This window comes from Macrotis lagotis, chromosome 7 (genome assembly GCF_037893015.1).
Source record: "Macrotis lagotis isolate mMagLag1 chromosome 7, bilby.v1.9.chrom.fasta, whole genome shotgun sequence".
NCBI lineage: Eukaryota > Metazoa > Chordata > Mammalia > Peramelemorphia > Peramelidae > Macrotis > Macrotis lagotis.
Window position 1 is genome coordinate 42,710,473 of NC_133664.1, and position 144,179 is coordinate 42,854,651.

Below are 144,179 nucleotides of genomic sequence, written 5' to 3' on the forward strand. Positions count from 1 at the left end.
CTTGTCTGTAAAAGCTCCTTTTAACTGCTCTTTTAAATGAGAAAGTTCATATAAGTTATCAATATCTTCTTCCCATGCAGGAATATCAACAGTTCAACATCATTAGGTTCCTCATAGTTAGTCCTTATCATCCACTCCCTCTATGGTTCACCTGAGTCTTGTGCTTGGAGAGTAAACTTTCTGTTCAGCTCTGGTTGTTCCAATAGGAAAGCTTGAAAGTCCCCTGTTTCATTGAAAGTCCATCTTTTCCCCTGAAAAAGGATGTTCAGTTTTTCTGGGTAGTTGATTCTCAGTTGTAAACCAAGATCCTTTGCCTTCCAGAATATCATATTCCAAGCCCCACAAGCCCTCAATGAAGATGCTGCCAGATCCTGTGTAATCCTGACTATAGAGCCACAGTAGTTGAATTGTTTGTTTCTGGCAGCTTTTAGTATTTTTTCTTTGACTTGGGAGTTTTGGAATTTGGCTATAATATTCCTAGAAGTTTTTCTTTTAGGATCTCTTTCAGGAGTGATTGATGTAATTCCTCAATTTCTATTTTACCCTCTGCTTCTAGGATTTCAGAGCAATTTTGCTGTATTATTGCTTGAAAAATAAAGTCTAGGCTCTTTTCCTGGTCATGACTTTCAGGTAGCCCAATAATTTTTAAATTATCTCTACTGGATCTGCTTTCAAGGTCAGTTGTTTTTCCAATGAGATATTTCACATTTTCTTCTAACTTTCATTTTTTTGGGTATAGTTTTATTTCTTCCTGAGTTCTTGCAGTCATTAGCTTCCTTTAGTTCCATTCTGCATTTGAAGGAGTTATTATCTTCAGAGGGCTTTTTTATCTCCTTTTCCAGCTGATCAATTCTGCTTTTTAAAGCATTCTTCTCATTTGCTGTTTGTATTGCTTTTTCCATTTGGCCTAAACAGGTTTTTAATATGTTATTTTCTTTAGTATTTTTTGTATTTCTTTCACCAAGTTGCTGACTTGGTTTTCATGATTTACCTGCATCACTATCATTTCTCCTTCCAATCTTTCCTCTACCTTCCTTAATTGCTTTTCAAAGTCGTTTTAGAGTTCATCCATAGCCTGAGCCTGTTTTCTATTTCTCTTGGAGATTTTGGATACAGAAGCTTCGATTTTGTCATCATCTGAGTATGTATGGGATCACAGTAATTTTCTATGGTCAGTTTTTTTTTTTTCTGTCATTTGCTCATTTCCTCAGCCTATGACTGATTTACCACACTTCCAAGGCTTTGGGGGGTTTTTTTGGGACACCCCATCAGGACCTTAATTCCTCCAAGGTCTTATAAGAGTCTCTGACTGCTCTCTTGCCTGTATTCAGGCCCTCCTCTCTGCCCTGGAGCTGTGAGGAGGGTCCCTACTCAGCTATGGTGGTATGGGGGCCCAGACTGCAACCTGGATCTGAGTGTGGACAAAGAACTGAATCCTGCCCCAGGGAGAGCAGAGAGACCTCTGAAGTCTCCCCTAACCCTCTTACCATCTATACGCTGAGAGCTCTGGATGTGCTGGGTGGCTCTGCCAACTCCCATTGAAGGTTTTCAACTCAGGGCTGCTCTGAGGCCATAGCTCTGCTTCACACTCACTCACCACACACTGGTGTGGCAGAATTCTCCCACCACCCCTTTGGGCTGTCCCCATGATCCCTGGGCCAAGAGATCTGGAAACTGCCCTCTTTGCCACAGACCCAAACGTCCTGCCTGGCTGTGCTGAGGCTTTGGCTACACTGCAGCTTTTTCCAATCCCCTTTCCTGCAGAACTGGGAAATTGTATCACTGTCTGTGGGTTCTGCCCCTCTATATTTTGGCTAGTCTCATAATTTGATGGCTTTTGGAATTTTGGGGGGAACGAGTTTCCAGGAATTCCTGCTCTCATGCTACCATCTTGGCTCTGCTTCCCTTCCTGTCCTATTTTTTCCCTCTCCTCTTTCCTAAAAGTACCACTTCCTTCCATGGCACAATCTCAAGACCCTTTACCATCCCTTATTCTTCCTTTAATCAAGTAGTAGTCAGGAAGACCCAAATTTGAATCCAACCTCAGACACCAGCTGTGTGACCCTGGGCAAATCATTTAACCTGTCTGTCCCAGTTTCCACATGTATAAAGAGTATAATAGTAACACCAACTCACAGAATTGTTGAGATCAAAGGTGATATCATATGTAAACCTCTTTGTAAACCTTCAGATGCAGATAAATAGCTATTAGCTATCTTCTGGCACACCATATTAAACACAAAACTCTAGAAAGCAGAGGTAGTGGCACTGCTACCCACAGTCTTATTTTTTTGGCTATGCCACACTGTCGATTCATGAAGTGCTTGCATTCGCCCCCCCTCCCCCTGGTTTTTCATAGATTATGTTGAGTGTTAATGACCCACTTAAAGAGGTGGTAATAGGAGAGTGTCTACCCCTTTACCATAAGCCATCGTGGTGAGCAGGGGCAGTGTGTCTAGGTGCTCCAAGTGCAGGATCTAGCTTTGAATGCGGGACCTGCCAGGGTTAATATGCCACCTAAAATGTTGGCCAAGTCACTCACTGTAACGTCTCTAGACCCGTTTCCTAATTTGCAAAATGAAGGAGAGTGGGCTAGACGGGAGTTTGGGGTCCCTTCCAGCTCCAGAACCACCAACTTGAAAGAATTGTATTTTATCTCTGAAATGAAGTTACTATAAATTACGACCCATTTGCCTCCCAATGTGAAGGCATTCAGGACCTGAGCCACAGAGCTGTTTGGCAGAAAGCTCTCCAAAGGGGACAGACATCAGAAGGTTGCAAATGACTAACTCTGGCATCTTGGAAGTTAGGGTGCAATTTTTTGGGGGGTGGGTTAGGGAGTCCAGGCTCTAATTTCATTGTAGTAGGGTACTTCTGGTGATAGCCATTAACGATGAAAGGGAGCAACTCTGTAACTTGGAAGTCTTAGTTAATTGTTTGGGGTACAGGTTAACTGATTTTGTTCAGGGTCACACAGAGAGCAGAGGTGGACTTGAATCCAGACCCTTTAACTGTTCTGTTGTATTGACTATGCTAAGATGCAACACAATCGTAAGATTTAAGATGCATTTCCTATACAACCTTACTCATGGGTGCAAATATAATTTTCTATTCACATCAGAAGTCAGGTAACTATCTGTCACAAGACTTTCTGGTGCCTGGATTTTTACAAAATGACGTCTTACTGGCCTACTGAAGTTTTCAGAGTACACCATGAAATGAAGAAAGCCATAAAAAACCTTTAAATGCACCCATTTGCTAGGCACAGCATTGTAAAATGAAACTGGACAGAAAAATGAATGATTACTTAGCGATAAAGGCTTCCCATAAATCCCTTTCACAAAGAGGGTTTGGACTAGAAATTCAAACAGAAGAAATTGTTAAGCTAGTTTTATTCCAATTTAGCTCAATGTTTCTCAATTTGCTTAGGACAAATTTTATGGCTTCAGAAACCTTTTACTACCCAAAGTCCTTACTGCTTACAATCAGCAAATAGAAAAACCCAATTACTTTCTCTGTCCTGCTTCTTTCATCTGGTAAATCTGGATAGAGAACTGAGAACTACAGCTTCAATGGAAGGCAGAACAAAGGACAATGAAGTATGGTGGAATCTGGGGTGGAGAGATCAGTTCAGCCACTTACTAGCTGGGTTTGGCTACAATTTCCTAATTCAGAAGAGAAGGGACACAAGTACATGATTTATCAGGTTTCCACCAGTTCTAATGTTATGGAAATTCAGTTCATTTAACCTAACACTTTTATTTCATTTAAAAAAAATTTAATGGCATTTTCATAACAACTTTGCAAATGTCAGAAACAATAAAGCAGCTATGTAGACCGGTGGACAACTAATCTTTATACAAAGTTCCCTAGGGGAAGCATATGAACCATTTAAAATGTATTATCTACATTTCATTATTTTTTAGGTATTTTCTTCATTTCCCATTTTTTAATCTGGTCCTGAAACACCAGGGAGGCCTCCATGAGTTTGACAATTCTGACATAGACTAGAAAAATCACTGCCTACTTTTAACATGGACTTGGAAAGTAAGGCTCTGCTCATACAACTGAGTTTAAAAGGATAAATCCATAAGGTTGCATTTTCAGGGTCTGAGTTTAACTGATCACCAGTCAGTAATAACTACACCTAATTATGGGGAATGTGTTTAATTGCACCAAAAAACTAAGCTAATATTAATCCCCTGAATAAACTATTGTTTTAAGAAGTTTATGGAAATTCTTGTATTTTAATTATGACACTATTTTATAAAATTAAAGATTCATGGAAATAACAAAGACATTGTGTGGTTCAACATGAGTTCCTTCCAGAACTATTTACTAATTGTTTCCCGGCTGATTTCACTGTCTTCTCTGTGAAATGCTTATTTACAAGGTTGTTCAAGAAAACCTTTATTCTTTTGGCTGAAAACAAGATTCCTTTAGAGTCCTTTTCTTTTAGAAAGATTTTATTTTGAATTTTACAATTTTCCCCCTAATCTTGCTTCCCCTCCCCTACCCCCACCCCCACAGAAGGTGTTCTATTTAGTCTTTACAATTGTTTTCATGACATACACTTATCTAAGTTGAATGTGATGAGAGAGAAATCATATCCTTAAGGAAGAAAAATAAAGTATAAGAGATAGCAAAATTACCTAATAAGATAATGGGTTTTTTAAAAAATTAAATATAATAGTCTTTGGTCTTTGTTCAAACTCCACAATTCTTTCCCTGAAAACACAGCCCAAAATTGTGCCTCACTGTTGCACTGATGGAATGTGCAAGTCCATCCAAGTTGATCATCACACACCCATGTTGCTGTTAGGGTGTACAATGTTTTTCTGGTTCTGCTCATCTCACTCAGCATCAGTTCATGCAAATCCCTCCAGGCTTCCCCTGAATTCCAATCCCTCCTGGTTTCTAATAGAACAATAGTGTTCCATGACATACATTAGTTAAACTATTCTTCAATTGAAGAACACTCACTTAATTTCCAATTCTTTTCCCCACAAACAGGGCTGCGATGAACATTTCTGTACAGGTGATATTTTTACCCGTTTTTCATAATCTCTTCAGGGTATAGACCCAGTAATGATATTGCTGGATCAAAGAGCATGCACATTTTTATTGCCTTTTGGGCATAATTTCATATTGCTCTCTAGAAACATTGGATGAGTTCACAGCTCCACCAACAATGCATTAGTGTCCCAGATTTCCCACATCCTTTCCAACATTGATCATTGTCCCTTCTGTTCCTATCTCTAGGATCTTTTTATCAGAAAGCTTTCCTTGTCTATTTAAAAGCTGTGGTCACCATATATTTCCATTATGAGAAGGCTAGGCATGATGTCATTTAATTCTCCCAGAAGAACAAATTTTACAGGGAAAGATGAGTAGGCAGCGTGTTGGCACTCCAGAGTATTCTAGCTGTAGTCAAAGGACCTGGCTATGCTATTTAAGACCTGTAGGCAAGTCACTGAACCAACCTGGGCCCATTTCATCATTTGTAAATTGATGGGAATTAGGTAAGGATTAAAAATCCCCCCATCTTTAAACCTATGATCTTTCTACACTTGACTTCCCCCAAGGGCTCAGGCCCTCCTTCTTTAAACTGTCATGTATTTTATCTGGCAAATATTTTCATAGATTGACAAAAGGCAGTGTGGTGTAGTGGAGAGAGCACTCAGAAGATCTGGGCTAGTTTGAATGCTAATTATATAAACTATTAGATCTAAATAGCTATATGACATTGGGCACATCATTTATCTCTAGAATGTTCTCTCATCTGTGAGCAGAGCTGAATTCAACAACCAAGAAATGATTCTAAGTACATGTAATCTTCCTTTAGAGAACCTCACTTCTTTGCTAACAGGAATTTTTCCCCTTTTGTTCATGTTACCAGTTGCACAGCTGGGGATTAAATAAATGCCTGGTGAGTGATTGCTCCTCTAACTTAATAAAGAAATATATTCGATGATGAGCCCCAGAGGCACAGAAGTTTCTTTCTTTTCCCTTCTGTCCTGTGTAATAGCAAGTTGGCTAGCTAGGGGCCAACTGTAGCTCTCTGCTGTACAGAAATGGGCATTTTGTTTACTTGCTTGTCTAGTTGAAGGATGACTGTTCAAGAAGTCACTTTTCATCTTACCCGACATCTGAAAACATTTTGATTTATGCCTCAATTAAGGTCTGGTGAAATTACTCTTCTAAAGTTAAGTTACCAAACTTAAAGGGGTCTAACTGCTACCTTGTCAAATGAATCAATAGAAATGTTTAGTAAAGTAGTCACTGTCACAGGACATAAGGAGTACACTGCCCCACAGAGAGTTTATTTTTAAGACAAAAAACAGGATTCAAGGCAGGCAAGCTACCACTGCCACACAAACCTAGAATTTTAAGGGTCCAGACCTTCAAAAGGCATGCACTAATAATGAAACCCACGATGCTAAATGGTTTGCTGAAGAGAACATGTAACAAACAGTCAGACACTGGAGCTGGAACCAGGCAGGTCTTGAATCACAGTCAAGCAGGTGCTGTTTATTCCAAGCTCTGCTACCACAGGGCCCCTGGATCCCTGGGTCAAGGTCTCAACTCAAGGTGTCACCCATCTCACTGGGTAACAAATTCCTAACTTCTTATTTTGTATGTCCAATTTAATATGGAGTACAAATACTACCATAGAATCACATCCCTTTTTAATGACTAGTATTTTTTTTCTCCTCAAGCATCAGAATTTGAAAATAAAGTTTTGGTGACCTAGAAGAGACTTCAAGAAATCAAACAGCTACTATCTGTTCCTTTCTCCCTAACTCCATCTTTGGGTGGAACCACACCTGAAAATAAAAGCCTTAACACAAAAAAAAAAAACAAAATCAAATTTAAAAAAACTACTTGAAAAATAATAAAATCTAAATATACTACAAAGTTATTATAAAACATCAAGAGAAAATTTGAAAGAAAAAGGACATAAGGGTTTTCTAAGACTCTGGTGGAAGCCTAAAGCCTAGGTTAAAAGAAGCTAGGAACTTTGGGAGGTCACATGGTTTTTAATGACATTTACCACTTTAAGAACTGATTAATTCATGGAATATAGAATCTGCAAGAACTAGAGCTTCTAAAGTAGGTGTTCTTATCCTTGGGTCCATGAGCTTGTTTTAAAAAATATTCTGAAAATTGCATTTCAATATAACTGGTTTCATTTGTACCTACATATTTTATTTCATGGACTTAAAAACATTAGTTTGAGAAGGGTTCCATAGGTTTCACTAGACTGTCAAAGACCCTAAGACCCAAAATAGACTAAGAATCCCTGTTCTAAAAGGTCTTAGTCAGAAGCAGTAAGGTTGTGGGGGAAGAGCTGCTACAGCACACATATGGTCTCAGCATGTCAATCATTCGCTAATGCTTAATGAAGCATTATTTCAGATTTACTTTTCAACACAGAGAGTCCCTGTGGAAGGAAAAGCCCAGGAATCATTCCTTCAGCAATCAATTCCAGTGTGGACTCTGCTAAACAGAAACTGAGAACAAGAGATACACAGACATAGTTCTCAAACTGCATCTATGTAGGCTGTTTGATCAAATTTTAAGTCTTTTGCTTGTGATTATTAAAAAAAGGATGCCAATACTAAACAGTTCAAAAAATAAACTTTAATTTTATACATACAGATGCTACAAAGATCAAGCCATCCAATAAAAATACAAATAAATTCTTTGATTTTTTTTTGTTTTTAAAGTCACATTTACCAAGGTTGAAATATAATTTATCCCAGAAATCCAACTTTCTGTCTCTTGGGTCCCAGATTTTCTTCTTTCTGTAAAATAGTCTGCAAGGAGGAATGTAATACCTTGCCAACTCGTTTCCCAGTCTGCAGAAGTGAGGACAGAGGGAGAAAAGTCATACATGTAAGACTGTTAAAGTATAAAATCATTAAGAAAAAATGGAGATAAATTGTTTACCCCTGTCTATTAATTTACATTCCCAATTGGTGTGGGCATTTTCACAAAACTTATTAACCAACTAGAAAGATATTGTTTTAATCTGAACAGAAAACCTTGCTGCCCCCTAACTTGGGTAAAAGCAGTGGTGAACATTTTCTTATGCTTTGCTGAGATGACCTCCCTCCTTCTTGAACATGAAAAGAAGGGCCAGATTCTTCTGTTAGTTGTTAAGAAGGCCACCAGGTCAGGGATTTCAGGAACAAATCAAGAGACAAAGAATCAGAGTTTGCACTAAAGCAAAAATCAAAACTAAAAGCAATGGGGCAGAAGGTACAAGAGACAGAGACCTGACTTCCTGAAAACTCCTTAACATTCCCATAAAAAGTAGAATGGACTGCCTTGGGGACAGTGGCCTTGGCCCTCCCTTGAGGCCTTCCTGAGACTGTTGTTGTGACTGCTACTGTGTATACTTTCTTCTCAAAAAAGAGGTAATGCCACAACAAGCACATGAATTGGATTTGAGTGAGGGAGTGCTGTCTCACTTTCTTCTCCAGAGCCACCTGGGTCAAGTAGGTCCATCAGGACAACTGGAGATGGCCCTGTATGTGAGGAGTCAGGGTTAAGTGACTTGCCCAAGATCTCACAACTAGTATGTGTCCGAGGTCTATTTTGAACTCAGGTCCTCCTGACTCCAGGACTAGGTCCCTATCCAATGCATTTAGGGATGCTCAATTCAGAGAAGGACTAAATGTCCTCTGAGTTACCTGATGCCTCAGAGACTCTTAACATACATAATAGTAAGAAAAGAATTGGAAAGATACAATTTATTTACAAAAGGTATCAATGCCATGTAACATGAGGTTTGACCTGAGACTAGAGGAAGCCATTAGAAGATTTTATATGGAATTTTGGATAAAGGAGCATAAAAGAACATGTGACGGGGACTGATATGTCGTCTAAGAAAAGAAGTTGGGGATAGGTGTGCCTCACAGTGAAAGGGAGTTCTTTGGGCAAAAATGCTTTTAGAAGAATTTTTCTTACAAAGATTGATGATTATTCCCTTTATGAAAATAGTATTCCTGTGAAAAAGTGAGACCAGGTTATAGGACCCTGCTATCTAAAATATGTCAAATATATATCCATTGCTAAGCCTTTGTGTGAGACAAAAGTTCAATAGACCAATGTGTGGTCAAATTAAATTTTCTTTTAAAATTTAAATGAACACAGGAAAAAAAGATAAAGAGAGTAACTGTAACATATCTGGAAACTTCTGAAGAGAAAAGGATATTATATGGAAGAAGAGAATGTGACTTAAATCTTTATATCCCTTGTTCTCATTAAATGACGATCCCTGGACATGCTGTTAGATCCCAAGTACAGCATTATTTCTCAGAGCCTCAATTTCCTGACCGCCATATGTTTGCTTCTGAAATGCTTCTTTCATATCCTCGATGAACTAAGGACACAGCCATCCTCAAGCATTTTGTGAGTTTTCTCCCTACATCATGTACTCACGTCGAAAAAAGGTAGCAGGGCAATTTAAGGCAAAATAGCAGGATTTAAGGAAGTCTTTAAGTCACTTAATCTAATTCCCTTATATTAAAGCTAGGAAAACTAAGGCCCAAAGTAATCTGCCACAGTCGTCCAGTTCATGTGCAACAAAGTTGGTACTAGAACCTGTGTCTCAATCCCAGGACAATGTTTTGTCTTTGGGGAAAAAATAAAATTCCTACTAGATTAGAAAACAGCCATCAAACACAGGTCAAATCTTGGGGACATCCAAAGGTCAAATCCTAATGATTCTCAGAGATGGAATACAAAGATGAAAGAGAAAGTAAGGGGCTAATCTCGTAAATAAACCAAGGATACAGTGCCATAAAAAAAAGACATGAAAATCAATGTTTTTTACCCCAAAGCTTCTGCCATACCTCCATCATCTCAAAGATGCTCTCTGGGTCCAAGCTTCCTTTTCCTACTTTCCTCATGCATGTCAGTACCCCCTTGCTGGTTGAGGAAACAAGAAGGCTGGCCAAAGAACAAGCCTCCTCCTGCAGAGTAGCATCCACCACATGCCTATAGCCAATCTGAAATATCAAGAACATTGAGCAAGTTGCTAAGGAAGGAAGGTTCAGGCAGAATTGACAATTATTTTTTTTTAGGGTTTTTTTTGTTTTTTTTGTTTTTTGGCAAGGCAAATGGGGTTAAGTGGCTTGCCCAAGGCCGGATTTGAACCCAGGTACTCCTGACTCCAAGGCCGGTGCTTTATCCACTACGCCACCTAGCCGCCCCCAGAATTGACAATTATTAAGTCCACATGCATAACATTAGATAAAATGATGGGGAGAAAATGGGGTCCTAGTCCCAGAAAGTTTACAAGCATCAGAATATCAAAGCAATGTGTTGTTCGGAATGGCAGTTGACTTGGTTCATTTTTGTAAGGCTCTGATGAGATCACAAGAAGAGGCTACTTGTTGAAACACCATATTGCAGTTTCTCCAGACTAACCAATTATATGAAGTTCTAGTCTGCCAAAAAGACAGATCTTTGCTGATTAATTGGATAACACAAAAGTTGACAGACTTAAGGGACACTTGGACAGGTTCCTTGTTTCTTGAGTTTTGAAATGAAGTTTAAGAAATATGAAATTGCAGGAAACGTGTTCCACTAACATACTGCTATTAGTATAGGATTCTATTTTCAGTTAGTTGTTACTATTAAAATAACTTCTACATTCTCAGAGAAATTTTCTCTACTTAACTAATGGAAGCAGTTTCTACACCAGAAAGGAAGGGAGAAAGGAAAGTTTCTGATTATTTAAAAAATGACAAAGGTAGAGAAAATGCAAATCACAAACTATATAGAAAAGTTGAACTTACTTTGCTTAAAGTGATGATGCAGGGCACACTCTCTACATTTAGTCTAATACAGTCATAAGGGTCATCAGAGAGTTCAATGTCCTTTGATCCTTCTTCATCCTCCAACACTCGGACCTTAGGGATGCTGAAAAAAAGAGGAAAACAAAAGATAAAACAGTGCTTTCAACATTTTTCTTTTGCACTTATTTAGCACTTAAACTCAGAATTTCAAAAGAAAAGTATTACTGAAGAAGCAACCATTGTTGAATCTATTTTTCTCACAAATACTGCTTGGGACACTCTCTTTGAACAGATCCCTGTCAAAAAGAACAGGGAGAGGGGAAAAGGTTGCCTGGATGGAAAGGAGCAGAAGGAAGAACTGGGAAGAGATGAGAGAGAAGCAGATGTGTATCTTGGAGGGGTGGCTAGATAAGAATGGGAAAGAATCCATACTAAAAAGCTTTGAATAATATGATTAGTTTCCAGAAGAAAATAAACTTTTCTTTGCCTGATGGAAACAACTTTAGGCTGTCCATTCAAAAAAATCCTTAGAAATAAAATAAATTTCAAAATATTTATGAAAATTCCAGTTCTTTATCCTGTTCATTAACTCTAGAATGTCACTAACTACCAAGTAATGTCTGGTTTTAATTTTCTATTCAGTTTTGCCAGATGGTGCCAACTCATTCAAAATTCAGATTAATTTCCTTAGTGATCTAAAAGGACTATTTTTTTTAATGGGAGTAGGAATTCTCAGGACCAACAATCATGAAATTCAAAGGAAAACATACCAGTTGGAGAGCCATTAGCTTTCTGGAAAAGACTTTATTAAATCATTTGGAAAGATGATGTTAATCTAAGATACATCTTTTAAAAAAAGCCCTTGTCCACATAATCTAGTAACAAAAAAAAATTTACATTAACATAATTTTCTGTTCTAAGTTATTTTATTGTAAATTTTCAGTTGCCTCTAAATTTATAAACTTGTTTGTTAATCAACCAATCAAAAAAAACATTTATTTGGGGGCAGTAGTGCAGTGGATAGAGCACTAACCCTGGAGACAAGAGGAGCTGAGTTCAAATTAGGCCTCAGACGCTTAATATTTACCTATGTGACCTTGGGCAAGTAATTTAATCCCACTGCTGTGCAAAAATCAATAAAACAACAAAACAAGTGACAACAAAAAAAATTTATTTGGCATATAAAGTTTAGAGAAAAAAATTAAACTCTATATAGTTGATTAATAAAAATATCTTCTGAATATGATGCCAATGATACCAAATGAAATTAAATGGTTTTTAAAATGTATATTTTTGGAGATGATGGCAACATAGAGTACTCATTATAATCTGGTTAGTTTTATATCAGGAATGCAGGATTGGTTCAATATTAGAAAATCCTTAAAGATAATTAACTATATTAATAACAAAAGATACTGTCCTTATCCCACTTTATAAAAGAGGAAAATGTGCTAAATAAAAACTTAGCAAAATATCCAAGGTCCCACAGGGGACATTTGAATTCAAGTCTCTGGACTTTAAGTCCACAACTCTCTCCACTGTGCCCCTTCCCCCACACTTCTGACAAGATCTAACATTTGTTTAAAAACAAAGCAGAAAAACAAATAAGTGAACTTTTCCTTAATATGGTAAGATAAACAGCATCTTTCTAAAACAAAAGGCAACATTAACTGTAATGAAGATAAATTAGAGTGGTTTCTAAAAGATAACAAGTAAAACAAGGATATCTAACACTAGCATTATTGTTTGGCATAGCTGTTGAAATACTACCTATTGCAGTAATACTAGAAAAATACATTGAAAGAATAAGCACAAGCAAAGTAAAAAACAAAATGCTTACTTTTCAGAGCTGATGGTTTACTTAGAAAGTCTGTCTAGAGGGTCAATTGAGATTAATTAAAACAATTAACTGAAACAATAACTTCATCCAAGTTTTGGTATAAAGAATTCACTTAAATCATCAGTCTTTCTGTATATTGCCATCAAAACCCAGAAGAAAAGGAGAAATTCCACTGACAACAATTAAAGCATGTATAAAATTCTTAGGCAGGTGCCACCCAGAACACATACAAAAACTACATGAATACAACTATAAAATATTCCTTAAACAAATCAAGAGATCTAAATAATTATACAAATATCAATTGCTCATGGGAAGGACACAATTAATTTACTTATTCAATGCCATTTCTTTGTTGTTTAGTCATTTTAGTTTTGTCTAACTCTTCATTATCCCATGGGATTTTCTTGGCAAAGATAATGATTTGCCATTTCCTCTCCAGCTCATTTTACAGGGTTAAGTGACTTACCCAAGTCACACAGCTAATAAGTGTCTATGATCAGAATTGAACAGAAAGATGAGTCTTCCTGACTCCCAAGTCTGGTGCTCCATCCACTGAGCCTCCTTGCTGCTCCACTTCCCTCACCATGCTAACCAAACACTAAAAGATTACTTAAGTTTGAAAAAAATTAATCAAGTTTATTTAGAGGAACAAAAGAAGAATATCAAAAGAATTACTGAAAAACATACGAAAGAGCCTAGAATCTCAAACTATACTAGAATGCAATAATCATCAAATCAAGAAATGTCAATTCATGAAACAGATTCTGTATACAAATTACAGAAACAAATGAACTACAGCACACACAGGATATATTGGGATATTGGGATAATCTCATTAAAGCAGTGGCTTTTTGCAGGTTTTAACTGAGATGTGAAGGAAGTCTAAGGAGAGAAAGTATTCTAGACAAAGGAGAAATGCATAGATTTGTCCTGTCCAATGGACCAAAAGGAAAGAGCACTGAATAAGAAGAGAGAAATAAGGTACAAGTAGATTGAAAAGGCAGGAAGGGGAAAGGTTAGGAAGAGCTTTAAAGACAGGATTTTTCATATTTGTTTCAGGAGGAAATAGGGAGTTACTGCAGTGTATCAAATAATAGGATGACATGTATTTGAGGACAATCACTTTGAAAGCTGAATGACCTGAACTGGAAAGAGCCTTGAGGCAGGCAGACCCACCAGCAGCTACTAAAGTAGTCTGGATGAGAGGTGGCAAGGGTCTGCTCCAGGGTGGTAGCAGTGAAAGAATAACTGAGAGGCTGTGGCACCAGACTGGATATGGCTAGAGAGAGGGGAGAAAGGCATTAAAGGTGATACTCATGTTATGAACAGAGAGATGATTTTTGAATCTGTGGGAGTTGATGAGATTACCAAGGGAGAAGAGAAGGTCTATTAGGTAGAAGGAGAACCAAGAGATAGCAGTGTCACAAAAACCTGGAGGGTCGACAGTGTAAATAGCTGAAACAAGGTGAAAAAAGATGAGTCTTGAGAAAAGGCCACTGGATTTGGCAATCTAGAAATCACTGCTTACTTTGGAGTCAATTTCAGTGGAATAATGAGATCAGAAACCAAAAGGCAGATTTAACAAGAGAATGAGTAGAAAGGATGAAGAAGAAAAGTCTTAGCCCATAAAGTGAATTCAACTTCAGGTGGAGAAGGAAATGGGTGGGTTTGTGGAATTGGATGATTACCTCTTTTTTTAAAAAAAATTTAAGGCAATAGGCCACTCAGCTAGGTAATTATTAAGTGTCTGAGGTTGGATTTGAACTCAGGTCCTCCTGACTCCAGGGCCAGTGCTCTATCCACTGCACCACCTAGTTGCCCCTTGGATGATTACCTCTTGTTCCCTTCATAATAGCACCATACCCTCTGGCAGTGAGTGGTCCCAGCCAAACCCTAGTTACATGCAGTTACCTAACAAATTAAGGGTACCTTCCCTTTGATCCTGGGCATGTGTTTCCTTGGGCAAGTCATTTCTCTTTGAGCCTCAGTTCCCTCATGATAATATCAAAAGTTCTACATCCATAATGCTAGGCTGAGTTTGGTGGATTTGTAAATCATCCTTGAAGAGATATCTAGCAGGCAATTCAGCTATATGGCACTGAAATTCAGGTGGAGGGACTGGGATAAGAGACACAGCTTGTGGAGGTAGAAAAATACAGAGAATGATCACTGAACCCAGGGCCTCACTAAGGTAGAATCAGGAAGTAGGATTTTTAACTGACATTTGAAGAAAGTTAAAAGGCAGAGATGAGGAGGAAAAGAATTTCACCAGAATGATGAGGTTAGAAATCAGACTGCAGAGTTAAAAAGAGTGAAAAGCAATGGAGTGGAGATAGCCACAAAAGGGAGAAAAATAGCTATCATCTAGTGAGCACAGAGGGATCAAATTGAGGAGATTTTTGAGGATGGGGAGACACAAGCAACTTTATAGGTAGCAGAAAAGCAGCAAGGAGACAAGGAGAGATTAAAGATAAGTGACAGCAGAGATGACGGAGTCTGCTGGAGAAAAAGGGATGCAATGGGATCATTGCTTGTAGAAGAATTTGCTGTACTTAGAGGGGCTACTTCATCATGTGAGATATGTGAAGATCATGGCAGAAGGCATCTGGGTGGTGAGATGAAGAGAAAGGGAAAAAAGGAGCTGTCAGCAAGTGGCCTCCATCTTTTCAGAAAAAAAAAAACCCAAAATCTTTTCAGCAAGTAAAATTCTCAGCTGAGATGTTGGGGAGGGGAGTGATGGGAGGTTTGAGAAGGGATGAGATGGTTTGGCAGAGCTGCTGTGAAGAGTGGGATATTGAGTTTATTAATTAGGGAAGTGTCCAAGGCTTGGCCTGCAGGAGTGAAGTTCCACTTGAGATGATGCCACATAAATTGGGAGTGGATGCAGTGGGCAGTTTTATGACAGCTCTACCGCTCTTCTTGGAATACACCTGGAGTACACTCTTCTGAGGGCTACTTTTTGAGGAGGACACTGGTACATGGGTCAGCACTGTTGAGCGTGACCAAAGGAGGCTCTGAGATCCTAAGATAGGGTAAAGGAACTGACTGGAGTTAATTATCCTGGAAAAGAGAAGACTCAGAGGGATGGGACAGCAGCTGCATTCAAATACTGAAAGGGTTGTTGTAATTTATGTAATAATGATATGGTAAAGAAAACATGGTAAACAACTTTAGGAAAAACTTAAAGACTCTCATCATTGCAATGACCAACCCCGGTTCCAAAGATCACTGTGCACATATATTATAAGGATCTCCCCCCACCCCCAGCCCAATTAGGAATGGGCAGCAGGAAGGAGAAGGTAATTAGTTAGCAATAGCACTGTTGAAAAATAAAGAGGGCATCAAAATATTTCTAGATGCATAGAAATGGAGGAAAACCAGAATGAAATACAAACAATGTAATAAGGATTTGTAATCAATCATCTTTTCTGTTCTGTTGTGTATATGGAAATTGGAATATTATTTGGTCTTTGTTAAATTCAGGAGGAAAGTACTAATGCTGAAAGGTCTCTTATGTAGAAGAGGGATGAATGTGGTTCTGTGAAGCTCTAAGCAAGAGGTCAGAGACCAGAGAGCTGCTTGGAGACCGGTGTCCGGGGCACAGTCTGATAGGGATTGCCAGTGGACGCTCCTTGGACTTCACAGATGATGAGATTCATCCCATCTCTGAAATTCTCTCATCCTAAGGCTAAGGAGAAAGGTCACATGGTCAGAGGGGGAAAAGCAGAGCCAAGCACCACCGAAGTTCAGAGAAGAGAAAGGATTTGGGAGGAAGAGTCCCCATGATGTGCTAGACACTGTGTTGAGAGCTGGGGACACAAGAAGGCAAGAGGTGGTCTTGAGGAGCACCGACCGCAGGATAAATTTGAGATACGTGGAACACACCAGAATGAAGGCTTCTTGTAGATGGTGGGATTTTAGCTGAGACCTAGAGAGCCCCAGGAGGGAGTATATTCCAAGAACGGGGCAGCCAGAGAGGCATGGGGACAGCAAGGAGGCCCAGAGGTAGAGTGCCAGGCCTGAAGTCAGGACCTGGGTTCAAATCCAATCTCAGACACTCACTAGTTCTGTGACCCTGGGCAAGCACTGTTTGCTTCAGTTGATCTGGAAAAGGAAATAGCAAACTCCAGGAGCTTTGCCAAGAATTCCCTATCAGGATCACAAAGTTGAGCATGCCCGAAATGTCTGAGCTACGAGGAAGCCAGAGTCAATAGGTACAAGAGTGGGGTGGGGGTCAAATAGAGCCCTAGGTATTTGATCCTAGAGGTGACAGACAGCTACTGGACAGTGTGTTTGTGTGTGTGTGTGGGGGGGGGGGGGGGGGATGTTGGGAGAGGAGTGTCAGACCTAAGCTTTAGGAAAAGCATTGAGTGTCTTTCAGATGTTGCAGACAGGTCAAGGCAGAGAAGGACTGAGAAAATGCCATTTAATTTAGCAAGAAACTTCCACTATAGATTTTTGAGAAAGAGGTATCAAGTAACAGTTTGGTCCATTAAATAAATTATAAGGATTTGAGGAGTGACTAGTGAAGTAGAGGACGCTTTTTAGGAAGGAAAGAGTCCTGACTGTATCAGGAGGCAGTGTAATTTGACAGGGAAATCGTGATGAGAGATTTCACAGGCCAAAGAATCTCAACTTTTAACAAAGCCACCCAGAACTATCTCTTCATTAAAATCAAGAGGATTTCTGGCTGATTCATTCCTTCATCTGAGCAATCACATTTTGCCATCCTGACCAAGATTATTTAGCCATCATCTACCCCCAGAGTCAAACAATCTGTTCTGTTGCATAGCCTCTCTTCTTGCTCCAAAGGCCAAGATACATCACTAAAGGGAAGGGGTTGTTTAGAAAGAAGGGGAATATGAGGCAGGCATTTTTTTGAGGCTAATTCAGCAACATATGGACATTTCCTCTCCTCTCCCAAAAGAACTGCTGCAGAGGCTGCTGCTGAATCTGGTCTGTCGACAATACCCCAAAAAGAGCTCAGAGCTCTGAACTAACATTCTTCTCCATTCTGTTTCCCACTCCCATCTTTGTTTCTCAGGAGGAAGGGGGTGGCCGTGGGTCACAGCAGAAATGAGCCTGAATGTTTAAAAAAGGAAATTCAAGGGGCAGCTGGGTGGCATAGTGGATAGAGCACTGGTCCTGGAGTCAGGAGGACCTAAGTTCAAATTTGGCCTCAGACACTTAATAACTACCTAGCTGTGTGACTGGGGCAAGTCACTTAACCCCACTGCCTTGCAAAAAAAAGTAAAGAACAAAAAAGAAAAGTGAATTCAAGGTGCTAAACCATGATGCTCACTTTCTGGAAAGTTTTCTCATTTACTAACTGATTCCAATTGGGTGATACATCTAACAGTTATTCACAAAATGTATTCTGATTTGCTTTTTTGTTGGTTTTGTTTGTTTGTTTTTTGGGGGGAGGTTGCAAGGCAATGGGCTTAAGTGACTTGCCCAAGGTCACACAGTCAGGTAAGTATTAAGTGTGTGAGGCCAAATTTGTACTCAGGTCCTCCTGACTCCAGGAGTGGTGCTCTATCTACTGTGACACTTAACTGACCTTGATTTGCTTTTTTCGAAGGAAAAAAGGGTTGGCCATAAAGCACTAAGGTGGCCCAGCAGGAAGGTGAGGAAAATCAAAGGAAAAGGCTCTACAATCAAGTAACTGTCATGTTTCTCAACTTGGAAAAGGTGAGAAATCTCCGCCCTACTTTGGGTGTCTGGTTTCTAGAAACTCACTCAGCCTAATTTGGGGACAAGAAGTCAGTTATTTACTAGATTTGACTACAATTGATTTTTCTTATGTAAAACCAGCACTATTCTACCTGCCTCTGGCTTATAAAATTCACTTTATTTTTTAAACAGGGATGCCCTGTGTGCCTTGGTAGACTGTCTTACTCTTTATGCCACTGTCATTTGCAGTAATTTCATAAATAAATCTTCTGTGTTTTCATATATGTTGCACAATAATCTCAAAGCCCTTAAAATTGCAAGCTGATGCATCCACAGGAATGATTTCGAAAACTTCACTTGCTCAATATCAAACTGATCACAAAGATAACAAAGAAACTATGGACAAACTGTTGTTTCTTTGTTTTTGAAACATTCCACTAAGCCAGCTGTTTCCTCTTAGCTAAATGACTGCAAGGAGTAAGGAGATGACTATCAAGTTGAGCAAAAAGGTCTAAGAAGAAAGAAATTGCAAAGGACCAAACTCTGGCTCCACGTTATTAAAAATTCCTCAATAATCAAGGCTACTCCAGAGTAAAACAAGGCTGCCTCGAGAGGTCTATCAAAGGTCTTCAAGAGGAACAGTAGAGATGGAACCAAAAATGCCCATCTGCCAGGCTGGTGGGGTTGGGCATTCGTTTTGGAGACCACCAGACCTCTGAAGTCCCTTACACCTCTCTGAAATGAATAGAATTGGGGAAATTCTAATTATTCAGTTAAAAGAAGAAATGATACAAAATTGATACCAATGTCTGAGTACTGTAGCAGGAAGGGGCCAAAGACACCCCCAGTGTCCAGCTGTTAAGAATCTATATTCTGTATCAACCATCTAACATCCCACTTTCTGTGGGTTACTACATGGCTACCAGATATTAGTCTTTCACAGACTATTTACAATATCCCAAGAACTCTCCTCACTGCTGGGGAAATAAGACAGAAAAATGAACACAGGCCCCATTCTAAAAGAGCTTCCATCCTTCTATGAGATGTACACAAATAAGTCCATACCAGATAATGTAAGTTAGAGACTCAGGAATGGTTCAGACAAAGAAATAGGTGAACTCACTTTAAGGCAATCTAAGGATTCTGGGAGATTGAGAGGAGGAGGAGGGAATGCTTTCTGGGGATGCTTTCTTGGCAAAGGCACAGAGATTAGAGATAGGACAGGAAGTTTGATAATAGTTAATAAGTCAACTCGACTGGAACATAAAATGAGTATAAGTAAATACAAGCTAAAGATGGAAAGGCAGCTTTAAATAACAGACACAAGATTTCATCCTTTATCTTAAAATAGGACAATGATGATTTTTAAACACAGATGTGACATGTTACATCTGTATCTTATAGAAAGATGATTCTGGCAGTTACCTGGAGGATGAAGTGTGAGACGACCACTAGTACAGGTAGAAAGGTAGGGAAGGAACATGCAAGGGAAGAGATTGGAAAGCAGGAGACTGATGATGAGGCTAGGGATAAGGGGTGATTAGAAAGTGAGAGGCAATATGAGTAGAAAGTTAGGAACTCTCAAAATAAGTCATAAAATTTGAAATGGTGATGAGAGAATGGAGAAAAAACAGACCAGGAGGATCCTGAGCTTGTGATCTGGGTGAATAGAAGGACAGAGTTATGCTCAATAGAGAGAAGACAAATTTTCCCAAGAGCCCAAATGCTTTACATTTTTCACAACCCATTTGGGGAGCACTTCAGATCTATTTTCATAAGTCTTATAAGTCTTACCTCGTATTGAAGAGAGCAGCTTTTACAGCAATGGAGATGGCATCAAATAAATTTCCACCACATTCCAATAACTGAGGGAGAGAAAGAGGAAAAAAGAGTACTTGATATAGTTTAGCATTCCTCAGACCATGCAAAAGGTGGAACCAATAAACTTTTGAAATGGAATAAACAAAATAAAAACTAGATTTTGTTCCTACCCTTGTCTTTAATTTCATTGAAGTTAGTGGGAAGTCAGCAAGCTCTACTGGAACTACTTATGAGATGAAGAAAAAGAGGTCTCATATTCATCTAGAGGCATTTCTTAAGCACTTCCTAATACTCCAGCACTGTGCCAGGTAGGAGGGATCCAAAATGAACACGTCCTCGCTGCCCTCAAGGCACTCTCCTGAGAGAGGCATCTGTATGAGTATGAGGATGCAACACAGATAAGAAAGTCTATTTGGAAGAAGGTCCAGAATGGAGGGGGAGAGGGGGCTCAGAGCCTAGCTCTGAACAGAACAAGAGGGAGGCAGAGAGGAAGAGCGACAGGAACCCATGGGGAACAGCCTGTGCCAAGGAACAGAAATGGGGTGGAATGCCCTGGAAGAGAAACAGCAAAGGCCTGGGTGGTTGTGCTGAAGAGGTGAGGAAGGTGACTAAAGTAAAACATCGGAAATATAGGTTGAAGGCAGAGTGGGAAGGGCTTGAAAAACCAAATGGAGGAATTGGCATGGATGCCAATGGAATTTTCTGAGCAGGGGAGTGGCCAGTGAGACCTGTGCTTTAGGACTATTGCTGGAGACTAGATGGAGGATGGAGTGGAACAGGGTTTCACTGACAAGACATGGTAACTGCCTGAAAGTGAGAGGCCTACTGAGTGGGAGAAGTAGACTCTGAAGTTGCAAATTTAGATGAATAGATGAACATCTGTCAAAAGAAACAGATGTTCAAAGAACAAGTTGGGAAGGGGGAAAGATAATGCATACTGTTAGGACAAGTTGTGCTTGAGAGGCTTATTGGCTAACAATTAAAAATACCCACTGAACACTGGATGATATAAGGGTGGAGATCAGAAGAAAGAATGGGAAAGTCAGAGAATTCTGATTAACTCATGTAAAAACTGTCAAATTAATCTTTTTCAAAGACTATGATGAAAACCACTCAATTTCTAACCCCTGAAATGGCTTTCATACTGCAATCAATCTGTAACTAAAATAAAGTGCCTACTATGCCAGCGCTCTCTGTGCTGAGAGCTGAGGATTCAAAGAGGTGAAAGATAGTCCCTGTCCCCTGAGGGCTTACAATCTAATGGGGGAGACAAATAAATAAATAAATCTGTATAAACAAGCTCTCTAGACAAGGAAATCACTAAGAGAGGCAAGGCACTGGAATTAAAGGGGTCAAGAAAGACTCCCTTTATGAGACAGGGCTTAGCTGGGACTCAAAGGAAGCCATGAGGCAGAGAGGAGAAGGAGCACATCCCAGGTTCAGGAGACTGAGAAGTGGCAGTCAGAGACGCAGGAGAGAGCAGGGTCCTGAAAACCTAGAAACAAGAGAGGATCAAGGAGGAGAGTGTCACCACCAATGTTAAAGGCTGCAGAGAGGACAAGGAGCATGAAGCCAGGAGAAGGAATCTGCTGGATCTGGCAACCCAGAGATCGGTGGTGCCTTCAGAAGAGAGTAATTTCTGAAACCAGAGGAGAGGCTTTAAGAAGAGGGAAGCGGAGGTACCTCCTGAAAATGAGCTTTTCAAATAGTTTAGTCACAAAAGACCTAGGACATCAGAGAGTGGTAGTGATACAAGAATCAAGGGAGAAGTTTTTTCAGGATGGGGAGAAATGGGCCTCTTTGGGGTCACAGAAAAGGAGCCAGTAAAAAACGATTGAAATTAAGTGAAAGAGTCTGGATGCAACAGTGATACCAGCATAGAGATGGCTTGAGCAAGTAGAGGGGGGCTACATCTTGCTAAGACCACCTCATCATCAGAAGGCATCTGAGGGATAGGAAATGAGGATAAGAGGAAAAGAGGGAGTTTATGGTGAATGGCTTCAATTTTTCCTGTAAAATATAAGGCAAGGATCTAGCTGGTAAGGGTCGGGGTGGGGTTAGGAAAGGAGAGCAGTGAGAGATTGGAGAAGGAGTGATGAGGCTTGGAAGAGTCGCTGTGGGGAGTGGTAGACTAAGATGATTAAGTAAAATTGCCTGGCAGCAGTGGGAGTGTGGGCTACATATTTCTTTGACTCCCTCTGAACTTCATTCTGCAAAAATGATATATACACTCCATATATGTCATGAGACCATTAGGAAGAAACTGCTCTACAAAACCTACTAGACAAGGGTGTTTGGGTAAATGCAATCAGCTTTCCACCAAAAATGTACATGTGACCCATTTTTAATTTAATCTGCATTATTGACATTGTTTCTTATCACTTTAAGTCCAGATAAACAACAAAACAATAAATCAAGCCCTGATTTGTAGAATTTGAAGATTTCTGAGTTGTAAACGTAACACTGTGGACAGGAAATGAACTATTATACTGGGTGAAGCCCCAATGTAAATTGTGAAAAGTTCAAAGCATCTGGGCTGTTAATAAACCGATCTTGAGTGTAGAATAGCCTTGTATATGAATATTTTTATAAAAATTTTCCTTTGTAAATGCTACAACCTAAAAAAATTGAGCAAAGAACTAAAAACAAAACAAGCAAAGACCTTACCACAGTGTTTGAGTTGATTGCATCTGAAATGAACACCATTTATTCAATCTTCTAAGACCATTAAAATGGAAAATTCATAAAGCTAAATCTACTTATGGCTTAATACACAAATTACCATCAATGCTTAAGGGAAGCATTTATTTTCATGAAGAGAAAAGACCATAACAAGCCCATTCTTGTTTTGAAAATAGAAATTACATTTATGACAAGTAAAAATTTACTTTGCTCTTAACATGTTTATAATATATGAAAAGTAGTGTGGTGAAGAGGACAGACAACAGGATTTGGATTCAGGAAGACATGGCTCAAAGTCCTGCCCATAATATACCACTGGATAAGTCACCTCTCTTAGTGTTCCAACCAATTCTCTGAAGCTCTAAGTGGCAGAGAAGGTGCTAATCTACAATAGGATGGGAAGGCCCTCCAGGAGTTCCTGACATTTATGAAGTCACAGGCCCAGTCCCAAAAGAAAGTACAAGTCAACAATATAATTAATCACTCGTGAAGGTTTAGAATAAAATTTGGGGACAACAGCATTTCAAACCCTCAAGCTTCTCAGGTCACACCACGTAGAGCCCAGAATGCTAAGTAATGAGCCAGGTCCCCTATGCAGAGCTGGGACTAAGACTGAGGCCTTGATTCACAAGGCAAGCTACTTTCCACTGCCTTTCCCTTTAAAAAAACAAATTCAAAAGTTCTTTGAAGGTAAACTATGCAAAGACAAATGAAAGTGAAGGAGCTCTTACCAAGGACAGACTTCTGCCAATTGCTAACTAAGTGATCAGACTGTTACCAAAGATTCCTGCCTTAGTAGATGGCTATTTACGAAGCAGGAATAAAAGGCTATCATTATACAAAGTCCTCGAAGACAATGACATAATACTTATCAGTGTCAAAGCCCTTTTGTCTATAAGAATAGTCACATCAATCTAAAATAAAACAAGAGAATGAAGGTCTCTATCATTAGGATTTTTCTTTTCAGACAAATAGAGTAGTGTATTCAAACACAGTAAAGGAAAAATTAGGGCAAAACTACACACACAAAGATGAAAAATGACAACTGACAGTTGGCTGTGGAGCTCCACTCCTACTTCTCTTCTAACTTCACTGGATAGAGCCTTATGCTAATAGTCCAGGTGTTGCTTTACTTTAAATCAGATTTCTTCTCCTGTTGGCACTGGCTCCCTAGAACCTGAATTTAATTTGTAATCATTGCCGGCTACAATTATTATTTTAATTAGGCTTCACTCAATTGTCTGGTGAAACAGCATATAAACAGACTAATATGTTACTCTTGGCACGGAGAGATAAATATGTACACTACGTTTATCTAACATTAGAAAAATCCAAAGGGGGATTTTAAATTTCATTTTCTCCTATTCCTTTAACCATTAGATTATTTAATAATATTCTGTATCAGTCAAACTGCAACAATATTAAAATCCAGTCATTTTTCCCTTATTTTGACATATAAAAATTAATTTGTTTCACTAGAAAAAACCCCAAACCCCATAACCCCATTGTTATATAATTATTTCTTTCTCATAAGTTTACATTTATTAATACAAAATCACCTTTATCTCACTAAACCTTTGATCTCAGACCTTTTGAGTTCAGTTTCAGAGAGGAGACAAAATAAATTCAATTCAATAAACATTTACTAAGATATCTGAGTGTACAAGAGTGTGAGATACAAAGCTTAGATGAGGCATGCTGTCATGAAGCCGATTACCTCTCCCAGAGAAGTAATTTCCATACAGTTACAAAGCACTTAATCCACATTATTTCATTTGATCCTCAAACAAGCCCTGTGAGAGAGGTGTTATCAGCCAGACATGTTCTCTAATCCTGGCCATCCCAATTTCAAAGCCCAGAAGCACAAGTGACTAGGAAAGAAGACCCAAGGAACATAGCAGAGCAGGCTGCCTCCAGATCGTTATTACATATGATGGTCTGCAACTCACCAACACATCCACATAGAGGATCCAGCAATGCTCCCCTGGACTGATGCAGAGCGATGTGAGGTCCACACTGCCATTGTTGTCGAATATCCGGTACAGTGTATTGGCAATCTCGGTGCCAAGGTCATCACCTCCTCGACCTTCAAATTCAGGAGTGGCATTGGCCGAGCTGTACCAGGGGACAAAAAAAGGGTAAATCTTTTCAAACTTGAGAACCAGGCTTAGTTCTAGAGGTAACTTAACCTAGTTGCTAAGAGGTCTCATTTGAATATACTCCAATAAGAAAAAGAATGCTTCTTCTGATTTCCTAATTTCAAAATATACAGGAAAGAATCCAATTAAGGGCCCCATTTTCTTCCTCAGATTCTCAGGGGTTCCTAATGACTTACACAGAACTCAAAGGAAGAAATAAGATAATCTACAGAGAGTGGAACCTGAGCTGGCAATTAGTTGTTTCTCTGGCAACCCTAGGAAATAGTGTCCAACTATTATAACTAACAATTACCTTATATGTCCCTCCCCTTACCCATATCCCTTCTGAGATGCACACACTTGTTTACAACTAATTGAAATGTCAGTTTTTTTTAAAAGATAAAATTCCTTTATCTGCCCCCATTTTACATGGGTAGGTACAAGAAGAGTCTTTCAAAATAGGTTGAAATATTTCATAACTTAGCTATTCTAAGTATATATCCCAAACCATTATCGACCACTGGAGTCAGAATTTAAAACTCTTGAGAGAAATATAGAGCAACCAAGCTATTCCATTTACTGCCTTCTGCCTTACTCAGTAATCAAGATTTGTAAAGAAACTCATTTATAACTAAATAACCATTAGGAATGAATGTTATCTTGCTTTGTCATAAAAAAAAAACCTTTGTAATTTAAACACTAATCAAGTCATTATGCAATGTCCTTAAGTTTCTCTACACACACACACACACACACACACACACACACACACACACACACATTCAATTTTACATGAATATACTGTGTAAAAAGAACACTCTGGTTTTAAAGTCAAATTAACAAATGGTTTATTATATGCTTACTACCTGTCTAGCCACATTCACAATAGCTAAATTGGGGGAAAGGAGGGAAAAGGAAAGGGGTTTTCAAGGTTTGGATGGTAATGCATTATCTCTTTTAGGACAGTAGAAAATTATCAAGTCCTTTCTCAAAATTATCTAAATCAGCATGTCATCAAAGAATTATTGAAATTCTGAATTCATCATACTAGAAGTCTGACCACACCTAGTTAATCTGCTTCCAAAAATAAATGGACAACATTCTCCAGGAGAGGAAAAACATAATGACTTAAGTTTTTTAAATAACTACCTAAAAAATACAAAAAGGCAACCCTTTCCATTTAGAATATATACTTTATTGTATCTTAATATTTCTCTCCAAGATGTCTAGAGTGAATGTGGGAGGATGTGAAGAAGGAAGGAAGAAAGGTTGAGTTGGTAGTTTTTAACACTCTGCAAAATCTATGGCACAGGTAGAGAGAAGAACCCTGTAATAAATATTCTGTTGGTCAAGTTCAAAGAGGATAAGCAGCATAGCTGTGAAACAAAATTCTTACACTTTAAAAAAAAAAACTCTACACAGTCTCATACATATTCCTCTTTTCCTATTCTGCTTCTAGAACTATACATATTTGTCAGTGTTTGTTAAGATGAGAAAAGAAAAGAGAGAACACTGGTAACTTTGGAGAAGGCAATTTCCTGAACACAGATAAATCAACAGAAGATAACATGAAGAAGGAGAAACCTGGTACATAGTAGGCACTATATAAATGCTCACTGAATAAATTATTCACCTGAGTGATTGAACCAAACCTTCTTTATTACTGGTAAATTTTCCAGCCAACTTTAGCTAGCTTGGAACATAAATTTCACTGAAAATGCAAATATTCATCCCACTACTAGGCATCTATCCAAAGGATATTAAAGACAGAAAAGTTCCATCTACACCGATGTATTTGCACTAACTGGGCAAAATTAGATGCCCATTGATTTGGGCATGACTAAACTAACAGTAGTATATGAATGCAATGGAATAATACTGATAAGTAAAAAACAATAAATATGGAGAATCTACTGTATGTGAAAAATGAAGTAAGCAAAATCAGGAAAATGCATCCAATTACTACAACATAAAACCAAAAAGACAAAAACAACATAAAATGAAGGACTGTACAACTATAATGACCACGTGTGACTCCCAAGAAATGGGACACTTAATCTCTCTTCCTTCTTTGAAGATGGGCGGACTATGGGTGAGGGACACTGTATATGAGGTCTGCCATGAGTGATGTGTTGGCTGTTTCTGTTGTTCCGTTTCCCCTTTTCCCATTACTTATTAAAACGAATAATTCTCTGGGGGAGGGTCATTATGACATAAATAAACATTTTTAAAATGAAATTAATTATAGTCTAGATTATAAAAAATATAAAAGCAACATTCCCTAATTCCAAAAATTATACTGTAGCTTTCTGTACTGAAACAAGCTTTGCTTTAAAACTTTTACGCCTCAGTGATCACAGAGCCCCATGTTCTACTACTGAATCCCACTGATTGATAACTTAAGCATCCTACAACATAAGGACAGAGGTTGAGAATCGGAAGGGACCTGGGAGGAGACCTGGCCTAGTACTTTCACTTGACAGAAGAGGAGGCTCCAAAAGGTGAAGGGATCTTCACAAGGTCACACAGCTACCAAGTAAGGAGGCTTTTGAACCCAGATTTCCTGATTCAAAATCCAGAACATTGAATCACTACATCATGCTGCCTTCTCAATGACAAGCCAGTAAACTTACTTGTCCAAAGCCTCAGCAAAAACTTGTGAAAATTAGAAAATTATGTTTTTGAATGCCATGAAGCACACATCATATAAAAACTTATTATCCTCAAAACGGAGGGTTTTTGTTTCAATTGCCTCAAAGGGTTCCCACCTGCAGAAATGTTGAAATGGAAATAAGAGATATTAATAATGTAGGAAAATGTAGCTTTACTTTACCTATCCATACTTTCCTGATTTTGCTACTCAACTTTCTCTACGCACATTTAACAAATTCCCATTTAAAAAATGTTCATTATTTAGCAATCTATAATCATCCCCTTGTGCCTTCTTGGAAAGTTGCTATATAAATTTAATAATCAAAAATAATAGCTTGTTTTGTGAGATCTACTGGCAGAAAAGAAGCTTTAATAGAAAATCAGATTAGAAACCACTGCTTAAAAACTGCTTTCTAAACTAATAAAACAGCTTCTGCCATCTTCATCCTATTGGTAAAATCATATGCCCATATTTAGGCAACCATCCATGACAAAAACATACACCAAATAAATAAATGCATAAAGATGTAGGGATATATGTACAAAATGTACTTATTTGTACATATGCATTTATACATCCATGAAAATGATATACTAAATAAAATACTAGTGAAAAGGGAATAGTAAGGTCAGCAGGAGTAGACTGGAACAACTCTATACCGATTCAAACAACTCTAATATACGGATTCTAAATTAATGCCTATCTCAGCTTAAAAAAAGATAATAGTCTCACAATAAATACACAGAACTAGCCTATGGACTAACTATGTCTTTCAAGTCAGACAATACCATACGAAGTGATTTGCTCTGGTAGCAGACTATTTACCAAAGGGTGAGAATCAGTTTTGTGAGGTAGATTCCTGTGGATGTGATAGAATAATAGTAAAATAATAATGAAAAAGAATAGTTGTAAAATGGAAAAATAAAAGTATAATGCAATGAAATTATGATAAACAATTTTGGAAGAAAGGGGGAATGCATCTATAAAAATCTGACCAAGAATGACATGAACAGAACTAGAAATACAAGTTACACAATCATAATGACAATAACGTAGGGGAAAATACCTGAAAACTTTTAGAACTCTGATTAATACAAAGCCATATCTCTGGAAATATAATAGGGGAAAGTGAAGAATTTATTCCAGGAAGCTTTATTCCTCCTGATGTAATATATTATTAGCCCCCTAAGCTCAAGACTAAAAAATGTTTTTTTAAGGTTCCAAAACACCAGATCTATAATTTCACCAGAACTCTGATTAAGGAAATTCATCATTCACTAAGCAGTTCCTTCAGTGTCTTGCAGAGGACTAAATGATGAAAGATGACTTTTAATAGCTAAATGGTCAATATTCCTGCTGGAACAGAATCTGGTGGATACTGAATACTAGTGCAAAGGGTTAGAGAATGTGGATGTGGTTAATTTACTGATCAGGTCTTATAGCCCTCCTCTGTCTTGGCATTTCTCCATGTGAAGAACAAGGCTGGATCTGTTTGTCCTCTACATAAAGAACAGGAGGATTTTAGGATAAAAAAATACATCAAATCATCTTTTTACTCCCAAGTCAGGAGGAAAATTAAAGGGGTGAACAAAATAGCAGCTCTTTGCCTCAGGCTAAATGTGCTTAACATTTAGAGTTGGCAAGGGCAATAGAGGAATAAGTTTGGCAGTAAAGCAATTAATTTTCCATCTTTTGCAAATTCTGTACCACTGGGAATTTAATCATTTGATCTTTAAATTTGCTGACAAGCAGCTAAACGTAAGAGAAAAATCATATTATCCTTACTATATCCATGTACTGCCCAACAGTTGCAATTTAAATTCAGAGATATTCTTCCTGAGTTTGAGTGTGGTTATAACCTTAAGTCATATGCAGACCAACAAGCTGTTAGAACTATCTAGCAAGTAAAGAATTGTATTTGTTCAATATAATTAATGACTCTGAAAAATCTGCCATGACAATTAGATAATCTCTCATCAATGTCTTTCAGAAATACTGATGGCAAAGAACAAATTTTAATTTAAATGATTCAGTTTCCTCTTCATCTCTCAGGATGACATGTATGACAGTATTTTCTACTTATATATGAATACATTTTTGAAAATTTTTGCACACTGATGCATTGTTTGAATTAGTCCAGTCATTCTGGAAAGGAATTTGGAACAATGTTCCAAAGTTATGAAACTGTATAGACCCTTAGACTTAAACTATACCAAGACTAGGCCTTTATTCCAAGGAGGCCAGAGAACAAGAAAAGAATTCATATGTTCAAAAATATTTATAGCACCTCTTTTCTTAAGAAATAATAACTGGAAATCAAAAGGGAGCCCACCTATCAGGGAATGGCTAAACACACTGTAAAATGTGGATGTGATGGAACAATAGTAAAATAATAATGAAAAGGAATAGGAGTATAATGGAATAATAATAGAATAATGCAACAAAATTGTGTCATAAGAAATTATGATAAATGATTCCAGAGGAAAGTGAGAATGCCTCTATAATCTGATTCAGAGTAATGTGAATAGAACTAGAAATACAAGTTATACAATCACAATGACAATAGCACTGTAGGAAAAAAAACCTTTGAAAACCTTTCGAACTCTGATTAATGCAATGATAAGATCCTGTCCACTCATCTACCAGAGAGGTGGAGAACTCAAAATCAATAGATAATAACAACAATGATAATATTTCTGTAGCCAGGCACTGTGCTAATAAATGTTATTTCAATTATTCAATGAGATAAGGACAACGTAGCAATCCATTTGGCAGGAATGTATATGTTTCTTTAAGAGTTATAGCCCCCCCCCCCAAACAGTTCTACTGGGATGGGGTGAGGAGACAGTAAGAAAGAGAGAAAATCCAACTTGTCCAAAGAAGTACCCAGAAAAACTAGTTCTTGTACTGAGAAGCAAAGATTCAGAGCAAGTAGCAAAAGGACCTTAGAGATCAACTAGTCCAACCCCTTCATTTTACAGATAACCTCCAGAAGTTACATGAATTTTTCAGGGCTAGTACATATGGGGGGGGGGGGGAGGATCTGAATTCAAATCCTCCTGAGTCCAAGGCCAGTACCCTATCCATTACGTTATGCTGCCTACAGTATTTTAAGCTTTACACATAATGCCTTTTATATACAGCTTACAACAGCCCAATGAAGTAAAAAGGACACATATTATGATTCCCATTTTACAGTGAGGAAACAGACCCAGAATGGTAAAGTGATGTGACCAATCAAGGTCATTTAGCTAGTTTAATGGAGGAGTTAGGCCTGGAATCCAGGCCACTTGAGTTGTAGCCATACATTATTACCAGAGTACAAAATTACAGTTTGTTACAGTGAAGAAAAACAAATGATCACTTTCTGTATCTGTCTTTTTAGAGGGGTGTGTTTAAACTGTACTAACCAGTCCACAAAGAATTCCAAGTAGCCTTCATTTGGTCTTTCCAACTTTGGAGTTCCCATTTCTGCTTTGACCCCCACCAGGATATCAGTATGCCCCTGTAAAAATACATTTGAATTGCAGATTACCTGAATTTGAAAGAGTCAACAGGGCAAGCAGCATATTTATTTATTTATTTATTCATTCATTCATTCATTCATTCATTTATGCAGCAGACATTATCTGTAAAGAAATGCACTAACAATGGAGGACAAGCAAAATTCAGATAAAATACAGTCCCCGCCCTCATAGAATTTACAAAGTCTAATAGGTACATGATACAAACAAGTAACAATAGTTTCCAATTTTACATTATCAAAGTGTTAAGTGAGGCTAAGGAGAAAGTCAGATCAGGGAAGGAGATAGTAAGAGCTATACATTAAAGAATAGGTAGAATCAACAGGTCGTCGAAAAAGATCAAAAGAACAAAGGCAGGCAAGTGCAGTGTGTTGAGGGGCTGGAGCATAGAGCATGAGGAAAATAAAATTACAGTTAGCATTGATAGAGTGATTTAGGGTTTGCAAACCATTCTGCACACAGTATTTCACCTAATCCCCATCTTACAGATGATGATACTGAGACTGAAAGAGGTTGAACTGTGCTGGGTAAGTCTAAAATAGATAATAACAGCCCCAATCTCACTGGCTTATTGTATCAAATGTCGGTAAGATGTTTTGCAAAGTTTAAAATAAATGTGAGTTAACATTTTTAGTAGATATCTGAAGAGGTGTTTACTAAGCCTAGACAGATCTTAAAATTTCTGGCCATGAGTTAATTCAAGAGACCTGATGGTGGGCCTCAAGAAATATGTCCTGATGACTAGGAAAGGCATTGACTCCCACGTCCCACCTTATCATGACAACATGAATCACTCACCAGCTTGATTCTCGCAGACCCACTGGTGTTGGACACAACATCAGTTTCCACTTCGGCACAGCGGTAATCTTCACAGCCTCGACCATCAACACGGAGATCTTCCTAAGTGTTATACACATTATCAAATGATATAAATCAGCTTTGCTCCAATATTGGACCAAATAAAATAAATCGAGCATGCACAGGTAGATATCTAAAGATGGCTAAATGAAATTTGGGAGTATAATTTTGAAGTAGGGGCTGGATCAACTAGCATCTCATAATTTCCAAACATTTTTACCTGTTTTCTCAGGTAATATCTGAAGTTGAGTAAGCTAAATATAGAGTTCTTTTTTCTTTCCTTGGGGAAGTCAAATTAACAAGAATTTTATTACACAAGGCTAATGAAAGCAATTTATCAAAAAGGTCAACAAAAAAGCCAACTAAATCACTTCTTTCATTAGTTTCATCCACTCCTCTTCAAGAAAGGAAAATCACTAAGTTGTACTATTTTAGAGGGGGTGTAGCTAAACCATGGAGCTTTAGAGTCAATGACTCTCTTAAGCCTGCTTGGCTTTACTATATTCCTTAGTCCTAGGAAGTCGAATTGCCATACTGCTTGCTCACCTCACAGGAGAGGCTGAGTCAAAGGATATACAGAGTTCAAACCAAAATTATCCCAGTGTAAGGTACAGTGTCTTATCTGAATCTTATCTGGAGCTGTGATTTCTTTTTTTTGTTTGTTTTTTTTGCAAGTCAAACAAGGTTAAGTGGCTTGCCCAAGGCCACACAGCTAGGTAATTCTTAAGTGTCTGAAACCGGATTTGAACCCAAGTACTCCTGACTCCAGGGCTGGTGCTTTATCCACTGCGCCACCTAGCAGCCCCCTGGAGCTGTGATTTCAATGATATGCTTGTTCCTTGTACTACTACAGATCTCAGTCATATCTTCTTTTAAAAAATGTTTTCATTGATACATTGTTCTTTTTAAGCCACCATCTCTAAATATTTCCCCTCCCATAAAAAGCAATTTTTTTACATAGATTAGTAAGAGGAGGGGGAAAAACAGTCTAGCAAAATTAACCAATATATCAATCAAATTTGACAGTATATTCATAACTCCACTTTTGTAGAGATGAGACCCACCCACCCCTATAAAATCTTGATTTTTTTTCTATAAATCCTCCAGAGCCTTCTTTGACTATTTCCTGGATATCAGTGTAACAAAACTTCTGATATTACAGGAAGTATGACTCATTCCTCATGATCTAAGTTGTCCAACAATGGTCAATCTCAAAATGTAGTGATTTCCCCTTGTCATCTAAAGGGACTTAAGTAGAAGCTTGAAAAATCTCCTTTTGAAGGACAGTATATTGAACAAAAGGATGATCTTTTAGATAACCCCCTAGGCCTCTTTCAACTCTTAATAACTTCAGATAGGTTGCAGGATGTAAAATAAATTTACACCAATCACCAGCATTGCCGAGAAAAGAAAGACAAATTCCACTTAAAATAAATACAGAATGTATAAAACATTTGAGAGTTTACCTGCCAAGATACAAATATGAACGATACACATACAAGATACTCTATAGAAACAGGGAAAGAATTAATTTTAGAAATATTAATTCCTCACAGTAAGCTGGCATGACATAAAACACATTAAATTAATGTTCTTATCTAAAGCAATAGCTAACATTTACAGAGTGCTCTGAGGTTTGTAAAGCATTAAAAATTTTTCATTTTATCATCATAAGACCTCTGACATACAGGTAAGTGGGAGACAGGAATTATTATTAGTTACATTTTACAAATGAAAAAACTGAAGCAGAGGAAGGTTCAGTGACTTCCTGAGATTACACAGGGAAGTGTCTAAGGCCAGATCTGAACTGAGCCTTCCTGACTTCAGGAAAACTCAGTACTTATCTACTATGCCACTTTTTCAGAGCCATACTAATAAAATTACCACAATATTTTATTGTTCATTCACATCTGACTTTTTGTGACCTCATTTGGGATTTTCTTGGCAAAGATACTGGAGTGATTTAGGGTCACTTCCTTTTCCAGTTCATTTTACAGCTGAGGAAACTAAGGCAAATAGGGTTAAATGACTTGCCCAGGGTCACACAGCTAATAAATGTCTGAGACTGGATTTGAAAGCAGGAAGAGGAGTCTTCCTGACTTCGTCCTTCACTGAGTCACCTACTTGCCCCCCCACCCACCCAAGGATTTAAAAAAAAATTAAAACTAAAGGAAACTTTGCAAAATCAGAAAAAAAGAAAAATAAAATTGTTTAGGAGGGACAAAATGTCCAGAATCTTAAGGAAATCTGAAGAAATGTACCAAATTTTAAACTAAACTACAAAAACAATAATCCTTAAAATAATTTTGGTACTGTTAAAGAAATGAGAGGTCTATCAATGGAAATAGAAAAGCCAGCGATCACAGTGGTTCAGAGTTGAATAAACTTCAAGGACCTCAATTAGTGAGAATTCACTATTTGACAATGCCGGGAAAAGTTAAAGGCAATCTGGCACAAAATCGATATAGATCCAATAGTCACAGTATATACCAAAACAAGCTCCAAATGGATATGAAATCTAGATATAAAAGTTACTTTTTAAACAAATTAAGAGGAACAAGGTAAAAATGTTATCTTTCAGCTGTGAATAGTAGAACTCATAAACAAACAAAGGAACATAGAAATAAACAAGTTTAATGACTCAAAATTTTTGCACAAATAAATCCAAAAAGTTTGATTCTTTGTTAACAAATTAACTTTGCAGCAAATTTTTCAGATAAAGGTATCATTCATTTCCAAGAAATATAAGGAGCTCATTCAGATATAGAATATTCCCTAATTGATAAATGGTTGTAGGATATGAAGTAGTGAAAGAAATTCAAGATATCAAAAGCCATATGAAAAAAAATTCCAAGCCATTAATAGAGAAACGCAAATTAAAACAACTCTTAACCTTTCATTTTATATCCACCAGAATGACAAAGCTGACTAAAAAGGATATTATAACTGATCTGAGTGCAAAGATCAGTTCTTATACCTCCGCAATAGCTGGTGTCTCTGCCTCAAATCTCTCCTTACTTCCAGTTCATCCTAAACTCAGCTGTCAAATAAATAGAGATTTGACTGTCACTCACCTAAACTACAGTGGCTCCCATGAGCTCCAGGATCAAACAGAAAGTTCTCTGTGGCATTCAAAGCCTTTCCTAACTTCTCTAGTCTTCTTCCACCTCACCCCAAAACTCCACACCCTTCAATCCAGAGTCACTGGGCTCTTTTCTATTCCTTGGACAAGACCCATCTCTAGACTCTAGGCAGTTTCACAGGCAAGTCTCTCAGGTCTTCTCATCTCTGCCTCCTGGCTTCTTTAATGCTGACCCTTTCCCTCTTTTCACTATTTCCAATTTCTTCTGCCTATAATCTTGTTTTGGTTTGTTGCCTCCCTCATTTGAGTGGAAGCTCCTTGAGAAAGGGGGCTATTTTTTGCCTTTCTTTGTATTCCCAAGGCCTAGTACTTAGTAGGTGCTTATTAAAGGCTTAGGGACTGATTCTAGAGGACTGATGATGAAGAATTCGAACCCTATTTCCGGAAGTGGGCAAAGTGGGAATCTGTCTTGCTTGACTATGTGTATATACTACAACTAAAAGATTGTATTTCTTTTATTCCCCCAAGTGGGAGGACAAAAAAAACTTGATAAATAAAAAAAAATTTTAGTGGGGAAAAAAGGTTCTATGATGGGAGTAATCATATATAATATCAAACAGCATATATATCTAGCTACCCAAATAAGTTACATAAGGGGATCAATTCTAGGTTCTGGGAATTTAAATGTCCTGAAGCCTCCAAATATTTTGAAAAAAATTTGTTGGATTAAAGCAACTTAATAAAACACATGACTGCCCTCTGACATCCATATTAAGGCACATTACATGATTTAGGATATTAACTTTGAAGTGCAGATTAAGATCTTATTTTTTAACAGAAGTGCCCTATTTTAGAATCATTCTGTTCTGATTATACACAAATAAATGTGGCTATGTTTTGTAAATTCAATATTAACTTAGGATATTAACTTTGAAGTACAGATAAGGAACAAGATCTGAATTTTTAAAAGTGCCCTAATTTTAGAAGCATACCGTGTTCTGTAATATATACAAGTAAATGAGGCTGTGCTTTGTAAATTCAATATTGGTTAAAAGAATGACAGTAAGCTAAGCACTCACTGAACCCTTATAATTCTGAGGATAAATCTTGTTTCTAGATAACTTTGCTTTGACTGAAGTTAAGCAATTCTAACAATGAACTTTCTTTCAAAAAACATATATAAACCCATAGAATTAGAAGGTCCTGGAAAATGAAAACTGGCCAAACCAGTTTTTATCTGAACTTCTGTGACTCTTGCCATGGACTACAAAACATATTCCCACAAAAATATAACTTACAAGGCAATATAGGTGATACAGGTTGTCTTCCAAGTTGAATATCACAGACTGGACAATGAACAGTTTTCATCCACTTCAACATTTTTCCTATCTATTTACCAAACTCTTTTGAGTGACAATATGACTTACTTGGGAGGCTCTACTATGTTCCAGAGATAGATGAAACCAGTTCAATATCTTCTTTAAATAGGAATATCTGGAAGACCTTAACCACCTTCAGAGACTGAATCTCTCTTAGAGCTCAATTTTCTTGCTAACCCTCTACAGTGCTATTTAGACAACCTTCCTGATTTATTACTCATATGGTATTAATTAACATGGTATTAAAAACCACCCCTGTCATTATCTCTTTTGAGTTACCTTGAATGGTTTTGACATGCCTGGAAGACACCTTATTGGAAGGCAAGGGTGGTTCTTCACTTGTATCATGGATCTCTTTGGAGGTTTGGTGACATGTGTAGATCCCTTTTAAAAATATTTTAGAATATATAATGATACAGCCATTCCCCAGTTGACAAATTGTCAAAGGATATGCAAAGGCAATTTACAGCTGAGGAAATCAAAACTATCCATAGTCATATGAAAAACTGCTCTAAATCATTACTGATTAGAAAAATGCAAATTAAAACATCTCTGATAACACCTCACACCTCTCAGATTGGCCAATATGACCAGAAAAGACAATGATCAATGTTGGAAAGGATGTAGGAAATCTGGGACACTAAATGTTGTGAATTGTTGGGGGAGTTGTGAACTCATCCAACCTTTGATCCAGAAATACCACTACTGGGTCTATGCCCTGAAGAAATCATGAAAAAGGGTAAAAACATCACTTGTACAAAAACATTCATAGCAGTCCTGTTTGTGGTGGCAAAGAACTGGAAATCGAGGGAATGCTCATCAATTGGGGAATGGCAAAACAAGATGTGGTATAAGTATGTTATGGAACACTATTGTTCTATTAGAAACCAGGAGGGATGGGATTTCAGAGAAGCCTGGAAAGATTTGTATGAACTGATGCTGAGTGAGATGAGCAGAATCAGAAGAACATTGTACACCATAACAGCAACATGGGGGGTGATGATCAACCTTAAGGGACTTGCTCATTCCATCAGTGAAATAATCAGGGACAATTTTTAGGGTATCTAGATACCCTAAAAGGATCTTAGGGTATTTAGATAACCCTAAATTGGAGAATACCATCTGTATCCAGAGAAGAATTATGAAGTTTAAACAAAGACCAAAGACTATTACCTTCAATTTAAAAAAAGTTGTCTTATGTAATATATAATTTTGCTATCTCTAATATTTTATTTTTTCCTCAAGGATATGACTTTTCTTTCAACACTTTCAATTTTGATCAATGTATAGCACAGAAACAATGTAAAGACTATCAGACTGCCTTCTGTTGGGGGAAAGAAGGGAGGATGGGGAAAAATGTGTAAAATTCAAAACCACCAAAAAATGATAGGTAGAAACTACTATTGTATATAATTGGAAAAAAATAAAATGTTTATATAATAAAAATAATAATATATGATACATAGGGTTATAAAGGAAAGCAATTATATTGAAACAGTTACCCAAATATCTATGTATTTTTAAATTATATGGACCCAAGATTAAGAACCTTTGATTTGAGGCAATATTTTGGTCTACTGAGTCAAATACTTTTTTTTACAAAAACTAGCTAACAAACAGTAAGCACATTGGGATAATTTATTCTCTATACCTTTTATCCCATCCAGTGACTTAAAAATCAAATGTTATTGAATACTGTTTGTGAAAAGTTGCCTGTTATCTTTGCTTTTCCTTCTTAGATGTTCTCTTGATTGTATAGATTATTCTTATAATTTTGTAGAGATGGCAAAATAGACATCTAGGTTAGTAGTTATTCCTATTAGTTTAATGCTAATTAAATCATTTGGTAACCTCACCTCTTTCAGAGAACTTGAACTGATTCCTCAATGCCCCCTAAATTGTGTCACCTCCAGTAAGTATCTCCTCCTCTCATATGTACTTGGTCTAGCTTGGTGAACTTGCCCATCTATTTTTTCTTTAGCACAATTTTGGTAGCACATTGAGAAGTGTAATGCTACTTTCTAAGTGACTGATTTCACTGACTAATAAAGAAAATTGATTACAAACATTTTTACAGAATTTTTCTATTTTTACCTGTTTATTGTTCTTCCAATTTTATCCTTAAAAGCCCCCTCAGGATGACATATTTTGAAGGACATAAGTAATAACTTGGCAATTTTTTAAGAGGAAAAAGGAATGATTCAAGGAGGAAAAAACCCTCCCTTTCAGTGAAGTGGAGAAAATGAAAAATATGGTTGCACTACAGAAAAAAGGAAAAATTATAGCTGGAAATCAAGGGGAGCCTTCCCATCACGTGGGACACCCCTGAGGTAGAAAGCTACTACAACCCAACATGAGATGCATGAATGACACAAGAAATGAAACTTTCCCTGAGATCAATGAACACAGAATTATTGGACAAGAGAAAATGCAAAACTGGAATGATTTGGATCATTTGGGAAAGTTGATTTAAATAAGTAGGAAGTCTAATGCTGGAGAGGCATCACCACCATCATCTTCATACCATTATCATAGCCCTTTGAGTTTTACAAAGCATTTCATATATTCTATCTCATTTGATCTTAACAACAAATTTGGAAGAGATATATATATATATATATATATATCTATATATCTATATCTATATATCTATATATCTATATATCTATATATCTATATATCTATATATCTATATCTCTATATCTATATATCTATATCTATATCTATATCTATATATATATATATATATATATATATATATATATATAGGTTGTTTAGTCATTTTTCAGTCATGTCCTACTCTATAACCCCCATTTGGGGTTTTCCTGGCAAAGGTACAGGAGGAGCTTGCTATTGCTTCCTTCTCCAGCTCATTTTACAGATGAGGAAACGGAGGCAAACAGAATTAAGTTACATGCTCAGGGTCACGCAGCTAGGAAGTATCTGAGGCTGGATTTGAACTCAGGAAGAAAAGTCTTCCTGACTTCAGGCCCTGCTCAGTAAGCTTATATTGAAGCCACCTTACTGCCTGATGTTATATAGTTGTTCTAATTAGACTAACCAGTTATTTCTGTATAGAGATCCTATTTAATATAGGGAGACAATTATCTTTTGAAAGAGTTTGATGATGTTATCTGGATTTTTTAAGCCTCTTTGGCAAAGGAATGAATGAAAAAGCACTGATTCAGTGGTTGGCCTGTGCTGCTAAGTCGGGGATACAAAGAGAACAGGAGTCCAGATGCTAAAGGAGAGACAGCAGTCAGAGGAGGTGTCAGTGGAGCATCCGAAGACAAGAACTGAAGGCTCCTGAGACTTTAGTAACAGGGCAGAGTGGGACGTCCTTTCTGTTGGCCAAGCTATCCTCATTTCTGTTGGTGAATCACTTGAAAGGGTTAGGCCCTCTGGGGTGAGAATTTTCTTTTCTGGATCTATAGCTAATGAAGAAAGAGCTTGCAGCCTCTACACAAGCATTAACTGGGTAGCACTTCCACAAGGGTCACTCTTCTGGCCAATGGCTTTTGAGTTTGGGCTGGAAGCAGGGCAGGAAGCTTAGGAGACTCTGCTATTTATGTTGTTCTTGGCCCTGTTTGTCATGGATGACAGTTACTAGTATTGAGGTTGGTGGATCCCTCTGCTCCCCTGAATAATAGCTTCAGGAATCAGGCTAGAAAAAGGACCTCTATGATGCTGAGTGAGATGAGCAGAACCAGAAAAACACTGTACACCAGAACAACAACATGGGGGGTGATGGTCAACCTTAATGGACTTGCTTATTTCATAAGTGCAACAATCAGGGACAATTTTGGGGTATCAGTGATGGAGAATACCATCTGTATCCAGAGAGAGAGAATTGTAGAGTTTGAACAAAGACCAAAGACTAATACCTTTGATTTAAAAAAACTTATTATATAATCTTGCTATCTGATATTCTATTTTTTTTAAGGATAAGATTTCTCTCTCAACACATTCAATTTATATTAATGTACAGCATGGAAACAATGTAAAGACTAACAAGACTGCCTTCTGTGGGGGTGGGGTAGGGAAGATTTGGGGGAAAATTGTAAAATTCAAAAATAAATAAATTAAAAAGAAAAAGCAAAGGACCTCTGATCTGGGGAATGCTTTTGGGTGAAAGGTCTGGGCTATGTCCATGAAGGACTGAGCAAGGTGATGGTGGCCAGCCACATGTCACCCTTCCCAAGATGCCTCGCTGTGGGCTCTGAATGCTGGGAACAGTTAATATTGACAGGGACCCTGGGTCTGGGATCTAAAACCTGAGGCACCTGAAAAGCCTCCTGATCCAACTTTCTCATTTTAGAGGAGCGTGAACTCCTGGGACCCATGGAGGTTAAAGGTCTTGCCCAAGGTCACATAAGCAGCAAATAAGAGAAGTAGGATTATGAACCAGGTCCCTTGGACTCTAGAATTAGCGGATCACTGTCCTTTTCTTCCTTTATCAACGACATACAGACACAACATCATAGCAGGACACTGAATCATGTAAAGTCATCTAAGAAAAGTTCTCACTCTGTTCTTACCCAATAATCTCACTGCTGGGGTATGCCCCCCCCAATAGATAAAAGACAGAGGCTAAGAATATATCAAAATAGTCATAATAGCAAAAAAACAAAAAATGGAAACTGCTTTATCACTAGGGATAAGCTGAAAAAAAGTTCTTTGAATGTAATGAAATTCTGACATAAAAAATGACCAAAAAAAAGGAAAAATTCAAAGAAATACAGGAAGACGGACAAACTGCCAGATCACCTTTGTAGGTCCTAACTCCAGGGTTCTATGCCAGACCCTCTTCTTTCTCTACACTCTTTCTCTTGGTGCTCTCATTAACTCTTCATGCTTCCTCAGTCTCCTCCTCAGCTATCAAATCTGGTCAATTATATCTCCAAGACCTCAGAATGGCGAACTCCAGTAAGCCCCTCAGGATCATTTCTGTTCTGGACTCTTGTAAAAGTTTTCTAATGGTCTCCCTGCCCTCTCTAACCCATCCTTCTCAAAGTTGCCCCAAGTGATGATGTTAAAATGGAGGTCTTGTCTCTGCCCTTCCCCTGCTCCAGAGGTTCCAAAATGAAAACAACCACCACTACCACTTCCGTTTGGTCTTCCAAGTCCTTCCCAGTCTGGCTTCAGGTTGTCACTGCAGACTGATTTCTTATTCCTAACATCCTGTCCAAGATTTCCTGTCTCCATGTTCTTCCAAGATGCTGCCCAGGCTGAGCACACAACACTGGAGACACTCGGCCTTTCTGAAGCCTTTGCGATAGTGAATGAGAGGACCTTCCTTAGCTATTGGTGTCCTCTGCCTGCTCTGCACCAAAACCCTTTCTTTTTCTTTATTTATCCATTATAAATTGTTTCCCTCTAGTAGATGTTAAGCTACTTAGGTGACAGGGACTGTTTCATGTTTGTCTTGGTATCCCCAACACTCACACACAGTCAGAACTTAACTTACAATGGATACTTCAGCTGAGCTAGATGACTACTGAGGTTCTTTCCAAATTCTGTGATTCCAACTATTCTAATGCAAATACAAGACTAAATGCCAGCCAGAAGATAATGAAACCCACTTCCCTATCCATGAGGAAGAAATAATAGAGTAGGGTTTCATAATGGGGCATAAACCATCAGATGCAGATGTTCTATGGTTAGATTTTCTTTTTGTTGATGTTACAAGAGAGAAATGAGAGTAATGTTATACAAGGAAGTGAAAGTATTAAAAAAAAAGAAGAATAAAACTTTAAAATTATTTCCCAAGGGCAGTTAGGTAAAGCAGTGATTAGAGCATCATCCCCCAGGAAGACTGAGTTCAAATCCAGTCTCAGATACTTACTAGCTGTGTGACCCTGGACAAGTCAATTAACCCAATGTCTATCTCCCACCCCCCAAAAAAGCAATTTTAGAGAAGATTCTGGGAACCAGAGTTGTGTAGAACAATATTTCTTCTGGGACAACTGGATCTGGGAAGATCCAGTATTCCTTCTGGAATGAAGATCCCTGGACTGAGGTTCCACTGGTGGAGTGAAGGGGAAACACCTCCAGATTAGCTCCCTGAAATATCAAGAGGCAAGGCTAGGGGAACTTGGGTTTGGAGGCAGCCTCCACCTCAGCTACAAGAATTTTCACCTCCCAGACACTTTGAGGAGTGGGGGGGGGGGGAGGGGAAAGGGAAAGTGGTAGAAACCTGTGGAATTCATAAACTTGCAAATGGATGAATATTGAAAATTACCTTTGCATGTAACTGGGGGGAAAATAAACTCTGGATTCAAAAAAATAAAGAAATAATAAAATATAGAGAATAAAAATATAGAAGAGAAAGCAAAACACCTCCCAAGAAAAACAATAGATTTGGAGAACAAATCAAGAAGAGAAAACGTAAGAATATTCAGACTACTATGATCAAAAAAAGAAATCCTGATACAATAATACAAGAAATAAGTAAAGGAAACTGTCTTGAAGTGTTAGAAGAAGAGAAAGCTGAAATAGAAAAAAAAAATCATCCTCTGAAAGGGAAGCTGGGAGAAAAACTGATAGGAATAGCATAGCTAAATTCTAGAATTCAGTTTAAGGGGAAAATATTAAGAGCAACAAGAAAAAAACCAATTCAAATATGGGGGAATCACAGTTATAATTACACAAGACCTAGCAGCAGTTACTTTAAAAGACTGCAGGGCTTGGAACACAATATACTGAAGAGCAAAAAAAACTGGGGTTGGAGTCAAAAATATCATACCCAGCAAAGTTAAACCTAATCCTGAATGGAAAAAAAAAATGAACATTCAATGAATCACAAAGAATTATCAGGATTCTGATGTAAAAAGATCTGAACTTCATTAGAAAATTTGATATTTATGTATGTCCATGAATACATATGTATATATGCATACATATATGTGGATATATGTATATTAAAAAGTTTATGGAATATGTGTGAGTATATATGTATGTGAGTGTATGTGTATTTATATATGCATATATAGTCAAGCTCAATTATAGACCTCTTAGGGGGGAAGGAGAGGGGGAAAAAACAGTGCACAGAAGAGAACAGAAAAAAATCTACAAGGAAGCGAAGACTGACAATTTTCAACACAAAGTGTAATGTTTACTATATAGGCTTTCTTGAAATTGAAATTTGTTTTAAAAAATTTTAAATAAAGAAATTATGGAACAGAAAAGAAAATTAACCCCAATTCCATACTTCAAAAAAGCTCTTATAAGCTTTGTTGTCAAGATATAATTTCAAATTTAGTGTTTTAGAAAAGTTTAATTAGCGCCAAATTTCTCTCATGGAACTTCTGTCCCCATTATATGGAACATTAAGGTTCATATAATGCATTGTTTCTGGAAATGTTCTTCTACAGTCAAGGCCATTAAAAAAATAGCCACTACAGAATCAAGGGACATGTTTTTGTCATGACTAGAGAGATATAGGAAAGCACAGGTCATGGGGGGTTAACAATCTTTTGTTTTTTTTAAACACCATAGGTCTTGCCAGGGATTAAAATACTGAAGTGTAGAATGGACATCTGAACCAAGATGACTGAGCAATCTTCGGTGTTGGCCAAATGAAGAAAAGAAACTAAGAGGCAATACAAACAGATAGAATCTCATACACCCAAACCAAAAAGCATCCTGTGGAATATTCCCAATAAAACCTTCTTAAGGTTAATGTTCCTAGTGAAGTCCTCTCAGGGTTAAGAAACATTAAGACGAGAACAGACTATGGTTCTTAGGCTCCTCCGGGAGAGACCTTGCATTCTAAGTGAGCCTCCTGTCTTAGCACAAAGACGAATTTTACTACCTGGGAGAACGGTGGACTATTCCCATGGGAAAAGCCTGCGCTCCAAAGCAGCTCATCAGCCTCCTCTTGTTTGATGACAAGTACTCAATAGGAGAGTAGTAGATTTTTCTTAGACCTTTTATACTCGGGCATTATTTCATTGAGATAGACGCACAAGGTCATCAGAAAGCTTTTCTGAGACTGTCACCATCTGGACGGTGAGGTCATGTTTTATGAAACTATTCTATTCTCGTCTTTGTTCCTGGGTATGTTTTTGGCATACAGATGGGAACCGCGCAAAGCCCCCCGCCGGGCCGGGTGGGAGGGGGCGGTCAGTTAGGCCGCGGCGGCCGGCGCTCCACTGTGAGTCTCGGGAGTGGGATTCAGTTTAAGGGGAAAATATTGAGAGCAACAAGGAAGAAAACCAATTCAAATATGGGGAATCACGGTTATAATTACACAATCATATATTCGAGAGAAGCAAATGGAAAGGTTCTTTGGCTGGGCCGGTCCCCACGGCTTGTGTTTCGTGTTTTGGCCGCGCGCCGCCCCGCTCCCGCCCCGGCCCCCGGGCGGCGGCGCGCGTTTCTAGGAGCGGGGGTGACCGCGGCCGTGTCCGGGGCCCGCGCCAGCCGGACCTGAGCGGGGCGCCGCGGGGCGGCCACCGGCCCTGGAGTCTGGGGAGCCGGGTTCCAATCCGGCCTCGGACACTCGAGAATGACGCAGGCGTGTGGCCGAACCCCGCTGCCTCGCCAAAGCAACAAAAGCCCCGATGAGCCGGGCAGGGGCCGCGGCCGCGAGGGTCCCAGGGGGCCCGGGTCCCGCCGCCCCGGCCCGGCCACGCGAAGGGGAGGCCCCGCCCCTCCGCCGCGGGGTGCGCGCGCAGAACGGCCGGGGCCGAGCGGTGCGCACGCGCGGGGGGCGGGGGCAGGCTGCGGGGAGCGCGCCGGGCCGCCGGCGGGGGGGGCTCGCCCCCGGCCCGTTACCTGCACGCCGTGCACGATGTAAACCTTCTCCGCCTCGCTCAGCGCCACGGAGGCCATGATGCCGCCGCCGCCGCCGCCGCCGCCGCCGCCCGGCCCTCCGCTCGGCGCTCCGGACGTCGCCCGCCCCGCACGACTGTGGCGTCATCGGGCCGCGCCGGCCGCCCCGGGGGCCGCTCCCCGCCGCGTCATCAGCGAGCGGCGGCCGCTCCCGCCGCCGCCGCCGCCCGCCTGGGAGCCCGAGGGGCCGCCGCCGCGCCCCGCCCCGGAGTCTGGGTGAGTCCGGGGGCCGCGGCCCCCAGCGCGGAGGCGGGGGGCGCCGCCCGGCCCGGCCCGGCCCCGCGCCTCTGCTGCCCCGCCGCCCGCGGCCCGGCGCCCGCCCGGCACGCCGCCGCCCGCCCGGGCCGGGCCGCCCCCCTGGCGCCCGGCCCCGGGAGCCGCTGCCCCCCGGGAAGTCACCGGGCTTCCGGCCTGTGCGGGCGGCGCCGCGGACCCGCCCCCCCGCGGGACGAGAAAGTGGGGGTAACCGCGCGGGGAGGGGCGCCCCTACGTGCGGAAGGAAAGTTTGCTGGGAGGGGCCGCGGCGCCCCAGCCCGCACCTCTGCAGCTGTTTGCACCCCCGATGCCCGGGCAGCGGGCGGCCAAGGGCGGACTCCGGCACTCCAGCGCCACATTGCCCCCTTGGGCTTGTGCGACTTGAAGTTTTAAAAAACATCACCGCCTCGGACAAAGCCAAGCTTGGCGAGTCCCTCAGTGTCGGCGGAAGGAGCCCGTGCCACCCTGGCAGCTTGGAAGCCGCTGGTGCCACTTTGGTGACCAGATCTCCGGGTCTCGCGGCCCCCTCGGGGTGCCGCCTTGTAGCAAGCACGTTGACGAGCTAGGTGGGCAGCCGGGCCCAGGGTGCCACAATGACGGGAGAGCGGGCCACCTTCGTCTGCCAGGCTCTCTTGTGGAACTGGGCACGGGGGCTGAGGGATGCGGACAAGCCGGCCCAGCTTCTGTCCGAGGGAAGGCTCCCCGACGGTTAATTCTTTGCGAGTGGAACGGGAAGGTTTTATAGCGGCGGCTGGACGACCAGCCTTGCTGGCCCTTCCTCCAGTGACCCCCCTTTCCCTCTTCCCCCTCCCTTACTGGTAAAATGCTAGGCACCCCGAAGCCCGGGCGCCTGGCTGATCCAGGGAAGCTCTTTGGCCAAGGTCTCCCTTCCCCCTGCTTTGACTCCACTCCTCACTCCCCGAATCTGTTAAGATGGGTGCGGATGCTCCGCTGCTTAGGTGCACAGATTTTAGGGGAGACTGGTTTGTGGAAGGAACTAGGGAATCCCTCCTTGCTTGCAGCTCACTTCCTGATCTTTTAGTGGGAGGGGACACGCTGCAGGAAGAAGCTGGCCTGGGCCCTCAGTCCTGCCCTGGGCCTGCATGGAGCCTGGGGACAGTTCTCTTTCTGGGGGCAAATGGAATAATTCAGTGAGGGGCACCAGCGGCGCTCCCTGAAAGCTTGGGGCTCGCTTGTCTTCTGAGGGAGGAGGGAGCTTCCCAGGACCCAGGACGGCCAGGAGGGACCCGCCGCAGCGCCACCAGCCAGAGGGCCCGTGCTCTTAGTTCTAGCCTTTGTCCGGGTAGATGGGCAGCTTTAGGCAGTGACCCCTGGAAAAGGAAGCCTGGGCTTTGCTGCTGGGGTGCCTGAGGCCGCACTGTCTTTGACAGGCACAAGACCTTCAAGGTAAGGGGAGGGTCACTCTGGGAATCCATTTTTCTTAGTGATCCAGACTGAGTAGAAGTTTTCAAAGCTATTTGTCAAAGAGTGGATTTTAAAGAGCAATTATAGAAAAGGAAGAGAGTTTTCATAATTCACACCTTCACAGAATCCCCCTTTTTCTTCAAAGTAAAATGGCCCTTTCCTCCCAAATTTTTGAGTATGGAATGCTCTCCAGTAAAATTCCCCATGAGACCACTTTAATAGGCTGTGGGCTAAGGAAACCTCCCCCCACCCCACCCCAGGGCTCAGTAGATGTCTTATTTGTAGAATCTGGGTCTCCATAAACTCTGTGTCACTGTTTGAGGGAAACTAGACATTGTTCTCTACTGCCTCCTGGAAGAGGAAGAGGCATCTTCTCCCAACTCCTCCCATACAAAGTGGTGTGCAGGCCCCCCCCATGAGTGGATTTTTGTAGTCAAATGACCTAAAATGCAATCCAGGCAGCACTACCTCCAACCATGTGACCTTAGCTTTAGCTTCACTGTGGTTTAGTTTCCTCATCTGTAAAACGAGTGAGTGGGAGTACATCAACTGGTGAGTCAATACTCATTTATTAGGTTCCCGCTATAGACCAGACACCCAACTAAGTATTAGGGGCACAAAGACAGTTCCTGTCCCCAAGGATATCGGATATCGATATCTGATAGGAAGAGATAGCCTGCAAAAGTGCAAATAAGGTTATCGAAGGATAAAGATAAAGAAGAGGGAAGGTGACCTCCAGGGTCCGTAGCCTGCAGATAGGTATGTAGGGCTTTGTTTTGTGGAGAGGTATGTTACTGAAAAACCAAAGGTAACTTTGTGTGGTCAGTGGGACATAAGACTGGTTTAAGATTGATACTTAGAACAGAGCAAGTGGAGATGTTTGAAAGTACAATTGTCAGGCTGAGATGTCTGCTGGATTGGAGATGGGAAATGGAGACTAGTCATTGAGCAGACATGCTCAACCTGGGCTCAGACTTTTTAAAAAATATATTTTGATAATTGCATTATAATTGGTTTCCTTTCTAATGCTAACATTCTAACTAAAGGACTTCACCAAACTGACAGATTGTTGATCCAAGACAAAAAAAGAGGTACAGAGCCCCTGTCGTAGAGCCAAGGAGTCAAGTGTGTAGCTTCCTGCAGCCTACAATACTGGTCAAGTGTAGCCTGAACCAGATTAAAGTGTAATTGGGAAATATTAAATACAATAAATAAATAAAAATACAAAATAACAATAATATGACTGCACAGATCCTCATGTAGAGTTTACATATTTTTCTATTGTTTCTATTTGACACCATTGCTTCAGAAGAAAATTTTTAGGGTATTATAATTATGTCTTTTAAATCTATAGACTATCAAAAGAATATAATTTAGTGCTTGCTGAGCAGCTTGATCAAATGATCTCAAAAGCTGACATTTTACAGCAATTTGTTGAATTTACTTCAGTGGATCCCTGACCTTGTTATACTTGATTTTTTTTTTAGTTGTACAAATTGTTGTTGGCTTCCTTTCCTGCCTGCCCTGCATGTACAGTTCTTTTCTGTGGCTTCATATAAATTCTTACATTATGGAAGCCTTCTTTAAACTCTTTTTGTGGCCATAAGTATGGATTTAGAGTTGGAAGGGACCTTAGAAATCATTTAGTGCCATGTTATTGTTTTTTACAGGTGAAGAAACTGAGCTCCATCAGGGTAAATGGTTTGCTTAAGGCCAATTAGTAGGTGACTCAGTTGAGATTCAGACCAAGTGGCTTATCCCTTAGTCCTTACCATGACCAGCTCATCTTTTTCATTATATATTTTCATGATGACATTCTTTATGCTGCTTTTAAGTGATGCTTTGTTGTTTTTTGCAAGGCAATGGGGTTAAGTGACTTGCCCAAGGTCACACAGATAGGTAATTGTTAAGTGTCTGAGATCAAATTTGAACCCAGGTCTTCCTGACTCTAGGGCTCTATCTACTGCATCACATAGCTGCCCCTACTTTGTTTTTTAAGTAAGTTTTTATTCATAACCTCTGTTTGGGTTTTTTTGTTTTGGGGGATTTTGTGAGGCAAATGGGGTTAAGTGACTTACCCAAGGCCACACAGCTAGGTCATTATTAAGTGTTTGAAACCAGATTTGAACCCAGGTACTCCTGACTCCAAGGCCTGTGCTTTATCCACCTAGCCGCGCCCCCCCCCCCCCCCCCCCCCGTTTGGGTTTTTTAAAAACATCTCATTTATCCCTAGCATCTTTTCCCTTTCCCCCAGATATCATTTTTTTAAAAAAGGAAAAACAAGGGGTGGCCAGGTGGCGCAGTGGATAGAGCACCAGCCCTGGAGTCAGGAGGATCTGAGTTCAAATGTGACCTCAGGCACTTAATCATTATCTAGCTGTGTGGCCTTGGGCAAGTCACTTAACCCCATTGCCTTGCAAAAACCTTTAAAAAAAAGGAAAAAGTCAGCACAACTGATTGGTACAATGTCTAAGCCTAAAAACATGTGTAGTGGGCTTCCCACTTCCATAAAGGGCTAGATTAGAGCATCCTCTTTTCACTCAAATCATACTTGATCTTTATGATTGTTATGTTCACTTTTGATTGTTTTTTGGTATTCTATTGTTCTTTCCATTTCCATTTTTGTAATTATTGTGAAACTTGTTTTCTTGACTCTGCTGACTTCATTCTATATCAGTTCATATAGATCTTTTCCTTACTTCACTATATTTATTACATCCATCATTTCTGAAAGTATAATAATATTCTGTACCACAATTTGTTTAGCCATTTACTAATTGATGAGCTTGTACTTTATTTCCATTTCTTTGTTTTCACAAAAAGTGCTGTTATATTTTGGTTTATATGGGGACTTATTCTTATAGGTGACTTCCTTGGGGCATAAACCCGTTAATGAAGACTACAGTTCAGAAAGTATAGACATTTCAGACACTTTATTTGCATAATTCCAAATTACTGTCTAAAATGGTTGGATCATTTCACAACTCTGACAATGTATTAATAATGTGCCTATCATTCTACCTATAACTTGTCACATTTTACCATCTTTGACAGTTTGCAAACCCTGAGATCTCAGGGTTGTTTTGATTTGCATTTCTCTTATTAGTAATTTGGAATCCGTGATTTTGGATTCTTTCAGGTGGTTTTGAATACTTAGTGATTTTTCTTTTGAGAACTGTTTGTTCATATCCTTTGACCACTTAGCTATTGGAGAATCAAATGACTGATGCCTTGTATAATCCTTTCTGTTGCCTTATGAGTGATCCTCAAAGTCAAGAAAAGAAGTTGTTTTTTTTTTACATAAAAAGATTGACAGCATTTCTGAGTAATGTTATGAAGGGCTTATCCCATGTAGTGAACTTTTGCATGTTTGAAAGCTAGAAGCAATAATATCATATGTTCTGCTTTTGTGTTCTGTTTTAATAAATATGTTCATTTTTAAATCAACTACCAAAAACTGTTCTTTTGAGGCTTTTAGTAATCATTACAATTGAGCACAATACATTTTTGACTGACAGGTGTGATTGATACTTAATTGACTGATAATATTTCAAGCATTATTAGTAGGAAGTAAATTCATAACTTTTTAAGAGAAACAATTAAAATATCCTATGCTGCCTACAGAATAAAGCCATAATTGGAAAAAGATCCAGTATTAAACTTATTCATTCCTGTACTGGTATGGGATGAGTTTCTTGGACATATACTTAGCTAGCCAACTGCAATTTTAATAATGAATCAGCAAGCATTAATTAAGCATCAACTATGTATTAGGTACTGTTCTAGACAATTGGTTAAACAATCCCTGCCCTCACAGAACTGCTATTTTTTTAAATTAAAGATAACAGTCTTTGATCTTTGTTCAAACTCCACAATTCTTTATGCATTACTAAAATATTCTTGTTTAAGAGTAAACATAATACCCCCTCCCCCACAAAAATATAGAACCTCATGAGAAATAAAGTAAAAGAAAGAGGGGGGAAAAATGTGTTTCAGCCTGTGTTCTTGATACCATCCACTCTTTCTCAGGTAGATCACATTCTTTATCAAAAGTCCATCACAGAAGTTACTTCAGTATTTTTCCACAGTTGCTGTTGCTCATTATAATTCCCTCCATTCATTCCTCACCACTACCATCTATTATATTTTCTCTCTCCTTTCACACTGTCCCTCTTCTAAAATGTGCTGTGGGGCAGCTGAGTGGTGCAGTGGACAGAGCATGGGCCCTGGGGCCAAAAGGCCCCCAAGCCCATATACCACCCCAGAGACCCAGCAAGCATGGCTCCATGGTCCCAGACCGGTCACCCAATTCCAGCACCTTGCAAAAAGTAAAAGAGATAATGTGTTATATCTGACTATTCTCTCCTATGATCTACCCTGTCCTCTTATCACCCACATTCCCCCCTTCCCCCTGTCCCCTTCCCTCCTTTTTACTCTAGATGTCTATACTCTATTGAATGTGTATGCTGTTTCTTTCAGCCATTTCTGATGAGAGTGAAGGTTCCCTCATTCCCCCTCACCTTCCCCTTCTATATCATTGCAGAAGCTCATTGCAATATATATATATATATATATATCTTTAATATGAAGTATCTTAGCCTATTCCACCTCTCCTTTCTCTTATTCACAATACATTTCCCTTTTAGCCATTGACTCCATTTTTACAATATATCTTCAAATTCAGCTCTCTCTAGTGCTTCATCTATAAAAGCTCCTTCTACCTGTTCTATTAAATGAGAAGGTTCATATAAGTATTATCAATATCATTTTTCTATGCAAGAATACATGCAATTCATCATCATTAAGTCCCTCATAATTTACCCTTTTCTTCCTCTCTCTATGCTTCACCTGAGTCCTGTACTTGAAGCTCAAACTTTCTGTTCAGCTCTGGTCATTTCAACAGGAATTCTGAAATTCCCCTGTTTCATTGAAAGTTCTTCTTTTCCCCTGGAAGAGAATGTTCAGTTTTGCTGGGTAGTTGATTCTTGGTTACATTCCAAGCTTTTTTGCCTTCTGGAATATTATATTCCAAACCCTTAATGTAGTTGCTGCTAAGTCCTGTGTGATCCTGACTGCAGCTCCACAATATTTGAATTGTGTCCTTCTGGCTGCTTGTAATATTTTTCTCTTTGACTTGGGAGTTCTGGAACTTGGCTATAATATTCCTGGGGGTTGGGGTTTTTTGGCTCCCTTTCTGGGGGAGGTCAGTGGATTTTCCACATTTTGGGGGCACTGTGTGCCTAACTCCTGCGATGTGGAAGGGATAATTATATTTACCAATTTGTGTTATTTATTTGTGATCCTTATTTTATTTAACTTCTTGAATGCAGGAACTCAGTTATTCTTGTTACTGTTTAATCCTAGCCAAATGTATTGCCTATCCTCAAAACTTAGGCATTGTTTGTGGAATGAGTAATAAACTCTTATCCCTACTTGAAAAACTGAAGTTGCTTTATTTCTCATTTTCTAGCAGAACTTTTCTTTTTTCTCCTCCTTCTTATCTCTTAAGTGTTTATATTATTCTTACCAGTGTTTCTTGAATTCAGAAGTCTGAGCTCCTCAGTTAAGTTGTAGGTTTCCATTACTCTTTGTACATTGAACGTGTCTTCCAGTCACATCTCTTATTTTCTTGCCTTTCTCCCTTGATTATGTATTAAGAGTGAAGGAGATAGAACATTTGGCTTGAAGTCAAGAAGACCTGAGTTTAAATATAGCCTCAGAAACATCCTAACTGTGTCATCCTTGACAAGAAAATCCTCATGTGATGTCCACAAAGTCATGAAGAGTCGGACATGACTGAATGACTGAATAGCCACAAGAGATCCTCATCAAATAATGGAGGAGGCTAGATTTCTTTTTGACTCTTGGGTTATGTCCTACTGAATGGAGATTCTTATCAGCCAGGAGTCAGGATGGTATCCAGACAACAAAGGACAGGTCTCCTGTCACAAAACCTGGATCAGAGTCCCTTCCTCCTGGTTAACTAACTGGCTGTGTGAGCTAGGACTAACAGGATCGTGTCCAAGAAACCATTATGTTGGGACAGTTATTGGCTACCAGCTATTACCAAGTGGCTACCATGTCTAGTCCACTACTAGCCTATGCAGGGGCTGCCACGAGGCAGGGTTCCTGCCTACAGGGTTACCTGCTATCCAGTTAGGGAGAGGAAGGGCATGTTTGAAACAATTAGTGAACAAGAGAATATTAACAAAATGTTAAATAGTGCAGTACGGATAATTAGTGGATAGGATAATATATAATAAGGAGATAATTATGCCTCACAGGCAGACAGCAGGTGGGAAAGGTGACAACAGAGACTGTCCTATTATCAGGCAGAGATCTGGAAAAATCTTTGTCCTACCTAAGAGTTAGTTAATTAAAGCAATAATAGACTATTACAGAATTGCTTAAGGCAGTGCAGAACCTGTAAAAGCACAGTTTATGAACACTTTATTTCACATCTTAATGGCCTCAGGCCAGACAACATCCCTAGCTCTGTCTCATTTTCTCCCTATGTCATAGGAAAATGTGCCAAAATAGAATATAATTGAAATTGTTTTCTTTGCAAAATTATTTCAAGTAAATATTCTGTAATATTCTGCTTTGTATAAAATTTTTACTACATGTATCCTGATTTAATTGTCAATTGTCTTCCTAAAGAATCTATTATTAAATTAAAACTTTCTGAAGATGTTTTATGAAAATATTAGTACAATTATTGTAAATGTGTGAACTATTCATATATTCTAATTTTTAGAATTGTCTTTATTTTTAAAAATGTGCCTGTAAAACAAGTCAAAGTAGAAAAAGAATGATTGTGTAAATTAATAACACAGTGAGAGGAAATGTCTTGTGATGTCCACTGTTCCTAACCTTCTTTGCATTTTTTATAATTAGTCTTCCTTATCTGAAATCCCAATGTAGTATTCTAGAAGTGGTAGTATTATCCTAATAGCTCGTCAAATAAAAAGTGTTATATAAGTGCATATCACATTTATTCATCCCTATGAATGAAAAGTATTAGGAGAAAGTCTGTCGTTTTATAATTTGTCCAAATCCAGAATCTTCTGGTGCCCTGGGAGTGACTGAAGCCTATGTATTTTTCATGCTATGTGAGGCACTGTCTGTCTCCTATTCAAGGTCAGTAGAGATATGATGTAAATTGGGTGGTATTAATTTCCTAGCCTTAGGAGGATGGACCTGGTGGTACAATTAGAGGATAGTTTTAAGGAAACCGACTGTGGTTTTGATGATGCTCTAAATTTGTGAAGCTTTAATGACCTAAAAATATGCTTTTCTAAGCCAAGCATTGACATAGTTACAAATTATCTGGAGAGGTAAATATCTTAGGACAAGCTTCTTTTTTCTCTTCTCTTTGTCTTTCTGTCTTTGTCTTTCTGCCTTTGTGTCTGTCTGTCTGTCTGTCTGTCTGTCTCTCTCTCTCTCTCCCCCTCCCCTTTGCTTCTCTTTGCCCCCTCCCCCATTCTTCCATTTGCTGCACATGCCTTCTTTCTCTTTGCCTATAGGGTGAAAGCTTCTTCAGGACAGAGACTGTAGACTCTTGCCTTGCTTTTATTTAACTCCTCTTTTTTTGGCCCAGTATCTAGCACACAGTAAGACTTCCATTCTGTGTTGATTGTTTTCTTTGTCACAAAAGTAGCAGCAAAAATCAAATAAGAGCATATTTTAAGCTAAATTGTAAGCTTTAAAAATTGAGAAGGCTCAGGAAATTATAGGTGATGAATTTCCTTTAAGATTTATTAGCGGGGGGGGGGGGCAGCGGCTAGGTGGCGCAGTGGATAAAGCACTGGCCCTGGAGTCAGGAGTACCTGGGTTCAAATCCACTCTCAGACACTTAATAATTACCTAGCTGTGTGGCCTTGGGCAAGCCACTTAACCCCATTGCCTTGCAAAAACCTAAAAAAAAAAATATCAGCAAAGAATATTAAAGGGGAATTAGGGATGGGTCAGGTAAGCTAGAGAATAAGTCACCAAAAATAAATTAGGCTTGGGACAGCTATGTGGCACAGTGGATAGAGCACCCACCCTGGAGTCAGGAGGTCCTGAATTCAAATGTGACCTCAGACACTTAATAATTAGCTAGCTGTATGATCTTCGGCAAGTTACTTAAGCCCATTGCCTTGCAAAAAAATAGAATAAAATAAATTAGACGTATCTCTTGGATAAGCCAAAGATGGAGATACAAGAGGACTATAGTGTAAATGCCTTTGGAACACTCCTGGAGGAGAGGCTCTCTATACCTTTGGGATCCTGAGAGATAGTATAAAGGTAAAGAAAAAAGTACTGAATTGATAGTCAAAAAATCTGAGTTCAGATCCTATCTCCAAGTAAACTTGAGACAGTCTGTTAACCTTCATAGTCCACAGTTTCCTTATCTTTAAATTAAAATATTGGATTGGTAGGATGATGCAATTGTGGAGTACCAGAAGGCCATCTGGGATGAGAAGGTTTCCTGATTGATTGTGAGTAAATCCAAGAAAGGTACCTGAAGAATGAGTTTCATTATTCTAGAGAGCCTTGCTCGAGCACCCAATCCTTTATTTGCTCCCTCACTTTTTACCATACTTTGTAGCCCACAAATATACATTTTCTAAGAACCACCCCCCACCCCAATTCCTAAGAGCAGTAATTACAAAGGAATCAGTAGTAAGTTTCAGGGAATCAATTTTTCTAAAATAGTCCTGCTACTGTCTACCCCCCAAGATTTCTAAACTATTCTCCTTCCCTAGGTAACATTTTCCTTAATATAGACTCTTGATGATTTCCCTTAGAATCTCAGGGCATCTTGCTCCTGATGACTCTAAAAAGATAAAAACTATACTTTTGCATAAAGCAAATAATTTGAAATTACTCAAAGACTTGATCAGTTTGGAATGGATGCTAGTTTTGGGTTTGTTTTTTTTTTCCGGATTGCAATCTTATTCTCAACCAATCAAAAAATTATCTGATCATTGTTGAGTTTTTGTTGTCTCATCCACAATTTCCCTCTTACACCTCTGTGGAAAAATTCCACAAATACTCAACAATTAAGTTTAGGCAGTACTCATCCCAGGGAAAGAATATCAGGCAAACCATGATACATTAACATTAATAGGTTGGCTAAATCAATCTCAAAGAGACAGACATATACTAAATACACTGATTCTTTAAACAGATTAGAGATCATCTACTCTTTACTCCCAAGAAAAGCAGATGTATAAATGTTAAATTAGGTGGTTATACAGCCAGTGAGTGACAGAAACTAAAAATTTTTTATTTTTAAGAGCATTTTCAAAGATTTCTTGAGGAAGGTGAACTAAGAGATCACTAACATCTCTTGCAACTCTGAAATTTTATGATTCTGCATTCATCAGATGTGATAAATAAAGTATCTTCATTTGGATCTTCTCAAAATTTAAAGAGCTCTGGTCCAAATGACCTCACCATGACCTTCAATAGTGCCTTACTTTTTGTGAGCTCAGGTGCAACTCTCGGTTGGGAATCCATATTAAGTTTACATGTGTTCTTTCTCAGGAAATACAATATACATTTCACTTGGCCAGTCTAGCAAAAAAACTCTCCAATAGAAATGGAATTTAAGAAATGAGTGTCAGGATGGCCAACACAGTCATAGCTTCTTTCTTCTACTGACCCATATGCTATGACAGAATCATTTTGGATTTTAGATGGACAGATTCCAATTGTGAGGTTGTCTGGCTTTTGGTTAGCCAGATTTAGATTGACCAGTACATTAAATAAATTCTAAGAGAATCTCTGATGGAAGATATTCAACTAAAGTCATTTATTTGTGACTATTTAGCAAAGGAATTGTTAAATAATTCATACTAGGTCATAAAATGACTTGAAAACACCATTTGAAAGAAACTGCTTATTAAGTAAATCAAACTGCATAAATATGGTTACTGTAGTGTTGTGTCTTCTCTTAGGGAAATTAGAAAATTATGTCTTTGTTTAATCACATAAAACTATTTTTTGAAAGTATTATCTAATAGATATATGACTTGATCAAGATTATATGGAGTTGCATCAATCCAAGGGAAACATTTAGAGGGTGAGGAACTTTTTTGTTATCTATTAATGGGCCTTATTCTAATTTGAATGTGTTCAGTCCTCTGTACTAATCAGTGAGATAGAAGTATGCTTCTTGCAAACTAGGATTGCACTGTCCTAGTCTGGATCTCCAGGGGGCCAGGGCAGCACCTCCCCCAGAGAAATCGTGGAGGATCACAGGACCTGAGAGGCCTTTGAGGCCCACTTCCTCATCTTAAGAAACATGTCATAGAGAGACAGTGGCACAGAAAAATTAAAATGATTTGAATTATAATTAAATTCTACAAGTATTTAATTTATCTAGCATTTAAAGCACAAGAGGCAAAGAAGACCAGGCTATAATCCCTGCCTTCAAGGTGCCTAAAGTCTACTAGAGGAGACAAGACCCATTTGTGTATGAGGCACCCTACAAATGGATACTACTAGCCATAGGAAGAAAGCACAATTAACATGCTATTTGTTGCAGTATATTTTGCCAGTCCCTCCGACCTAAACCATGTTTGAGGAAAATAGAGGCATGAATAATCCAATACAGTGCATTATTGGAATGTGCTTTTCTGTTTTATATTTGAATATAATTATGTTTTATGTTTGGGATATGGTAAAATCTGATGTAAAGAAGAGATAGAAAACAATATTTTCCAATCCTGATTTGTAAAACTTTATTCCATTAATCCACTCCATACTGAGAAAATAGTGTTCTTTGTTTGAGTTTGAATCCTAGCTCTGCTGCTTAATACCTGTGTGACTTTGAGCAAATCTGGGGCTCTCTTTTCTCTACTACCTAATATGAGGGCTGAAATGTTTGACCAGAGCGTCCTTCCAAAAGAGTATTTGTCCAGTTTTCTCATATCCCAAACATCAGTTTGAAAAGTCTCATGCAAACCTTCCTGACCAAAGGAAGGAGTTTTATTCAGTAAATGTTTGTGTACTGTACAGCTGTGACAGTTTGTAAATCAGCTATTTAACAAGATTTCCCTACTGCTTTTACAGTCTGCGGGTATTATAGATGTTAAGGAAGTCAGGACCTAAGCAGGGTGCTCTTAAGTTCTAACCATCACATTTAAAAAGCAAAATTTGAAATGTGGTCTGTCTCCTAACCTCTATGGACTCAGTCACTGAAGTGATGGTAATAGGTTATACTTATTTGCTATGGTGGCAAAGGCTTTTCTTGTTCTATAAATAGCAAGTGAGTGGTTGAACCTGGACTCAGACCTAGATTTTCTTAATTTCAAGTTTAGAGTTTATTCTAAAGAACTAGAAGCACAATGGATGCCCCTCAGAACTGACTAAACAAATAGGAGCATTTCACAGTCATAGGTTTGTATTGTGCTGTAAGAAACAAATATGAAGATGTCTGAGAAACTGAGAAGGCTTGTATGAATTGATGCAGGTGGAGAGTCACAGAATTGGTACACTTCACACATTTACCACAATAACCTGGTCACTGAATTTAGTCTTTCAGTGTTATTTTCTTTTCATTTGCTGTGGTCATCATTTTTCCCCTTCCCCAGTTGATAGGCATCATTTTGCTTATATTTCTTTGCTGTTGTGAAAAGACGCTGCTCCAAGTATTTTGGCATTTGTTAGAACTTTTCTTCTGTATTTTACTTCCTTTGTATATAAAACTGGCAGTGTCATCCCTGGTTCCCAGAGTATATACTGTTTAGCAATATTTCTAGTGTAATCTTTTCCAATTTAATTCTGTCAGCAAGGCTTTATTAATTAGTGTTTCTGTCTTCCAACTGCCCTTGCGACAGTGATCTTTTTTGGCTTGTGCTTTGTCACTTTGATGGGTATGAAGTAAAACTTCACAATTATTTTCATTTGCATTTCTTTTATTGTTAATAGACTTAAATCGTCCTTTCAAATAGTTTTCCAGCCAAAAGGACATTGGCTTCAGAGAATCTAGGTTCAGACTTGACTTTGGTCAAGCCACATAACTTTTCTGGGTCTCTCAGTTCCTTCCTTGGTTAGGTAAGGGGATTAGCCCAGATGACCTCCAGGGTCCCATTTGATTCTAAATCAATGGTCTTCTGAACCATATTGATTATTTCCATTTCTTATATTGAAAACTTTCTATTCATTTAATTTCTTATTTAGTGGGGGCAGAGTCTAAAATTTTATGATTCTTTGACTATATCTGCTCTGCCAAGAACGTGCTTTTGAGTGTTGAAGAGCTTGAATTGGTCCCGTGAATAGGCCACTCTTACAAAAGGCCTATTCAGGCCAAATAGGCTACTTACTGTTTGCACCAAGTAGTTCATGGAAGTGGGAATGATGTAACTTTGGAAAAGGTGGAAAGCATTTGTGTTACTGTGGATCGTACAACCAGTTAGTATATCAGAGTGAAGGAGAATATTCTTAAGCTTTAAACCTTTCCTTTTGCCTCTAAAGGTGTATATTCAAGAACTTAAATTTTTTTAAACTTTTAAGTGACCATTTTTACTAGTCAAATTTTCATAGGATATTGGAGGTTTTCATTGCTTTCAGATTTTATTTCTTTTGCTGTTATTTCAAAACAAAAAAGTGAAGAAACATAAGTTGTCCTGAAGAAAATCCCCAATATTCAAGGAAGATAATCCCAATTAATTATCTATTTGATTACCTTCATGTCCAGATAAATTAGAATTCAGATCATTTATTCTTTTTCATGGCCTAGAAACTTGTGAGAACTCTATTATTTTAATTTTCCTAATCTAGAATTCAAAGGATCCTAAAGGTATGTAGATCATAGATGCATTTGTAAAATTATTAAAATTTAAATCATTAATGATTTCTGTCTGTGACAGAGATAATTTTTATTTTCTATAGCACGAGTTTAAATGTGATTACTTCAATTTGTAATTTCATTCATATGGTTCTTCTCTCCCTTAATGCATTGTAGATAATTTGGATGAGTGAAGGTTGGGGCGGGGAGTATTATTCTTTTAGACACAATTATAAGTGATTATTTAAGTATTCTAAATCATTCTAACTTTGGTAAAGAATATTTAAAAAATAATAGAGTCTGGCAGGTGAAATATAAGAAAAATACTAGTGAAGTGTTCTCCAGTCATCATTAAAGTACTACATTATCTACTTATAAATAAGCACATGAAGCCTGTTTCAAAATGAATTTTATGTGTTAAGATATCTGTCACCAGTTACTGGAGTCTGCTAAAGAATTACCCATTTTAAATGGGTAGTTCATGATTATTACTAAGGACATCAATTCTATAGGAACACATTGTGTTCCTATAGAATTGCTCCCCATTTAGAAGTCCCCAGTTTAAATTTCAAGAGAAGATTTAGATGATTGACCGAAAGTCTCTCCAGGTTACTTAATGTTTTCCTAAAATCTTAAGAACTTGACTCCTAATAGCTAATTTAAAAGGTTATTAGATGTGCTAATATCCCTAAGGGAAGATTCACATTTCCAGAGATTCTAGCATAATTGATAAAGCACAAAGATCCTGAATTAGGAGGAACCTTCCTTTTAAGAGAAGCTAACCCTCCTGGCATGTCCTCCTAGTGAGGTGTCTGATATCCAGCCTTCATCCTAGGTTGGAAGCCACTCCCTTCTTTTGATGGACAAGCCTGAAGTAGCTTTTCACATCCTGCCTTCTGAAAGTAGAAAGTACAAAAACCCTTTGTTAAAGGGGTTTGGGGATTTGGTTCTGGTCAGAGTTCCCCATACACACTGGTGTAATCTGCAAACTTAGAGAAATATTAATAATTGTGGATGTCTATGACAGAGATAATTTTTATTTTCTATAGCACAAGTTTAAATGTGATTACTTCAGTTTGTAATTTCATTCATATGGGTCTTCTCTCCCTTAATGCATTGTAGATAATTTGGATGAGTGAAGGTTTGGGGGGGGTATTATTCTTTTAGACACAAACTTAGAGAAATATTAATAATTGTGGATGTTAACCTTATCCTCTTTTGCTCTTTCTTAAGGATTAGGACAAATTCTGATAGGTCAGCATTTACTTAATTTAATTATTTTTAAGACCAAAACTCAATGAGGACGCTTCTTCAATAGTTTTGGGTTTTTTTAGGAAAAATTGTCTCATCAGTTCTAAAGCTCATTAGTTTGTTTATCCAAGCTTCAATTACTTGTTTCCCTTGTCAAATTGTCAGTGCTTTTGAAATATATGTATGTATGAGAGAGAGAGAGAGAGAGAGAGAGAGAGAAATACGTAAACTGTAGAAGTAAAGAAGAGCAAGGTATTTCAGAAAGACATTTTGAAATCAATAAGAATGTCAAAAACACTGTGAAATTTCTGAATTGCATTCTGCCCCATATCTTGTGTGATGTTGGGTAAATGACTTCACTTCTCTTCGCTTCTGTTTCTTCATTTGTAAACTTGAGAAAATTAGTCAAGGAATATTATTATATCTCTTATAGCTCTAAATCTCATCATTTTCTAAATCTTCCTTGGTGAAGGATATTCCAGTATCCGTTAGTCTGCTTAGCTCATGTCAATTGTAGAATTATTACATTTGGAGAAGGAAAAAAAAGAATTTCAAGATTATAAGTCATTATAATGGAACTGTTGACCCCATGAGTAATTGTAGATGGACTATATAATTTTTCATATACTTCCACTTAGATTCTTCATGTTACCAATAGCATGCATTTGACAAGATTCAAATGGACCATTGAAATTCATTGGTCCATTTAAGAACTGAACCCATGAACTTAACACTTTCTTTAAAAAAAATTTTTTAATTAATTTCCCCAGTTATATGTAAAGATAGTTTTCAACATTCAGTTTTATAAAATTTTCTCCCTCCCACCTTTCTCTCTCCACCCTAAAATGGCAAGCAATTTGATATAGGTCATACATGCACAATCATGTACTCATATTTCCATATTAGTCATACTGTGAAAGAATCAGAACAAAAGGGAGAAACCATGAGAAAGAAAAAACAAAACACATTTTAAAAAATGAACGTAGTCTGCTTTGATCCGCATTCAGACTCCATGGTTCTTTCTCTAGATAGGGTGGCATTTCACTTGCCACTACTTTCAAACTAAGTAAGCTAATCCAAAATTATAAGGCTCAACACAAAATAAAATTAATACTGTGGTCATAAATGATGTGGTTGTAAATTTTGGCAACTGGCCAAAATGTCAGTCCATCAATTCTTTTTTTAAGGGCCCACTTGTTCTAGACCTTGTGCTAAATGCTAAAAATAGAAACAAAGATAAAAAAAATAGTCCCTACTCTGAAGGAACTCACAATTTCAATGGGTGAGGCACCGTGCAAATCACTATGTGCATACAAGCTATATCTAGGATAATTGGAAATGCTCGTCTTAGGGAAGGTGCTAGAACTAAGAGGTTGAGGAAGGGCTTCCTATGTCAGGTGGGGTCTGAGCTGGGACTTGAAGGAGGCCCAGGAAACTAGAAGGTAAAAGGGAGAAGGGAGAGCATTTGATGAGTGGGGACTAACCTGTGCATGCATCTGGAGTAAGGAGATGGGAAGAAAAAGGAGGCCAGTGTTGTTACTGAATTAAAGGGTAGGTTTTGGGGTGCAGGGGCTAAGAATGCTGAAAAAGGTGGAACCTGTTAAACAGAGATGCCTCTATTCGATCTTGGAGGTGCTAGGGAGTTACTGGAGTTTCTGAATTAAGGAAGTGATATAATTAGATCTGTGCTTAGTGGAAGACGAATTGGTAGAGGGAGAGACTTTGTGGTAGGGAGCCAGGTATTTAAGGACCAGGGTGGGTGCAGGATTAGAGATGTGATGAAGGTGGAAATCAGAAAGCTCTCAGAAAAGATTGTTTATGGCAGATGGGAGGGTAGAGGACTGGACTATGATACCTCAGTTTTGAGCCTGGGGACTGAGAGGATGGATACTGGTGTCCCTGTCAGTAATAGAGAATTTTGGAAGGAAAAAAAGGGGAGGAAGAGATAATTCAGATTTAGAATGTGAAATAATATTAATGAGACAGATGTGTATTGATAAATATATCTGTGTGGGTGTGTTTAAATGAAATTATATACTTTGTTCAGCACATAAATTATATGTGGATTTCGTGAAGCTATCTTTGGCCTGATCCACAACTGGTTAAAAAAATTAATAAAATTAGCTCTTTCTTCATCTTCATCTTCTCTTCTAAAATTTGAAAAATAAAAAAACCAAATTACATTTACAAAACTTCCACAGAGATCAGAGCACCTTGAAGTCAAGAGGACTAGAATTCAAATCTGACTTCAGCTTCTTCACTAGCTGTGTGATCTTGGGCAAATCACTTAACCCTGATTGGCTCGTATCCAGTCCTCCTGATTCAAATCTGACCACTGGACCCAGATGGCTCTGGAAGGAGAGAGTGAGGCTGGTCACTTAGCACAACCCCCCTCACTCAAATCCAATTCACATGCAATTATGTTAGCAACAACCTTTGGGAAACTTGTGATCTAATATTTTGGATTTCCCCTGTTTACTGCTATTAAAGACTCCAGTATAATCTAGAGGGACAGGGAGATCATTCACTTTTCTGAACTTCACTGTGTTCATTTGTTGAATGGACACAGAAGATATCTGGTAAAGAAGGTTATTCTTTTTTTAGTTTTTGCAAGGCATTGGGGTTAAGTGACTTGCTCAAGGTCACATAGCTAGGTACCCTACCACCTAGCTGCCCCAAGGGAAGTTATTCTTGAGAGGAGGAGCAGGTTTTGAAAATGGACATCTATATGGGGTGGCTAGGTGGCATAGTGGATAGAGCACTGGCCTGGAGTCAGGAGGACCTGAGTTCAAATCCAGTCTCAGACACTTAATAATTACCTAGTCGTGTGGCCTTGGGGAAGCCACTTAACCCCATTGCCTAGTTAAAAAAAAAAAAAAAAACTAAAACTAAACAAAAAAACTAAAAAAAAGAAAATGGACATATATGACTGTATTATATTTCATTATAATATTTGCCCTCATCTCATCCCTCTTGCAAATCTGACAGGAAACCATAACAATGGAAAGCTCAGCACCAACAAAATGTAAATTTGAATTGAAGTGAGGAGATAGCAAAAAAGAAATGAGAGATATCAGACTTGGTGAAGGTGAAATGGGAATGAATGGAAAAAAGGGTGTTTTCCCTTGCTTAGATCTAGAAGTGACTGGCTTATGCCCAGCACCTAAGCAGCATTCTCTTTATTCTCCTTCTGTTCTGTGACATCAAGTGACCATCACTGGACTTTGCTGCTTTCTAACTGTCCTTTTTTGTAATTATTAACTATTTATTGAATCCCCATTAGGTTTTTGTAAAGAATGCAATGCAATGCTGAATTTCTCTAATTGTAAAGGAGGGAAATTATTCCTAAATTTAAAAATAAAGATTATTGTGGAGACCTGGTGTGTATTTTTTTAAGTAATAAGTTATTGTTACTAAACTTGCTTTGCTCAGATATTTAGCTAAGTAACCTTTAAGCATTTTTTAAAAAGTATCTCTAGTTTTAGTTTGAAATCTTTTTAAACTAAAATATGGCTGTTACACTACTTTTCATTTCCACATGTAATATTGATCTTTAAGTCACTCCAATTTTGCCTCTAATTACATTCTTGTACATGAAAACATACACAAAATACAAACCCTCAAGCCAGCAGTACCCATTCAGGTTCTGATTCATTTGTAAGATTCTAGAAAATCTTTGACAATTTTTCAGCATAGTTAGGGTAGAAGACATTTAGGCTCAATCAAAATGTGGTAAAATTATCTAGAGGTTTTACTTCAAGCAGTCATAATTGTCATTAACAATTCAGAAGTAACTGAAACAGCTGCCTCAAAGTTCATTTATTTACTTTATTCTATAGAAGTATCTCAGGCCCCCACTCAGAGACTACTTATTTTTTTTCACAGTTTAGATTCACAGTTAGTTAATTATTTCACATTTTAAACCTGAATTCATTATCTCCTCCTCTTTTTCCCCAACCTCTTTCCTTCCAAAATTCCCTTTTACTGACAAGGACACTACTGTCCTCTCAGACCCCCAGGCTCAAAACCAAGGTATCATAGTCTAGTCCTCATTCTGACACCCCTCCACCCCACACCATAACCAATCTTTTCTGAGAGCTTTCTAATTTCCATCTTCATCACATCTCTGACACTGTACCCACTATGGTCCTGGAATAATTGACTCCCTACCAGTGTCTCTTCCCATACCAGTTCATTTCCCACAAAGCACAGGTCAGATTATGTCACTTCCCTAAAGCAGAAACTCCAATAACTCTCTAGCACCTTTTAATTCAATTCAGTTATTTGGTTTTTTTAGGGCATGGATGGAAGGCTTCATATAATCTTGAAGGAATTATAGTGATCTGTACATCAGTGACCCTTTCAGGGCATTACTATAGTTAACTTATTGTAACATTGATTTAGATGTTTAGGAAGTGGCAATAATTTGTGTATTCTTTTATCCATTTCCCATTTTTAGATGGCAACAATTTGTTTAAATAGATGTTTTGAGTTACTTTAATTGCCTAGTATAATTTTCCATTTTGATGCTTCTAATTTGATGTTGATTTTGAGCCAAAGATCTATCAGGTCATTGGTCTGATTTTGATACAGACAGCTGATCAGGAAAAACTAAGATTGGCATATAGTCATCTATCAAAATATGTTTACTTTTTGTAATTATTTCTTACTGCTTGCCATGTTCACTGCTCTATCTTCTTGAAGAGAATTTACAATACACAAAAGATACTGTATCTACAAGGCTTTTTTCTTATGTCTGGGTTAGGTTTACCATTTTATTTTTTTTATTTCACATGTTTATTAACTTAATTTTTTTTTAATTGAGGGAAAAATCTATGTATTCTTCAGCAAATCTTTTGGGTACACTTTATCTTTCTAAAACGAAATACATTCAAACTCATTCAAGAATTTTGCCTAGTTCTTTGTAGCCACTTTTCCCTCTGTGAAGTTTACAACTTAGGTCAACATTAAAATTAACTGGGGCGGCTAGGTGGCGCAGTGGATAAAGCAGCGGCCTTGGAGTCAGGGGTACCTGGGTTCAAATCCGGTCTCAGACACTTAATAATTACCTAGCCATATGGCCTTGGGCAAGCCACTTTACCCCATTGCCTTGCAAAAACCTGAAAAAAAAAGATTAAAATTAACTGTACTACTGGGTAATCTAACATTTTGTTGTTTCTGTCATTCATTCAGTAGTATCTGACTCTTCATTTTCTTCGCAAAGATACTAGAGCTCCAGCTCATTTTTACAAAGGAGGAAACTGAGACAAACAGGCATAGATGCATACGGTTGACTTTAAACTTGAGGCACACAGACTTTCTAGCCAAGAACTCTGACTAGTGATTTCACATGTTACTAACTTAAATTTTAATTGAGGAAAAATCTTTGTATTCTTCAGCAAATCTTTTGTATATCATTTATCTTTCTAAGACCAAAAATATCTCAAAGAAAAGTCAAGGCGTTTTGCTGGGATAAAAAGAGTAGTTGAGTTGGCATCCAGAGTCCCGAGTTGGAGTTGTAGCTCGTAGCTCTGCCACTATCTGGCCATGGGGTCATCTTTTTATTAGGGGGGCCTGTTTTCTCCCCTTCAAGTGAAGCCCAGGATGCTTGCATAGACTGCCTCACAGGATTGCACAATTAAGTTTGACAGCCTTTAAATGCTCTTATGCCTGGTACTTTATTGAATCATATAAGATAATGTAACCTTAAAGAGCTCCATAAACACATACTTGATTACTGGACTCCTAGAAGGACTCTTGTCCTTGGACGTGATACCTTTTGGGCCTGCTTATAAGGCTAAATCATAAAGCTCATTCAAGAACTCTGCTCTCATTATAAGTGGCCACTTTTCCTCTGTGGGGTTTACAGTTTAGATCAGGACTGAAATTAACTATGCCGTTGGGTAATCAGATAGTCAGCAGGCATTTATTAAGTACCTATTTGTTGTGTGTGAGACAGTGGGTTAGAATGAAACATTCTGGGCTTCCATTGAACACATCAAAGTCTGTATTATATGTATATAAATTAAAGACAGGGTCATTTTAGAATAAATGTTCCTTTTCTTTGCTGCCAAGCCTTCTGAACTTTCTCTCTTAAAAGTGTCAAGAAGGAGAAAACAATACATATACAGCAAAATAAATAACCTTTTTGTTCAGTGTTTGTTACATATTTGTTTCTTATCAAAACTGTTCATTTATGATAAAACTACAAATCCCCATCGGGATTAGAACTTGCCTTTGTAGTCCAGTTTTAAATGACAGTAATCTTATATAGTGGGCAGCTAATAAAAATCAATTTATGAAAATGGCAAGTTGTACTGCCTTTTAAAGAATAGAATGGAGGTATTTTAACTACATTAGTAGGAAATGAATTTGAGCGGCTTTTTCCTGCATGGTAAGAAATGCATCCACTTACATGGTTTTTGAAAAGATCATCTTTTCTTATTTTCTTTATAAGATGACATGGCTTATCATTAAGTGCCTACTATGTGACAAGCACTTTTCTAGGTGAGTGGAATTGAAAGGAAGAAATGAATAGTTCTTGCCAAAAGGAATTTAATTCTGAGGCGGGAAATAGCATGTACCAAGTAAATACCCAGGCCTTTCAGGCAGAGGCAGTGGTAGCTGGGGGTCATGGGTAATAAAGAACAGACTCATTTAGGAGGTGGCTCTGAAACCCAGAAATAACAAGGAAATGATTATCAGGCCCAGGGTATAGACCAGCCTTTGCAGAAACAAAAGTGTGAGATGAATGTCAAGTCTGAGAGACTGAAGAGTGTGTGCCTGAGGAGGAATGAAGCATATAACATTGTAGAGTTAGGGTAGAGTCAGTTAGGAAGGCCTCTAAATGCTGATCCTCAAGGTAATAGGGAGCTATTGCAGTTTCTGATTAGGAGAATGACATAGTTATCAAATGTGTTCCTTAGGGAAATCCCTTTAGGAGATGAGTAGGGAATAGATCAGAGAAGGGGAGAGATATGAGGGAGTCCAATGAGGAAGTAAGAAGTAATGAAGGTCATGTGATTAGAAAGAAATGGATATATGCAAGATATATATATTGTGAAGTATATGCCAACTTCTTATATGTGATGGAGGTGAGTTAGAGGAAGAAGCTCAGGATGATGCCAAGGTTACATATCTGGATGTGTCAGAAATAGGAATATTCAGAAGAATGGATTTGAGAAGAAAGATAGGGAGCTCTATTGAAGTATTGACTTTGAGGTTCTTCCAGGAATTCCAGTTTGAAATTACTATGAGGCAGTTTGGTGATCCAGGACTGGAGCTTCAGTTTATGTTCTCTTTATTCTCTTTCAGATGCAAGAATGGACATAAAAGCCTATGATGTTTTCTCCGGTCCACCGCTTCAGAGATATTGAGAGGAAACCTGAATACCTCCACCCAGAGAAGTGTATCCCTCCTCCTCGCCTGGGTTCTCTGGGAACCATGTGGTTTATTCGCGATGGCTGTGGTATTGCATGTGCTGTCATCACCTGGCTCCTGGTCATATACGCAGATTTTGTGGTCCTCTTTGTCATGCTGATTCCATCAAGAAATTATATTTATAGTACTATCAATGGAGTAATATTCAACAGTCTTGCTTTCCTGGCTCTGGCTTCTCACTTCCGGGCTATGCTGACAGATCCAGTAAGTATTATCTTGGTCTTTTTTAAAGAGTGAAGTCTTTACATCTGTAGCCTTCAAAACCTACAAAAGTCCCTTCGTGGTGTATATTATTGAATCTCAGTTTGGTTCATAAAATGTAAGCAACTTCTAGGCCCCATCTCATGGTCTCTAAGATCTATTCTATCTCTAAGTCTGTGGTCATATGAACCCACTTCATTATTTGGAATTTAAATCTTAGTAATTCCAAGGACAGGAAGTAAAACTTGTCAACAGAGTCTTCATTGATTGACTTAAGAAAAAAGGAAAGAATTTGTAACATGACTTGAGTAGTTTCTCAGTGTTTGTGTATTGATGGTTCAGGAATGTTCTAATCAGTCAAAAACTTATTCAGCAAATGCTATGTAGAAAGCACCATCCTAGATATGGAGAACAAAAATTAAAAAAGATGCAATTATTGCTTTTAGAAAACTTCTAATCTTCTAAGGGAAGATAGGCTTCAATACAATTATGTATACTAGGCAGCTGACTGCTGTAATGAATGGTGTTGGATTTGGCAACAGGAAAACATGGTTTCAGGTCCTGTCTTGGACACTTCCTTAGCTACGTGATCCTGGGCAAGTCACTTTACTTCTTTCTGCATATACAGTTTCTCCTGTAAAATGGAGATAATAGCACCTGTTACCCATGGTAGGTGTGAGGCTCACATGAGTTGACTGACATCTATCTATCTGTTAGGTGTTCTGTAACCCTTTAAATTTTGTGTAAATGTTGGAAGGTGATGAGGAGCTATCTTGTGTGAGGGCAGGGCTGGGTTGGGGATGATGTCATAAAAAAAGTCCTAGGTGAGTATTAGAAGGAAGTCAGAGATGAAGAGTAAATGCTTTCTGGTTATGGGGAATTATTTGTAAATATATAGAGGCTGAAGAGAGAAGAGGGAGCTTGGGGGAAAACTGTCAGTGTGTGAATAGGGAGTGATGTGACACTGGAAAGGGAGGTGAGAACCAGATAACAGACCAAGGAGTTTATGCTAGTGAGTTTTAACAGAAAGGTTTGGAGCAAAGGAATGATACAGGCACCCCAGCATAGGACAGAGGTCATCCAGCCAGTTAGGAAGTTCTCTGAGTAGTCTGTACAAGAACTGAGGAGGGCTTCAAAATAGAATAGAAGCTTATGTGAGTAGGGCATGTGGACTCATGGGAAAGATTGTTCTTCCATATTCTCCAAAAGGATGCTTGAGCCCTGATGGGGGGAGGTTTCACTTATATCTTTGTATTTTTGGTGCTTGGCATGTGGGTGCTTATTAATGGTCAGTGATTAACTGTTTAAAATACAAATGATAAGAATTGGCAAAGGATAGAATGTGAAAGATAAGAGTATAAAAGTCAGAAGACTCCACGGTTCAGAACTTGGTTGGCCATAAGGGTTCCAGTGACATCAGTGAAAATAGGAGGCAGGGGAGAGGAAAGGAAGTGATGTGCTCAATTTTGGACATCCCAAGTTGGAGATGCTGTTGGACTTCTAGGTTTGGGTGTCCAATAGGAAGAGATATGGGATTGATTCAAAGGGAAGGATTTGGGCTGAACATAGCGACTTGGAAATCATCTGTATAGGGATGATTTGAAATTGTGGGGGTGGATAAAGTCACCAAGAAAAAAGACTAAAGAGAAGGAGGCCAGGGACAGAACCTTAGAGCATACCCATTGTGTAAGTATTTGATATGAGAGGCAGCATGATATATCGGATAAAGAGCTGTCCTTGGAAGTAGAAAGACCAAGGCTCAAGTCCTGTCTATGACAAATACTGACCATGAGATTCAAGACAAGTCACAGAAGCACTTGAAGTGCTCTAGGCTAAGGATCAGCAAACTCCAACCAGCACCTGTCAACTGGTTTTGTCCTGCCCACAAGCTAGTTTTTAGACTTGTACAACTCTCTATACAGTGATTTGGCTTTGCTGACTAGGCAATTCTCTAAGACTGGAGGTGGCAGAGAGAGTGTCATCCTGTATTGAAGGAGGAACTTGCTTCAATCTCTGAGTTCTCTCTATCAGGAAATCACAGGTCCAGTCCCTCACTCTGTTATAATTAGGTATGCTAACCTGGGGTTGGGGTGGGGAAAGAGGCAGAGCATAAGGAGAGCTTTATAAAAATAGTTGATCTAAGGCAGTCTTTAGTCTAGTTGGGGGAATGAAGTATGTGCATAAAATGAGAGCTAAATACCTATTATAAATACTAATTAAAGCCCATTATAAACACCATTCTTCGAAAGGATAGAAAAGGGTCTGATCACTGCCAAGTGGGCTGACCAAGGTTGACCCCACTGCCTTCTTCTGATCAGGGCGCAGTACAGCTGTCACTTTTGGCACCCCTACCACCTGGCACATTTTAGGTATTTTATAAGCACTTGTTGATTTGTTGCTAAATGAGCAATAGGGAAGATAGATAGTTTAGGAATTAGAAAATCCCAGCAGTCATTTAGTACCTAAAAATCAAATCTTCTTTGCTTGAAGACCTCCATCTACTGAGGTAGCCGATTGCCTTTTCAGTTTTTGTCAAAGTCCTGTTACAGAGTACAGAGGTACTAACCAATGTGCTCGGGCCTTCTCCTGAGTTTTCTCAGTCTCGTCTGTAGAGTAGTGCAGTCGTCCTCTATCCGGGACCAGCCAGGATCGTTAATCATGCATTTCACTAGTAATGTTTTTTCTGTTCCTTCTTGCACATGTGTTTTTCTATTACCCTTTTAGTTCACCCACAGTACTGACTCTTCAGGTATTGTAGTTTCTTAAGATTTGAAACCACATTCTATCACCAGGAGAACTTTGGAATTTTAAACAGTGAGGTTTTGTTTTGTTTTGTTTTATTTTGTCTTCAAAAGCAGGGGGATTATTAGATGCACTAAGCAATTTCTTAAATGACATGCAGCCTACTTTTCCGTTCTAGACCCAAGTATTGTCCATATGGTACATACAGATAGATTAATTCAATGGACTAGTCATCCATCTGCATGTCATACAAAGTCTGAAAATAGATATTGTGCATTCATTTAGTATTGTTTTGTCTGAATTGTTACATCAGTCTCTTTTGGGTAGCTGTGGTTCTCACTGAGAAGGCCTTAGAGTATTCCAGGGCTTGGGTCACAAAACCACTACCACTTGTATCGCCTGTTATATGACTTTGAACTAAGTATGGGGTTTCAAATGTAAAAACCATTCTTGTCTTGAGGCTGTTAAAAAAAAATAACAGCCCATAGATTCGAATTTGCTAACTTATGTTCTAGGTTAGGGCTTCAGGCAGACAATACAGTATCAGTGTCATCTGCCTGCAGGAACTTCTGGAGAATCTCATCTTTCTTGGAAAATCCCTTTCCCATTTGGATTTTGTTCAGAACATTCTTCATGATAGTGGCAAACATTTGGCAGACATTTACCTTGAATTTAAGAAAGTAAAATCACTATAAAAGTCTCTCAGGAAGTCTTCCCAGAGTTTACAAGGATAGGTAGGATCCAGTTTGGCCCACCAGCTTGAAAACTGAAAAATATCAACTTCCCTGAGCCTCTAGGGGAATGGATTGCAACACTGAAGCCTCTTCTTGCCCTGAAAAGCTAGAAGAGCTTGCTTTAGCCCTTGGTGCCTCTTGGCAACTGTCTCTGCTACTTGCCATGGGGAAAACAAAGGCTCTAACACTGATGAGTTAGCTATATTTATCAAACTGTGGGAATGACTATTTTATTTTTTTTTCCCACCCTAGAATTAAATCCTTGAGTTGTATCTGTTCATTATCTTGTATGGAAACAGAATGCAAATTCTTTGACAAAGATCTCTCAGAGTGATGGCATGGTTTTTAATTTTAAAAAGGGAATTATTAATGACTATATGCAAACAAATTTTGTCTTTCTATTAGACCCTGTGGAAAATACATTAGTTGTTGTGTACCAAGTTGGCTTTTTTGTAAATGCAATATTTCCTAAATAACTCAAGATGATAAATTTTCTTTATGTCCCTATAACAGTATCTTTGCTGTGACTTAATTACAATGTTAACTTTTCTAAAATGAAGTGTAATCTCTTCTAGTCTATAAAATGTTGCATACCAGCATGCATTGTGTATTTAGAGAAATTCTGGGTGATCCTATTTTATGAGGAAAGAAAGTATGTAGTGATTTTTCCAAACAACAGAAAATATGAAATCATTTTCTTCAATGTCAGTTTTATTCATACTAAAAACAGATTTTGATTTTGTTGTGCATTTCAATACTTCTGTTATTTTGTCAGCCAGCATCATTTACTGAAAATAAATCTGTGCTCCTACTTAGATTGAATTAAGAAATAGAGTGGTAACAAGATAGCATTGATTGATTGAAAAGGTATTTTTAAAAAGACTTGCTATGTATCCTGTTCAGTCAGGAACTCTGAAGGATATGAAAGAAACTTCTAGTCCTTATGTCATTTATATTTCTTTTAGGAAAATAAACTTTTTTTTTAGGTTTTTGCAAGGCAAATGGGGTTAAAGTGGCTTGCCCAAGGCCGCACAGCTAGGTAATTATTAAGTGTCTGAGACTGGGTTTGAACCCAGGTACTCCTGACTCCAGGGCCGGTGCTTTATCCACTACGCCACCTAGCCGCCCTGGAAAGTAAACTTTTAAACATTGTAGAGTTTAAGTGCTAAACTGCTTGGTATTTTTGACATCAATTCACAAGATTTCTGAGATGAACTTTCCAAAAACGTTACTCAGGTGAAATACCTATTCCATTGTATTGTTCTTAAATATCAAATGATGATGGAAGACATTGTCACTTTTATTATTTTTTACAATATATATAATATTTTCCCCTAATTACATGTTAAAAATGATTTGTAAACAATTTTTTTAATTTCTAAGTTCTCTTCCTCCCCCTCCACCCTCTCTGAGACAGTAAAGCCATCAGATATAGTTTGTACATGTGCAATCATGTAAAACATTTTCATAGTAGTCATTTTGTACAAGAAGACTCAAATAAAAAAAAGAATTGAAGAAAATGAAAAATAGCATGCTTCAATATGTTTTCAGATAGTGTCAGTTCTTTTTTTGGAGGCAGATAGCATATTTTTATCATGAGTCCTTTGAGATTATCCTGGATTATTGTATTGCTGAGAATAACCAAGTCCTTCACAGTTCTTCATTGTACAGTGTTACCATTACTGTGTACCTTATTCTCCTGGTTCTACTTACTTCATTGTCACCTTTTATTATGACAAGAAGCTTCTTAACCCTTCGCCCAGACTCCCAGATTAGGTTAAAATCCCTTTCTGATGTTATTAAGTCTCTTCCTAATTTGGGAGTCCTAAAGAAATTCTTGGCTTAAGAAGATCTTATGACAAAAAAGGAAAAACAATGTTGGAGAGATTGTGAAAGGATTGGGACATTAGTGTACTATTGGTGGAGTTGTAAATGAATCCAACCATTCTGGAGAGCAATATGAAACTATGCCCAAAGAGCAATAAAACTTATCATACCCTTTGACCCAGTAATACCAATACAAGATCTATATCCAGTAGAAATTTATAAAAAAAATAGGAAAAGTGCCACGTGTTTCAAAATATTGATAGCATTTCTTTTTGTAGTGGCAGAGAATTGGAAATCGAGGGGATACCCATCAATTGGGGAATAGCCGAACAAGTTATAGTACATTAAAACTATGGAATATTATTATTCTATAAGAAACCAGAAATGGTTGGATTGTAGAGAAGCATGAAAAGAATTACAGGATCTGATGCTGAACAAAGGGAGCAGAACTAAGAGAACATTGTACATAGTAACAACATTGTGAGTTGATCAACCTTGACAGAAGCAACTCCTCAGCAGTTCAGAGACCTCAGACAACCCTGGGAGACGAGCTATGGACAATGTTATCCACATCCAGAGGGGAAAAAAAACCCAAAAAGCTACAGAATCTGAATGAACATTAAGTTCACTTTTTAAAAATTTCTCTTATGTTTTTCCTTCCTATCTCATGATTTTTTTTCCTTTTCCCTTAGTCCTAATTTCTCATACAGAAAATGATTAATCTGTAAATATGTTAAACACAAATGTATATGAACAACATTCACCAGACTGTTCATCTTTCAGGGGAGGGGGGTGAGAAGGGAAGATGGACGGAACTTACATAACTTATAAATCTGCATATGTATTTGGGTAAATGTTGAAAAACTTTAATAACATGTAATTGGAAAAATAAAATACCAGTTGGGGAAAAAAGAATAGATCTTTCCATCAGAAAGTAAATCCATATTTATACATTTCATTAAATCAGTCTAATCTAAGGAACAGAGTGAAGTAAATGAGGTTAATTTAATAAATATTAACTTATATGGAGAATTAAAGGAGAAAGAAACAAGTATTTATATAGAACCTACTGCACCCCAGGTATTGTGCTAGACACTTTACCAGTGTTAATTCATCTGATCCTCCCAGTAACCCCTCAAGGCAGCCCACTATTGTTATCCCTACTTTACAGTTGAGAAAACTGAGGCAAAAAGAGATTCAATGACTTTCCTCAGCCATCCAGTTAGTAAGTGACTGAGTCCAGATTTGAACTCTAGTCTTCATTTCTCCAGGCCCAGTGTTCTATCCACTATGCTACCTAGATGATAAACATGAGGGTAGCATGAAGCAGTGTTATATAGTCCATATGGAATCCAGGGTCCTAGACACAAATCCCACCTCTGCTTCTTAGCTGCTTATATGACATTGGATAGCTTCATGCCTCTGCTCCTTAGCTGTCATATTTGTAGAATGGACTAGATGGTTCTACTTCATCTATGCTATAGTCTTCCCTTTTGCAAATGATTAAATTTAATATTGGGGATGGATCCAGTTTGGCAAAGTAGCAGAAAAAAATAGAGCAAGTCTTCCCTAATCACTAGCTCCTCCAAAACAGGCCCAGAAAATGCTCCAGACTGAATACTGATCGAGAAATTAAAAAATGAAAATAAAAACAGCTGAACAAGAAAAATAGTAGCTAAGAATCTCACATAACAAGAAAGATTAATATGAAAACATAAAAATGTAGGAGGAAATATAAGGTATCTGACAGACAGCTGCCCTGAAAAAACAGATCAAGGAGAGAGAATTTAAGAATCATTGGAATATCTGAAAGCCATGACCCCAATATAAGAGCTTTTAGACATTGAACTTCAAAAAATTGTAAAAGAAGACCAGAGGGTGAAGAAGAAAAATAAAGAATCTACTAATTACATTCTGAAAAAAAAAATTCAGAATGAAGTTTCCCTCATTAATAAAACAGTATAGCCAAAATCCATAATTTCCATGTCAAAGAATAAAGTACTTCAAGCAACCAAAAAAGACAGAATTCAAGTACCATCTTCCAAGATCACACATGATTTAAGTAGGGTAGTGCTTGGAATATGATATTCCACAAGGCAAAGAATATAGACTTAAAACAAAGAAGACTTTACCCAGCAAAACTGAGTATAACCTACAAAAGTTTAAAAAAAAAAACCTTTAATGAAATAGAGAATTTCCAGGCAATTGCTGAAGCATAGAAACTTTGAAATGCAAACATAGGAGTCAATAGAAAAAGAAAATAAGAAATCATGATTAAAAAATCATAAAAGACTAAACAAAGATAAACTATTTAGATTTTAATAAGCAAATACATGTAATCTCTCTAAATTTTATCAGGGATCATAGAGGTAGTGTAGTTAGAGGTCTCAGAAGTAGTTCTGTTATGTCTTGATAATTTTACAGAAAGAATGAAAAGGTAGAGGAAGAGAAATATACTAGTCAGGGAAAAGGAAAAGAAGTTTAGGGGAAATTTTCTCACAATATCAGAAGTCAAATAGAACAGAAACTGGGGAGTAACACTTGAACCACACATATCTGAACTTGTCAGAAAAGGGAAGAATAGAGGTGGCTAGGTGGCACAGTGGATAGAGCACCAGCCCTGGATCAGGAGTACCTGGTTCAAGTCCAGCCTCAGACACTTAATAATGACCTAGCTGTGTGGCCTTGGGCAATCCATTTAACCCCATTTGCCTTGCAAAAACCTTAAAAAATAGAAGGGGGGGGCTAGGTGGCGCAGTGTACCTGGGTTCAAATCCTGTCTCAGACACTTAATAATTAACTAGCCGGGTGGCCTTGGGCAAGCCACTTAACCCCATTGCCTTGCAAAAAACCTAAAAAAAAAAAATAGAAAAGGGAAGAATATGCACTTGCAGAGACCTTTGGGATATAGAACAAAAGGAAAAAGAGGGAAGCGAAGGGAGGGAGAATAAAACAGGGAGGGCATGTTAAAAGAGGGATTAATCCTAAATAAAGCAAACTAAAAATGCACAAGAAAATTTATACCATTTTTACAGTGACACAGAATTGGAAACTGAAAGAAGTGTCCATCAGGTCAAAAATATAGCAATAAATTGCATGATGAAACACTTTTGTGCTTCCAGAAATGAAGAAAGGGTGGTTTCAGAGAAACCCTTTATTGGAGTATCTGAAAGGCTGGATGAACTGATGCTGACTTTAGTGGGGGAAGCCAGGAGACCAGTTTACACAATGACACAAAGGCAGGCAACTTTGAAAGACATGGCCAATATGATTCCAGAGAACCATTGATTCATGACCAGGGGATTATAGGCACACGCCACTGTATCTGGCTGCCTAATGTGAGTCCATGAGTGTGGAACTCCCAGCACCCCAGGCATCCAATGAATGGTTTAAAGCATTGCCTGAGAGTCTGACTGCGATTGCCTAGCCAGGATGTGGTAGAGGCAAGACTTGAAAGAAGGTCTAACTCCAAAACCAGCTTCTCTCCACAGCACCACAACTCATGGGTGTGGACCAAAAAATGTGTGATATTAAAACATTCTGGACCAAAGACTTCAGGACTGACTTCATCTTTGTCTCTAGGGCTGTGCTTTTAGGAATTGTATATTTTTTGATTCTGGTAAACATTTTAAGCATCATTCAGTTGTACCAACCTAGTCTTCTTCAGTGAAAACTAAATGAAAATAAAGTTGAAACTTTTAGAAACAGAATATGAATTATGTTGCTTTCTGTTAAATTTTTATAAGCCACTGTTAATTATATGAGTCATAATTATTATGAGCTATTGAGTAGTTAATTTATTGTAAACCACTGGACTCTTCTGGGGTGGGAGTCCTGCTATCTATTCACAGACAGAAATTTCCCCTAACTTTCAGTGGCTTCTGATGGTGGTATTGACCAAGTAGTTTCTAGAAGAAAGGAAGGGGTCTGTCCCTGGCCAGAGGAGTAGAGATGTGGAGACCTGTAACAGGCTTGATTATGGCCTAGTACCCTGAAACACTTATTAAAAGCCTTCCAATTTTACTTCCTTAGAATTAAAGGGTATTTTGTATCATGATACTCTGTTGTTTTCTTTGTAAAAGCAATAGCTAGAGTACCTGAGGGGCGGAGCCAAGATGGCAACAAGAGAGGATTCTCTCTTAGGCGCTCTCATAAAACTTCTGAACTAAGGACTCTAAATTTTCGAGAGATAGAATCCACAGAGGGACCCAGTGAGGCAGTTCTCCTACTCAAGGTAACCTGGAAAAGAGCAGAAAAGCTCTGCTCCCCAGGGTTGGAGGGCACCAGAGGGGTGGCCCACCAGAGTGAAAGAACTTCAGCCTCCCAGAGGCAATCCCAAGGCGCTGGGAGACACAACTCACAACAGTGGGGGCGTTTCCTGAGGTACACCCCGGGGAGTACTGTACACAAAGTGGGGGAACAGCAGGGGATACAGCCCCGTGGTGGGGAGGGGGGTGCATATGGTCATTCACAGACCAGGAGGGAGGACAGAGCCTCACACACTGAGACCCTTGTAGGAGTGCCCCAAAAGCTCAGGAAGCACCCCAAAAACAGGCTCAGGCTGGGAAAATGAGCAAGCAGAAGAAAAAGAGGAACACCATTGAGAAATATTTTGCCTGTGAGCCCAAGAAGGATCAAAACACTCATTCTGAAGATGAGGAAGCACAAGCTCCTGCATCTAAAGACTCCAAGAAAAACAGAAATTGGGCTCAGGCTATGACAGAGCTCAAAAAAGACTTTGAAAATCAAATGACCATAAGTGCCCCCCTCTGCCATGGGGCTGAGGTGGGGGGGGGGGGGCCTAGACTGCGATCAGGATCTGAATGTGCTCAGAGCCCCAGAGTCCTGTTCCGGGGGCAGAGGACAGAGCTCTGCAGTCTCTCTCTTCACTCCTCTCCCTAGGTTCAGTGGGCTCATGCCCTGGAGGCTCCTGCTTACCACCTCTGCCTGCTTCTGTGCCTGCTTCTGTTCCTGCTGTCTGTGTGCCCTGAGGGCTGGGCTCCACATGCTGGCAGAGGTCCCCCACTGTTCCCCCACTTTGTGCCCGGTGCTCCCCGGGGTGTAGCTCAGGAGACTCCCCCGAGCAGCGGCTCCTAGCGCCCTGGGGCTGCCTCCAGGAGGCTGAAGTTCTTTCGCACTGTCAGGCCACCCCTCTGGTGGGCCACCCTCTGACCCCAGGGAGCAGAGCCTTTCTGCTCTTTTCCAGGTTACCTTGAGAACAGCCTTACTGGGTCCCTCTGTGGGTTCTGTCTCTTGTTTACTCTTAAACAAGAATATTTTATTAATGTATAAAAGCAATAGCTAAAATCACATCGGTATCTTTTCAAGTCCCCTCCTTCCTCCAGATTGAATCTATTTTAACTATTATGGAATTGCAGACATGTAACTATAATAATGGTATGATATTGTGGCATCTGAGCCAAAGATACCTCTTTAATACTAAAGATTTTTAAACGTTCTAAAGTATGACCCTAGATCAGATCCACAACCTGCAATACTGTATGCAGCCCTTGATGAGTTTTCTTGGACCCAGAAGAGTTAAAAGATCATATTAGGCAAAGAGGTGAGGCAGCGGAAAGAACATTTGAACTTGCATCCCAGACTTTTATGCTTATTGCCTATATGACCTTGGTTTCTTCTCTGGACTTTAGTCTTCTCATCTGCTATATCCCAGGCACTATAACTGTACTAAAGGCAGGGCAAACTAAAAGATAGTCTTGGCTCTTAAAGAGGTCACACTCTGCTCAGAGATGACATGAAAAGATCTACATACATAGAAGATACTACGAAGAGTAAAATTCTTGACACATTTTGAGTTTAAGTAAACATTTATTAAGCAGTGAGTTGTGAGGGAACCCCCCCCCCCATCTTTGTGTAAGACTCTCTAGCAGCATAACTACTGTGATTCCTTTGCCTGGTCTTTAAGAATCTCTTGCTCTGTTTTATAGCTTGAAAGCTGGAAAGAACCTCCCAGATCATCAATTTAAGCCCATCATTTTGCAGTTGAAGAAAGCAGGTTCCTTAGAGGTTAAAAGCTTTCCCCCAAGGACAGAATAACAGGAAAGGCAGAGCTGGGCTTCTGAGGTCCCTTGACTTCAAATTTAGCCTTCATTCCTCTCTACTGATTCTGCTTCTTTGCTCTCAACAGTCCTTCCTGCCTTTCTATCCACTGGCAGAAAAAGAAGTATATGATTCATGAAGACATCTCTAGGCTAATTTAAATCCCTTGGTGACTTTTTCTCCCAAGTTGTAATTTTTCACTTATAAATTGCCTCAGTAGTAATTCCACAGAACACAATATCTTTATTTTTTTATTTGAATTTTGCAACTTTTCCCCCATATTGCTTCCCTCCCCCCACCCCCTACTGAAGGCAGTCTAATAGTTTTTACATTGTTTCCATGCTATACATTGATCAAAATTACATGTGTTGAGAGAAAAATCATATCTTTAGGAGGAACAAAATGTAAGAGATAGCAAACTTACATAATACATAAGATAACTTTTTTTTAAAGGTGATAGTCTTTGGTCTTTGTTCAAACTCCACAGTTCTTTCTCTGGATACAGATGGTATTCTCCATTGCAGATACCCCAAATTGTCCCTGATTGTTGCACTGATGAAATGAGCAAGTCCATTAAGGTTGATCATCACCCCCATGTTGCTGTTAGGGTATACAGTGTTTTTCTGGTTCTTCTCATCTCACTCAGCATCAGTTTGTGCAAGTTCTTCCAGGCTTCTCTGAATTCCCATCCCTCCTGATTGCTAATGGAACAATAGTATTCCATCACAAACATATACCACAATTTGTTCAGCCTTTCCCCAATTGATGGACATTCATTTAATTTCCAATTCTTTGCCACCACAAACAGGGCTGCTATGAGTCTTTTTGTACAAGTGATGTTTTTACCTTTTTTTCATCATCTCTTCAGGATATAGACCCAGTAGTGGTATTGTTGGATCAAAGGATATGCACATTTTTATTGCCCTTTGGGTCTAATTCCAAATTAGAGCAGAACATCTTTAACAAAATTTTAAAAGTTATTGTAAAATTATGAGGCCACAGAGTACAGTGGGTGGAAACTGAAGTCCAGCATGGCAAAGTGATTTGCCCATCATTGCACTGACTAAAGGTAGTCTAGAAAAGGGACAACTAGGTGGTGTGGTGGATAGAGTACTTGGCCTGGAATCAGGAAGACTCCTTTTCCTGAGTTCAGTTCTGGCCTCATACACTTCTCTGTGACCTTGGGTAAATTGCTTCACCCTGTTTGCCTCAGTTTGCTTATCTGTAAAATGAGCTGGAGTAGGACATGGCAAACCACTTTGCCAAGAAAACCCCAAGGTTTATACACCAACTGAAATGAATGAACAACAATAACAGCAATCTAAGACACAATCAACACAAAATATTACAACCACTTTATTTTTGTTCACTTGACAAAGTGCTTTCCATATTCCTTCAATTTAGGCTCTGTTGTCTAAAACAGAATTTCACAAACTTTTGGCCACTGAATACATTGGGGCTTGATTGAAATACAATAATTGACCCTATTAATATTGATCAGAGGGTATGATGTACTATTGAGTAAAGAAGGACAGAAGAGAATGAGAATAAAGGAAGCTTGTTTTCACACCAGATTTTTGGATCTAAGCCAGAATAGCAATGGGATCCTGTTGTTTAGGGAGACCTAGAACTATCTGAGAGGAGAGCAGGGAAGGTCTTTGTACTAGGAGAAAGGCTGCCCTGCTCCTTTCCCCCCCACAGTCTGTGCTTCTCTTTTCAGGGCATCTGGATTTAAATAAAATTCTCTCCACTTCAGCCAGAGCTTTCTCTTTGACTTTTACTCCCCCTATCTCTCCCCCCCTCTTGTCCCCACTGTACTTGAACAACAAATTACATCATCTTCCCTGTTCTCCTGCCTCAACCTCTCCTTTACACCACTGTGCACCCTCCCTGCTCCTTCACAAAATCACAGAATTTCAGAATTGAAAGCAACCCCAAGTGACCATCTTAGTTCAGTTCCTATGAGAAAAAGACCTCCCTAAACCACACTTCATACTGTTTCTTCCTTTCTGTCCTCCCCTTGTCCCCTGTCCATTCTTTACAACCTGGTTTTGGAAACACTGTCCTATGAGTGCTGCTTAGGACTGCATTCAGAGCCCTGTCCAGTGGGGCCTGGGCATCCTTTCAAGTCTCATCCTCCTCAATTTCTCAGACAGATAGGCCTCTTCCATACAGTGTTCTGGGCCTCCCCCAGCTGTGTTCCTTTGCTCAAAATAGATGCCCCTGCTTGAAATGTTCTCCTTCAGTATTGCTGACAATTTATCCTCCCTGTTTGTAGTTGTTTGTTTGGTGTTTTTTTTTTTTGTAAACATCTATGGCTATATTAAACTGTAATGATCTCTATCCCTCCTTTGAACTCTGGGAGCTCTTAGTATGCGTTATCCACCACTCTGAATCTCAGAGACTTCTTGGTGGAAAAGACTTTAGAAATCATCCTCCCATCCCTTGCCCAAGGATAAGGTCCTTTTCTCCACAAACCTGGAAAATGGTCATCCAGTGTGGATTTGAAGCCTTGTGCTACTTTCCAATATAGCTTATTCTTCTGTTGGAATCACTCTAATTGTAAAGCAATTTATCCTTGCATTAAGCCTTAGTTTGCCTCTTTGTAACTTCTACCCCTTGTAAAGAGTAGAAGTAGATTCATAGCTCCTTTGGGGCCAAAGACAATAGGCTCATCACTTTTGCAGGTGACAAGCCTTTAAAAATTTCAGACAGTTACCATTTTCCCTTCATACTTCTCTTCTCCAAGTTAAATATCCTCAGACCCTCTGACTAGTCCTGATGGCATGATTTTAAATTGTTTCACCATCAATCTCAGGTTTAATAATATCTTTTCTAAAGTGAAACCTCTAGAACTAAACTTCATTCTCCAAATGTGGTCTGGAACCAGCACAGAATAGAAGTTCCCTTTGTTGTTTCCTTTACCATTTGATGGATGATTATTATTATTAATAATAAATTATTAATACTCTGATTTGGTTCAAAAGATGAATGAGAAGAGAGGATAAGATAGTAAAAGTTTCTCATCACTATGTTGATATGCCTTCATCCTAGAAGCTTTTTCCTCTAAGGATGACTTCCATCTAGTCTGTCGAGGAGATGTTTGTCCTTCATTTTTGAAGAAGACCATAACATCAGGGAGGTGATGCCATGATAAGCATGTGAACTGGATTTGAGTGAGGGGGAGGATGTGCTAAGTCCATAGCCTCACTGTCTTCTTCAGAGCCATCTGGGTCCAGTGACCAGATTTGGATCAGGATGACTGGAGATGGCCCTGAATGCAAAGCAATTAGGATTAAGTGACTTGCCCAAGGTCACAGTTCAGAATGTCTGAGGCTGGAGGTCCTTCTGACTTCAGGGCTGACTACTCCCTGCACCATCTGGCTGCCTTCTGCCTAGCCATTTATACATGTTGTTTTCCCCTTTAGAATGTCAGTTCCTTGAGGTTAGTGACTGGTTTTGCTTTTTTTAATATCTCCAAAGCATTTTGCTGGCAACATAGCACCTAATAAATGCACATTAATTAACTGATACTGCTCATGGATCTCTCCAGACCTCTCCTTGGCCTCTTTTGTCTTTGTACCCTACAGAGATGCCTTACCCTCTTCATAAATGGCTTGTTGGCTGGTCCTGTGGCTGCCTGCACTGCCCTGAAAATACATTTCTGATGATCTTATTTCTATTTGCAGGGTGCAGTGCCCAAAGGAAACGCCACAAAAGAATTCATCGAAAGTTTACAGTTGAAGCCAGGGCAGGTAGTGTACAAGTGTCCCAAGTGCTGTAGCATCAAGCCCGACAGAGCCCATCACTGCAGGTACAGTCAGGGGGAATGGGTGAAGATGACCCATTGTCAGGGATGGACAATGGTGGACCTCCATTCTGCATTACTGGTTATGGGTCTGGCACCTGCAGGCTCTGCAGGGCTTAGGACTTTGTTGTTTTTTTAACCCACTTCCCAGAGGGAGCCACAGTTTGGGAAGGTGGGCATTGCTTTTTCTGAATAGCAGGAAAAAAAATAACTCTTCCCTATTATGTGTTGAGGAAAAGTACCTGCTTTGGTTTTCCATTTGGATAAAGTAACTGACAAGCTTCTTCTTGATCCTGGCTGTGAATTGTATTTTTATAATTATCGTAAAGGCCATTTACAATGCAATCAGTCTGTTTTTAAGAACGCACCCAGGAAACTCAATGTGGTGTCCGGAAGACTTGAATTCAAATTCAGCCTCAGCTACTTCCTACTTTGTGACCTTGGCCAAGTCACTTCACCTCTCTTTGTGTGTTTCTTCAGCTCTAAAACAGGGGTAATAAGAGCCCCTTCCTCCCCAAGTGCTTGTGAGGTTCCCACAGTATTTGTAACAAGTTTTTAACCCTATGTCTGATACTTGGTAATCATTGCTCTCTCCTTTACCCTCTCCCCCTCTTCCTCCGGAATGGGTTGGGCATCTAGAGATTGGGAAGAGGGGTGTCATGTGCCTGTGATTGCCCCAACTTCACCATCTCTGCTGTTCTTGTTGTCAGCTTGAGGTGAAGAAGGAAAGCCAGATGGCATCCTGGGGAGTTCCCCTTTGTTCACACTCTGGAAGGGGACAGACAGGACTAATGATTGAGGAGATAAGGGGTTGCTTTCTAGGGATGAAGTCTGCACAGAGCCTTGAGGCCAGATCAAGATCCTAAGAAAAGGAAAGGGGGAAGAAATATGTCCTGGTTTCAAGTCAGCTTCTGAGAGCTTGAGGAGTAAGTGTGGAAGTATCAAGGAGGGAGGTTCTACCGGGATTTTCCTTCTCAGGTTTGGCCCAGAAATTTAGCAGGGCTGTGGCAAGGAAGCCAGATTTGAATGACAGACTTTTTCTTTAAGCATCATTAAGAGATGAGATTTGCCTCTGCTGATATGAGCACAGGGAGAAATCACTTCTCACTCGTAAAAAGAAGAATGTAGGGGCAGCTATGTGGCACAATGGATAGAGCACTGGCCCTGGAGTCAGGAATACCTGAGTTCAAATGTGACCTCAGACACTTAATAATTACCTAGCTGTGTGGCCTTGGGCAAGCCACTTAACCCCATTTGCCTTTCAAAAAAAACTTAAAAAAAAAAAGTAGAAAGTAAAGAAATGGGAGGAGGGGAGGAACGGGAACTACACAGTAGTGTGTTATAAATGCAGTTAATTCTGCTCTGGCCAGAACTCTTTTCATCCAGTAAAATAGCTGCATTCCCCTGTCTAAAGCCTCACCCCAGGAACAGCTGAGCTCCTCTGCCACTGCCTTCCTTAGGGGCCCCATGTTCTGGAGGCTGCTGCCTTGGCAGGTCCTTGAGGCTGGAAAGTCAGAGACCAGGCTGAGCCACAGGCCTTTCTCTCTGAGTACCAGTTCAGAGAGACTTTTGACTAACAGGGACCCTTGAGATCCTCTGCTATGCCCTAAAGGACACATTGTACATCAGGGAAGGTGACCAACTTCAGTGAAATCATGATTCCTTAAACATGAACAGCTATAGATCTGCTGTAGCTGTGGCATATGTATAATTAATAAAGAGAATTCTGAGGGAAATCACTAAAATGATATTATCACATACTTCCTTTAGGTAATATACAGGTAGACCTTTTAATAAAAGCTCTTATTTTTTCCTGCTCTCCTCAATGAGTCATTGTTGGCTTTGGCTATTAACAGTTTCCAAGACCATATTAGAAAATAGAAGATTACATTTCTTAAAGGATCATTTTATTTCTCTCTGACATAGTAGGAAAGGTTTGTAGACAGAAAAATGTGCTGTTTTTAAAGTCAGGAACTGAATGAAAGCATTGGAATAACTAGGATCCTTCCTCCTAGCATTCTGCCACCACCAGCTACTAATAGTTTGCTCCCTTCCCACCTCCATACTTCCTACCAGTATGAGCTAAATGAGATGTTGCTGAGGACCAGTAAACAAATCAGCTCAGTCAAAACAAGAGTCAGTGATTCAAATGAGCCAGAGTCATGGTGCACATCACTTATTCATTCTGCAAAGAATGCTCTTTGACAGCTGCTCGATTCTGAACGATAGAAACTGTCTTGTTCGCCCACAATTTGAAACAAATGAAGCCAAAACTACCAGCTCTTAGACAGAATGTCTCCTTCCTTTGTCCCCAGTGCCTATCTGTGTGAACTCCCATATCTATACCAATGATTCCCTGATCTATACAAAGGATCTCAAAAGTCTTAGTGCAGTTTTTAGCATTAGAAGCAATATTTTAATTTGTTAAAACTTCACCTTTGGTATACTCTATACATTGAACCCAAATGTTTTTCCTGAGTTCTAGTCCCACATCACCAACTGCCTTAGAAACAACTGGAATTGGATGTCATGTAGGTGTTATCAAACTGTGTCCAAAACAGACTCCATTATCTTTCCCCAAAACTTCTTTGTCATCTTCCCTAATACTTCGAAGGGACCATCCTCCTCCCATTTGTCCAGACTTATTCTGCTATCAATTTCAGCTCTTCGTTCAGCTTCACTCCACATATCCTGGTGTTTCTTACTTTATAACACCTCTTTTATCTGTCCCCTTATCCTCTCACACAGCCTCCACCATATACACCCCCTCTCCACCTCCCTGGATTTTTTTTTAAATTTTATTTATTTAAGGCAATGGAGTTAAGTGACTTGCCCAAGGTTACACAGTTAGGCAGTTATTAAGTATCCAAGGTCACATTTGAACTCAGGTCCTTCTGACTCCAGGGCCAGCATTCTATTCACTTGCACCACCTAGCTGCCCCCCTCCCTGGACTTTTGAAGTTACCTTCTTATTGGTCTCCCCTGTTCAGTTCTCTGTACCCCAGACCATATGCTAAATACACACACACACACACACACACACACACACACACACAAACACACACACACACACTTTATTTTCTATCTTTGTCTCTCTCTCCCCCTCCCTTCCTATGTCTACAGTCCAGTTACAATGACCACTGTGATTTCCTTAAACACATGCTTTTGCACAGACTGTTTCCCATACCTAGAATGCCAAGATCAATGATTTGAAGGGTCATCCTTCTAGGGTTCCTTCTAGAGCTAAGAGGATAGGAGGATGAACTTTCCCTTTGTTCAAGAGTTTCTCTAATTTAAAAAAAATTATAAAAAAGTTTTTCTAATCTGTTACCAGGAAACCTTTCCTAACATTTCTTCTCATATCCTCTCTTATTTCTTATCATGAACATAGATTGTCCATGTTGGTTTGCTTAGTGTCTCTCTTATTAGGTTGTGAGCTCCTTGAGGTCAGGGGGACTGTCTTTTACCTCGTTTCATTCCCAAGCACTTAGCACAGTGTCTGCCAGTAGACACCTAATGTTTATTAATGATTGATTGGCCTTGTAGAAATGGTTACCCATGTGAAACTGAAGTGATTATGCAAGAAGAAACATGATCCTTTAACCTCACTTTTTATTTTTCCTATTTCCTAATTAAATACTATAGTCTTAGATTATTAAAGACCTATCTTCCCAGTCCTTCTCTTTTTCAAATCTGTATCAGAACTTTCAGACTTCGTTTTGTTCACTGCTTATACACCCCAAATTGGTATTTATTTGCACTCTGTTAGAAAGCATTCCCTGTCAGAGGTCTTGTATCAAATGCATCCTGTGAGTTTCATCAAACATTTGGGGAAAGCTTTGTGGGGTCCTTCTGAACCATCATTTAGAAACCTCCTGATGAAGGGTGGTACACCCTGATCCAGCAGGTGACATCATTTAAAATTCCTTTCTTAAGATCATACAAGTAAGTTCCAGATTCTGCTGAATAGAATCCCCAGAAAGTACCACCTCCTCCTGAAGGTCTTCCCTTCCCAATGTCTTCAGTTCTTTTTCCCCTCTCACAGTGACTTACTTGTGTCCAGCTCATATCCCTTCAGTAGAGTATAAGGTCTTTGATGTCTTTGTTTCTAGTTTGTTTTTTGGTCTTTTGGTCAGTCTGAACTGGCTTGAATTGAATGAAATTCTTTTTTCCCCCCAATTACATGTTAAGAAAATTTTTCAACTTTCATTCCCTTACATATTTATAAATTACACAATTATCTTCCACCCTCCTCCTCTCCCTCCTACCCTCAGTGGAGAACAGTCCAGTGAACAATGTACATATATGTTACGTTTAACATTTATATATTAGTCATTTTGTATATGTAGAATTAGGATTAAGGAAAAAAGAAAGAAATCATGAGATAGGAATGAAAAACATAATAAAAGGGTTTTTTTAAGTGAACATAGTATCCATTCAGATTCTGAGGGGTTTTATGATTTGTTTGTTTAGTTTTTTGTTTTCTTCTGGATGTGGATCCATAAGAAGTCTCCCAGGGTTGTCCTTGCTTTCTGAACTGCTAAGAGGAGCTGCCTCCATCAAGGTTGATCCATTTATGATATTGTTGTTAATGTGTACAGTGTTCTCTTAGTTCTGCTTCCATCACTCAGCATCAGTTTGTGTAATTCTTTCCATGCTTCTCTAAAATCCAACCATTCATGGTTTCTTACAGAACAATAGTATTCCATCACATTCATATACTATAATTTGTCCAGCCATTCCCCAGTTGCTGAGCATCCCCTCAAATTTCCAGTTCTTTGTACTACAAAAAGAGCTGCTACAAATATTTTTAACATGTGGGACTTCCGATTTTTTTAATTTCTTTTGGATATTGACCTAGTAATGGTATTTCTGGGTCAGAGGGTATTATCACTTTTATTGTTCTTTGGATAGTGTTCCATATTGCTCTCCAGAATAGTTGGTATTTCTGGGTCAGGGGGTATGATCACTTTTGTTGCTCTTTGGACAGTGTTCCATATTGCTCTCCAGAATGGTTGGTATTTCTGGGTCAGAGGGTATGTTCACTTTTATTGTTCTTTGGACAGTGTTCTATATTGCTCATCAGAATGGTTGGATCAGTTCACAACTCCACCAACAGTACATTAATGTCCCAAGTTTCCCCACATCTTCTCCACCATTGATCATTTTCCCTTTTAGTCATCTTACCAATCTGATAGGTGTGAGATGGTACCTCATAGTTATTTTAATAATAATTTGGAGCATATTTTCCATATGATTATATATAGTTTTAATTTCTTTGTTTGAAATTGCCTGTTCATAACCTTTGACCATTTATCAGTTAGGGAATGTCTTGTAACCTTATAAATTTGATTCAGTCCTTCTCTATATTTTAGAAATGAGACTTCTAACAGAATCCCTAGCTTTGAAAATTATTTTCCATCTTTCTGTTTTCCTTGACTGCATTGGTTTTATTAGTGCAAAGCCTTTTTAATTTAATATTGTCATAATCATCCATTTTGCATTTTTATAATGAACTCTGTTTCTTGTTTGATCATATATTTCTCCCCTTTCCATAGATCCAACATATAGAGTAACTCTTGATCTGTTAATTGAACTATGGTCTCACTCTTTATGTCTAAATCCTGTACCCATTCTGACCTTATTTTGGTACAGGGTGAGATGTGAATCTATGCCTTAGTTTCTACCATAGTATTTTCCAGTTTTCCCAGCAGTTTTTGTCAAAAAGTGAATTCTTTTATGCCCAAAGAGCAACAAAAATGTGCATACCCTTTGATCCAGCAATAGCACTACTGGGTCTATACTCTGAAGAGATGATGAAAAAGAATAAAACAGCACTTGTACCAAAATATTCATAGCAGCCCTGTTTGTGGTGGCAAAGAATTGGAAATCAAGTAAATGTCCTTCAGTTGGGGAATGTCTTAACAAACTATGGTAAATGTATGTCATGGTACACTATTGTTCTATTAGAAGCCAGGAGGGATGGGAATTCAGGGAAGCTTGGAGGGATTTGCATGAACTGATGCTGAGTGAGTTGAGCAGAACCAGAAGAACACTGTACACCCTAACAGCAACATGGAGGTGATGATCAACCTTGATGGACTTGCTTATTCCCTCAGTGCAACAACCAGGGACATTTATGGACTATCTGCAATGGAGAATACCATCTGTATCCAGAGAAAGAACTGTGGAGTTTGAACAAAAACCAAGGGCTATTACCTTTAATTTAGAAAAAAAAAAACCCGATATCTTTATCTAATCTTGCTATCTCTTACACTTAATGTTTCTTCCTTAAGCATATGATTTCTCTCTCATCACACTCAATTTGGATCAATATATACCATGGAAACAATATATAGACTGGCAAATTGCATTCTGTGGGGGGTGAGGGTAGAGAAGCAAGATTGGGGGGGGGGGTTGTAAAACTCAAAATACATAAAATCTTTGAGAAAAAATCCTTCAAAAAAAAAAAGTGAGTTCTTATCCTAGAAGCTAATGTTGTTGAGTTTGTCAAACAATGGATTACTGTAGTCACTTACTACTGTTTTCTTTTGAACCTTTCCTAATCTGCTGTTCTGTTATTATCTATTTCTCAATCAAAACCAGGCAGTTTTGATGACTGCTGCTTTATACTTGTAGTTTTAGATCTGGTACTGGCAAGCCACCTTCCTTTGCATTTTTTCATCAATTCCCTTGATATTCTTGACCTTTTATTACTCCAGATGACTCTATAAAATAGGTTTTTGGTAGTTTGATTGGTATGGCACTGAATAAGTAATTTAATTTGGGTAGAATTGACATTTTTATTATATTAGCTGTACCTAACCATGAGCAATTCACATTTTTTCAGTTGTTTAGATCTGATTTTAATTGTGTGAAAAGTATTTTGTAATTGTTTTCATACAGTTTTGGGGTTTGTCTTGGGAGGTGTAGGTTTCCAAGTATTTTATGTTGTCTGCAGTTATTTAGATGGAATTTTCTTATCTCTTGCCCTTGGACTTTGTTGTTCATATAAAGAAGTGCTGATAATTTCTGTGGGTTTATTTTATATCCTGCTACTCTGCTGAAGTTGTTAATTGTTTCAAGTAGTTTTTAGTTGATTTTCTAGGGTTTTCTAAGTATATCCTATCATCTGCAAAGTGAAAGTTTTGTATCCTACTTGCTGAATTGAATTCTTCTTGTACTTAATTTGTTGCTATGTTTTTGTATCACTCTTAGTATATTGTGATGTGTCTACTGATCCACCGTTTGCTTTTGAGTAGTTTTTCCAGTAGGGGCAGGAGTGTTGAATCATCATTTTACTCTCTTTTGGCTCAGTACTTCCAGTTGTCAAATTAAAGATGTTGGATCAGTGGCTGTGGATTATAGGGGATACAGTCCCATGGCCCTGTCTTCATTACCAACCATTGATAAATAGTGGGGCTAAACATCATAGATATTTTTCTTACTATTGAATATGGCATCAGAAATGGAAATGGAAACCAATTTAAACATGACTAAAAAACTGACCAAATTCAGTAGCTCCCTACTTCTCATCAGTTGAATCTGAATTTAAGCAGCTGTTTGCACCTAGGAAGAAACACTTATCCCTGTTTCTTCTTATACTTGAGAACCATTCTTTGTCTATTGGAGCAGTTTTTCACCTGCTGTCATCACTTTTTTTATTCTTCCTGAAGTATGTTTGTTTTTCTTATCTGGTTATACAGCTTACCTCGATTCTTTTTGAAGTTACACCCTTCCTGTCTTTAGATATTTTTTCCTTCTAGAGGACTGGGGCAGAGAAAAGGAAAGGTTTGTTTGAGTTTTGTTTGAACTCTACTTCAATCAACATGTCAGGCCCCTTGGCATTTCTCCAAGGCTAAACACCCACTCACAAAGGCTAAAAGGCTTAAAGGAAATTAGTAGGGCCACTAGAAAGCTTAGAGCCAAGAGGTCAATTTTTTAGTTTATTTTATTAGCAGTGAATTTTTATATTGAAGATTATGGAAATTTTTGGAAAGATTAAATTCTGGTGCAGTTCTCCTGACTGTTCCTTTAACTTTCAACTCCAAATTATACTTTCTCCCAAAGCCTCCTCAGTTAAGATTCTTCTTTACAGACAGTAGTCTCTGTAGTATTGGAAGAGGAGAATTAGACACATGTATGCAAGAATGGGAAATAATAACGGCTTTGGCCTGTGGTTTTGGAGTGATGAAATTTAAGACTTTACTAAACATAGCTTTCTCCCATTCATTTTATATTTTAAGTGTCATACATGGGTAAAAAAAAATGTTCTGTAAACTGATATTAGAACTATTCTATTTCCAAAAGGGTTATACCATACCTTCTTGCAAGGATTCTCTCTCTCTCTCTCTCTCTCTCTCTCTCTCTCTCTCTCTCTCTCTCTCTCTCTCTCTCTCTCTCTGTCCCCCCTCCCCCCCGGAATATTACTGGATTGTTATGGCAGAGGGCAGAAAATAAAGGATCCTCTTCCATTTATTCTAGATGGTATCAGGTATTGGGCTTGGAGGTGGAAAGTCCTGAGTTTAAATCCCACCAAACTAACTTGGTGCTCTTATTTAAGTCACTTAAGCTCTACCAGCCTTAGACTTTTCATCTGTAAAAGGGGATTAATCATAGCACTTAACCTCACAGGGTAATTATAAGGAGTCAGATAATATCTGTAAAGTGCTTTGCCAACCTTAAAAGTGATGGATAAATGTTAGCTATTATTATTGTTATTATGTTTCTAAATTACCTTGGTTTCATCTCTTTATTTACATTCAGCCTTTCAGATAAGATGATGATATTTTTAAAGGTCAGCTCTATTTACTTTTTTTCAGTGTTTGTAAGAGATGCATTCGAAAGATGGATCACCACTGTCCCTGGGTTAATAACTGTGTGGGAGAAAATAACCAGAAGTACTTCGTACTGTTTACAGTAAGTTTTCTTAATAGATTTTGTTCCTCAACTCTCCCTGATGTAGTATTTCCAAAAAGGATCTGTTATCTTCTAAATGTTGAACCATTGATATTATTCAAAACTCTGTAATCGGGACCGTGACCAGTCAAAGACAGTCATTTAGACAGATGACATGAGGAAGACCTTTATTTTTATCTTCCTATTGTCCTGACCTAGTCAGTGACATCATTTAAAAAGTTTCATTTTTGTCATTTAAAGTAGCTTGGAGGTTTTTTAGGACTTTTCCCAACCTATTCTTAGAACAGTAGAACGTGACAGATAATGGTCATTGCTAGCCAGGAGTCTTGTGCCGAGATCTGCCTTGGCTTGGATCTAACTCTGTACTCTGGGTCACATAATCAAAATTTTTAAAATCTTCTTAGTAATGTGACCCATCAGAAGAAAGAGCCTGAGATAAAACCCCTCCCAAGCCTGGCAGAGGCTCCTTGTTAGCTCTTGTGACCACCTGCCTGCACTCTTATCAAGACTCACTGGGGCAGAACTACCAGGCAGGCCAATCTTGCTTTATGGAAAGCTTTCCTCCCCCTCCCCCTCCCCCTCCCCCTCCCCCTCTCCTTCCCCTCTTGACATCTTCCCTGACCCTCCCCTCTGTCCCTAGGATTCTTACATATCTGGAAGCACCTAGCCCAGCTTTCTCCAGTTTACACTAGCCTTTGCTTCCATGTTTTTGTTGCAGATGTATATAGCACTCATTTCCCTGCATGCCCTCATCATGGTGGGATTTCATTTCCTGTATTGCTTTGAAGAAGACTGGGCAGGTGAGTATTCATTCAGTGTGTCCTTCCCCAAACAGAGTTTCCACGACAGACTTTGAAGGTTTGGTCTTGGTTTGGACTTATTTAATTTCATTAGCTTTCTTGCAAATCATGGGAGGGAAAAAAAAAATCAACCAATCTTCATAAGACAAAGCCATCTACTTGGCTTTTATAGTCTCTGTGCAAAGCAAAGTCTCATGGGCTGAGGTGAAAATTTTTAGAGAGCACCTAGGGAAACTACACAGCCAAGAAGAGCAGCATATCATCAGTGAGATGGAGTGAACCAAGATCAGCTGTGAGGGAGGACAAGAGGTCCTAGGGAGGAAAGGCATTTGATTTTTTAAATAAGATGAATTAAACAGTACAAGGTTGGTTTATTCTCCAGACTAGCTTCCCTTGAATTGTACACATAAATCTTTGTTTTCTAATAGGAAGATGAATTTTTCTCTAATGAAGAGTACATATATAACCTTGTTCATTTGTTAGACATGGAGGGAATACACTTATTAAAATGGGACATTTGAGAGCAAATACTATGAAACCACCTCAAAAAATTCTCTAGAACCCTACAGGTTCTGAAAGAAAGACAGCCATTCCCTAAATGAAAGGGGTGCATACCAAACTAGTCTTGTCACAGTCAAAAATCTTTTGGGGTGAAAAAACTTCACAAATAAGAATGTTGAATAATAAGGACTTAGCTAGCTGTTTTTACTGTTTAGTTTTTTTCCTAGGGGTGACTTAAGGACACCAGAATTTTTCTATAGTAGAAAGTAACTATTTTTAATTATGCGGTCTCCTCTCTCTCTTGCTCCCTTGTTTGTGACTTCCCACTCTTGTGTTCTCTTTCACATCATCTTCTGGGTCTTGATGAGGTTAAAAGGAGAGGCATCGTCTCTACTGTTAGGGGCCCCCAGCTTCTGATGTAAGAATCCAGTTAGGGTGAAGAGGGCAATATACATTCTGACTGGTGGGTCAGGTAGCAAGGCCTCAGCAGCTGTGCAGGCCCCTGTACTAGGAGCTTGGAACTCATATTAAAGAATGGACTTGATCTCTGCCTTCCTTAGAGATGAGCATAATGGATGCAGATAATGAGCATTCCTAGAGAAGAAAGATAACCTTACCAAGAAGTTATCCAGAATTGGCATCTGACTCTAGGATGTGTTGTGACATTTAGGCCCTTAAATTAATATTAAACTTAGTTGGCAGCACACATCAATTGGGGAGGGAGAGGAGACATCCTGAGAATGTCCTGGACATGGAGAAACTAGAGTAGAGTTTGCTCCTATTAAGGATTTAATCACCTGAGGAGGGGGTGACAGTGTAGACAGCCTCCTGAGGACCAGTAGGCAGGGCAATAATGCAGGCATGTATCTGATGACTGAAGCAGTTGCTCCAAGGGGAAACAATCCTAAACCAAATAATTTGACCTTCACTTTCATAGAGTTTGGGAGAAAACTGGGTCTTGAGAGCACCAGGGACCCCTATTGGTGCCAGGGTGATGGAGGATTGTGAGAGAAGAGTGCTGTGGGCACAGCCATAGCCACAGGGAGAGAACAGGGCTCCCCAGGTGTCTGTTTTCTACACAGGGCCCTGCTTTCCCCAGGTAAGTTAGGACTGATCAGAATCAAGAATTGTCATGGCTAATTCCAGAGCTCTGTTTTCTGAAGGTCTTTTAATCTCTCTGGGTCGAGAGATTGTTTGTAAGAAGCATACTGGACAGGATGGTTGTGGAGGTCCTTTTCAACTTGAGATTCGGACTGAACTTCATCTGCCTTCAGTGTCTCCATAGAAATAGTAACCAAAAGTAATAAGAGCCCACAACCCTATGACATGGTAGTTCAACTGTTGTTACCATTGCCCATTTGGAGCTGAGGCTCCAAAATGTTAAGTGACTTCATCTGTCAATCCCTTTGTGTGGAATTACTGGGCCCAAGTATTACAAGAACCAGGTGAAAAACAAAGCAAGTCACCCATTATGCTTTTTAAAAAACCTGTCAAATCTAAAGCCATCAAGTGAGCCTTCATTTTAATTTAAAGAAGAGAAATCAAAAATAGGTGTAGGCAGGAGGGAAAATACCAAGTCATGCTTGGAGGACTTGTTCTTTAGGACTTTAGTCTCTACATTCTATTTAGAATGATGAGGGCCCAGAAATCTCCCTGGCTCAACTTGATGCATAGTGCTACTCCTCCGGCCAGTACTTCTTTTGTCCTCACTAATCTGAGTCTTCGAGGCCTTGGTCTGCTAAGAGGAAAAGGAAGTTTCTTGTCCAAGTCCTGAATCCCAGAGGCAGAAGCAAGGTGCACAGCTTGTGAGATCAACGGTAGCACAGGTGGCATGATTGGGAAGGGACCAGGAAGACCCAGGAGAGTCTGAAAGACAAGGAAAATGCACATGCAGAATGAAAGGATAATAGAAGAGAATAGTGATAACCCTAGCTGTGCATGTGGCTGTGGTCAGTTATTTGCTGGTTAATGGCTCAGACAAGGAAGTGCAGAGAGTTAACTAAAAAAGAGGAGCGTTCAGTTCATTTGAATACCAGTGAGGAGACTGGAGCCCACAGAAGGGGAAGGGACCTGCCCAAGGTCATACAGCTCCTCCTGCTCCTTCTTTTGTGCTAGGCAGTCTCTTCTGACTTAAAAAGAGCAATTGCTGTGGAAATGAAGGCAAAGGAATCTTTTTGGTGTATGTGCTCTCTTCCCCCCATCAGCTCTGTAATCCCAAGCAACGGTTTCATCTTCATGGAACAGAGAGACAGAATGAGAGAGAGAGAGAGAGAGAGAGAGAGAGAGAGAGAGAGAGACTGTTGTCAACCTAGGTCAAGGCAACCCTGAGGGGATGACCAGGCTAGGATTGAAGACCTTTTCTATATCTCTGTTTTCCAGAATGCAGCTCCTTTGCTCCCCCCACCACAGTGATCCTCCTCATCCTGCTGTGTTTCGAAGCCCTCCTTTTTCTCATCTTCACCTCCGTGATGTTTGGGACCCAGGTACACTCCATCTGCACTGATGAAACGGTGAGTGCCTCTCCTGTCCCTTCCCCCAACCTGGTGTGGCCAAGCAGGAATACCAGACTTGGAGGCTCAGGTGTGCTCCAGGGCATGATGGGTAGAAAGGCCCAGGAGGGGACAGGGCTCTGTATTTGCATTATGCAGCTATCCACTCCCACCAAGTCAACAGGAAGAGCCCTTTGGCAAGAGTTTCTCCCATTTTAGGTCAAGGTTAGTCAATGGAAGTGTCATTGAAATGTTCTTTCTACAAAAGGACAGACTCCTTGGAGCTCCTCTTTAGCTGTGAGTAGTGTTTTTTCACAGTAAACTCTGGCTCTTGGAGCAGAGGAAATAATAATGGTGAAGACACAACAGAATTTAGAAGAAAGAAAGAACTGGTCTGGGTGTCTGCATGTGTCATTTTCCCTGAAGGCCAGCAGGACTTAAGACTGACCAAGAGCCAGCTGCCCTTGGCAGAGTTAGAGGGAGTTGGGGGGGGGGGGCAGGCAGACCCCAGTTCAGGACTGCAGGAAAAGAGCCCTGAACTTCCATGCACCTGGCCCCAGTCTGTGCCAGGCAGCCTCGTCTTCAGTTAGTCACTGACAGCCTTACCAGGGCCGGCTCTCCAGTGGAGACAGCCACGAGGAGCACCATCTTTGCCCAGCTGGAGTCAAGATGCTGCTCACTTCTAGGCTGCAGTGGTTTTCAAAAGCACTGTATATACACAGATGCACAAAAACAAACTCAGCGTGTGTGCGCACACACTTAGTTGAGCGCCTGCTCTGTGCCAATCACCAGGGTAGGCTCTGTGATGAGAGGGAGAGGGAGGCCACAAAGGTTTGTAAGACACTGTTCCTGCCTCCAATGAGTTTACATCCCATTTATAACATTCTCCTTGATGTGAGGAAGTAGAAGGCTTGTGACTGTTCAGGATAGTCACCCTCACAGTGTTCTGGGAAGGAATGCATGGAGAAACAGTATTTTTCTCTGTGTCAAGGAAAAGTTACTCTTCTTCTGATGGACCAGTTTCTCTTCCTGATTCCTACCAGTGTTATTGTTCCCTCTCAAGTCTGTGTGGTTATCTAGTGCCTCCATGTTTTATGTGACATGTCCAACTTTAACAAAGGCCCCTGCTGACCAGTTGTTGGCCATTCCTTCTAAGAAAGAAGGAACTGTTTGAGCAAAAGGCAGTTCAGCCAGGGTTCCTTTGATTCGGGTCTTGATCACTCAGGGCTGTCAGAGTAGTAGTACCCTGAGATGTTTGAGCCAGGATTCCTTCCCTGTCTCCACAGTTGTCCCTAGCTGTGGTGACTTGTAGAAGGTGGAGAGTCTAATTAGCTCCTCTAGACAGTAATGTGGGGCCTGCTGGCTCCCCTTCCTTCCTAGAAGCAGCATTTGATGGAGAGCATGAACTGGGCACTCTCCCAGGGCCTCCTTTCCTCTTGGGGACTTTCAAGACATTTCCTGGTATTAGTTGGCCATGGGAATGTGCCTCAGGTAACTGGTTTATCTTAAGTTTCAAGAAAAGGAATAGACTTGGCCTTCAGAGTTCTGCTGACAGCTCTAGATTCATTTTAGTGTCTGTAAAGAGGCCTGAAGTTGTTTCCCTGTGATACTGGTTAGTCTGGTTGCTTGAAAGGGGCTGTGCTATTATTACTTTTTAACATTTACTAATTTAGTATCTTCTCTTTCCTACTGATGATTTCCCTCTACCCTCATTTAAAGTTCTTTTATCCTTTTCACAGTTAATTGTGTATCTCTTGCTCCTCTTGCCTCCCAGACTTTCACTCTCTGTGACCATTCCTGGGAAAGCTAACCACATGGAAATACTGTCTAATTTATTTTTTTTGTCTGCAAACTGGTCATGGTTTCTTCAGACAAATCTCCCATGAAATTGATCCCAGATGAATTATCATTATATTCTTCATGATGTCAGGTCCCTGCTAGCTCTGATCCTGGGCCCAACTTAGAACAAGCCACGATTCCTGACTCAAAAAGACAGCTTGAATCCAAAATGATCAGAAATTGGTGGTGATTGTTAGATGACTGCTACGTTTGTTGTCCTTTTCCCCTCTTTTTTAAAAAAAAAAGCTTACAGATATGCATTTCCTCTACCCCTTCAAAAAAAGTTCAGTATAATTTGATCCTATTTTTCTTTGCTACTTTTTCCAATTTAAAAGAAGAAAAAGTATTTTCTAGCTTTTTTAAAAACTCCACAAACTTTTATTTCATTTGCCATAAGGCAATGGACATTTCCCTCCCCCCAAACAAAACCGTGGTGATGCAAGTGCCTGACTGAAAGTGTGATTGTTCTTGTTTTCAGGGAATAGAACAATTGAAAAAGGAAGAGAGAAGATGGGCTAAAAAAACAAAATGGATGAACATGAAAGCAGTATTTGGCCATCCGTTCTCTATAGCGTGGCTTAGCCCATTTGCTACACCAGACCAGGGGAAAGCAGACCCGTACCAGTATGTGGTCTGAAGAATCCTTGACCAGCAGATCCACTAAAACACAAACCACATTACAGCACTACCGTTCAATAAATTTTACATGAATGTTTAAACCGAAAAAGCAAAACAAAAAACTTTTTTTTAACATCAAGTAAAATGGCAAGCATTGCAGAGAAAAAAAAAAGTCCCCTTCTGCTGATGAGCTCCGTTTTCTCAGGCTGTCCAGGCGGTTTTTGGTGGTTGGAGCTCCTCCTCCTCCTCTTCTTTTTTTCCAAACCTTTTAAAATTAACTTTCCTGGCCTTTGGTTTCTTCTCTGCTTTCTGTTTGGCATAACTAACGTGAAAGGGGTGCAGTTTCCTGGTGGTTGTACCCAGCTCTACTAACTGTGCGAGTGGTGACTTTGGTGGGACTGGACTGTGGCAGTCCCAACAGTGAGAGCAGAATGCCATCTGCCTCCCAGTGCCTCTGGGGACCAGTGTGGGGAAGAGAGCCATCCAGGGGAAAGGAGCGGGGCTCCTGGGACCTCACCTGAAAATGGACACTCAGTCATTGAGCAGGGAAAGGTTGAGGATCAGGGAATGGCCTGGATCAGAAGGGCCCCTTGGGGCACTGGCCTCACAGGACAATGGGCTTAGCTTTAAAACAAGGCCCAGCATCCTCTGCTCCTTGCTTCTGATAAAGGAAAAAACAGTTCTGTTTAGCTGCCTTGTTGGATAGGAGGGGGAGAGATGTGGGCTAAATGGGAGTAAAGTCTGTCTCCACCAAATCAAGAAATTGTACCCTCTGTTAGTCAAGAGAATGACTTAGATGGATGAATTTTCCTCAGTGCAAAATGCCTTACGCTAAAAGAAGAATGCAAGGTGCAACTTTAGGTCAGTAGCTCAAGCCATTGTTTTCTTAGTGAGATGCCAGTTCAACAGTGTTCATGATAGGAGATGTGGAGGTGGAAGTGACAAAAATGTTGGTATCACAACACTGGCCCCTGCAGTAGACTGGCCTAGACGCACCCTCCCCAAAAGGATTCGTTTTCAGGGATTAGCATTTATAACCCATCAAAGCAGAGTCATCCTCTGATAGCTACACACAGTCACACACACACACACACACACACACACACACACACACACACACACACACACACACAGTTGGAAGTAGCCAGGTTTTCATGGTTAGGATGTGGAGATGATGAGGGAAGGATGGGAGGCAAAGCCAGGAGAAAGAAGGGCAGGTATCTTGCAGACAGAACCCAAAGGTGACCTCGGCCCATGGCACTCAGGTGATTGGTGTTGTAGGTTGGAGCAGGAATCCATGAATGTATTTTAGGGAAAGGAGGAGGACATTTTGTATGCTGGATGTCAATTCTTACCGGTTGATTCTTTAAAAAATTCTTTTTTTTTAGCTTTCATTTTAAGAATATGAATGAGATGTATTAAACATCAGTCCAAATCTGGGTGTGGAGAAAGTCAATAACCTGTGCCACTTTTCAGAAAGTAATGTGAATGTGCCACATCTTTTTGATTCTGTCAATGCTTCCATATGGAAAACACATGCAATAAAATTTTTCCAAAGCTTTTCTGATTTAGCTGTGTGACCTGTTGCAATATAAGGAGAAAATATGCAAATTCTCTCTGCAATTCATGTGATTTTTTTTTTCTGGTTCCTTTTTAACCAATATTCTAACACTCCTCTGGGAAAAAAAGAGTTTCTAATTGACTCTGCCCAGTGGGTGAGTAGTATCTTGAGGACCAAAATCTATGTTCCTTTTGGTTTCTCTGCACTAAATTCACTGTGTGAATTATAGTCCTTTAAGCCTCTGTTGCTCTAGGAATGAAGTCGAGATGTTATGATTCCACACTTGAGTTCTTGGGAGGAAGGAGAATGTCTTTTGCATGTGACCCCCTTTTAAGAAGCAGGCTAGAACAAGAAAAAGCCACTGCAAACAAAACTTGCCTTTATCTAGCTAGTATTGCATTGTAGAAAGCTTAGCTCTTTGCTTGTAACATTTCAGATCGAAACAAATCATTTCCTTCCTGTTTGACCAACTCATTCAATGGCCTTGCCCAAGTCACTTTCCTTTTCCTGCCTCACTTTCTCTATTTATGCAACAAGTAATACTTTCACAGGGCCCAGGGAAGAATGGGACTGTTTTTCAGGACCTCTTAGCAATTTTTACTCTTGTACATTGGGTGGTTTAACTCTAATAAAACTGATTACTTAGTTTAAAAAAATACTAAGAAAACCATCATGAATCTTCATGGGAGTCTTAATATGTCTCCCCCTCAAACACACTTTAATTGACTTTTTGATAATGCTCATGTTTAGCAGCCTTTATCCAACAACAATCCCACCTCCATTCCCTTCCTATCCAGTTCCCTTTTGGTTGGGACAGTAAGACAAAAGGAAAACATGGCTCAGTGTTTGAATGCCTTTGAAATAGAAGCAGCTTTTAACCATTTCTAAGGGCATTTCTGTTCCTTTGAACCAAATTTTGTTTTTTTTAGTTCCTTTCAGTTTTACCTGAGTATCTGAAGAGAGCAGTAGATGTTTGAGCATGTACAAATGTACTGAATTTTCTGTGCCCTAAAAGCATAGGAAGCTTTCTCTGTGATCAATAATTTCTCATGTATATGATAACATTTGCCAAAAGAAGCACATTGTAGGGTTATAAATCGTAGTCAGCTTACAGTCTTCCTTATTGTAGCATTATTGAATTTGGACTCAGTTTGGTGTAGTGGAAAGGGTCATGGATGGGAAATAGGAAACCCGAGTTCAGGTCTTGACTTTTCCACTCACTGATTGTCTTGCCTATCCTTAGCCCAAGGGCCTAGTTTCCTCCTGTCTTTTGAGGAGGGTTAGAAGGCTTCCATGACCTCTCAGGTCCCTTCCAGCTCTGAAATCCTGTGAGCCTATGATCTAGTTGGATGGAGGCATCTTCAGATGCACCTTGAGGAAAGGTGCTATAGGAATACAAAGGAACGCTGCCTGAAATTCCTTTGTCTTTCCCTCTTTTGTATCTTAAAGACTATGAAAAGGATCCCAGGGCACATCTCCGACGTGGGATGTTGAGTCATGGTGCACTATGAGCACTGGTCCAAGAATCGAGAGCTTGGGTCCTGGTACCTAATCCTTTTGCCTCTTGTTCTCAGTTTCAATTGTAATACATGGGAGTTGGATGCAACAATCTCAGTGGCCCCCTTGCAGCTCCACAATTCTATGATTTCTGCTCATATTAACTACATGCAAAATGAATGTGTGCATATGCAAATCTATGCATCTGCTTATTAATTTTTTGTATACGAATTAGTTGGTGTGCATACACACACACACACACACACACACACACACACACACACACACACACACAGCTGCCTGTCTGTTTGGTCTTAATAGAGGCAGTGTGGTGTAGTGGGAAAAATGTAGAACTTTGAGTCAGAGGATCTGGGTTCAAGTCTCTGTGCCACTCACCATCTGTGTGACCTTGGGCAACTCACTTGCCATCTCTGAGCCTCAGTTTCCTCATTGCAAAATGGGGAATATAAAGCTTGCACTACCTACCTCACAGGGTTGTTGTGAGGAAGGCGCCTGGCGCTATATTCTTCCTCCTCCCCCCCCCATTAGATTGTAAACCCCGTGAGGGCAAGGACTGTGTCCTTTTTCTGTCTCTGTACTCCTTGCACATTAAAGTAAGCCTTGGTCTTGGTTGACTTGAATAACATCTTGTCTTTATGAAGTACTTCCCTTCTGGAGCCCTGAAGTCTCCTGCACCTACTGAACAACTTGGGTCTTCTAAGTCTACAGAAAAGGGAAAGCAGGAGTCTTGGAGAGCCACAAAGAATGTAAAACTCTCCTTTCAATCCCATCCACCAGTACTTTGTGCTAGGGCAAGGCTCTGCCCCATGTCTCCTCGCCAGCCCATCATTCAATCTGTTTTACAAAAGTAAAGTAGCGGGGCGGCTAGGTGGCGCAGTGGATAAAGCACCGGCCCAGGAGTCAGGAGTACCTGGGTTCAAATCCGGTCTCAGACACTTAATAATTGCCTAGCTGTGTGGCCTTGGGCAAGCCACTTAACCCCGTTTGCCTTGCAAAAACCTAAAAAGAAAAAAGTGAAGTAGCTTTGTCCTAGCCCAACTGAGTAATTCATCTCCTTATTTTTCCAGAAGCAGAGGGGAAAGCCAGGGCTAGAGCAACCCCCAAATTGTTAATGGATCAAGTAACCTTGAGTCAATGGCATTGTATCATCCTCTGTGTATTGATGATGTAGATGAATTGGTATTTTTGTCCTTTGTATGTATGATTACTTTTTTCTGGTTTTGTTTTTCAATATATTTAACACCCCCAGAGAATTATATATATATATATATATATATATATATATATATTAGAATGCCTTGAAGAAAATAAAGAATTCCCCATGAAGTGGGAGCAAGCTATTTGTTGGCTTTTGCCCTTCTCCCAGTGATTCAGTGAAGTGGAAACCTTCCCTTTCCCCCACACCCACAAAGAGCTTATCTTACTTCAGTTCTCTACCCCCTGGGTTCCTGTGAATGTGCTCCCATGCACCCAGAATAACCTAGCTAAGGGGTCCTGCCTTGAGGAGGCAAGGTAAAACATGTCATTTCTAGAACTTATGGAAACTAAAGAATGGAATGAACAGAAGGGAAGAAAAACAATAGTCTCCAGGCCTCCTGAATGTCCTTAGATTGAGGGAGAGAACCTGGGGAAAGAGCCCAAAGAAGGCTGTGGGTGGTTAGAAAAATTGTTCCTTTTGCCCCAAGTCCAGTTTATTTCCCTAGACTGTCTGTTCCACAAATGTCAATGACCCACCCACCCCATACCTGCTGAGAAGTGCATTTAAGGCAAACTTGGGGATTTCAGCTTAGTAACCCAAAGTCCATCCATCTGCCCAAGCCTGGGGAGCCCTCCGAGGGTTTTTTTCTTTCTTCATTTAGATATATAGCATGTGGCTATGCTTTATCCTCCTTAGAGGTGAGAGGGTTTGACCAGAAGTGATTTCAAGCCCCAGATGAGGCTCCTTAACTCTCTGGAACTCTGAAATGCGAGGGTTGGCCCAAATGGTCTCTCCAGTCCCTTCCAACCTGCATAGAGGCCCTTATGGAAGTCCCCTATGGCCTCCTTGGAGCTCCGCTGCTTCCCACCCCTTCTCCCACCAATCACTTGAAGTGTATTCTGGTCCCCAAGGAGAGAGAGTTGCTATTTATCCTCATTGCTGGATACCCAAGTTTATATTCCTTGGATTCCACTTTTCTAGTTATGTCTCACTAAAATGGAAGACTGTTTTCTGAGAGCATGATGACAATTTAATCTGATTTGTTTTCTGAGGATCCCCAGCTCTGATGACCCTCTTGCTTTTAAGAATCTGTCAGTCACTGAGCATTTAAGAACCAGGGATACAAGAAAAGACCCCCACCCACCCAAACACCAGTCCCTGCAATCTGAGTCATACTGTAGTTGGGAAGACCACCAGTAAACTGCTACATACAGACAGGTAATGAGGAGGTGACTGGGGAAGACTTCTGGTAGAAGGTGTGATTTTAGCTGAGACTCGAAAGCCGGGGAATCTTAGGAAATGCAGAGACAGGAAGAACATTCTGGGGCCAGGGGATGAGAAGAGCATGGTGTCTGAGAAAGGCAGGAGCTCAGTGACCCTGGATGGCCGAGGAGGAAGCATAAGAAGACTGGAATGGTGGGATCTATAGTGAGTCGGAGTTCTTGAATAGGGTGTGACAGGTCAGCTGAGCCTCAGTTTCCTCCTCTGTCAAATAGGAAGAATGGTATTTGCCTGATCTAATTCATAAGGTTTTTGTGAGGACAGAAAAGAGCTAGTAGGTGTGAGTTTACTCCAGAAAGTTAAAAAGACCCATAAGGAGTTCACAGTTTCTTCAATGACATGTTATGAAAATTTTTTTTAACATTTATCCACATGCATATGCATATTTATAGTTACATAATTTCCTTCTACCCTCCCTTCCCACCCCTCAAATTCACAGTTTCTCAAAGGATAAACCATATTAAGTGTCTGTGAGTACAGAGTTGAATACAGGGACAGTATTCATGGTGGGTAGAGAGTTGGCCTCAAAGTAAGGAAGACTGGGGTTCAAGGAGGTGGGATAGTGTAGAGGAAGGAGCGCTGACTTGAGTAAAAGGACCTGGATTCAAATCCCCCCTCAAAGGGATCTTGGGCAAGACATATCACTTCTGCCTCAACTCCTTAACTGTAAAGTGAGGGCATGTGACTGGATAGCCATCTAGGTCCCTCCCACCTTGGCATGCATGGTCCTTTAATCTAACAGATATTGGCTTTGTGACTAGGCAGGTCATTTAATTTCTCAGACAACTTCGTAAAACAACTGAGTTGATGGGCAGATGCCTCCCATTGGGAGCTGCCAGCCAGGGAAATCACAAGGCAGCCCTGCCCCTCCACAGGGGACTCAGAGCTGTATGGCCTAGCTAGCTACACCTGGTTAACTAAAGCCAGCATGTAGCTTGTGTTTTAATGATTGCAAAGCAGCAACCCTGGGAGATAGGTGCTATTTTTTTATCTCCATTTTACTGATGAAGAAATTGAGGCAAACAGATAAAGGAACTTGTCCAAGGTCACACAGCTAGCAAGTGTTTGGAATGAAGCCTCCCTATTTCCACTCTGATGTTTCCCTCTGTAAAATGAGGATTGAGCTAATCTATGAATTTCTGGCTCTGAGATTTCATGACCTTGTGGATGAAGATATATTTTCTCTTGCATTTTTGCCATGAGTACCACAATGCACAAGCTGCGGTATCCCAGGGAAGGCCTTTTCAGACCCATGGGAACTCTGGGTTAAAGCATGTTGCAACTGATCCTATATAAGAAAACTTTCAGTATTTCCATGTCAGTGCTCTTGAGTTCCTAACCGTTGCCCACCTCACCGCACCCCCAGGATAAAACAAAACCAGATGACCTGCACAAGTTCACCAAAGGACCTGCCCTGTCATAACCCCCAGACATCTCATCAAAATCTAAGAAATGCATATTTCAGAAATAGGGTGAAGAGAGCTTCCTGGTGGCAGTTTAATCAGCAGGATGAGGGGAAGGGAAGAAGGACTGGCCCCCTTCCCGGGGGCAGAAAGCCCTCACTTCTAAGAGTCATTCATCATTTACTTTCTGTGTGACCTTGGGCAAGTCATTTAACTGAAACCTGCCTCAGTCTCCTCAGCTGCAGGATGGGTTACCTGCACCTACCTCCCAGGACAGTGAGGATCGTACAAAATGATATCTGTCGATGGATATTCAATAAACCCTTGTTCATTCCCTCCCAGTATCTCCCAGAGTGACAGTAGAGATCACACGAGGTGGCATTTGTAAAGCTTTTAGGGGAGAGCCTGGTACACAGGAAGTGTCATCTAAATGGATATTCCCCTCCCCCTATCTCTTGGCTTTCTGACCAGGACAGGTTTGGGAATAGGAGGGGGTCCTGTGGAGGTTGTGGTTGGGCCCTGAGGAGAGAGGTCTAAAGAAAGGTCAGAAAGCTGTTCCCCCTCCCCACCAAAAAAGCCCCAACCCTCCAGCTTGTGGGTTTAACTCCTTGCAGCTTCTTCCCAATGCTTTCCTTTTCAATGGTTTGACTGGTGAGTACAATCACAGGAGCAGGTGAGTGATGGGGATGAATGAGAAGCTGGCAGCATGGCAGAGCCCCAGCTCCCTCACAGCTCAGTCTTTATTGAAGTGTCGCTTACCCCCTCCTGCTTGAGTCCTATAGAAGCTTTAAGAAGGTTCCACCCCTCTCATTCCATTTCTTTTCCATGGTTCTGGGGTTGCAATGCAGATGGAGGGAAAGGGGTTTTCACCTTCTTTAGTCATTGGGTTTCCTGTGGGCCTGGTCTTAAACTAAGTCTCAGAGTTCCCCTGGGCTTCCTGTGAGTAGAGATCAGCCTGCCCCCATCTTCATTTGGATGTTTTCTACCAGTGAAATGCTAGTCAGTGGTTTGGTCCATCCAACAACTAGCCTCACTTGGTCATCTGACCATCCCAAATCACTAAACTACTCATCTCACCATGTGTGGTCAGTCAGATTGCCTTCATCAATGAGCTGGGCAGGCTGGTCCATTGCTCTGGAGCCGCTTGCCAGCAGAACGGGGGCCTCAGTCTTGTGTGTCCCTGCTTTCATGAGATGTGTTTAGGGATGCTTCTTACTGTGGACAGGGCATGAAAGAGGAGCCTGGGCAGTGGGGGAGGTCACTGTTCACTGGCCTTCCATTGCCCGCTGGGCTTCTCCATCCTCCACCCTCACTTGCCCTATGGCAACGATGCCACTGGATGGCAGAGGCCTGCCGGTCACCTTCTGACTATGTACCATTGGCCAATCCATCTCATCAGTAAAATGGGTGGGTTTGGCTATACTTGTTAAGATTTCTTTGAAGTCTTAGTATTCTTTGAAAGCTCCTTAGGAGAGATGCCTTAGAAATAGGGGCTTCATAGATGCATGTCAATTGATCAAGGGTTCTCTGAGCAATAAACACTCACCCTCACCTTTGCATGTAACCTGCAGGGATAGGTAGCATGTCCCAGCGCCTCTCTCCCACGGCTCCTCTTGTGGAATGTGAAGTCTTAGCAGTGGAGTGGAGCATGAAAGGGGGCTTCAAGGATCCTCACAGATATCACAGCTCTCCTTTCTCTCTTCCTCTTTTTCCTCTAGGGAATTGAGCGGCTCAAGAATGAGGACCCCACCTGGGAGAGGATCGTCAGTTGGGAAGGGATGAAAGCAGCTTTTGGAGGCAATTTCTCCCTGAATTGGTTTAACCCTTTTAAGAGTGTGGATGTCAAGAAGGACCCATCTTTTACAACACCAGGAACCTCAGGAGACACCAAAGCCACAGGAACCTCAGAAGAAGTCCCAGAAAGGTATTCAGAAGACATGGATGAGTTTGAAGAAGTAAAGTCATAAAGAAGCTCACCTACTCTGGATATTGGAAGGGCCTGCAACCCCAGGGATACCACTTTAGAAAGAAAACCCAAAACAGGAGAGAAAAGACTTCAACTTAAGGAATTGCCCCCCCAACTCCTGTTTGAAAAGTCTACTACTCTTTAGCCCCTTCCTCCTCCCCTTCTTACTCCCAAGAGCAGAAGGACCCAGCTTTCTCTCTGGTTCTCTGAGAATGTGGCTTCGCACCTGGAGCCTGGCCTTTCTCTGTAGTATGGACCCTGTGCTTTCTCTCTGGCCACCATTCTCAGCTTATCATCCTAGAGGCCCACTCCCTTCACTTCTCCTGGGAGACACCATGGGGTCCTGCTCCCAGGCTCCTGGACATGGAGTTCACAACACCCAGAGAGAGCCAAGCAGAGAAGTGGAGGAAGGCTGAGAAGGAAGGAAGGGATTGGGGGGAGGTGGGGGAGGGAGCTGTCCAGTTAGACTCAAAGTTTGCCTTTCCAGATTTGTGGCCCCCAGTCCCATCTCTGCCTTCTGGGGGTTGGTAGCGAGAGGAGGTGGTCTAGCACAGAGAGAAGTTAGGAAAGAAAACCACTTCCCCAAAGGTGGGAGCACTTTAGGGAACATCCCCTATGGCAGGGGGCAGAGAGGGCAGGGCGGGCCACACTTGTTTCCTGTCTTGTGTTTTCATGTACAAATGCCTAACTTCCCCTCATGTTGGTCTCAGACTTAGAGAAGTCAACCCAAAGAAGGCCACATACACAGGGATTCTAGCCACTACAGAAAGGAACTTCCCACTATTAGCTAAATTTTTAGAAGCCCGGCCACTGATGGGCCCCAAGTGCAATATGTTCCTATGGCAAGGGTTGAACCACTGAGGTGGCCTATTTGTTTTCCTGCCTTCAGGGGCAGGACTCATTTTTAAAAGGACTCTAGTGAGGAGTTCCACATGTACAGTTCTAAGGAGATTAATATATGCATATGTACACTGGGAATTGTGGTTCATATTGGGAGAATGGCTCAGGAAATTAGCCCACTTCTTGGTGATTTTCATTGATTAGTCAGCAGGGTTTGGCTCATACCAAAAAAAGGGGATAAAAGCTTAGTCCAATATAGCCAAGTGCCTTTATCAAGATGAACAATTTGGAAATTATATTACCTTATAAAAGAATGCGTGTGTGTGTGTGTGTGTGTGTGTGTGTGTGTGTGTGTGTGTGTATTTCATATGGGAAAATCCATCGAAGGGCAAGGAATGTTTAAAAACCAATTGATGGCCTAAATGTGTCTTGCCCCTTGATTCACTCTCTATTGGATCATCTCTCAGGGGACTTTGCTTTAAATCTCCCTTATAAGAACAATTTAACAATTCATATAGAATAATAGGGCCACCATCAGGTTTTAAAGAAAACCTTCAAAGCAGGCCTCTAAACAAAAAAAAAAAAAAAGGAAAAGAAAGACTGCCTCCAGAAAAGGATCCCAGCTAAAGTACTAAGGTGAGTGTATTAAAAAAAAAAAAAACCAATAACAAAACTTATGTTTCCAAGAAACTCATTCCCTCCTCAAGTTGATGGATAGTGCCTTTGATATGTTCCTTTGGTCTAATCAGAAAGGTGTCCAGATACTGTTTGGATGCAAAGCAAGCACTGGATTTTCCTTCCCAGTGCCTTGTGGGTCACACACACACACGCACACACACACACATACACAAACAAACACCCATCTAACTGTATTTTTAACATCCCTGGCCACACCATCTCCTATTCAGGTATGGTCCTGACAGCTGGAATGACTTGTAAAATATAGCTTTGATGGGGTCATTTCCTAGTGAGTTAAGCAAAAATTCTCTGGTTTTCCATTGTCACCCCCCTTCCCCCCCCCAAAAAAAATCAAGAATTGGTTAAGGGTCTTTCTGCCTACTATTCCAGTGGGGTCTCTTGGTGTGAGACCACGTCATCATCCCTTTGTCGTTCACAAACAGAACTCTTCCCCTTCATCCCAACTCCTGTGACTTAACCCTCCCTTTTGCTGACCCAAGCTGCTGGGCCTCAGTCCTGTTTTTCTAGTCCCCATTTAGATGAAATCAGATAAGAACTAACTCGAGTTGCCCTGCCTAGATTTGTCTGGGCCAGCTTCAAACCTGCCTGGCAGCAATAGTATGCTACTCTAACTTTCTATTCTAGGCTCAAAAGAAAACTCGGTTGCCCCACTTTCAGTAAAACTCTATCAGACATTTTGGAGAGTGGCAGAGGGCATTCTTAAGAAAGAGCTGAGATTTTCATGGGGAGGGAGAGAAAGGGTAGTGAGTCTGCAGCCTTGTCAGAATGCTTGCATATGTGTGAAGGATAAGTAAAGTGGGTGTTGGAATCTCATTGTTACCACTAACCATGATTAACATGTGCTCAGTGACAGGACCAGAGCATTTGGGGAATAACTCAGTACATTAAGCTTACTGGCAACTTCCACCATAAACCCACAGAGCAGAAACCCCAGGAGAAGGCCACTTCTTCCTATGAGGCTTCTGGGTTGGCAACTTGATGTTCTCAGTAGCAACTTTATTATTTATGAAATGAGAACATCCTGAGCCCAAGATGGCTCTTCAGGTCAGTTAAACTTCCATTTAAGACTGGTTGCTGAACTACAGGTCATTTGGTGGTGAGGAATCCAGTGTTATTGTCGGAAGGCAAAAAGTCCTGTCCTTTCCTCTGAGGGAACACTTCTCTGAGGGTATGGACCACAGGATTGTGCTTCTAACCACCTAAGAGGCAGCTCAGGAAGAGAGTACTCTACCAAAGAGCCAACCTATCTCTGTGGAAGTATTCATGGAGGAAATAGCATTAGGGAGTAGGTAGAAGGAAGAACCCAAAATCAGAGCTCTGGAATCCATCCAGGAGGCCAGCCTGGGACAGTCAGCCCAACAGCCTCTCCAAGACAGATGGGCAGCCCCCTCATCAGAGGTGCCTTAACCTATTTGTTCTACCTCCCTGCCCAACAAGGGGCATACATCCAAGGAAAAAAGACTTTCTTTGGGCCTAAAGCAAGGTCTTGTTTAGGGCTTACTCTTGAGACGGCAGCTAGGGACTTGTTCACTGTCCTACCTTCCCAGGGTAAGAGCCAAACAATATTCCATCCCCTCGTCTGCAGACCAGAAGCAGCAGACCCTGTCTAGACCACAGAGACCTTCCTGGCCTTCCTTTGTATCTGACACTCAGGCTGAAACAGAAGCATCTCTGTCCATGGTAAAATGAACCAAGGCAGTTTTGCACCCAGCAGCCCACATGGTACAGAGTTACTATTGATCCCTATCTGCAATTCTTGGGCCGCAACTAAAGGATCATGATGGCTTCTGTTGGTAGAGATGCTGGGCCTTTGAGTGTGAAAATAAGCCCTTATGGGGGCAGGTAGGTGGCACGGTGGATAGAGCACTGGCCCTGGAGTCAGGAGGACCTGAGTTCAAATCCGACCTCAGACACTTAATAATTGCCTAGCTGTGTGGTCTTGGTCAAGCTACTTCACTTCATTGCCTTGCAAAAAAAAAGAAAGAAAGAAAATAACCCCTTAGCTTGGAGTTGTGGCCTCCAAACTTGCATCCAGGGCGTCCAGGAACAAGAGCCGTCCTGGTAGTGGTGCCCTTCTTAGTCCCCCAATTTCTGCATGCCTGTCTCAAGTCCTGGCTGGGACCAGGCAAACCTCTGAGACAGCCCGTTGTGGCTGAGGAGTGGGGAGTTGAGTTTTTGGGGTCTTTTATTTCAGGGATGGAAAGTGAAGGGTGTTCCCCATCTCCAGAACCCATAATCGCTGTTCCTCCAAGTATTCCAGCCTCCAAATGTTGTCTTGTGCTCTTGGTGTCTAATAATGTTTGATACCTTAAAGAGTTTCAATATTTACTAAAACATGTCATGTCTCTCATTGTTGACTCGGCTGTGTTATTTCTCATCAGGGCTGGGGCCGCCATCTTCAGCCAGCAGAGCCTTTAGAAGTATTCTAGGCTGGAGCATAAAAGAACCCTAAGGGGAAGGAAGGCAGGGATGGTGGAATGTAGCTCCTGGCGTGAAGGACATGCAGACTGGACAAAATTACTCTTAGTGAATTCAACATGCAATTATTGAGTGTCTGCTGTAAGCACAGCACATATGGTCCAAGCCTTGAACCACATGGCTCCTGTCCTCAGGCCTAAGCAATCTAATAAAGGAAACAACCAGACCATAAACATATACAGGAATACTGGAGAGGCTTCAAAGAATAAATTGCCAAGGATTGAGTGGGGGAAGGGAAAATCTTTTTTTTATTGTTTTTTAATTTCATTTAATTTTTACACTTTAAGTCCCAACTGTCTCCTTCCCTACCTTGTATTAGAGAAGGCCACCATTTGACATATGGGTGTATGTATATGTGAAAGTATTCTATAAATGTTTCTGTGTATCAGTTCTTTCTCTAGCTGGAAAGCATCTTCCTCAACAGGTCCTTTGTAGTTGATTTGAGTTTTTGTCATACTCAGTAACTTAGTTGTTTTACTATTACAGTGTTCCCTCTAAATTATTTCATGCAAGTAAGTCTTTTGGAGAAAAGTGGAGGCAGATGGTGAGGATCACCAGATAGGAGGCGTCCTCCCTTTGGTAGCCACCCACATTGTTGCCCAGGGACCCTCATTCCCCTGTCCTCTACCTCGATCGGGGGGGTGAGGATCACCAGATAGGAGGTGTCCTCCCTTTGGTAGCCACCCACATTGTTGCCCAGGGACCCTCATTCCCCTGTCCTCTACCTCGATGGGGGGAAGAGAATCAAGTCCTGTAAATGCGCTGCAGAGTATTGTATCCTGTTTGGATCACTGCAGTTTAGAAAGGAGGGGGAGAGATGTTCAAGAGGGACCTAGATGCACCAAAAAAATAACCAAAGGAAGGGAAAGTTGCTTCTGGGAGGATAAAAGAAGGAAAATTGGAGCTCTTCTGAAAGAAGGTAAGGGAATCAATTAACATTGGTGAGTTTTAAAGAATTTTAATGAAATTAATGCATCTGTTTCCTCATTGGCTAAATGAGGGATTTGGATTAGATGATCAGACTTTGAGCTGAACCTCAAGGGTCCAAAGGTCACCTGGTCCATTTTATAGATAAGGAAGCCTGAGGCTTGGGGAAAGTGGAAGGTGAAGATCACACAGGTAAGGTAATATCAAGGCCAGGGTTGGAGCCCACACTTGAATCCCTTTCTGCCTCTACAATGGTTACTCTGCAACTACTTCTCTCTTTCTGGGAAGCCAAATGAGCCTTTTCACAGGGCCTGGTTTCATGGGCTGGTGCTTGGGGTAGCTAGGTGGTGCAGTGGATAGAGCATTGGCCCTGGAGTCAGAAGTACCTGAGTTCAAATCTGCCCTCAGAACTTAATAATTACCTAGCTGTGTACAACTCAGGTGCTATATAGCTGGTGCTTAGTAACTGCTGAATTTAGTTGATTCTCAGAAAACACTCCCTTGATCATCAGCAAAATCCAACACCAGGGCAGGCTCCCAGTGCCAGTTTTGAGGTCTCTATCTTTAGAGATGTTCCAGGACAGGACAGTTGGACAACTCCTGGGTTCTTTTGCTCTGTTCATAGTATCATGGAATTAGAAAAATGGATAAATTAATCTGGAAGCCATGGCCTGTTATAGTGAGTTGCTTTTGTATCTCAATTTCTGTGTTGTTTAAGAGTGAGTTGTATCCTGAGGACCTCTTCCCGTGGTGAACCTCAATTCAAAGTCATCTGACTAATCTGGCTAGCTGGGCTGCCTCCGTCTAGACAAGCAGACTATTGCTAGGAAGCCCCCCCTTAACTCTAGGGTTACAAGTGAATCCTAGAAGGAAGAGATGCTTAGGGGTTTTTAATGTTCATTTTAATCTTTTCTCAGAAAGGAAAGGGGATAGCAAGGACAAAGAGGAGAAAGAAAAACCCTCAACCCATAATCTGACCATATGGCCCAATAATGAAAAGAATTTATTGAGCCAACAGAGAACTGGTCCAAAGTGTGACTGAGTTCAAAACTTTGTGGTGGAGGGAGCTAAGATGTAAAGCTAGCTGTGTCGAGCCCAAGAAAAGAGCAAAAAGAAGAGCCACCAGTCAGCCAGTAAATCTTAAAAAGGTTCATGAAAGAGGTAGAATTTTTTTTCAATTATGCCATTTCTTCAACACTCAAATATTTTAATGCCTATTATGTAGAAAGTATTGTATTGGGTACCTAGGTTAATGTTACATTAGAATGAGCTAGTCCCTGCCCTCAAGAAACTTCCATTCTTGTGATGAGATAGAGATGGCTTCTGAGGTGGGCTCAAGGATCTTTCTTGGCACATGATGCTGCTTTGGAAAAAACCCAGAGGCAGAGAAAGGGGGAGCAATGTGCCTGAGACAAGCTGGGATGACAAGAGTGGCCATCTACCTAACAAACTATTTAGAACTGGAAAGTCCAACCCATTCATTTGACAATGTGCCTGGCTCTTGGAGAAGAACTTAATACATGTTAGCTGATTGGCTAATGAACTGAGTCCAGAGAGGATCGGGCCAATAGAGAGTGTCACTTGGAATCACAATCTGAGCTCAATTTAATTGTAACTGGGTGGCCCAGGGCTATTCTCTTAACTGCTATAAAATGGGGGTGATAATAATAGCAACTACCTCTTGTTCTAAAGCTCAAATAAGATAAGCGTAGACCTTTCATGACAATATAAATGGTATCTATTATTACCACCTAAAGTTACCCAGGGACCTTATTTTATTTGTGGTTCTGCTATCAGTCCTATTGCTGTCCCAGTGGTCTCTCAGCTACACACTGTGTGACACACTCCATCAGCAGATTTTGACCCTTGGGCTCAGGACTCAAAGCGCATGTCTGGTGTGTTGTTAGGAGGACCAACAGCCAAGCCCATCTGTTACCCTCTTCTTAACCTTAGCAGGAGTCTCATCACATCCAGCCCTTCTGGGAAAGGGTGGATCAAAAGCAAAAAAGGGAGAGAGTGAATGTTTTGGTTTATAGGAGGTCAAAAGAAATATTTTCCAAACTAGGCTCACTGGGGAGGGGGAAGGAAGGGAGCATGAAACCTATATATCTTTTTTCTTTTTCGAAAATCAGTTTTCCTATAACATTTATTGAGCTCACAGTATGAAGAGTGTGAGGCAATCAAGAAGGGCCTATAGGAATCAAGAACATCTGAGCTTAAATCCTACCTCTAACCCTGGGCAAGTTTCTCAATCCCTTTGTGCTTCAGTATTTTAACTGGAAAATGGGTATGAAAATAATATCCACTTCCAAGGATTATTGTAAGGATCAAAGGAGATAAGACATATAAAGCATTTTGCAAACATCATGGTGTTCTGTAAATATTATTGTTGTACAGAAGTAGGAAAAATTTTAAATAGAGATACTCCTGGATAAGATCTTGAGTTCATTCAAAGAAGTATTGTGATAAAGGGTTGGAAGGTCTGGAAAAGGGCACACTAGAAGAAAGGAAGGAGGGTGCATAAAAGGGTTGAATGACCCCAAAACCAACCTTAGCTGGCCCCTGTGTTCTGTGAAGAATATGCCACACCTACAAAGCCTGGCAGATGAGGGCAAAAAATACCTAGCCAACACATAAGTCCCTTCACCCAGCCAGGATCCCAAAACATGGGATTGGAAGCTACAGGTAATGAAGAAATTCTCCTCCCTTCTAAAACTCTCTTTGAAGTGCCCTGTCTGGGAGTCACCCCCATTTCCTTCAATTTGGTCTCATGGCATAGACTCAAGGCTCTTTTGCCTTATGGGGCTTTCCTTTGGATATTCCAAATCACTGGACTTGCCTGTAATGGATGCTCAGTACATCCTTTTCAAATGAACTAATGAATGAATGAAATACCGACATAAAAGAAGTAGCCACAACCTTGGAATTCCATCCTTCACCAGCCCTCATATTTGTACATACCCAAGTGATAAAGTCTAGCTATGCATAACCCAAAAACCTAATTTCCCCAGTAGGAAATACCAACATTTCCAATCCAACCAATGAATAAGTTCTCCCTCCCTCTACCTCCATCTTTTTAACAGTAGATGAATTCTTATTCAGTCTTAGTGTTCACCTTTTCAACTATATGTCTCTTAACTTGGTTAATTTTCACTTTGGCAATGATTTTCTTCTTTACAGTTTTCAATGGATCACAGAATATTTGTCTTTTAAAGATCTCATCAGGCAAGATGACCCTGGAAAATTCAGACAGACACGAATTAATTTGCATATATTATTATAGTTTGTCCTTTGTTTTCAAAGAGGACCAATGACTTCATGGAGTGATGAATGAGGCAGAGTTGTGCGAAGTCGTCAGCCTCACTCTCTTCCAGACCAATGGCAAGGCAAAAGTCAAAACAACTGGTGACAACTGGGGATTCAGTGTATGACCTTGGTGTCATCACTCACTGATCAAGCTCATTCCACAGCATCTGATTGAGCTGCCTTCAAAGCTTTGGCAATAAATTGTTTTCATTTGCCCATTCCACCAGGGAAGTCTTCCCATACATGAACTAAACTCCTTAACTCATCAGTGGGTTTGAGTTCTGTTGGTTACCCTCAACCTGGCTCAGCCTGTTTGCTCAAATGGTCTACCAGGATGTGGCCACTGCCCCTGCTACAGCTTTTGGAGACATTGGTGAGAGTTGAAGGTCAAGAAGATGCAAGAGGTGGATCAGCAACCCTAAAGGGCTTGCCAAACCCTTATACCGGAGCTGCTAGTTCTCCTTGAATATCCCATACACCCCCCATCTAGATTAAGCACCTACTCTGTGCCTGTCACTGAGCAAGACACAAGTGAAGATAAAAAGTTTAGAGAAGGCATGATCCCTACTTTTAATGGAGTTAAGGAAGTACATAGCACATACAACAATAATTATCCTTTCATTCACTCAACACTTATCAGTCATTATGTGTCAGAAACTTTCAAGATACTGCGAATGCATCAAGAAAAACGAAACAATTCCTGACTTCAGGGAGCCTAACTTCTAATTATATTAACTATTCTCCAATTGGCACCCGGATAAAGTAGGTAAAGGGTTGACCTTGGAATCAAAAAAGAGCTTTGACTCCTGCCTACGAAAAATACTGCCTGGGTGATCGTTTAATTTAAATTCCCAAGGCCTTGGGCAATTCTCTAAGACTAGATGTCACAAATTAGTGACCTGCATGGAAAGGAAAGTTTCCACACCTGGTCTCCATAGGTAAATAAAACCATGGATCTAGCTGATCAAAAGATTCATTATTATTAAACATCATTGTCATCATTGTCACCATCATGATCATTATTAATTGTCCAATTCTTTAATGGATGTGATTCCATGGTGTGGGGACCCCTTTTACTAGTGAAAAGCTATTGAAATAGGTGATGGAACACCCGTTCAAAGAACAGCAGGAAAGCAAAAATGATTAGAAAATATAATGTGTAACCCAAAGATCTTAGAGCCTGCATTCTACAACATATATAAGTAAGTGAAGAGAAACATGGATAGGATAGTCAACTCGGAAAGAGTGACTAGAGATATACTGTAAAAGCTTCCAATGATAAAGAGAGATAGTGCATTCCCTGTAATTAGAAGTCTTCAGGGGGGCAGCTGGATTACCACTGGGGCATGATATAGAAGGAATTCTTCAATAAAGGTAGAACTAAATAACTACTCAAATTCATTCCAATTCTGAAATTCTGTGAATCAGTCAACTAGTCTTCTCAAGAAATATTGTTCATTAGCACCCATCCCTACGAAAAACACTAGAGAGCACAGGAATAAATGGAGTTTTCCTTAGAATGAGAGGCAGTATCTCTCTGAAACATCAACAAGCATTATATGCAATGGGGAGAGGCTAGAGGCATTCCCAATAAGATCAGGGGTGAAGCAAGGATGTCCATTATCACCACTACTATTCAATGTTGTATTAGAAATGTTAGCTTCAGCAATTAGAGAAGAAAAAGAAGTGGAAGGAATTAGAATTGGGAAGGAAGAAACAAATCTCTCACTCTTGCAGATGACATGATGCTATACCTAGAGAATCCTAAAAAATCATCTAAAAAACTACTAGAAGCAATTAGCAACTTTAGCAAAGTCTCAGAATATAAAATAAACCCTCATAAATCTCAGCATTTCTATTTATTACTAGTAAGAACCGTCAGCAAAAGCTAGAAAGAGAAATCCCATTCAAAGTAACTTCAGACAATATAAAGTACTTGGGAGTTTACCTACCAAGGCAGACTCAGAAACTCTATGAAAACAACTACAAAACACTTCTCTCACAAATAAAATCAGATTTTAAAAACTGGACAAATATCGACTGTTCGTGGATAGGCTGAGCTAATATAATAAAAATGACAATTCTACCTAAATTAAGCTACTTATTTAGTGCCCTACCAATCAAAATTCCAAAAAATTACTTTAATGAGTTAGAAAAAAAATTGTAAGTAAATTCATATGGAGAAATAAGTCAAGACATTCTAAGGATTTAATAGAAAAAAATGCAAAAGAAGGTGGCTTAGCCCTACCAGGTCTAAAATTATATTATAAAGCATCAGTCATCAAAACTGTCTGGTATTGGCTAAGAAATAGAGTGGTGGATCAGTGGAATAGACTAGGTGCAAAAGAGATAGCAGGAAATGATTATTGTGATCTGCTATTTGATAAACCCAGAGTTCAGCTTCTGAGATGAAAACACTCTCTTTGATAAGGAAAATTAGGAAGTTAGTATGGAAGAAACTTGGAATAGACCAACATCTCACACCTTATACCAAAATAAGATCAAAATGGGTACAGGATTTTAGACATAAAAGACAATATTATAAGCAAACTAGGAGATCAAGGAATAGTTTATCTGTCAGATCTATGGAAAGGGAAGCAGTTTATGACCAAGGAAGAGATGGAGAACAACACTAAAAACAAACTAGATGATTTTGATTACATTAAATTAAAAAGTTGTTGCACAAACAAAACTACTGTAACCAAGATCAAAAGAAATGTAGTAAGTTGGGAAACGATTTTTACAACTAGTATTTCTGACAAAGGATGCATTTCTAAAATATACAGAGAACTGAGTCAAATTTTCAAAAAAACAAGCCATTCCCCAACTGACAAATGGTCAAAGGATATGTAGAGGCAATTTACAGATGAGGAAATCAAAGCGATCCATAGTCATATGAAAAATTGCTCTAAAACATAACTGATAGAGAAATACAAATTAAAGCATCTCTGATGTGAGGTACCACCTCACATCTCTCAGACTGGCCAATATGACCAGAAAGGACAATGATCTATGTTGGAAGGGATATAGAAAACCTGGAACACTAATGCATTGTTGGTGGAGCTGTGAATTCATCTAACCTTTCTGGAGAGCAATTTGGAATTACACCCAAAGGCAATTAAAAATGTGCATATCCTTTGATCCAGCAATACCACTACTGGGTCCATACCCTGAAGAGATCATGGGAAAAGGGTAAAAATATCACTTGTACAAAAATATTCATAACAGCCCTGTTTGTGGTAGCAAAGAACTGGAAATCAAGTGAATGTCCATCAATCAGGGAATGGCTTAGCAAACTGTGGTATATGTATGTCATGGAACACTATTGTTCTATCAGAAACCAAGAGGGATGGGAATTCAGGGAAGCCTAGAAGGATTTGCATGAACTGATGCTGAGGGAGAGGAACAGAACCAGAAGAACATTGTACACCCTAACAGCAACATGGGGGGGGGGGGTGACAATTAACCTTAATGGACTTGCTCATTCCATCAGTGCAACAATCAGGGATAATTTTAAGGTATCTGTGATGGAGAATACCATCTGTGTCCAGAGAAAGAACTGTGGAGTTTGAACAAAGACTAAAGACTATTACCTTTAATTGCTTTTAAAAAAAGGTATCTAATTATGTAATTTTGCTGTCTCTTATATTTTATTTTATTTTTTCTTTACAGATATAATTTCTCTCTCAACACATTTGATTTTGATCAATGTATAGCATGGAAACAATGTAAAGGGGGGAAGGGAAGCAAGATTGAAGGGGAAAATTGTAAAATTCCATAAACAATTTTTAAAAAAAGAAATATTGTTCACTTTAGGGAATTCAACCCAAAAGATTATCAGCAGTGAGACCCAGTTCTTTGGGGAGGAAAGGCACTAACCAACAAGTCAACCCTTCTTTTCACACCATTGCAGGGGAAATGAAGAGCCCAGCAAGTCTAAGTAGTTGAGACCTCAACTTAGTTCAACCCTTCCCTCTTCCAAATTCACCCCTGGTTAAACATTTGAAACATAAACAATCTCATTCTCTCCATCTAGAGTTTGCATTTCTCTTAAGTGGATTTTCAGGGTGTTCTTGAAGGTAAAAACACAGGAGAACTGGCCAACCCCAGCCTTCTCTGGCATTTAGTGGGTTATAAAAAGAGACCAAGAGCAAAAATAAAGACATAGACTTGGTCACTTTTTCACTTCAGAAGCCAGGAAGACAGAGTTGCGATTATAACCAGCCATAGTGGACCCATAAGAAAACTTTGTCTCTGTTAACCAAAAGAAGTAAACCAAAACAATTTTTTCATCAGCCAGCCCCTGATTCTGCCTTATTTCCCAGAGGATAGTATTGCATCTTCCTTCAGGTCAGTTTTTAAATAACTCAAGAAGATAAGACTCCAGCTCAGCCTTGGAGAGAAGGAGATTATTCCATAGCCAGCAAACTGCACCATGGGAAAGTCTAGCTTGACATGAAGCCCAAGAACTGGATTAGGGTGTGTCTTAATTTCAGATTTGCCTCCCTGATAACCTCCCTTATGGTATCATTCCAAGCTCTTTTGGAAGCTCCTTCTTGCCTGAACAAGGGACTTTGGCTTTATTGTTGTTCAGCTTCAACCCAACCAACTGCAATTTATGGAGTTTAGATCACTCCAAGCAGAGGACACTCTCCCATCAACTTGTTTCTTAATTTATTAGCAAATTCCGAGAATTTCAGAGACAATCAGAGCAACTATGTTCAAGGATCCTTCTTTTCTATAGCTCCAGGGCCACAAGTACAGTCCATTTAATGTCATCATCAAACCCTCAAAAATACAGCAATAAGGGAAATGGCGTTACAGAGGGCAATTAGCTTCAGAGGAGAAACTGTATGGGATCTATATGATCACAGATCTAGATGAGACTTTGTTGTTGTTCAACCACATAGTTATGTCCTATTCTTTGTGATCAGAAGGGCCGTACTGTCCAGGGGATTTTCTTGACAAGGTCACTTAAAGTGGTTTGCTATTTCCTTCTCCAGTGGATTAAGGTAGGCAAAGGCTAAGTGACTTGCCCAGGGTCACTCAGCTGGTGAGTATCTGAAGTCATATGGCACCCACTTAGCTACCACAAGAAAAGACCTCAGAGATCATCCAATCCACCTTTTTTGACCCTCCCCCATTTTACAGAGGAGCATACAGAAGTTAAGGAGACTTGCCTAAGGCCACACAGGTCCTGAGCTTTAAAGGCAGAACTGAAACCCAAGACACCCGGCTCCAGAGTCATCACTCTTTCCATCATACCTTGCATCAAATGATGTTGCACTGAGATCACAGTGAGGCTGCGTGCCAGACCATCACCAATCATCTTGATTTTTGTCTTGCCAGTGGACTCTGATAACCCTGGGGAGGAGAGTGAAGCTGGTGACTCTGTGAAGCCCTGTCTCACTGAAATCTAATTTACACAGAAAACACGATACCACTTCATGAACAACAAAATAGTGAGGATACTCAAAGGTTTTTTCCAATACAGTACAGCCAGGTCTGGTAGATTCCAATATACCAAGTGACAAAGGCAATGAGTATGGGTGCAGAAATAGCTTGGGTCTCTAGTCTGAGGGGCAGTCACTATAGACACCCTGCCAGACCAGGCCTTGCCTCCTCTTTTCTTTTATAAATCTGTCTCTAAAATCCTTTGACTTCAAATTCAGCGAAGTTTCAAAGTTCCCACTGTCCTACCCAGGGTCTTTACAAATGCTTGCCCCTTGTATTGTTCAGTGGGGTCTCAGTTTTCTATTCCAGGATGCAGTAGTTCTGTTGGTCCCCTATTACCCAGGTGATTGGTTTCCCACTGACATCCGCACTTTCCTGTTGGAGGGGCACCCTCATCGTCACCCCAATTACCTTTTTTTAATTTTATTTTTTTGCAAGACAAGGGGGTTAATGACTTGCCCAAGGCCACACGGCTAGGTAATTATTAGGTGTTTAAGGTCGGATTTGAACTCAGGTCCTCCTGACTGCAAGGCCAGTGCTCTATCCACTGTGCCACCTAGCCACCCCATCCAATTACCTTTCTATCTCTACCTCCTCTGTGTGGATATTTACCTTGCCTGCTCTTATAGTAAATGAGATCAAGGCCCTCTGCCTCCACCCTCTTCTGTCAGAGTTCCTCAACTGAGGAACTCTATCTTTGAGTCAGAAGGAAGACTTGCTTTGTGGCTAAGTTCTCTTCCTAGGCATGACCCAGGCTGAGGTCTTTGTAGGAGTGTCTTTTCTTCCCTTCCCATCACAGACTGGGATTAAGCATCTTCTTACTCATTAGAATGCAGGATATAACAACTGGGGAATAGGAGCTCTCTCATCTGCAGGCCTTCACACCCCCCCCCATCTCATCTTGCTCTTTCCAAGGATTATTTCATCATCTTATTTCACATGATAGCTCCCCTGACAGTATGTCTAGTATGTTTCCAGGAAGAATCTCATCTGATGATTTCTTGCCTTTCTAGCTCCCTCTCAGTTCCAACTTAATTGTTTTTTTTTCAAAAAATAAGTTTCTCAAAGGTTACTAAGCTACCATGGTTTTTTTCTCTTTAATGAGCATTCAGCTTTTGATTTTGAGAATTTCAGTGATTTCTGAGAAAAGACCAGCCACAAATTGTTTTTTAAACAGAAGGGGAAAAAGTATCACTTTTATAAACAAATTTTTCCTTGACCCAATGAATAAACTTTACAAATTGTAAGCCTTTTAAAAAATATATTTTGATATTTTGTTGGTATCTTTTGGGGTTTTTTCATCATTATAATTTTCCCCAATATCCCTCTCCCTTCACCTAGCTGGGAGCTGTCATATTAAAATCATATTTTTAAGACACAAAAAGAGAAAAAGAAATATTATAATTGACCGATGCACTGAAATGTTCTAAAATATATGCCATGTGCAACACTCGAGGATCTCTCACCCCTTGCAAAGGGGTGGGTTGGGAGTATCTCTCTCTATATTTTTTTTAAGTCAAGCATGTTCTTTATAATTTTGCAATATTCACTTTTGATTTTTGTGAATATGTGATTTCATTTACATTGCATTATTGTGCATATCATTTTTGACTGTTTATGCTGTATCAGTTTATGTGGCTCTTTCTATGTTTGTATTCATCACACTTATAATTTCTTACAGCACAGTTATATTCTATTACATGAACCATAATTTGTTTAGCCTTTCTCCAATCAATGGACATCTATTTTTGTGTTCAGTTTTCCACTGTCACAAAAAGTGTTGCTATTAATATTTGGTCCCCATTAATATGGAGACTTTCTTCTTATCAGTGACCTCTTTGAGGTAGACTAAAATGGAATCTCTGGGTCAAAGGTTATGGACATTCTGGTTACTTTATTTGCATGATTCCAAATTGCTTTCCAAAATGTACCAATTAACAGCTCCACCAACAAGGCACCAGCGTTTCTATGCTTCTCCAACATTAACTATTGCCATCTTATGACTTTCAAGGAATGATCATTGTTCAAAGAGAGAGAAAAACAGGGAGAGACACAGAGAAAAGAGAGGGAGAGAGAAGAAGAGCGAGACAGAGAGGGAGACAGAGAGAGGGAGACAGACAGCAACAAGACAGAGAGAGGGGGGAAGGGAGGAAAGAAGCATTTATTAAATTCCTACTATTTAAGCACTTCACAAACATTTTATCTGAGCTGCACAAGTTGCAACCCTATGAGATAAATGCTATTATTATTCTCATTTTGCAGTTGAGGCAAACAGAAATTGAGTGACTTGCCTGAGTTCACAAAACAGATTTGAACTCAGATTAGGCACAGCACTTCACTTGAGTTCCATTTTTTCTTCTCTCTTGTCTCGTTGGTTTCATTGATCTAACACTATTTTTTTTTAAAAAAAACAATACCAAATGCAATGTAGTTAAAAGTTTGGAAGCATTATTTCCCTTTTATCTTTGCTTCTTTTTTTTATAATTATAAATTATAGTGGTAAGAAAAGGCATCTGCTTTACTCCTGTATTTTTTTTGAAAAAGATTTTAATCTATCTCTATTTCATATGATACTTGCTTTTGATTTTAGATGTATACTTTTTAGGATATTAAAGGAGGTCCCTCTGTGCCTCTACTTTACAGGGATTTTAAACATAAGAGGGTGTTATGCTTTGTCGAAGGCTTTCCCTCCCTATCTCTTGAGGTGGATGTTTTAGATGTGAATCATTTTGTTGATTATTTTTCTAGTGCTGAACCATCCTTACATCCTTGGAATAAATCCAACTTTGTCCTAATGAATAATTTCTTGGATAAATCACTATAGTTTGTCAGGATTTTATTTAAAAGTTTTGATATTGGGGCTAGGTGGTGCAGTGGATAGAGCTACAATTACCTGCCTGTGTGTGACCTTGGGTAAGTCACTTAACCTCATTGCCTTAAATAAATAAAGTATTTTTCCTCTTGTTCTCCTTCTATGTTTTAGCCTTCCCTTGTTTTCATCTTTGGGCTATATTTGTCTCATAAAAGGGATTTTGGTAGGGTGGGGTTTTTGTTCTCCATTTTTGAGAATAATTCATATAGCATGGGTGCTAATTGCTTTTTAAAAGTTTAATATAAGGGGCAGCTAGGTGGCACAGTGGATAGAACACCAGCCCTGGAGTCAGGAGTACCTGAGTTCAAATCCGACCTCAGACACTTAATAATTACCTAAGCTGTGTGGCCTTGGGCACACCACTTAAACCCGTTTGCCTTGCAAAACCCTAAAAAAAAAGTTTAATGTAATTCTCAACTCAAAACCTTGCAAAAATGATTGGCAAAAACTACCATTGCATGTATTTGGAAAAACAAATAAAACATTTAAATTTTTTAAAAAAGAAATATCTGACAAAGACCAAGACTTGCTTTGGTCTAACTATTCATGACCTGATTGTCAACCCTTTTTTATTTCTGTTTGTTTTGCAAGGCAATGGGGTTAAGTGATTTGCCAAAGGTAACACATCTAAGTAAGTTTTTTTAAGAGTCTGAGATCACATTCAAACTCATATCCTCCTGACTCCAGGGCCAGTGTGCTATTTTTTTGCACTACCTAGCTGCCCCCTATTTCTTTTTTTAAAAATTTATTTTATTCTGAATTTAAGAAATAAAAAAGCATTTCCATAACACAGTAGAATAGATAAAAAAGATAATAATGTTAATGTGTAGCTTTCTTTTGATGATCATAAAGAATTTAATATAATTTTCCTATAAAACCATCAGAAACAGGTTTTTTTTCTCTGATAGTTCCTTTACAACTAGTTCTATTTCCTTTTCTAATATTGTTAAGATCCCTATTTGATTTTTCTGCCTCTTTAAGAAATTTCCATTTTGAAGTATTTCTTTATTCTATTTCCCCTCAGTTTTGTATTTATATAAATAGTTCTGATTATCTGTATAATAATAGCATGTAAGTGTATATAATAGCTCTGATTATTATTTTCATTTCCTCTGATATTGTTGTGATTCCTACTTGCTCATTTGCTATTTTGTTGACTTGATTTTTATCTCCTCTTTTTTTTTTTTAGATTTTGCAAGGCAATGAGGTAAGTGGCTTGCCCAAAGCCACACAGCTAGGTAATTATTTAGTGTCTGAGGCCGGATTTGAACTCAGGCACTCCTGACTCCAGGGCTGGTGCTCTATCCACTATGCCATTTAACCACCCCATCTCCTCTTCTTTTAAATCAGATTAGTTAATGGTTTATCAATTCTATCTGTCTTTTTAAAGCATCAGCTTTGGGTTTTATCTATCTTTTCTATGATAATATATAGATAAATATCCAGTTTATCTATTTCACCACTAAATAGGTCCTCTCTTGAACTTATTTTAGGTTCATTTTTGTTGGCTTTCCAATTTCTTTAAATGCCTATTCCATCTAGCAATTCTTTCTTTTTTTTTCCATTTTGTTAATATATGTTGATAGGAATATAATTTACTCTCTGAGGACTGCTTTAATTGCATCCCAGAAATTTTAGTATGGTGTTTCATCATTATTATTTTCTTTTACATAAATATCAATTATGCAAATTTTATTTGCTAAATTTCCATTTATGTCTGGTCTTTTGTTTGTGGTCTCTGAACATATTAATATTTTTGTTGTGTTTTGATCTTTAAAAGATGCATTTACTATCTTTTCCTTTTAAAAAATTTATTTGTAATATCTCTGTGCCCTAAATATATGGTCAGTTTTTATAAAAGTTCCATGTGTTGCTGAGAAATATTTATAATTCTTTTGCAGTCCTATTTAGAAGACACGATGAATCTTTCAGCTCTATTTTCTCCAGCATTTTGGTCTATTATACATTTTCTGTTTTTTATCTTTCTGTTTGACATTTCCAAAACTAAGAGAGGGATATTGAAATCCTTGTCATTATTGTGCTGTCTGTGTATTCCTGAAATTCTGTTAACATTTCCTTTAGGAATTTAGATGCTAACCAATTGGAATAGACATGTATAATTTGTTTCATATTTTGCCCTATAAGCATTTTAATTTTACAAAAGACCATTTCTATATGTTTAATATTGATATATGTTTGTTGTCTATTTAAGCATATTGTAATTTCTTGGTTTACCCCTTCTTATGATTTGAATGTTTGTTTTTGTTTTGTTTGATAATATGATTGCAATTCCTGTTTTTTGGATTCACTTGATGCAGAATATTTTTTTTCCTAGTCCCTCATTTTTATTCTGTATATATCTTTGTTTTAAATTTTTTTTTTACAAATAATAGATTTTAGGGTTTTGTTTCTTATCCAACCTGTCACTCTTTTTTCATTTTATTGAATTCACATTTTAAGTTAGGAAAGTTAGAACTGCAATCTTCTCGATCTATAGAATTGCTTTGTTTGTTTTTTTCAAATTAGAATTCCCCCTTCTACCAAAACCCCACCACCCATCCCAGAATAGTACTGTAATTTTACTCTATTTTAAGGTGACCTTAGTCCTACCAGCTCTCTTTCTCTTGCCCTTGAATCCTTTTCTCTTGTTTCTTACCTCTCTCTATCTACTCTTAGAGTTTTGTTTTATAGTTCCTTTTTCTTTCTAGTTTTTGTCTGTTATTTTATTCTTTCCTTCTTTTCCCCCTCTCCATTAAGTAAACAAGTAGTATGTCCCTTCCTGTCTTCTTCAACTTGTCTTGTCCTTTTGTTTCATTTCTTTGCTTTTTTCCAAAGAAATTTCCTAAAATTTCCTCTCATTTTCTTTATTCTTTGATTCATAATTCTTATGTTTATTTAGTCCTTCCCTATTCTCTATATTTCTCATGGAATTAAAATTTTTGAGGCACCAATTTTGAATTTTCTTTTTTTTCTTTGAGTTTTTGCATGGCAGTGGGGTTAAGTGACTTGCCCAAGGCCACACAGCTAGGTAATTATTAAGTGTCTGAGGCTGGATTTGAACTCAGGTACTCCTGACTCCAGGGCCAGTGCTCTATCCACTGTGCCACCTAGCCACCCCTGAGTTTTCTCTTCTAAAACAATTTTTTATTTTGTCTTGTAGAAATTATCTCTCTTGGCCTCTTTTTTTCTGTTGTGCTCGTTCTTAGAAATAATAGGTGATTGAGAGGCTAGTGCCCCATGCCAGGAAACTTCCTATAATTGTGCACTTCATTATTGATCTTTGCCCTCCCCTTGATCCTTTCCCATATTTGCCTTAAAATATCTTCCCAGGGTTCATGCCCTCCACCTCTTTTGGGTATCATCTGCCCATAGGAATTCTGATTCCTTTTTTACTAGGGCAAGATGAGTAATCTCTAAGCAACAAATTTCTGCAGATAATAACTATATCTTTCCTTCCCTTTTCAATCTCTCCCTTTTCCTCTTTGCCCATTCACCTGTAGGAATTCTTGAGAGACAATCGGAGTTTTCCCTTCATTGTTAGCCTTTGATTTGATTATAAATCACATGTTCTCATCCATCTTCTTTCTTTCATTCCCCTTTTGATATGCCCTTTCATTCTATAAGAGACCTGGCAGTTAGAAGGCACAGTGGATTCCAATGTGCACTGACCTTGGAATCAGGAAGACTGGAGATCAAATCCAGCCTCTGACACTAGCTGTGTGACCTTGGGCAAGTTACTTAACCCTGACTGCCTCCCATCCAGGACATCTCCAGTCTTCCTGATTCATGACTGGCCACTGAACTCAGATGGCCCTGGAGAAGAAAGTGAGATGGTGACTTAGCACAGCCCCACCTCATTCAAATTCAGTTCATGTGCTTGTCCTGGCATCACTTCCCTGATGTCATGGTCTTCTTCAGGAATGAAGGACAAAAACATACCCATAAGTGAGACCTGAAAAAACAAACAAACAAAAAACATTAATTTAGCTAAAGGTGTGTGTTGTGAGATCTAGTCAGTGATGTTTCAGGACTGTTTCTCCACCATCACTTCTGTTTGTCTTCTGCTTTCACCCTTGTCTCTTCATGTATATAGGAAGAAGTCTCCTAATAGTCTATCGTTATTTTGTTGTCGATGTTATTTTTGATTACTGTCTTTGTTTAGCTTCCTTGAATTTCTGTTGAGAAGCAAATGATCTCTTCAAATCCAGTTTTCCTTTTATGAATGTTTTGATCACTTCTTTTTTTAAATTATGGTTAGGGTCAGATTTGAAGGGTAGGTTACTATGGACTATATCTTGAGCACTGTTCTTAACAATATATTATTTCATTCTTTCCTTCATATTCTTTGAGAATAAGCAGACAAACTGAAATGGAAGGTATTAATAGCAGCAGGAACTGTGTCCTCCAATCAAAGTGTAGTTTGCATCCTGCAACTTTTTAAACTAAGAATTTTTTCAACTACTTTGTTTTCTGGGTTCAGAAGTTCTGGACAGTTTTTGTATTGTTTCTTGCATTATAATGTTCAATTTTTTTACTTAATGTGTTTTTTGTATTTTTCTTGCATTATATTGTTCAATTTTTTTTTTACTTAATGTGTTCTTGAGACCTATAATCCTTAAACTGTCTCTGCAACCTCTCTATGAAAACAATTGCTTACATGGAGATCATTCCTTTAAGATTATTGGGTTTTTTCCCAAAATTGTCCCTTAGGTCTGTGCAATCAGTCGTCCTCTCTTGTTTCTTTGTCAACACTTGCCACTGTAGATTCAAGTTTTTCTTTCTGCTTATTATTTCGACTATGAACATGATAAATTTTGCTTTCAAAATTCTTACTTCTCATTTAAACCATTCAGAAGTATCTTTTTTTTTTTAGGGTTTTTGCAAGGCAAATCGGGTTAAGTGGCTTGCCAAAGGTCACACAGCTAGGTAATTATTAAGTATCTTAGGCCAGATTTGAACTCAGGTACTTCTGACTCCAAGGCCGGTGCTCTATCCACTGTGCCACCTAGCCACCCCCAATTCATTGAGTCTTTACCATGTTTGAATTCCTAGATCATAGAAACAACTGAAATAGCTTTGTCTCTGTTTCATAATTACTATTTTGGAGGGGCTTGAGAGGTTGTAAGGAAAAGAAAACAATATTTAATTCACTATCTCGTTGGTCACAGAAACTCAATTTCTCCTTTTTTTTCTTGGCAAGGCAATAGGTTAAGTGACTTGCCTAAGGCCACACAGCTAGGTAATTATTAAGTGTCTGAGGTCAGATTTGAACTCAGATGCTCCTGACTCCAAGGCCAGTGCCCTATCCTCGATACCATCTAGCTGCCCCTTCCTTCTTTTTTTAAGAAGCAACATGGGTTAGTGAATAGAATTCTGGACAGAGTCAGTCTAGGCCTGCCTCAAACCTTTACTAGCCATGTGTCCCAGGGCGAGTCACTACTACCTGAATTGCCATTTCTCATATTTAAAATGAAAGGGTTAAGGGTATATAGTGGAACCCTGAAGTCAGGAGGACCTAAGTTCAAATCCAACCTCAAACACTTACTAGCTGGACTGTCACTTAACTCTGTTGCCTCAGTTTCCTCATCTATAAATGAGCTGGAGAAGAAAAACTATAAATCACTCCTAGATCTTTGCTAAGAAAACATCAAATGGGGCCATAGAGAGTTAGATATGACTGAAACAACTCAGCAACAAAATCCTATTAAAAATGATGGGGCAAATATCAGAAGAATTGGTTCTAAAAAATCAAAGAAAGAGTTTACAAAGAGAGAAGAGAAAGGAAAAAGAGCAAAACTATAACTGCTCTCTCAGGAATAACATTAAACTGGAAACTAAGGGAATACTTACCAAGTAAAGAATAGTTAAGCCAAATTTTTGTATGCATGAAAAGGAATATTATTTTTCTGTATGAAATAATAAAAGGGATGGGTTCAGAGGAACTTCAGAAGATTTCTGAACATCAATATGAAGTTAACAGAACCATGAGAATGACTTCTATAGCATTGTAAAGAAACAGCTTTGCAAGGTTTGAGATCTCTGACCAATGTAATGATTAACCATGACTTCAGAGCTGCTAAGAAGCAGGCTACCCACCTTCTGACAAAGAGACAATGGATTCATGATGTAAAAGGAGACATACAATTTTCACACAAGGGCAATGTGGCTATTTGTTTTTCTCGACTGTGTATTTTTGTTACAAGAGTTTTTAGTTTTCTTTTCTTTTTTTTCCTTTTAAATTGGGGAGGAGGGTGGGAACAAAAGAAAAATGTTTGTTAATTGAAAAGAGGGGGCAGCCTTAATGGTTTTTTGGGCCCCTTCCAGTTCTAAATTGACAATCCTAGGTATTTTTCCCCAGATATGGTGCACACTCATTAGCTGGGTTACTTTTGGATTCATTTAATAGCCTGCATCTAGATCAATCCCACCTGGTTCTTCGGGTGAGCTCACAGCCAATTACTTCCCTCTTAGGGAGCCTGATAATTTTTTCCATCTAGAATCCAACTCATCCTTTTCTCATGCTGCTGCATATCCCCAGGGCCTAGTGCACAACAGACTCAAATGAAGATGAGATAAGCTAATCATTAAAGTATTGGTTAGGAAATTTCTTCTTACATTAAATTAAATTCCTGGATGTGAAGGAAAGAGTATATATATATATATATATATATATATATATATATATATATATATATATATATATATCCCAGCAGTGAGTCATCTTGGAAAGAATCTTGACTCTGGGGTCAGAAGACATCAGGTAGGTTCAAATCTTGTCTGTCATTTATTACCCATGTAATGTGGGACAACATACCACAGCCTTTCTGGGCTTCAGCTCCCCCCTCTGGAAAATGAGGGAATTGGACTAGAACAGGGGATCTTAATCTTTTTGTTTGTCACAAATGGGTAACCTGGTGAGGTCTATGGACCTTTTCTCAGAATAGTATTTTCAAATGCACAAATAAAACAGATAAGAATACAAAGGAAATCAATTATATTGAAAAAGAGCACATTTTGTTAAAAAGCAAGATCATGGAGCTCAGGTTAAAAAACCCTGAAATAGATGTTCCCTCAGGGGTCTTCCGTCTCCAAGTCTATGATCCTACCCCAACTTCCAATAGAAGGGAAAGAGTTTCTTGGTCTTCAAATTGATTAAAATTTAATGGTCCAATGTTCAGAATCCTTTTCAGAATTCCACACCTCTATGCTGAACCTCTATTTGAGAACATCGGCAGATCTGTGCCAGTGGAATGAGGGCCGTCTGCATAAAGATGCCTCTCCTGAATCTGGCTGACCATAGGAGTAATTCAACAGTCAGTCAATCCATAAACATTTATTCATGTGTGTTGGGCATTTACTAAACTTCTGGACATACAAAGAAAGGCAAAAGACAGCCACCTCTGTCCTCATGGATATTAACGTCTAATAGGGAGACAGCACTAGGACACGTTGGAGAAATGACACATATCCTGGCTGCTCCTGGCTGTTAAAAAGGATTTGGCATTTTGATATGATGTGGCATGACTCAGTCTCTTGGTTTGCCCTGGGAATAGTAGCAATAGGATTGGGTGTGATAGTTAAAAAGAACAGACAAGGGGTGGCTAGGTTGTCCAGTGGATAGAGCACCCTGGAGTCAGGAGGACCTGAGTTCAAATCCAACCTCAGACACTTAATAATTACCTAGCTGCGTGGCCTTGGGCAAGCCACTTAACCCCATGGCCTTGCAAAAAAAAAAACTAAAAAAAAACTTGAGAGAGAGCTGGCGGGAAGGACAATCTATCCCTGATCTCCATGAAGGGGTAGAGAATAGGAAGTGACCTTCCCCCTTACCATCCCCACATAGAGCATAAGTTCAACTATGTAAGTCTGAGAGCTTGTTCTGCCTTTGGGTTACCTTTCCTTTCCTGATAAGGTGATCAAACAATTTTCTTGAGGTAGTGTTTAGACTTGGATGTGACCTTCCCAATTTAAGAGATTTCCATCCTGGGCACAATGAATGGAGCTGACTGGTGGTAAGAAAAACATTGGCAGTGAGAAGACAATCACTGAGAAGAAGAAGAGCCCCAAATCCTAACTTAACTTGCCAAAATATATGGACTTAGGGGCAGCTAGGTGGCACAGTGGATAGAGCACCAGTCCTGAAGTCAGGAGGACCTGAGTTCAAATGTGACCTCAGACACTTATTAGCTGTGTGACCTTGGGCAAATCACTTAGCCCTATTGTTTCCCAAAAAACTAATTGATGTTAGATAAATGGAATGGGGATTCTAGTCATTAATAGTTAACAGTGGGCGGCAAACCCTGGACTAGGAGTTTGAATTGATAACCTAGAGAAAAATCTCCTTCAGGGATATATATATATATATATATATATATATATATATCTACCTAGAGTCTTGAGAGGGAGATGTGGACACCAGTCTCATTATCTTATTTTGGTACCAGAAAATTCCATATTCCAAGGACTGGAGATAGTTAATTTCTGCTAAGTCACATGATAGCTATTGTAATAAAGGTTCCTAGTTTCTGGTGAATAATTACTCCAAGAGCATCATTTTCCAGACTTACTTAAAAAGGGGCACAAATGACTTGTCCCAACCACCTTCTCTTTCCTTGGTTTAGTCTTCTCTCTTGTCCATACTTCCCCATGTTTTCAGGAATAGAACTGGTCATCAGAATTCCTTAAAATGTTTGAATCTGATACCCAGAATTAAACTCCCTAGGAGAATTTGCTCATTTCCTATAGAAAGCAAGACCACAAGAGAGAAAACCAAAAGTTGGGGGTTGTATCACATGGTGAATAATAACTGAAGTAGAGAGAGACTTTGGGGACTCTGAGGAAAGAGTGAGTTGTTGAGCTGGGTCATCATTTGTCATAATGACCTTTGAAATCTTTCTTGTCCGATATTGCTTGGGTTAGTGAACTAGCCTGCCAAGGCAGCTGGATAAATCAGATCTAAAGCCCCTAGATCTAGGTTCAAAGGTCATAGACTGAGAGGTGAAAGGGACCTTTAAGGTCACCCTCATCCAATCCCCTTCTCTCTGGAACTGAGGAAACTGAGACTGAGGGAATAAGTGGTAGAGTCAGAATTTGAACCAAGGCCCTGATTCCAAATATAGGACTCTTTCTCCTTTAGATCTCCAAGCACAGGTAAAAGCAATGTGATATGACTCCTTAGGATCAGAGACAATACTAACCTCAAAAATGACCTTATTAACTTTCTTAGCCAGTGAGGTTATAGGTCAAAAAGAAGTTTGCATTCAGGTGTGGACAGAGTGAAAGCACACTATTTGCTGACTTCTGCTCAGTGTTTCTTTTTTTTTCTCAGGGTTTGTGCCATATAACCACAAGTAATTACTACAAGAAATAATAATAAATATAATTAGCATTTATATAGTACCAGTCATTGTGCTAAGCATTTTACACACATCTCATTGATCCTCACAACAAGCCTGGGAGGTAGATGTTGCTTTGATCCCCATTTTATAGTTGAGAAAACTGAGGCAAACAGAAGTTATGCAGCTAGAAATTGTCCAAGGCTGGATTTGAATTCAAGTCTTCCTAACTCCAGCCCTGGGTTCCATCTTATCACCAAGCTGCCAAGAAATGCTTGGATTCCAGCAAGACAACTGTGAGGAAGTGTTTTGGCATTAGCTGCTCTGGTAGAGGAAGCTCTCAGGACTGGTCACCCACCTTCTCTGAACTTGTAGTGGGCTGTGATCCCCTTCCCAGCAATAGCCTTGGTACTGATGTTTGCCTCAATGGATCCGGTCCTCTCCAGAATCAACCAGATTTCCAGAACAGCATTCATTTTTTCCCTTTACCTCCCAATAGACTATGTCACCAATCATCCAAGAAAACAAATTGGCATCATAAGGCTGGAAGATGTCACCTTGGCAGATGGTGCTGAGCAAGGCTGGCACATGCTGAGAAATATTTCAAGGCAGCATAGGGAACATTAGTATCTTCCCTGGGTATCTCCATGCTCTTATTTGCTGAGCCTCATGGAATTTCAGAGTTTTGAAAGGAACCCTCAACAGCATCCAATCCAAGCCCCTCATTTAAAAAAAAATATTTAAGGCAATGGGGGTTAAGTGGCTTGCCCAAGGTCACATGGCTAGGCAATGATTAAGTGTCTGAATTCAAATTTGAACTCAGGTCCTCCTGACTCCAGGCCACTGTTCTACCACTGTGCCACCTAGCTGCCCCAAGCCCTTCATTTTAAGGGTTAAAAAAAAAATGAGGTTATTGATGGACTTGCTCATTCCATCAGTGCAACAATCAGGGACAATTTGGGGCTGCCTGCAATGGAGAATACCATCTGTATCCAGATAAAGAGCCGTGGAGTTTGAACAAAGACCAAGGACTATTAACTTTAATTTAGTATCTTATTGTCTGATCTTGCTATCTCTCATACTTTATGTTTCTCCCTTAAGGATATGATTTCTCTCATCACATTCAATTTGGATCAATTTATACCAGGGAATCAATGTAAAGACTGGCAAATTGGCCTTCTGTGGGGGGGTAGGGGGAGGGAAGTAAGATTAGGAGGAAAATTGTAAAACTCAAAATAAATAAAATCTTTAAAATGAAAAAAATGGGGGGCAGCTAGGTGGCATAGTAGATAAAGTACCAGCCTTGGAGTCAGGAGTACCTGGGTTCAAATCCAGTCTCAGACACTTAATAATTACCTAGCTGTGTGGCCTTGGGCAAGCCACTTAACACCATTGCCTTGCAAAAACCTAAAAAAAAAAAAATGAGGTTAAATGCTTTGTCTAAGACACACAGCTCATTCTACATCATTACACCAGAAAGAGGAACTTCCCAATACTTTAACATCAAAACCCTAGCATTTCTACTTCAGCACCCCACTTTTCTTCTCTCTTTGTTGGATCAACCAGTCTTCACCAGAGAGATGAAATGAGATGATCCCTTCCTTTGGTTGGAGAGGTGGGTACTTATGGGTGTGAAATGTTGCATAAGCTTCCAGACTTGATTTTTTTTTTGACTAGGCTTTTTTCTTTACTAAAAGGTGGTTCTTCTCCTTTTTTATCGAAGACCAAAATGACTTCACTATGTTTGAAACATGATAGTGTGACCAACTGTGGTTGATCAGCCCGATATGAGCTCTACCACAGTTTGGGCACAAATAGTCCATGTGAACATCTGGGGCGCTTACTCTAAACTTACAGATGTCACGTTTTCTTTGATCTACTTCCATTCTGCCCTTCTCATAGAACATGGCCCCCTCACTGATAAGGGCATGCGATACTGTGCCAGTGTTCTCCCATGCTGTACAGTCAGTTCTAAAGTTCTTAAGAAAGACCATCAGGGTCCCTAGTATGGCTTCCTCTGACCCCCTTGTGAGTACTTGCCCCATAAAATAGTCTCTCTGCAAGAGGAGGCAATACAGTGCATTGGCCTGGATAGGCAGCTCTATGACCAGGCTGAGAAGCAAAAGGAATCCAAAAACATTTTTTTCTGTATCAAGAGGATTCAAATTCCATAGATGACACCTATTATATTTCATATCCTTGGGCCTCAGTTTATTCATCTGTAAAAATGAAGGGGTTGAACTCGATGAAGTCCCTTTCAATTTAAGATTTTTGATCCAATGAGTTTCTCCCTTAATTCCTTTCATTAATTGTAACCAAGCCACTGCAAGATCCTAGATCCTGCCCTTCCCAAAGTGCACTCTCCTGATACCACTTCAATAAACATCAGGGGCTCCTTGTTACTTCCAGGATCAAATATAAAATGCCATGTTTGGATTTCTCTAATCTTAAATCTTACTCTGCTCACATAGTTGTATCTGAGGGGACACTGATGTGTTCGTGGCTCCTAGCATGACACCCTCTGTCCTTACTGAGGAATTTTCATTAGCACCCATGCTTTCCCTCTTCATGTCCTCCTCCTAGTCTTCCTTCCAGTCTCGGTTCAAATCTCACCTTCTGCAAGAAGTCCTGCCCAGTCCTTAGTCTCAGAACCTTCCCTTTGACACTACCCCCAATTTATCCTCGGAATAAATCTTTTGTATAGAATGGTTGACACACTTCCACCTCCTCCCTCATTAGATTGTGAGCTTCTTGAGAGCAAGGACTGTTTTTAATTTCATTTGTTTGTTTATGTTTTGCCTTTCCTGGCTTAGAACAGTGTTTGTTATACAGTAGGTATTCAATAAATGCTGACTGAATGATTTTCTTCCTTATTTTTTTGCCCCAGAGAAATAACTTTAGTGCAAGTAAACAGGTTCATTCTTTCTGTTCTCTACTCCACCTCTGCCCTTCTCCTTGGATGCCCTGCCATCTAGCTTCTTGAGAAATATCTCAGCCTGGCCACAGAATAACCTATCCAGACCAATGCACTGTATTGCCTCCTTCCCTTGCAGAGGGAAGCCTAGTCACAGGCTAGCAGTGCCTCAGAGTAGCCATGGTTGCAACCGATTCCCTGGCCAGATGATGCTAAGGAGATTTTTCTCTGACCTGCTTGTGAGGTAGGAAATGGCACAGCCATTTTCCCCCACAGGCCTCCATTCTTCCCTCTCCCCTGCAGACCCTAATCTGCTTGGTCTCAGTTACCTGACCAAAATTCTCTATATTTCTGGTCTGATTATACATGTGTCCTGAACATCATGGTGCCAGTAAGGGAGGGCAGAGTTCCAAGACCCTTTCCACTGAAGACTTGACTGCTGTTCCCCTGAGGGGTTACATTTGGACTTTGGAATGAGATTTGAAATCCTCTGACATAATATTTTATTTTATTTTTTACATTTGTCCTTCATTCTTGAAGACACAACATCAGGAAGTGATGCCATGATAATCATGTGACTGAATTTGAGCAAAGTGGGGTGCTAAGTCACCTGCCTCAGTTTCTCCTCCAGAGCTATCTGAGTCCAGTGCCCAAATATGGATCAGGAGATGGCCCTGGGATGTGAGGCAATCAGGGTTAAGTGACTTGTTCAAGGTCACACAGCTAGTTAAGAGCCAAGTGTCTGATTTTTTCTTTGAACTATATTTGAACTCCTGTCCTCTTGACTCCAAAGCCAGTGCTCTATCCACTGTACTCTGACATAAATAAGTCCCTGGGTCTCAGTTTCCTCATTTGTCAAATGAAGGGGGTCAGAATCTGTAGGACCCTTCCAGATGGCAGATCCTTAACACTTATAAAAATGCTTTTGATTGATCATTTAAACTAGCTTTTAACCTACTTAAAAATATCAAGTCAAGGGAAGGCTAGGTGGTGCAGTGGATAGAGCACTGGCCCTGGAGTCAGGAGTACCTGGGTTCAAATCCAACCTCAGACACTTAGTAATTATCTAGCCATGTGGCCTTGGGCAAGCCACTTAACCCCGCTGCCTTGAAAAATCTAAAAAAAAATCAAGTCAAGTCAATATGCATTAATTGAGCACCTACTAAATACTGTACCTCCCGCTGGCAATATGAAGGCCCTGACCACAAGAGCTCTCAGTCTAAAGGGGAAGACAGCATATAAGCAATGATGTACCTACAGGATAAATTGTGATAAGCTCAGAGGGAAGGCACTCCACGTGGAGTGATACCAGGAAAAGGTAATTGCAGAAGGTAGGATTTTAGCTGAAACTTAAAGGAAGTCATCTAAAAAAAATACTTACAAAGAAACAACCACCCTCTCAGACACTTAATAATGACCTAGCTGTGTGGCTTTGGGCGAGCCACTGAACCCCATTGCCTAGCAAAAAAATAAAAAGAAACAGCAACCAGACAGAAATGCAGACACAAATAGCCAAGTATCTGCTACAGAAAATGTATTCTCTAGATCCCTCTAGATTCATCCAGAAGGCAATAGAATGGATTCTGAAGGATTTTGCAGTTCCATCACTTTAAAGATCTCCATTCCCCCCTCCCTCTTTCCACTCAATAAATCCCTAGGGAGCCAGTGAGCTAGTGGGTCTTAGACAGTCTAAGAGTTTGACAGTGGTTGGAAAATCTTGTCCCTAGGCACTTGTAGGTAACCCCAGAGTCAGAAAGCCCTTAGTGACCATCCATCAATGATGCCTATTCAGTGAATACACTGTCCCTATCAATCATTGTCTAGCCTCCCTTGGAATCCCTCCATTGCCAGGGAACTCACTTCCTCATGACATCACACATTCCATTTTCAGACAGTTTTAATTGCTCATTTTTTATCCTTAGGATTTCTATTATGAAATCCTTAGATATGACCCTGCTCATGGGTGTGTAATTAAAGTTGAGAGAATCCTTTAAAAATGTAGGAGCTTCAGATAAACCACCACAAAATCTGGCGAGACCAAAGCCCAAGGCGGTCAGCTGCAGTCTCACCCTTAAGACAAGCTAGACTTTATCAGAATCCCAATGGACATTAGGCACTCATTTGCAAAGACCTACATTTTCTTAAGACACACCCTCTTTCATTTCTTTGGTCCCATGCTGCCCTCTGCTGGGAGCATCATCACAGTTCATGGGCCCCAGCTAGCATTTGACAATAGTTTGTGTCCATTAGTCATCTGAAACTTAAGAATTGGAGGGACCTTCTAAGGTACACCCCCACACATACCCACCCACAACCCCCACCCATATATACACACCCCAGACACACACTCAAACATACACCCAAAGGATCCCCAACAAGTGATCAATCAGCTTTCCTCTGAAGACCTCTTATGAAGGGGAATTTACTATCTCTGGAATTTCACTCTGAGATGCTTTTAATACTTAGAAAGCTTTTTACAGGGTCATAGATTCAGAGTTGTTAGGAATCTCTACTCTTTCATTATATAGATAAGAAAACTGAGACCCACGTCACAAAGTTAAAGAGGTGACCTGGGCTTTGAACCAGTCTTCTAGAAGCATTCTTTTATTGTTTTAGGGGTTTTTTTTGCAAGGCAATGGGGTTAATTTAAGTAGCTTTCCCAAGGCCACCAGCTAAGTAATTATTAAGTGTCTGAGGCCAGATTTGAACTCAGGTACTCCTGCCTCCAGGGCCGGCGCTCTATCCGCTATGCCACCTAACCACCCTTGAACCAGTCTTCTAATAACAAATTCAGGACTTAATCCAGGTCTTTTTGAAAAAGGCTCCTAAATCTGTATCTCTGCAAAAGGAGAATACAATTAAGCTGTTCTCCATCAGCTTTGGCAGCCATATGGTATAGGAGAAAGAATGTTGAACTTGGAGTCAGAGGGTTATTGCTCAGTTATTTTTTTTTTCAGTTGTGTTTGACTGACACTTTGTGTTTTTGGCAGAGATACTAGAGTGGTTTGCCATTTCCTCCTCATTTTACAGATGAGGGAACTGGGGTAAACAGGGCTAAGTGACTTGCCCAAGGTCACATAGCTAGAAAATATCTGAGGTCACATTTGAATTCAGTTCTCTTTGACTCCACTGAACCACTTAGCCTCAAGTTTGGGCTCCACTGATTATGAAATCTGTGATACTGGGCAAGTCTCTTAATCTCTCAAGCATCAGTTTCTTCATCTGTAAAATGAGGGGATTGGAGGATGAGACAACTTCTAAAGTCCCTTCCAGCTCCAGAGTTCTGATTTCAGCCAGGGGTTGGCAATTACTTCTCAGGATTTAGGACAATAAAACATCTCCAAGTCCATAAATTTAATGGATCAATTGTAATCAGATACAAAACCTACCATATCTGGAACAGAAGCTTCTTGTTCCTCCAAACCACATGTATAAGACCCACATATAATGGTACAATGGATAGAGGGCCAGACCTGGAGTCAAAAAGACCTGAGTTCATATCTAGTCTCAGATACTTACTAGTTGTGTGATCCTGGATAAGTCATTTAACCCTGTTTGCCTCAGTTTCCTCACTTGCAAAATGAATTGGAGAAGGAAAAGGCAAACCATTTCAGTATCATTGCCAAATGGGGTCACAAAGAATAAGACATGCCCCAACAGTACCAACCACATAAGAACATGCCAGGCTACCCTACTCCAGATAGGTAAGTAAACAGATGGATTTGATCTACAGAACTGCAGAATATCAGGAAGGGACCTTAAAGATCATTTACTTCTACCTTTACAAATAAGGAAAGGGAAACTTTGGGAGACTTGCCCAAGAGTACATACCTACTTAAGAGGCTAAGCCAGAACTTAAGCCCAGTTCTCCTGACAGTAAATCCATCTCTCACTGTGATGTACCACAAGGATTTTTGCCTTATGAGGTAAAAGGCACCTGAAACAGAATGTTACAAAAAATTAAAGTATAAGGTTAGTCTCCAAGAAGAGATTATACCTTCCTCAAGACCACCCTGCAGGGGTCTGATCTCATGTATGCAGAACACTGCAAATAATGGTAATTTTTTCCTTGACATCTTAATTTTCCTCCCTCTTATTCCATTTTAAAATAAAATTCTTTGTTAAGATATGGCTCTGCTGGCTGGAGGACTTTCAGGAAAATTTAGATGATGCAAAAACAAACAATATAAGCAAAAATATATTTTTAAAAGAACTAGAAAAGTAAAATAGCTCTGTGACAAATAGTTATTGCCAGAGAGATGTCTGAAAATCAATCTATACATCTGCATTATTGAAAAAAAGAAAGGACAAAATAACAAATAGATGCAGCTTCCTAGGAAACCATTTTAAGATAAGTAGGTCTATCAAACAATCAAAAAAATCAATCCAGCATATAAATCCTTTTATTTGTTGGTAGAACAACAAAGTTCTAATGAGGAGAAACACTAAGCATTTAAGATTAATGATAACTATCATTTATATATCACTTTACAGCTTGCAAGCACTTTAAACTTGTAATTTTATTACATTCTCACAATGACCTCACCAAGAGATTATCATCCTCATTGTACAGATGAGAACATTGAGCCTCAAAGAAGCCCATAATTCCATATTGGTCTTCCTGATTTTAAGTCTAACAACATTCACTGTGCCACCTAACAATTTTTTTTAATTTAAAGAAAAGAAGAAAGAAAGAAAGAAAGAAAGAAAGAAAGAAAGAAAGAAAGAAAGAAAGAAAGAAAGAAAGGAAGGAAGGAAGGAAGGAAGGAAGGAAGGAAGGAAGGAAGGAAGGAAGGAAGGAAGGAAGGAAGGAAGGAAGGAAGGGAAGACACAAGAAAAAGAAAGAAAGAAAACACCATTAGGTTGGACTAAATGACCTCTGGGATCCTTTTCAATTCTAAATTTATGTCCATAGAATCCTAAATTAATCAGACTCTCTGAGCCTTAGTTTCATGATGTTAGATGGGAATTATATTTGTAACACCTACCTCATTGGTAAGAAAAGTAGGGATATGAGCTTATCTCATGGACACTTGACTGTAGGATATTTTGGATTTGAAATGAAGGAGGCTGGTATTCAAAGCTACACAAATCAGCACTGTTGGTTGTGTTGTATATTGATCCAGCCATCCTGGAGAGCAATATGGAGCTATACCTAAAGAACTATAAAACTGACCCAGAAGTACCACTGTTAGGTCTATTTTCCAAAGAGGTTTTTTTTTTGGAAAGGAAAAGGACCCATATGAGAAAAAAATATTTATAGCTATTCTTTGTAGTGGCAACAAATTGGACATCGAAGGGATGCCCATCGATTGTGGAATGACTGAACAAGTTGTAGTATGTGATTGTCATGGAGTGCTATTTGAGCAAGATGCTTTCAAAAAAATCTGGAAAGACTTGCGTGACTTCTGAAAAGAGAAGCGGGCAGAATGTAAAGAACCATTGTATACGGGAATAGTAACACTGTATTGAGTAATAGCAACTATTGCAACAGTAACAGCAACCCTATGTTCAAAAGCAGGGTCACTGCATACAGTAATGGCAACGTTGTATGTAGTACTAACAACATTGTATATAGCAGTAGCATCATTTTGGTCAATAATAGCAACATTGTATACAGTAAGAGAAACACTATATAGTAACAGTGTTGGTTGTGTGGCAATAGCAACATTGTATTTAATAATAGCAACATTGTAAACAGCGACAGAAACACTATATATAGTAATAATGGCATTCAGGTAGTAATAGCAACATTGTATACAATAACCACAAGATTACATGATAACCAACCATGACAGATTTAGTTCTTCTTAGCAATAGAGTGATCCAAGGCAATTCCACAGGATTCATGATGAAAAATGTCCTCCATGTCCAGAGAAAGAACTGATAGAGTCTGAATATAGATCAAAGCATTCTTTTTTTTTAAAACTTTATTTCTCTTGGGTTTTTTTTGTCTGTGGTAATATATTTTATAATCTATTTATAATTTATAATTTAGTCAGCTAGATGGCACAGTGGCTACAATCCTGTGATCAGGAAGACCTGGGTTCAAATTCAACCTCCATCACTTACTAGTTGCATGACCCTGGGCAAGTCATTTAACACTGTTTGCCTCCATTCATTCATCTGTAAAATGAATTGGAGAAGGAAATGGCAAACCACTATAATATCTTTGCCAAGAAAATTCCAAATTGGGTCACATAGAGTTGGACATCATTGAAACAACTGAACAACAATATGAATATTCTATATCAAATTGCTTGCCTTCTTAGGGATGTGGGAGGGGAGAGATAGAGGGAGAGAATTTGAAACTCAAATTTTTTAAAGAAACTAATATTAAAAATTGTTTTTATAGGTAATTTGAAAAAATTAACTAAAAAATTAATCCCCTTGCTTAACGAAAGGGGAATCCAGAAGCAAACATTTCCACAGGCACTCTGTCCTGGACACAGACCTGTTTACCTGTCACCAACACACCTTGAGGCGACATTCATTAAAGATCCTCCCAATTCAGACCAGACAGGCTATCAGAGCAGATGGCTTCATTTGCTAAATAACTTTCCCATCCCCTGCTGATGCTCTTTGCAAGAAGGATGCAATGAGGGAGGGTTGCCCATCTGTCCTCAATTCTAGCAACCCTTTCTCTTCCCGCAGCCATGTCCTCTGTCTGACCTGTTCTTTCTTTTTCTGAGAAATTGTTGGCACATCCAGTGAGCTCTGAATTCTTTATTTTCTCCACAGAGCTCTTCTTGCTCACCTGTTGCCATGGTAATCCATTGTCTTCTCTTGCTCAAAGGTTTCTCAGATTTGTTTTCAGGTGAAAATGGAATGTTGGACTGTTAAAGGGGCACTGCTGAATTTATTTTCTTCCAGTGTTTTCTCTTGAACTGAAGCTTGGAGCTGGGGGGCATGATGCAAAACCAAAAAGGGGCCCTGCCTGACCACTCATGCTCAAAACCAGTGTGGAGGGTCAGAGAAGCTCTGGGTTCTAGTCCTGGGTCTGCTACCTGTGTGACTTTAAGCAAGTTGATGAACCTCTCTGACCTCAGTTTCCTCGGCTGTAAAATAAGGAGATTGAACTTAAATGGCATCCAAGGTTCCCTGTACTCTAGCTCAAGTGATCACTCCACAGAGACCAAGGCTTGAGTTCCAGTTTTCCCTCTAATTAGTTATATAAGCAGGGGACAAGACCGTAGAACTGTAGGGAACAGAAATCATTTGTTACAATCCCTTCCTGAACAAAATCTCCTTTACAACCTGAGTGCCCCCCTGCTTAAAATCCTCCAGACACGGCCTCCTGACAAACAGCTCACGCCATCCAAATTGTTGGAGGTTCTTTCTTGGCCTAAATTTCTGCAGTTGGTTCATATAATCCTAGTTTACGTTCTGTGTGTTGAGCAGAATGAGTCAAAGCCCTCCTGCTTCCATCCCAACTCTC

General features: G+C 39.7%; 2 protein-coding genes across 5 annotated transcripts; one reads left to right on the forward strand and one right to left on the reverse strand.

The window, feature by feature from the left end:
* Nucleotides 1–7,624: 7,624 nt before the first annotated feature.
* Nucleotides 7,625–45,349, reverse strand: EXOSC7 (exosome component 7). The gene is made up of 8 exons (XM_074195870.1): nucleotides 45,243–45,349; nucleotides 31,944–32,045; nucleotides 31,032–31,126; nucleotides 24,780–24,945; nucleotides 20,122–20,192; nucleotides 10,812–10,935; nucleotides 9,864–10,019; nucleotides 7,625–7,862 (listed from the first exon to the last, which is right to left on the reverse strand). The coding sequence occupies exons 1-8, from the start codon at nucleotides 45,297–45,299 to the stop codon at nucleotides 7,758–7,760; spliced, it is 876 nt and encodes a 291-aa protein (XP_074051971.1). The 5' UTR covers nucleotides 45,300–45,349; the 3' UTR covers nucleotides 7,625–7,757.
* A 62-nt stretch (nucleotides 45,350–45,411) lies between these two features.
* ZDHHC3 (zDHHC palmitoyltransferase 3) lies at nucleotides 45,412–111,805 on the forward strand. 4 transcript variants are annotated; one of them, XM_074195871.1, is made up of 7 exons: nucleotides 45,412–45,515; nucleotides 68,326–68,655; nucleotides 83,705–83,829; nucleotides 92,646–92,742; nucleotides 93,461–93,542; nucleotides 96,423–96,553; nucleotides 107,669–111,805. In XM_074195871.1, exons 2-7 carry the CDS (start codon nucleotides 68,350–68,352, stop codon nucleotides 107,915–107,917), a joined length of 990 nt encoding a protein of 329 aa, XP_074051972.1. In that variant the 5' UTR covers nucleotides 45,412–45,515; nucleotides 68,326–68,349; the 3' UTR covers nucleotides 107,918–111,805. The 4 variants fall into 4 exon arrangements, with proteins under 4 accessions (XP_074051972.1, XP_074051975.1, XP_074051973.1 ...); XM_074195874.1 differs by lacking the exon at nucleotides 107,669–111,805 and adding an exon at nucleotides 98,850–103,325; XM_074195872.1 differs by lacking the exon at nucleotides 45,412–45,515 and adding an exon at nucleotides 45,786–46,120.
* Nucleotides 111,806–144,179: the final 32,374 nt, after the last annotated feature.

Excerpts from the sequence above, each read along its gene's own strand:
- EXOSC7 (XM_074195870.1), bottom strand. The coding sequence starts at position 45,299 with ATGGCCTCCGTGGCGCTGAGCGAGGCGGAGAAGGTTTACATCGTGCAC. Across the intron at positions 31,127-31,943 it reads GGTCTGCGAGAATCAAGCTG|GGGCATACTGATATCCTGGT; the intron begins GTGAGTGATTCA and ends GTATTTTTACAG. Across the intron at positions 20,193-24,779 it reads TCCTCTATGTGGATGTGTTG|TTATTGGAATGTGGTGGAAA; the intron begins GTGAGTTGCAGA and ends TCTCTCCCTCAG.
- ZDHHC3 (XM_074195871.1), top strand. The coding sequence starts at position 68,350 with ATGATGTTTTCTCCGGTCCACCGCTTCAGAGATATTGAGAGGAAACCT. Across the intron at positions 92,743-93,460 it reads AGTACTTCGTACTGTTTACA|ATGTATATAGCACTCATTTC; the intron begins GTAAGTTTTCTT and ends TTTTTGTTGCAG. Across the intron at positions 96,554-107,668 it reads CCATCTGCACTGATGAAACG|GGAATTGAGCGGCTCAAGAA; the intron begins GTGAGTGCCTCT and ends TTTTTCCTCTAG.